General features: G+C 42.0%; 1 long non-coding RNA gene across 3 annotated transcripts; it reads left to right on the forward strand.

Moving 5' to 3' along the window:
* Positions 1–8,976: 8,976 nt before the first annotated feature.
* Positions 8,977–71,794, forward strand: LOC141049105 (uncharacterized). 3 transcript variants are annotated; one of them, XR_012220254.1, is made up of 4 exons: positions 8,977–9,129; positions 53,285–53,412; positions 54,535–54,633; positions 71,435–71,794. It is a non-coding gene; the product is annotated as an uncharacterized lncRNA (long non-coding RNA). The 3 variants fall into 3 exon arrangements; XR_012220252.1 differs by lacking the exon at positions 8,977–9,129 and adding an exon at positions 30,294–30,448; XR_012220255.1 differs by lacking the exon at positions 8,977–9,129 and adding an exon at positions 30,294–30,448 and having other exon boundaries at positions 54,535–54,608.
* The last annotated feature ends 72,385 nt before the right edge of the window (positions 71,795–144,179 follow it).

Consider the following 144,179-nt stretch of genomic DNA (forward strand, 5'->3'; position numbering starts at 1 on the left):
GGAGTAGCAGTGTACCGTAATACACTAACCAGACAAAAAAAAGGTAATTAGAACAGGGGTAACAAAAAATGCCAAACATACAAATATATACAAAAACAACAAAGGAATGCATCGGGGAATGGAGGATGGGGTAATCCAAAGTAGGAGAAGGAAGGGAATTATCACACACTCAAAACCTAGCAACAGTCACAGATAAATCCACCAAACGCCTTCTCCAATTACCACCACCAACAACCTCCAACCATGCAGCATAAGCTAACTCTGGCAATGAGTGCTATTCAGGGCCCACATTATATAGGAGATGGGAGTGGCTAACTGCACAGCTGAGATCCTTAGCTCCAGGAGCTCTCAACAGATCAGATTAACCCCTGCACTGCCCAAAGAAATTTACACTGTTTAATAAGAAGGTGAAGTGCTTCTAATCCGTGCAGAGGTAGGAGATATCAGACGATGTGGTCTTCTGGCTTCTGTATGTTGCTGTAAACCCGTGACACATAGGATGAGATATCATTGTGGAAGACTGGATTATACAGTACAGCACGGGAAGAGTCACAAGAGTCACTGAAGTAATGGAAAAGGTGAGTATAGTGAATTTTAAAATGACATGCTGCTATTTTCTGCAGTGAAATCAGTGGCAAATTCACACAAAACTGAGCACAGTAAGATGAGTATTTGCTGCTGCAAATTCTCCTGAGAGTTCGCTGAGGAAGTTGTCTGCAGTAAACCCGTTACATGTAGTAAGCCCGCTACAAGGTGATTCTCTTGGAAAAATGGACAGCACTCAAGCTAATGTTATTCAGATGTGTATTATTCATGGACTGAATATGCTCCTGAAAAAGTCACAGCATGCACTAGTTTCTTCCGTATGTTGGATGAGACTCACTTAATCAAGTTTATGGGTGCATAAAAAAAATCCAATTCCATACGGAGCCACAGTATGGCTTTGTTTTTTACTGATACATTGCAGTTCTGTAACAAAGGAAACTTTATTTGGTCTTGTAAATTTTATTAACTGCAGATGTTTGAAACTCGTCCAATTTTTTTTATTCGTTCATGGAAACTTATCCTATCTTCATCCAGAAAAAATTTGCAATTTTTATTTCAATTGTCATCCATAAGCAATCAGCATGGCATCCGGTTTGCACAGGCACATCTTTATCCATCTCGTAATACCATCAAGGAGGCATCTGATTTTCTCAAAATGTATTCTCCAGCTGGTCAACGACCCCAAACATACAGCCAATACCATTAAGAACTAGAAGAATAAGGAGTCCTGGAAGTGCTGATCCGGCCCCCGCAGAGCCCTGATCTGATCATCACCCAGTCTGTCTGGGATTGCATGAAGAGACTGAAGGATTTGTGCCAGTAACATCCACAGAAGATCTGTGGTTAGTTGCTAAAGATGTTTGGAAAAACCTCATGGAACAGTTCATTCACAAACGGTCTACAAGCATTTAGAAGAAAAGATGCATTGGTATTGAAGGAAAATGCCAGGCGATCACCACAAATATTGATTTAATTGACATTTCTCTTTTTGTGCATTCACTTTGCCTTTTGTTAATTGATAAAAATAAACTTTTAACACTTTATTTTTTAATAGCATTTTCTTCACACATGCCCAAATCTTTAATATATAAATACTAAAGGAACAAGAAAAGCGCAATAGGGTCTTATCTGGGTTGAAAATGAAAGAAAACCACAGAAATTCACTCACTTTCCAGGAGAGAAATAGGCATGTAAGATCCGTAGTCAGTTTGCTGCACGTCCAAAGGTCAACTCGGTGACCGCCAGAGTATCAAACTTTTTGTGGAACTAGTTTATGGACTGTATTGCGCTGCTTGACAGAATACCAAATGCAAACTATGTTGAAAGATTGATCATTTATTTCCCAACGCGTTTCAAAGTAGATATTACTTCTTCCTCAGGGGATGACATATATGAACTGATAGAGCTGTCTCAAGTTATATACATTCAGGAGCTTCCACTCTTTTGTGAAGGCTTTCTTCAAGGTTTTGGAGTGCATTTGTGAAGTCAGACAATGATGTTGGGGGAGAGAACTGGGCTCACATTCTCTGTTCTGCTTCACCCTAAAGGTGTTTGATCGCATTGAGTTCCTGGCCCTTGAAAGTCGGCCATGTTCTTCCCAACCAAGCTATACCAACTGTGACTTTATGGTCCTTTTGCACTGGGCTCTGTCATTGGGGAACCAAAAGAGCCTTCCCCAAACTGTTCCCACAAATTTGGAAGCTACAATTGTCCAGAATGTTTTATGCTGAATTATTAAGATTTCCCTTCTCTGAAATAATGTTGAAGGCCAACCCCTAAAAAATAATCTCATAGCATTATCCCTCAACCACAAAACTTTACATCGGTCACAATGTAGTCAGGCAGGTAATGTTCTCCTGGCATTCACCAAACACAGACTCTTTCATCAGATGCCAGATAGAGAAGCATGATCAGTCACTCCACAGAACACATTTCCACTGCTCCAGAGTCCAGTGGTGGCAGCTTTCCACCACTTTATGTGACACTTGGCAATGTGCTTGGTGATGTAAGGTTTGCATACAGCTGCTTTTCAATGAAAATTCATCACACCACACAGTTTTTGTGTGGCTAGTAATTCCGTAGGAAATTTGGAACTTCAAATTGGCCTCCTCATCCCAATCCTGGTATGCATGGCCCCCTTATCCCTGCCGTGCTCCTCAGCATTTAGTGATCCCTCTCTGTAACATTACATGGTTTCTACTTTGTGGCTGAATTGCTGCAGCTCCTTCCACTTCTCAATAATATTACTCACAGAAAATGGGGGAAGATTTGGGAGAAAAGAAATGACCTGAACCGACTTGTTACACTGGTGGCTCCTATTATAGGACCACGTGGTATCAGTGAGCTCTGCATCACCACCAGCCGTTCTGCCGCATGTTAGTAAAGGCAGACGGCATGGCGTAGGGCCAGATGTTATACACCGGGGGTAAAGAACTGGATGTTATACACTGGAGGGGCTGAGGGGCCGAAAATTATACACTGGGGGGGCTAAAGTGCCAGATGTTATACACTGGAAGGTGAAGGCAGGCAGGAAGTTATACACTGGGGGGCCATAGGGCCAGATGATATACAGGGGGCTGAGGGGCCAGATGTAATACACTTGGGGGTGATGGGCTGGATATTATACACTGGGGGCCGGGGGGGTTGTACACTGAAAGCAATGGGACTGAATGAAAAACCTGAATTCATTGAGAAAGACATTTATCCCAATACTTTTGTCAATATAGTGTGGCGTTCATTTATTATTAGGGTGTCCATACAGGTAGCAGGTTGAACTTTGAATCCATGTGCTTTACATGTACAAGCAAATCAGCCAAACATTGCATTACGAAGCCAGGACAATTTTCATGTAGTTATTCAGTACAGTTCCTGGCCTCATGGTAGAAAACGATCCATGTAGAGATGGGAAAATGTGCTTGAGTCAAATTGAATTCTATTTGCATGTCACAAAAATCTACATTCACCAAAATGCTAATTTTTTGTAATTTGGTTCTACGTGGATTTAGCAAAGTGATGGCCACTGGCTGCTATTTTGTTGAACTGTAAAATGCAATTAATAGGTTAAAAAAATACTTATACTTACCTCACCGGTCACATCTCTGGCCCCTCCACTCCATACCATCACTTGTCCGGTCCTCGTCACATCTTCATATCACCGCCACTTGTGCTTGCTGGATTCCAGGGCCTGTTCATGCTGGGTTTGACGACTCCCGGCCCTCATGCTGCCCGGGATGTTTCTGTACAAGTCATGGCGCACAATGCGATTTCCTGACATTGTGACGTTATGCGCACTTGGGCAGAACTATTTCGGGCATCATCAGAGCTGGATGTCTCAGCCCAATGTGAAGAGAACCTTGCTGTGAGTGGTGGTAAGAAGATGCGACCACAGGTGACGGTGAGGAGTGGAGTGGCTGGAGAGTTGAGTGGTGAGGAGAGCATAACTATTTTTTTTACTTTTAACATCTTATGTCTATTATGCTCTTTGGTCTGGAGAACTTGTTTAGGGATATTCAATTTGTGGACTGAAACTTCTCTGAAAATTGAATTTTCTGGCAAAATCCGCGGGAACAAGTGAATTCGAATTTTGTCTGATCCGCTCATCTTTAGCTACATGTACGGTATAATCAGCAGCCGCAGATGTTCTAATATTGAATAAATATGAGTTAAATGCTACAATTTAGAATAAACCCCACACCAATAACACTGATATACTGTATAGTGGACATTACAAGTTATGGGAAAACATCATGTTTTATTGTTATATATATTGCACTCACACTTTGCATAACCACAATATTTCCGTAAAGAATGGAGATGCTTTTTTTTTTAAGTCACCATGGAGCCCTAGCCATTGGCATATTTTATTAATACATAGCAAATTAATTAAAACTCTGAATCTTAGCTTATTTATTTAATTTGATTAAAGATGATTCTCTAATGGCTACATAACATCTTCATTATTTTATGAAATCGTGCATTTTGCCATCGTCAGTGGATGCTAAACCCTCACTGCTCTATAGATGGCAGTAACAGCCACCGATTCTGAAAGTATAAGAAAAGATTTATCTGAAAAAAACCATAAATACCAAAGAAAGTCAAACCAGGGAAGCGCATACACATTTAACATAATATTTGCACTGATATGTTTATGCCTATGAGATTTCGCAATTATGATAGTAGTTAAACCTAAATGAAAACCTTCCTTTAAAATTTGTGATTTGTTTTTCAATTGCAAGTAATGCTGCTGACAAAACAACTGTCCACAATTAGGGTAATGATCCCGTAGACACATATATTATGTGCGCATACAAATACATCCAAACAGAGAGTCATGTTTGCAACGTCGTTGTATTTATTGCTCCAGTGCAGTGGAAAATGAAGCAATTTTGTAAATAGTCTTTGTCTCGAATCTCCTTCCGTTTTATGTTTATTGCTCCTACTCAGATCGTACAAGGAAACCATGTCTGACCCATTATACTTCCTTCTATCTGCCCTCTGGATTTTACTAAAAAAAAACATTAATTTAGCAAAAAGTATGTAAATGAGCAAAAAAAATAGTTCAAGCGCAAGATCAGAAAATAAAGTGCTTGTGGTCTGATACAACGGGTATGCAGTGATCTGCGTGGAAGCTGCATACACACAGGGGCCGATTCAAGCTCGCTCTACGCCAGTCTTGACAGAGTACATGGCGCCAGAGTCTTTGAGAGGTGCACTCCACTTAATGAATTTAGCGCCTCTAATAAGGGGCGTATGCCTCCGTGTGCTGCACCAAAAATGCTACTCAAGTTCAGGACCAGAATTGTATTTTTGGTATAGAAAACGCCGGCAGATTGGATGGATTTAGCCATGACCCATCCCGCCCTTGCTCCTCCCATGTCGGCAGAGCTGACCCAAAGTACTTTGAAAACGCAGAAAAGTCTCAATTTTTTTTGCATAAATGTTGTGACTCTTCTTGATGAATTGTTCCTAAAGTATGAAAAGCAGGATTTTTTTTGTTGTAGCCACGACATTTTGTTATTTAATAGTTAATTATTTTTTCATTATAGGTGTGTCGCATAAATAGTAGTAAAATTACATACATCCCTTTAGGCAAAGTCTGCAGCACATATTGGTGGAGCGACATACAAAATGTCATTGTAGCCTATAAACCAGAACTGCCACTTCTTCAGGAAAACAAGAACCCAGATCTTTTCCTTTGTTTTCCTTATCTCGTCATGACATGCAATGGGTACAAGCCATACTACTCTCCTGTCGCCTCTCCTGACTTGTCAATTTCAGCAAATTCTTGCATTCCCAAACAAATATCAATTTTGAAGCATCTTTTTTATAGTTTATAATTTAGTGACATGTTAGTTGTCTGTTCTGCCTCCTTTAAATTTATGAATAAATTGAAAACTGGATGCTGTCACTGCCCATTTCAAAGGGGAATGTCTATAGACATTGAAACTGTCAGCTTTGAATGGACAATGGAGTGACACACCCCCCCAGTTGGTAAAACCCAGTTGACACTTTATTCATAAACTTCTAGTAGGAATAATAGAGGATCAGAGAAATGCAGAACTATAAAATATGTTCCAGAATTGGTATGTTATGGAGAATACAATTCTTTAATAAAACGGACAGAGGAGGTTAGCCAACTAGTGATGAGCGAGTATGCTCGTTACTCGAGTTTTCAGAGCATGCTTGGGTGTTCTCCGAGTATTTTGTAGTGCTCGGAGAATTAGTTTGCGTAGCCGCAGCTGCATGATTTGCGGCTTCTAGACAGCCTGAATACATGTGGGGATTTCCTAACAAACAGGCATTCCTTATATGTGTTCAGGCTGTCTAGCATCCGCAAATCATGCAGCTGCGGCGACGCAAACTAAATCTCCGAACATACCCAAAATACTTGGAGAACACCTGAGCATGCTCGGGAAAACTCGAATAACAAGCATAGTCGCTCATCGCTAGAGCCAACAGATCCTCTTTAACCCTTAGAAACGCGAGTAGCAAGCATACGCGCTCATCACTAGAGCCAACAGATCCTTTTAAACCCCAAATGCTTAGGTTATAAAGTCTATAAAAAAGATGAGCTGTAAAGCAGTTTGTGAGCACTACATAAATGCTGCTCCTTTCATTTGGAAATGGGTTGGGGGTGTCATCTACGACTGACGTCCCAGAATTTTGGTGATTTTTCTCCCTTTAAGTTGCAGTGGCCGAATTAATTTTTTTTAAAAAGTTTAAAACTTTTACAAATGGGTTTATCACAAAAAATATCAGACGGAATCAACAGAAAATAAAAAAAACCCTTAACATCATAAAAATAAATATCCTAGAACAAATCAGGACGAGCACCTGAAATATAGAAACAGTCATTATTGATTGACATTCTGCTCTCTCTGTTTCTCTTGCTAACTCTTGTATTAAATTTGTTATGTTTACAACATCATCCTCGGATACACTTGACCTGACTGACTTGCACTTATAATTAATGCAAGCTTATTCCTGCAGAGTCTGGGTATCTCCCTTTACACCACTTAGATTATAAGCTCTTCTGGGCAAGGTCTCTTCTGGACGTTCAATATCATTCTCATACCTTCTATGAAAGCAGAAGTCTATTTGTTTCAATTCTGCTTATTAAATTCCTTTTTTTTCCCATTATTTCTTTCCAAGCTTCACTTTGCTTAATCCTAATAAAAATTAATAAAGAAAAAAATATACAGACAAAAAAACATAAAGAACAACAGCTAGAACATCCACAATTCAGAATATTAGATAAAACATATAATGAAAAGTATTCACTTATTAATAAATGTTATTGGCATTTTGTAATATGCTGTTTTTATGCTATAATTTGTTTTATATTTATACATAACAATTCTATAATTTCTTGGAATTCAAACTGGCCTACAAATAGTGATAGTGCGTATGTTTTTTTTTTTAAGCTGGTACAATAATGTCATGTTTGTGATGAGTCTCAGTTTAAATGCAAAATGGACTTTGAAACAATACGGGTAGTTTCTGAGTTTGCATGGCCATTGCTTCTTAATTATAAAACTTCCTCAATTTTATGGACTGAACCTACAAAAAAAGTGCTTTTCAAGTTTGTTAATTGAAAATGATTGCACAATTAATAAAAATGGTTAGTCATATGGATGAGCACAACTCCACAAATTTGGTTTGGGCGGACTTGCTCGAATCGGTTGGCAAAAATAAAATTCAGTCTCAATTGCAAGTGACTTGATTGCCAGGAAAAGACATTTATTATGCACTGAGGTGACCCCAAAGCATGACAAGTGTAGGAAAAAGAAGGGGTTAAGAAAACCAAAAACATTATGCTCACCTGTTATAGACCTCTACTTTACTCTTTATCCATACCGTCATTGAAGTTTCCCTGCATATCTGTGCTGTTATTTGGATCTTCCACTGTTGAGGCCTAAGCAATCACATGGGGTGGTGAAACGTGTCATTAACATCACGGACATGCGTCACCCCCCCACATAGACTTGACTGTGAGGGACTTAGGCTGGTTTCACACTAGCGTTTGTGTAAGCAGCGTAGGCCTGCGTACCTCTTTCCTTAAGATCCGCATGCATCTTGCATACATATATTTAACATTGTGTACGCAGGGACATGCGTTGTATGTGGATGCATCCCCGTGCGTCGCTTTGACATGCCTGCCGAACGCAACACTTTCACAACTAGAGGCTGAAAATTTTGCTGAAACATTAATGCCCCTTTTTTTAAACAGAGGAATATCTTAAATCTCCAGCAAAAAACTACTTATCATATACCCCCTTATGATATTAGTATCGACTTATGGGGCAGGATGTGTCCACCTTTAACTTTGCTGGAATTTGGATAAGGACTACAATATTCAGTGCAATATCAAAATATGTTTGTAAAACCCTTGACAGGCTGAAAGTCACATTACTACAGGGATAAAAGTGATGTTTTATTCTACTTGGAGCCACTAACTTCCAGTCATTGGAGCGGTGCAGGGAGCTGCTAGAGTCACCGCTTACTATATGGTGAGCAAGCTGAAATCACTGCCCAGCACTTTGATTGACAGCCTGCTCGGCCACATACTTTCTGCACACTCACGCTGCAGAGCTGACTGTTAATGCATTGTTGGAGAATGGTTATAGTGTGACTATACATTGAGCAATGACTAACTGCTCCATGCACTGACCCGATGACTGCAAGCAAGCAGCTACAGGGAGAATATCACTTAACTTTCTCCCTGTAACCTATACCAATTAACCGGGAAGTGGTAGGCTCCCTTTAAAGCTAGCAGTCTTGCTATCCTCATCTTAGAATATATTCAGGTATTTCAGCAAGTGTTTAATCTGCACCCCCTGCTGCTATCATGCTGGGTACATATTCCTACAAATCTACCCTTTTTTTAGCCATATACAATCTCTTTATGTCTTCTCATACACTACAGCCTAAAACGTCATGTCACCAGCCCCATGATCACTGAAGAGGAGAAAGACTCTAGCTGTATTACACACTATGATTGACAACCACAACTTGCAAAGATTCAATAATTTATACAGCTGGAAGTCCAATGCAGTGTCAGAATAAAGCCCCGTTACAGAACACGTAAGTAGGTGTATTGATGGCTGTTAAGTTGACATTGTTAATTTTGCATCCTGGAAATACAACTTTAATTCTTCGGGAAGTACAAGAGACCCTCATATTGTATTTCATAACACAACATATAGAAGATGACAGCAGAAAATCAATTTGTGTCAGCAGCGGAAGTTCTATAAGTTGTATGGAAACAGATGCAATGTTTAAATTTGGGTTTACCTATATTGGACCATGAAACACATGACAATTTTATCTCATTTGATAGATAAATTAATAAATAGACAATCTGCAAATAACGTTATTTTAAAATCATGTTATTTTACGCGCTGGATGACGTGATTGGTGAGTACACCGTCACTCTTCGCTGGGTGCAACTGGCGAAGGTTGGGCATGCGCTATGGATTAGACTGTGATTGGAATGACGATCCGGATGGGTATCTTTGATTGGTCACACAGCGGTGACGTTTTGGACATGCGCAGTAGGAATATGGGGAGGACGCCATACTATGCCAGCACAGGTGGGCGTATACTTATGTGCTAATGGCGGCAGTTTTAAAAGAGGGAACTGAGCAAGGTATCATGATATTATTGCACCTGTTCTTGAACACATGGCATCTGAGCATCTGGCCTCCTGATGAGCCATAAAGGGCGAAACGCGTAGAGGCGTGAATTAACCCATGACGGGTGGTGGGCTACACAGATGAGTATCGCTGTTGCAACTCTGTGTTGTATATAAATATTCTGGCAATAAGCTGGAAAGTGAAAGTATCTATCTGAGCCATGGATGAAAGCTAATGGGCATTAAGCCGTTTATGACAGAAAATGTATTGCTAACACAGTGGAATATTTTGGCTGCAAATCTATGTTGGCTGTGTTTATGATAGCATGAATCTATATGTGAGCTGTATATAAAGGCAATTGGGCATTGCTGGCATTTGTGAAGTGAAAGTGTTTATCTAAACCAGGGTTGAAGCTATTGGGTACCAAACTGTTTATGAACAGCAATTACACTGACAATAGAGTTGACTATTGCGGATATAACCCTATGTACACTGCTGACATGATAGTATGACAGCCATTGGGCATTAAAAGAGAGTGATTATCTCCATGTGGCACTAGTTTGAGTCTAGTGATTGTGGTATTTTTTGAGAAATTATCCGATGACCACAAGCTCAATAACAGTCCATGTGTGAAAATAGAAATACTTCCTTCACAACTTTACCCTGATACCACCTGTTAATGTGGATTGAATGTGTTCTATTGCTTTTAACTATAAGGGATACAGGGCCCTCCTTAGAGCAGTATTTTATTGTCTAGAATGAGGGGTCCCTCTACGACTGGGTAGAGGGTAACCCTAGTGGCTGCAGGGTGTATCAGGGTGCCTAGGGACAGTCATCGTTGAGCGGGGGCGCCACAACGTCCCCCCTAGGGTGCCAACCTCCGCGGCCAGGCAGTTGTTATCTTAGGGTATCTAATAGGGATTCCTAATCATTCCCTTATTGGGGTTTTGTTTGAACACTTTTGGTTTTGATTTTTGTCACTTTTTGTTTTTGGTGCATAACCAAGTTTTTTAGTTATTTTTAACCTAATAAAGTATCATTCTTAGGGGTATTTTCTTATGATTTGATTCTAGACCCTTGTGTAATATTCAGAGATTGTCAATGATTCGAATCTGGGATGGCCGGTTTTCTCGTGGGCCCTATAAATTCAGATCTGTGGCTGGAAGACGCAAACCAGGCATTTAGGATAGGGGGTACACCAGACAACAACACTGGTCCTCTGGCTCTTAAAAATCTGTTTAACGAAGTGTATGGGGGGTATAAAGACTTTTTAAAATCTTGGTGGGAGATAAGGACCCTAGAGAACTATCTGAAAAATCGGATAGTCCCTAGAGGTTTGAGGATAAATATCAATCCCTCCCCTAGAATTGCCTCACCTGATCTTATGAATGCGTGGGTAAAGGAGTCAATAGAATCATCAATGAGATTTATGCAGATCCTGTTGGCTGAGGAAAAGAAAGTACTCGAGAAATCCACTAATGAATTAAATAAACTGATTGAAAGAGTTGTTAAGCTTAATGGAGATCCTGATTTCAACAGGAGAGAGGGGTTGTTACAAACCCCGGTTGAAAAATATCAGGCCTTGCTAAAAGAGCGAAAACATCTTCAGTTTCACAGTGATCTGAAAGACTTTAGTGAGAATCAGGTATTCAGTTATCAAAAAGAGAGGCAATCAGAAGCTTTCTCTTCAGATATAGACACTTCTGATACGGAAAGGCCAGAGGGACCATTGAGTATTGGACATCAGTACAGGGAGACTCTACCAAAACAAAGATGGCAAGGAGGGAGGGGGAGATTGGGGAAGAGGGGAAAAGGGCCATACAGGGGAGGTATAAGGACACAGTCGGCCTTCGTGGCACCCAATATGGCATCTGGACCAACTCAACCCTCTGTTCCTACTTCTTCCTCCTCCTCTTTTTTGGAGCAAGGTGCGAGGATGGGATATCAATTCAGAACCCGGTACAATCATTAAGGGGACAGATTTTGAACCTCTCCTCGCATACCCTGACTAGTGATGATTATAATGTTCTAGCAAGGGGGCTGAATTTTGTGCCAACAAATAAGTTTAACTGTTTTGAGTGGGTTAAGGATCTGAATCTGTTTTGTAGAAAATTAAAGTGGAGAAAATTCTTTAGACACAATAGTCGAGAGGCATGTCGACAACAAGGCCTCAGTGAGGATGATATAGAGGGGTATGAAGCACTTCTTGGTCTCCTGAGGGAAAATGATAGCGCCCCCGATGCCGGTAAGGGCCCGTTCACCTCTTTGAGGAATAAAAGTGATAAAATGCCACCTCCAGGTGATATGGGAAATATTGATATCTTTGCCCTACTGGTAGAGAGGGACCTGAAGAGACTGATGCAACCAGAGTGGGAAAATGAAGATAATCTGACAGTAAATGAGCGATCAGCTCTGGAGGCCCTCAAAAAGAATGACCAGATAGTGGTGAAACCCTCTGATAAAGGACGTAATTTGGTAATTTTAAACCATATTAAATATCGGACTATGTGTAATGTTATACTACAAGATGATTCCACTTATGAGGTGCTGATGGGTAACCCCGTGAATATATACAAGGAGGAGCTTCGCTCTCTTCTTGATTCGGCCCTAATGGACGGTTTAGTTTCGAAAGGGGAATTTGAATTTCTCTTCCCTAAATTTCCACTGACAGCAACGTTTTATGTGTTACCAAAGATACATAAGGGGCTGCATCCACTAAAGGGGAGACCCATTGTATCAGGTGTGGACTCCTTGACACAAAATTGTGGCCTATATATTGACCAAATTCTACGCCCCTTTGTGCCCTCTCTCCCTTCATATCTGAGGGATACATCAGACCTATTGCTGAAATTGGAGGGGGTACATCTCGAGGAGAATGCATGGTTGGCTTCTATTGATATAGATGCTCTATACAGCAATATACCTCATAAAGCAGGGGTAAGGGGTGTAGAATATTTTTTGAGTCAAAGGTCAGTAACATGCAGAGGTCACAATGACTTTGTGACATCTCTTTTGTGGTTCACACTTACTCATAATGCGTTTTCCTTTGATGGGAAATTCTACCACCAGCTCAGGGGCACTGCGATGGGGTGTCCCTGTGCCCCGTCGTATGCAAATCTGTTCCTGGGCTGGTGGGAGGAGACTATTGTATTTGGGGGAGAGGAGAAATGGTGGCATAGCTTGGTGTCTATGTGGTACAGATTCATAGACGATGTATTCGTGATTTGGACAGGGTTGGAAGATCAATTTACAGAATTTGTGGGAGAATTAAATCAGAATGATGTGGGTCTCAGATTTACCTCTGAGATCCATGGATCCGAGATACCATTTTTGGACATTAAGATCAGAAAAGATAAAATGGGAGGGGTCTCCACAAGTATCTATCGTAAGCCGACCAGCACAAACAGTCTATTGCACTGGCAGAGCCACCATCTGGTTCCACTAAAGAGAGGCATTCCAAAGGGACAGTTCCTTCGTTTGAGGAGGAATTGCTCCAGGAATGACCTCTTTCAGAGACAGGCTGGGGACATGTTTTGTCGCTTTCAGGAGAAGGGATACCCTAGACACATTCTTGATACCGCCTATGATTTTGCAAACAGGTCAAATAGACAGCAATTATTGCAAAAGCGTGTAGCGGAGGATTCGGAGGAACAAATAAGGATCATTGGGACATTTGATACCAGACACCAGGAGGTTAGAAGAGTTCTATCTAGACATTGGGATGTTCTTAGATTGGACCCTGACCTTAGGGATGTGCTGGGAGAGCGCCCCAACATAACCTTTAGGAAGGGCAAATCTATTAAGGATATGTTAGTACACAGCCAGTATAGGAGACCAGTGAATACTGGGACATGACTGGATCGGAAACCCCGTGGTTTTTTAAATGTGGAGATTGCAGTTTTTGTAAATTTATGAGACCTGGGAAGTCCTTCTGCAGTTCAAGTACAGGGAAGATCTTTTACCAGAGGGATTTCTCGAACTGTAAAACCACAGGGGTTATCTATATGGCCACCTGCTCCTGCCCCAGAGACTACATAGGCAAAACTAAGAGGGAGTTCAGGAGGAGAGTGGGGGAACATATTGGTGATGTCAGGAACCAAAGGGAGACCCCGCTCACGAAGCATATGAGGTTGTGCCATAAAGGTGATCTTGGTGACATCAAATTCAATATAATTGAGGTTGTAAATATAAACCCCAGAGGGGGCAATATAGATCAGATGATCCTGAGGAGAGAATGTGAGTGGATATTTAGAATGGACTCCCTGGAACCAAAAGGGTTAAATGAGCAATTCTCCTTTGCCTGCTTCTTATGAGTGACGATTGATGGACGGGACCCCTTTGAGTTTATCGGCCACCCCCGGTTTTTCGTTTAGTTTCCTCATTAATTGAGGATTCGCATGTATTATCATGCAATATTTGTTTATAGGATGTTCTCCTTACTGCCTGCCCCCCTTGATAACTTCTATTTACTGACTATAAAACATTAATGAGAGATTTAATAACCCCCTATTTGTGTAAAAAAGAATCCGCTAAAATCTAGCAATATAATATGGATAAGAGGGCGAAATCGATTGTTGTATAGCACCTGAACGGTTATATTGAAAATGGAGACATTGATCTCATATAGTAAGAAGAGGGGCGTCAGACATCTTTATGGAGTCCTGGGCATGCGCATTGTGCGCTGGAGGGACAGGAGGTGTTGCCTCTAGTGACGCCGGTATGGCGATCACTATCTGCTCTCTGAGTCTGCGCAGTAGAGCGCTGGATGATGTGATTGGTGAGTACACCGCAACTCTTCGCTGGGTGTAACTGGCGAAGGTTGGTCATGTGCTATTGATTAGACTGTGATTGGAATGACGATCCGGATGGGTATCTTTGATTGGTCACACAGCGGTGACGTTTTGGACATGCGCAGTTGGAACATGGGGAGGACGCCATACTATGCCAGCACAGGTGGGCATATACTTATGTGCTAATGGCGGCAGTTTTAAAAGAGGGAACTGAGCAACGTATCATGACATTATTGCACCTGTTCTTGGACACATGGCATCTGAGCATCTGGCCTCCTGATGAGCCATAAAGGGCGAAATGCATAGAGGCGTGAATTAACCCATGGCAGGTGGTGGGCTACACAGATGAGTATCGCTGTTGCAACTCTGTGTTGTATATAAATATGCTGGCAATAAGCTGGAAAGTGAAAGTATCTATCTGAGCCATGGATGGAAGCTAATGGGCATTAAGCCGTTTATGACAGAAAATGTATTGCTAACACAGTGGAATATTTCAGCTGCAAATCTATGTTGGCTGTGTTTATGATAGCATGAATCTATATGTGAGCTGTATATAAAGGCAATTGGGCATTGCTGGCATTTGTGAAGTGAAAGTGTTTATCTAAGGCTACTTTCACACATCAGGTTTTCGGCATCAGGCGCGATCCGGCGTCGTGCTGGAGCGCCAGATCCGGCAAATATTTCATAAAACCGGATGTGACGTATCCGTTTTTCTGCCGGATCCGTCTTGTTCTTGACAGACAAAACCGGATCCGTCTCATCCGGTTCATCCGTTTTTCGATCCGTTTTTCGACGGATTACGCCGGATCCGGTTTTTAAAAACACCCCTTGTGGCCTTCCAAACGGGATTGGCTACTGGAAAACTATATATAGCGTGTTCCTACAGCCCTTCTTTGACAGGTTGGAGAGGAGAAAGTGCAGGTTGGAGAGAAGAGCAAGTTACTGGCGAAGATGGATGTTGTGATTGGAAATATTTTGAAGAATTTGGCGGATTTTACAGCGGAGGCGAATCGTTTGAGGTGATTGTTCTGGAGAAGGAGAGAGCGAGACAGCAGCGCATCAGGCATCGTAGATGACGTTTGTGGATCCACCCCATCACAGCCAAGAGAATGACGCGTGGGGTCTATTCTACACTCTGCATGGACCTTCGACGAAACCCAGAGAAATTTTTTGGATATGTTAGGATGAAAATGGAGAATTTTGATTACTTGGTGGAGCGCATTGCACACCTCATAAGAAAAGCGGACACCTATTGCCGCTTCTCTGTTTCACTCGCAGAGCGTCTGATGGTGACTTTAAGGTAAGCCACATTTATTGGATATGCTCGCATCAGAGCACACTTTCACTGCAATCTTGTTGGTGGTAGTTTGTATCTCCAAGTGTTATAGCTGAGTTTTGGTATGTAATGCTGTGATTTTAAACTAATTGATTGTTTTTTAATTCCCCACAGATTTCTTGCAACTGGAGAATCCCTTTCGTCACTGCATTTCCAGTACAGACTCGGGATTTCCACCATATCTGGAATAGTGAAGTACACATGCCGTGCACTGTGGGACTCCTTAGCTGAAGAGTTTTTACCAGAGCCCACAACAGAGAGGTGGATTGAAATTTCTGAAAAGTTTCAACAAATATGTCAGTTTCCCAACTGCTTGGGCGCTGTGGACGGGAAACATATCCGCATTGTAAAGCCAGCCGGATCGGGATCGGAATATTTCAATTACAAGAAATATTTTTCAATTGTCCTCATGGCCATCGCTGACGCGGAATACAAATTTATTGCTGTGGATATTGGGGCCTATGGCCGCTCCAATGACTCTCAAGTTTTCAAACTGTCTGCCATGGGGCGTAAACTGTATGGAAACACCTTCCAGTTCCCACCCCCTAGACCGCTGCCGCAAACATCTGGTCCACCTATGCCATTTGTCTGTGTAGGGGATGAAGCCTTCCAGCTGTCAGAACACCTTTTGAAACCGTACGGTAGCAGAGGATTGTCAAGAACAAAACGCATTTTTAATTACCGCCTCACAAGAGCAAGAAGAATGGTTGAATGTACCTTTGGTATTCTGACAGCCAAATGGCGGGTCCTATTGACTGCGATCAACCTCAAGACAGAAACTGTGGACGAGGTGATCAAAGCTTGCGTGGTCCTGCACAATTTTGTTATCTGCAAGGAACCCATTTCCATTGAGGACACCTCTGAAGAAACCACCTTGCAAGATTACCATGACATTACCACTAGAAGTTCTGTGACGGTTTCAGTAATGAGGGACAATTTTGCAATATACTTTATGTCACCTCAAGGCAGAGTACACTGGCAGGATGACAGAGTGTGAAAGATTTGTGCCCTACTTGTGTACGTACCTTCTGTACCAACAGTATATACCTTTGCCAACCAAAGTTGGCTATCTTGTCATGGTCTTACTATTTTTAGCTTTAGGCCACAGGTGTGTACCTGGTTGTGTTTTATGCAAAGTATTTCACCTTTTAACAAAAGTTGTGTACATTGTTAGGAAATCACCAACAATAAACACAACTTTTTAGGTGAAATACTTTGCTTCAAACACAACCAGGAACACAACTGTGGCAAAAAGCTAAAATTTACCCACAGTTATATACCTAGTTTTGAATACCATTTTACCTTTTAAATACCCTGTATTTAACCTTTTTCGCCGCAGAAAGAAATGACAGACAACCAGTGTAAATTAATTTAACTTTTATTGAAAAATGTTTTTTTTAGTAAACTTTTTTTAAATTTTAATAAACTTTTTTAATAAAGCTTTGAAACCATAAAACTGGTCATTTTTATTTAAATACACACATTATAAATCTGTGTAGTGTGGGGTGGAAATACTGCTGGAGGGGCTGCGGGACACTTCGACACTGGGAGTGTGGAGAGAGGACTGGGATCGTGGTGGGGAAGGAACAGTTAGAGGTGAAGGTGTGGAAAAAACTACAGAATGGGTGGACATGTGGGAGGCAGAAGAGGTGGTGGGCGGGGGAGTGTAGGGTTGGGCAGGGACTGTAGGAACAGATGATGTTGATGGCAAGTTGTATGGGGAAGGAGTTTGGTACGGGGCAGGTTGCTGGAAGTGGGGAGATGTCTGGTACTGGGGAGGTTGCTGGTACTGGGGAGTTTGCAGGTACTGGGGAGGTTGCTGGTACTGGGGAGGTTGCTGGTACTGGGGAGGTTGCTGGTACTGGGGAGGTTGCTGGTGCTGGGGAGGTTGCTGGTGCTGGGGAGGTTGCTGGTGCTGGGGAGGTTGCTGGTGCTGGGAGGTGGATGGTATGTAACAGGAGGGGGAGGATGGAAAGTGGCTGGAGGGGGTGTAGATGTAATAGGAGGGGGAGGATGGAAAGTGGCTGGAGGGGTTGCAGGTGGAGGAACTACTGTGGTGGGAGGAGGAGGTTGGGAGGTAACTTGCTGGAGAGCAGCGTGGCATGAATGCATTACATGCATCTGCTGGGCAGGAGAGAGCGTTTCCATGCGCTCCACAACAGACCTGAAAAAGGTGTGGTTTGGCGAAGATCTTGCTTCTGAATGCATGGTTTGCAGAAGTGTCTTCACCTCCAGAATGCTGGAGTTGATCTGCTGATAGCCTGCGGAGATTTGCTCTGACAAGACTTTTAGACAGTTCTGGAAAGATGCATTCAGATGCAAGAACTCTGGCGCATAAGTCTTTTCCTGACCCCTCTGCCGCTGCCGCCCAGTACCCGCAGGTGTACTAGAGGTGGCAGGGGCAGAAGGGTGGGGTAAAGGGAAAGCGATCTCCTCACCAGCAGCTTCATGTAATGTAGGCGGCCACGATGCTCCTGTGCTGGTGGATGGGACAGATGGGTCGAATGTGTGGGAAGGCTGGGAAGGTGCAGATGTACCGGGGCGGTCGAAGTGTCCCTCGGTGCCGGTCTCCTCAGGGATCGCCTCAGAAGGGTTCAATCGTGCAGGCTCCCGAGTGCTGCTCACCGTGCTGTGGAATAAAGAGAAAAAAAACCAATTAAAATAGTGACATGGTATGGCCCTGGCTGAAAAAAATTTTTTTACATCTAAACATTTTTTTGTCACATGTGGTGAGTAATATTTACCTTCTGGTGACCATTGTATCCCGGAGGAATGACAGGGCTTGGGCGTACTTGTACTTGCTCCTGCGTCCTCCAGATCCACTCGGGGCCCGCATCTCTTTATTGAACTCCTTCTTGAAACGATCCCTCACAGACCGCCACCGCTTCACAATTCTCTCCCCTGAAACGAGAAAGGACAAAGTGGTTAGTATACAACATCAGTGTTTCCCAAACTCCAGTCCTCATGGTCCCCAGGGGTCATGTTTTCAGGATTTCCATAGTAAATAGAAATCCTGAACACATGATCCGTGGGGACCATGAGGACTGGAGTTCGGGAAACACTGGTTTACATCAAGCAACCTGTACTGTATATACTTACGCTCTTTAATCTGGGCCCGAGCATCGAGGTCCTCCCAGCGGTCCACAAGGAGCGAACAGATTTCCTCCCAGAGTCGTCGGGTAACGATCAGGTCAGCGTGGCGGCGGTCAGCCATATTCCAGAGCGGCTCCCTTTCTCTGACGAGATCGATGAGGTGGTCCACATCGAGTCCTCCATCCTCACCGTCAGAGTCGGGAGCACGCTGTGAAGGCTGTTAAAGAAAAAGACAAAAATAACATAATTAGCCTCCACAAAAGAAATGAAATAAAAAAGCCAAAAAAACAAAGCAAAAATATTTATACTTACATGCTGGTGACCGCAGCGTTGCTGTAGCCGACGACCCTGGGAGGCACTGCGAGGACCTCTTGGCCGAGCACCAGATTGGGAAGACTAGAGAAGAAAACAAAAAATGTTAGGTCTTTGGATGTTGGCATTTGTTTGCTGTGTGTGGTCTGCAGAACATTGATTTCTATGTGTTGTGTGTAGTGTGATGTTGTGTTTCTGTGTTTGATGCCAAAAACTTACCAATTGTGAGCCCACTCCAGGTGTCTGTCCACCCCTTCCTTCTTCTTCTGGGAGCTCCTCTTCATCTTGTGATTCCTGTTTTGAAATAAAAGGCAATGAATAGACATATATTACAGAGATGATGGATTTTGGAAATAAAAACTTACCGTCAAACGCTGACGATGCGAGGGAGGGCTCCCAGAAGAAGATGTGCTGTCCTGTTCATGGCCAGACTCCATGGCTGTGGGTATTGCTGCTGCTGTTGCTGCTGCCAGTGCTGCCATTTCTGCTGCTGCTGCTGCATCTCTTGGGCGGCTGTTGAATAAAGAGAAACAAAGGGCCAATCAATATCTTGATATTCCATGGCCCTAGTTTGGAGGAATGGGGGATTTGATAATTACCGTCTCTCATCTGCTGCTGGCCTCCCCTCCTCAGCATGTTCCATTTGCTGCTCCATTTGGGGTGGTGGTGGTGCTGATGGTGCTGCAGTGGTCTCCTGCCTTCTCCTGCGCTTGGTTGCTTTCTTGGGTGGCATGTTGGGTGTGGCTGTGGGTCCCACTGTCTTGCTTTTATATATGTCTTGTGGGCAGAGCTACTGAGCATGCTCAGACCAAAAAAAACGGATCTGGCCACCGGATCCGGCTTTCGCCGGATCAGGCGTGTCCGGCTTTTTCGCCGGAGACAAAAAACGTTACAGTAGCCGTTTTTTCCAGACGCCGGATCGCGACACATTGCCGGATCCGGCGAAAACCGGATGAAACGCATGGCCATCCGGTGCGATCCGGCGCAAATGCAAGTCAATGGGGGGGGAACCGGATCCGGCATTGCATTTCGCCGGATCCGGTTTTTGTCAAAAGCGCCGGATCGCGCCTGACGGCGAAAACCTGATGTGTGAAAGAGGCCTAAGCCAGGGTTGAAGCTATTGGGTACCAAACTGTTTATGAACAGCAATTACACTGACAATAGAGTTGACTATTGCGGATATAACCCTATGTACACTGCTGACATGATAGTATGACAGCCATTGGGCATTAAAAGAGAGTGATTATCTCCATGTGGCACTAGTTTGAGTCTAGTGATTGTGGTATTTTTTGAGAAATTATCCGATGACCACAAGATCAATAACAGTCCATGTGTGAAAATAGAAATACTTCCTTCACAACTTTACCCTGATACCACCTGTTAATGTGGATTGAATGTGTTCTATTGCTTTTAACTATAAGGGATACAGGGCCCTCCTTAGAGCAGTATTTTATTGTCTAGAATGAGGGGTCCCTCTACGACTGGGTAGAGGGTAACCCTAGTGGCTGCAGGGTGTATCAGGGTCCCTAGGGACAGTCATCGTTGAGCGGGAGCGCCACAATGTCCCCCCTAGGGTGCCAACCTCCGCGGCCAGGCAGATGTAAGCTTAGGGTATCTAATAGGGATTTCTAGTCGTTCCCTTATTCGGGTTTTGTTTGAACACTTTTGGTTTTGATTTTTGTCACTTTTTGTTTTTGGTGCATAACCAAGTTTTTTGGTTATTTTTAACCTAATAAAGTATCATTTTTAGGGGTATTTTCTTATGATTTGATCATATTATTTTACCCCCCAAAAGTCTTTCCAAAATTCCTTCTGTCTATTTAGTTATCTGATGCCTGTTGTCAAGTGTAATCTGTATCTAGCAGCAGAGAAGGAAATGAGGAAGGTTCTTTGTTTCCCTGTTGCTGCTCTCCTGTCTGTCAAACTGAAAAGAGGCACATGAGGGAGACATACTGTTAGGGAAGGAAAGGTTTTGGATAATTACAGGGGCAATGCATGCTGGGAAGGGAAGAAAGGGAAGTTCTGGCTATTATAGTGCTGGGAGAATGAAGAGCAAATGAAAACTGCCCACTGAAGAATTTTGGATGGCAAATTACAGAGCAGAATAGGAACAATTCCATGAGATGTTGGATTGGTGCATTAGAAGTATTTGTGACTTGCGTCCATGAAGATTATACTTTTCTATAGGTTTTACCAAATAGTGCCCCTATAATAGTCTGTGTGACTGCTCTGACTGTGCAAACATATATTTGTCATTTGTGGTCATTCAAAAGAAGGAGTTGGAGTGACTCTGAAATGAGTTGACAGTAAACCAACATTCCATATTCCATCGCGGCTTTTCACTTCTCCACCAGCGGAGGATACATCCATCACCCCTGACAAATTTCATATGCAAACATATACATACACAATGTGTCAGCACACTGCGATTAATGACTACATGAACTCCAACATTGCTGTAAATATTAAAACCGTAAGATGTTTAGAGTCTTTTGAACAAAGAGAGGAAAAGCCATCTAGCTATGTTAAGGTGTACCTTTAATATGGATTGTCCCTATCCACTAAATGTCCTACCATGTGCCAGATCAGGGCTCAAATGAATGGGTAGTGAAAGGGAAATCAGACATAGCTCGCAATTAAAGCCTTGTGTGGGAAGGTGACGCTTGGTTTTTATACCTTGAGAAAGGCACCGGTCTGGATCAGAAACGCATTGGTATTAATAAAAAAGGTTTTGGAATCTCAAGACTCTTCATTCCCACAGCGCAGGCAACCTAAACTTGCCAGCTTCCATTTTTGCATTAAGTCTTTGGAAGAACCTTTTCCTCCAGCCATGGGGCAGCAACAGCGACTTTCCATGCCTTCATAGATGTTGTGCTTGCACACAACACTTTTAGGTGAGTCCTACCATTGATTATACCTATCCCTTATCAGACGGTATTGCCCTATTGAGAGTTTCTCACTACTCTTGGCTATGATATACCGTAAGTTATGTGCATGCCCAAGATATTGCACAGCGGTTCATCCTTTTGAAAATCCTCCTCCAGTGCTGATCGGAGGCAGTCTGGAATATGAAGTACAAAAAATTCCTACATGCCCGAATAGTGAGCCCGTTCTTACAATATCTTGTACATTGGAAAGGTTATAGGCCAGAGGAGAGATCTTACGTTTTCACTAGTAACATCAATGCCAACAACATAATCAGGAAATTTCATCAACCATTCCCAGATAAACCTGACTCTAAGAGTCCAGAACCCCAATTTAAAATGAAAGGTACCGTTACATTCATAACTGAACTTACTTTGACAACCTCTGCAACTGTCTCTAGGTGGTGCTGAACTTTCATTGAGGATGACACATGTTGACATAAGCACAGTTTGGTGGATTGATGGGATTTATAGTATTATCCAGACAGGGAGCTTGTGAGCTAATACCTTACTGTTTCTTGTCTAACTAGATCCTTGCAGTGAGCGTTGGGAGGTGCCATGCACTATGTAAACCTTCTACAGCTTGCTAGTACTGCCAGTTATAAGTTGCTACTGATTCTAGTAAGGTGTTTGGTTTATCAATGCTTCTTGCATCTCCTGATTTCTGGTTCCTACTCTTGGCCAGTGTTTCAGATATGACAACTGTCTTGTGATTCTGACTTTGACCTTGACCTCCTGGTATTGAACTCAGCATTTTCCTGACCTCGTTTCTGACTTATGATTCTGTCCAGGATCCACCCTTTCTGATTTTGACCTGGCACCTATTATTTTTTGCCAGATTGCTCCACCAGTCAGTAGGAACTCTATGAATGTAATCTTGGGGACTCTCCATAACTCCAGATTCCTCTATATGGGTAAATAGTGAAGGCCAGGGTTCTTCTATGACCAAATGAGCAGAATGACTTGTTTAAAGCCTCTCTGTAGAAGGTCTACGTATAGCTGCCAGTCTACCAGGTATAGTAAGTCCTTACAGCAGCGGGAACTTTAGCATTCAGCAGCAGGCTGCACAGCTAAGCATATGATAATGTCTTCTTCTTAAATACCTAAATAGTATTTTTCTTTACTTCTTCATAAAGATGTATTTAGCCAATTTTATATACTTGTTTATTAGGAGTAAAATAAATGTCTGATTTTTTTTCTTATAAGATTGCTTAAAAACAAAAATTAGAATAATTAAAATAATAACATTTTTAATCCTCTTTTTTGGAAATTTTAGTAAATAATATTGACACTATTTGTATAGTCCATACAATAAAATGAATGGATAATTTAAGATGATTGGTAAAAGGTGTAAAAAAAAAATGTTGTGATGTGTGTAATGTATTAGTATGTGCACATTGACTGGATAGGAAGAAGAACGCCTGTAATTGACGGTACAAAGGTTGGTAAGTGTTGCTGCTCGTGTGTCTGGCACAGTGGCAAGCAGCAACGCTCTGGCTCTTCCGATGAGCGAGAGGATGGTGATTTCTAAAAACAGATGAATTAAATGTCTGTGTAACAATATCTATGGCTGTGTAATACACATGTGACTATGTACGATAAGCTAATTAATTTATTAAACTATTAATCATTTTATTGATTTATTTTGTAATAATAACAATAATAATTTATTACACAATTGGGGGTAGGTGAAAGGGAGTGATTTATTAATATATTGCCTTTATGGGGGTGACGGATGTTTACTGCAATTATTTACCTACACCAAGAACACAAAGATTCTGCAAGACTGATATACCGTAATTTCAGTAGTAGAGGCTTAAATAACTAGGAAACATATTATTTCTGCAAAGACTGATTTTTACCCCATACTGTAATAATATCAGCCCATACAGACATTATATGAGCCTACAGAGGTCTGCTTGCACAGAGGTGATATCAGCCCCTTATGCCAACTGCTGCAATGAACTTTATCGGTGTAATTTAGAAGGCTAGCCCTGGCATGGCATAATGTTGCCCAGGGGCTTGGAGTTGCCAAATTCAAATAATACACTCAATGTGGATTCAGCCCACACTAGGTGGGATTCCATCACCGTATACCAACCACAAGACCAATGCAGCCTGTGATTGGATGAAGCAGTCTCGTGACATCAGTAGCGCATCATCTGAGAGATATCCGATGATGATCTGTTCAGTATACTTGTGCTTTGTAAATGTTTTTTTTTTTTTAGATATTTGGAACTGGGGAAAGTGAGGGTAGGATGCCATTTTCCCGCTCACGTTAGGCGGCAGAAAAGCTTGCAAGCTAGCAACAACACTGTCCTAGCAATATATACGCAATTATACCTAAAGATGAAGTAATTGTTCTCAATAAAAAGCAGCGCTACATCTATTCATAGACCGATGATATTATTTTCATAAGACAACTTTCAATTATTTGAACAATAGCTAATAATTCATGTAAAAGATTAATCAGCTCAAACTTAAAAGATTTGTACAGTTTTCGGAATTTCTCATGGCACGGAGAGGAAAAGGGAAGCAAAAGATTATTTGTAAACCGCAACGATTTAGAATACAAAATAGCTTTTATTGAAAAATATCCAAAGAATATATGTTTTAATTATATATATATATATATATATATATATATATATATATATACACACCATGTTCCAAATTATTATGCAAATGATATTTTTCTCTGATTTTCCTAAGTGGTCGGTGCAAATGGCAGTCAGTCTAATAAAAATTATCACCCGTTAGAGTATACATCGAATTTTATTGAAGAAACCTCTCAATGATAACAGTATAATTTCCAAAATGAATAAAAATTCAAAATGCACTGTTCCAAATTATTAGGCACAGTAGAATTTCTAAACACATGATATGTTTTAAAGAACTGAAAATGCTCATTTGTGGAATTTGCAGCATTAAGAGGTCACATTCACTGAACAAAAAAGCTATTTAACTCCAAAATATCCTAACAGGCCAAGTTACATGTTAACATAGGAACCCTTCTTTGATATCACCTTCACAATTCTTGCATCCATTGAACTTGTGAGTTTTTGGAGAATTTCTGCTTGTATTTCTTTGCATGAAGTCAGAATAGCCTCCCAGAGCTGCTGTTTTGATGTAAACTGCCTCCCACCCTCATAGATCCTTTGTTTGATGATACTCCAAAGGTTCTCTATAGGGTTGAGGTCAGGGGAAGATGGTGGCCACATACAAACCAGACAGGCCCAAATGCATTTGCACTAATCCAGGGTGCAGCGGACCCAAGTAAAATGGCAGCTGCACAGGTGCATAAATACCAAATGAAACAGCCAGCTTACAATCAGGGATTGGCCGTGTGGTACACCAGTGCAGAAAAAATAATCCGCATGTAGCAGTGTTCACACAGGGAATGCAGGGCTTCTGGCTAACAACCTCTTAGTAACACCATATAGGGGGGCTGCCCAGTGCCAACTAGAATGCATCCCGTGTGAACAGAGGCCACAAGAAGATGGTGGCCACACCATGATCCTTTTATGCCCATAGCAGCCAATGACTCAGAGGTAATCTTTGCAGCATGAGGTGGTGCATTGTCATGCATGAAGATGATTTTGCTCCTGAAGCCACGTTTCTGCTTTTTGGTCAGCAGGGTCCTCTCTCTCCTATAGAGTTTGAGGAGTTATGATCAGCGGTGTCCTCTCTCTCCTGTAGAGTGTAAGTTCTTATGGTCAGCGGGGTCCTCTCTCCTGTAGTGTGTAAGCTCTTATCATCAGCGGGGTCCTCCCTCCTGTAGAGTGTAAGCACTTTTGATAGGCGGGGTCCTTTCTCCTGTAGTGTGTAAGCTCTTATGGTCAGTGGGGTCCTCTCTCCTGTAGAGTGTAAGCTCTTATGGTCAGCAGGGTCCTCTCTCCTGTAGAGTGTAAGCTCTAATGGTCAGCAGGATACTCTCTCTCTTCTGTAGAGTGTAAGCTCTTATGGTCAGCGGGGTCCTCTTGCTCCTGTAGAGTGTAAGCTCTTATGGTCAGCGGGGTTCTCTTTCCTGTAGAGTGTAAGCTCTTATGGTCACCAGGGTCCTCTCTCCTGTAGAGTGTGAGCTCTTAAGGTCAGTTGGATCCTCTCTCTCTTCTGTAGAGTGTAAGCTCTTATGGTCAGTGGAGTCCTCTCTCCTGTAGAGTATAAGCTCTTATGGTCAGTGGGGTCCTCTCTCTCCTGTAAAGTGTAAGCTCTTATGGTCAGCGGGGTCCTCTCTCCTGTAGAGTGTAAGCTCTTATGGTCAGCAGGGTCCTCTCTCCTGTAGAGTGTAAGCTCTTATGGACAGCAGGGTCCTCTCTTTCTCCTGCAGAGTGTAAGCTCTTATGGTCAGCGGGGTCCTCTCTCCTGTAGTGTGTAAGCTCTTATGGTCAGTGGTGTCCTCCCTCCTGTAGAGTGTAAGCTCTTATGATCAGTGGGGTCCTCTTTCCTGTAGAGTGCAAGCTCTTATGGTCAGTGGGGTCCTCTCTCCTGTAGAGTGTAAGCTCTTATGGTCAGCGGGGTCCTCTCTCCTGTAGTGTGTAAGCTCTTATGGTCAGTGGGGTCCTCCCTCCTGTAGAGTGTAAGCTCTTATGATCAGCGGGGTCCTCTTTCCTGTAGAGTGTAAGCTCTTATGGTCAGTGGGGTCCTCTCTCCTGTAGAGTATAAGCTGTTATGGTCAGCGGGGTCCTCTCTCCTGTAGTGTGCAAGCTCTTATCGTCAGCGGGGTCCTCTCTCCTGTAGAGTGTATGCTCTCATGGTCAGCGGGATCCTCTCTTCTGTAGAGTGTAAGCTCTAATGGTCAACGGAGTCCTCTCTCCTGTAGAGTGTAAGCTCTTATGGTCAGTGGGGTCCTCTCTCTTCTGTAGAGTGTAAGCTCTTATGATCAGCGGAGTCCTCTCTCCTGTAGAGTGTAAGCTCTTATGATCAGCAGGGTACTCTCTCCTGTAGAGTGTAAGCTCTTATAGTCAATGGGGTCCTCTCTCCTGTAGAGTGTAAGCTCTTATGATCAGCGTAGACCTCTCTCCTGTAGAGTGTAAGCTCTTATGATCAGCGGAGTCCTCTCTCCTGTAGAGTGTAAGCTCTTATGGTCAGCGGGGTCCTCTCTCCTGTACAGTGTAAGCTCTTATGGTCAGTGGGGTCCTCTCTCCTGTAGAGTGTAAGCTCTTATGATCAGCGGGGTCCTCTCTCCTGTAGAGTGTAAGCTCTTATAGTCAGTGGGGTCCTCTCTCCTGTAGAGTGTAAGCTCTTATGATCAGCGGAGTCCTCTCTCCTGTTGATTGTAAGCTCTTATGGTCAGCGAGATCCTCTCTCTCTTTTGTAGAGTGTAAGCTCTTATGGTCAGCGGGGTCCTCTCTCTCCTGTAGAGTGTAAGCTCTTATGGTCAGCGGGGTCCTCTCTTTGTCCTGTAGAGTGTAAGCTCTTATGGTCAGCGGGGTCCTCTCTCCTGTAGAGTGGAAGCTCTTATAGTCAGTGGGGTCCTCTCTCCTGTAGAGCGTAAGCTCTTATGGTCAACGGGGTCCTCTCTCCTGTAGAGTGTAAGCTCTTATGGTCAGCGGGGTCCTCTCTTTCTCCTGTAGAGTGTAAGCTCTTATGGTCAGCGGGTCCTCTCTTCTGTAGAGTGTAAGCTCTTATGGTCAGCAGGGTCCTCTCTCCTGTAGAGTGTAAGCTCTTATGGTCAGCGGAATCCTCTCTCTCTTCTGTAGAGTGTAAGCTCTTATGGTCAACGGAGTCCTCTCTCCTGTAGAGTGTAAGCTCTTATGGTCAGTGGGGTCCTCTCTCCTGTAGAGTGTAAGCTCTTATGGTCAGCAGGGTCCTCTATCCTTTAGAGTGTAAGCTCTTATGGTCAGCGGGATCCTCTCTCTCTTCTGTAGAGTGTAAGCTCTTATGATCAGCGGAGTCCTCTCTCCTGTAGAGTGTATGTTCTTATGGTCAGTGGGGTCCTCTCTCCTGTAGAGTGTAAGCTCTTATAGTCAGTGGGGTCCTCTCTCCTGTAGAGTGTAAGCTCTTATGATCAGCGGAGTCCTCTCTCCTGTAGAGTGTAAGCTCTTATGGTCAGCGAGATCCTCTCTCTCTTCTGTAGAGTGTAAGCTCTTATGGTCAGCGGGGTCCTCTCTCTCCTGTAGAGTGTAAGCTCTTATGGTCAGCGGGGTCCTCTCTTTGTCCTGTAGAGTGTAAGCTCTTATGGTCAGCGGGGTCCTCTCTCCTGTAGAGTGGAAGCTCTTATAGTCAGTGGGGTCCTCTCTCCTGTAGAGTGTAAGCTCTTATGGTCAGCAGGGTCCTCTCTCCTGTAGAGTGTAAGCTCTTATGGTCAGTGGGATCCTCTCTCTCTTCTGTAGAGTGTAAGCTCTTATGATCAGCGGAGTCCTCTCTCCTGTAGAGTGTAAGCCCTTATGGTCAGTGGGGTCCTCTCTCCTGTAGAGTGTATGTTCTTATGGTCAGTGGGGTCCTCTCTCCTGTAGAGTGTAAGCTCTTATGGTCAGCAGGGTCCTCTCTCCTGTAGAGTGCAAGCTCTTATGGTCAGCAGGGTCCTCTCTCCTGTAGAGTGTAAGCTCTTATGGTCAGCGGGATCCTCTCTCTCTTCTGTAGAGTGTAAGCTCTTATGGTCAGCGGGGTCCTCTCTCTCCTGTAGAGTGTAAGCTCTTATGGTCAGCGGGGTCCTCTCTCCTGTAGAGTGTAAGCTCTTATGGTCAGCGGGATCTTCTCTCTCTTCTGTAGAGTGTAAGCTCTTATGGTCAGAGGAGTCCTCTCCTGTAGAGTATAAGCTCTTATGGTCAGCGGGGTCCTCTCTTGCTCCTGTAGAGTGTAAGCTCTTACGGACAACAGGGTCCTCTCTTTCTCCTGCAGAATGTAAGCTCTTATGATCAGCGGGGTCCTCTCTCTCTCCTGTATAGTGTAAGCGCTTATGGTTTTTCTCTCCTTCCCCACATGCATTTTCTGAGCAATTACAAACTTTCCAGTAACTGCAACAAACATTAACAAACTGTTCCATTTGCAAAACAGCAGAAGAAATTGATTCACAATCGTGTTGCTTCATAACTCGACAGGTTGATGTCACAGAAGTGTGATTGACTTGGCGTTACATAGTGTTGTGTAAGCGTACCCTTAATTGTTTTGAGCAGTGTACATAAAATCCTCTCTGAGATAACCACTGAAAATAATATTTAATAAGTGGTTCTTCCGATTTATTTTTTTTTTAGTAACCTGATTCGTCAGCATAAAATATACTGGATAAAAAAATCCATGATAGAAAGTCTAATATGGAAAAGAGTGAGGTCGGCTCAAAGTGTTCATGTTTTTCAAAATAAATTTACACGCTGCTTTCCCTCTTTGTGGGACATTACGCAATGTCATAATTTCCACACTAAACTTTATTGATTTTCATTTTACATATTTTTCTATATAAGTGAAAGAGTAATAATTGTTCTCCTTACTAATTAAGAGAATGTAAACTTTTTACATCCATAATACATTTTGAAATGATTATTAACTCAATTTAATGGCAATTATTAAATTTCATTGACTGCGACAAAAATTTCAAATATGTTCTTGTTCTCCGTACAATCCCAACAATGCACTCCCTTTGACTGAGTTGATTTTTTATAATTATGTGTCCATCTAAAAAAATATTTGCCGTTTGGATCATTCACAATTTAGTCACCCAAGACCTTGACCTGCTGCATCATTTTTCAAAATTTTTTTTATTTCCACAATGTTATCTTTTCTATTAAAGATGATAATGTAAACGTACAATTGTGCGACGGCTGTGAAAGCCTCACCGCCGTAATATTTGCCATAGAGTAATGTGAAATTTTGTTTACAATTTTTTTTTTCGCAGCTTCTTACGTGTCACGGCAACGATAATGAAAATTTAAACGTATGCAGAGTGTTTTGCAAATAATGTTAAACACTGGAAATTATACTCTGCATTTTAATAAAGCGGTTGGGACAGATGTCTGATGTTTAATTGGTTTCACAAATGACAAAGAGGGTGAAATTATGCCGCAGCCTCTCCTCCCGTAATGGGGGAACCAAGATTTTAATTATATGTACTATCACTTTTTTTATGCCATGTCTGACTGATCTGCCATTTCAGTCCCTCTATACAATAAGTGTATATTTTGTGATCACTCATCTACAGCCATAATAATCTATTTTAGGCCATTTCTTGAGGAAATCGAAGACATGAAAATTGCTCTTTGCCATGTAAAAAAAGATCAACGAAAGTAGATGCAACTAGAGATCTGAACGTGTTGACATTGCATCTTTAACCTCGTAGAAGACATCTACAATTTACGTAGAGCCAGACAAATAAGGGTATTGTACATCTCCATTTTCTTCCGGACAACTCTAAAAAAATTTTCTGACCTTTTTGAATGTTATTCTTCAGTGTCATATAAATGCCGAACAGACCCTTAAGGCGAATAGCTGCTCTTCAATGTCATTTTCATCCGCGAGGTTTTTAAAATTGTTCACCGCCACTGAAAAATGTAGAATTGAACCATGTCTTATTTAGTAGTCTGACGATACTATGGAAGAGTGTGAACTTAATTATTCGGCCTGTCACACCATATATTACCATTTTAAAATAGTAGTCCTGACCATTCATTTACAGTAAGTCAGCATTAGATTTAATTTTTATTTTCGGCAGGGTGTTAGATCTCGTGTCAAAATTAAAATCTGAATTCATTATTCGAACCATGAAATTCAGAGGCCACTGAACTTGGGAGTTTTGCAAAGTGTTTTTATTCATTACACTTTTATTTTATTATTATATTATGGGGAGAAAGACTTTTTTTGAGCTGATGAATGAAATAGCAAATTAAAATATGAGGAAATTACTTTAGGTGTTAATATATTAGAGAAAACTATTGCATAATTTTACTTTTCTGTAAGAGATACGTTGTTAAGGTCATCGCTGCTAATGGCAGGTGCCTGGTTAGATTTACATATATTTAATGTCTTGCTTTCTCTATTAGTGAAGATGTCAGATTAAGTTTATACTGACTTAGCTGCTTTTCTTCTTAATGAACATGTCATTGCAAGAAAATCCAGTAATTATTTTTTTCTTTGAACAAAAGTGAACCTATAGCTTTACATAAAAAATCCAGAGGAGCACAGATTTTTTTAAACTAAATTAGCTACCACATTCAGATTTAACATAGCTATTTACTAAAGAGGGTTTTTTTTCAAAATGTTTTTTAGTATTTTTTTTTAATTGCATCTTTTTATATGCAATGTAGTGTAATATGTTTTTTTTTATTATGTTTTTTACCTTAAAACCCAAATCATGAAATGTGATGCTGGAAAAGGAAGTTATCAATATCATGGATGGCAACGAGAACAAAAAAATAAATTTTGGAACAAATCAGGGCAGACATGTTTCTCGAAGCAAGGATCATCAAGCTATGATATGCCTACTTTGGATACATCATCCAAAGAGAACAATCACTGAGAGAAGGACATCATGGTGGAAAGAATAGAAAGAGCAAGATGAAGAGGAAGACCAGCAACCCGATGGCTTGATACAGTCAAAATAATGGCGGCGAAGACCCTGGTGGGCCTATTTAGGCTTGCACAAGATTGACCTTCTTACAGATCGTTTATCCATCAAGTCGCCATGGCTTGAGATCAAGTCAAAGGCCATTAAAAAAATTAAAAAATAACCAGGCATACTGTCACAATTTCTCAACTTAGTGAGTGGCTGTTTTGCTGCCCTATGGAATCTGGGTCATGCTGAGTTGTCAGTGTTTTGATTGGCAGCTTAGTCATCCAATCTTGTGATGGGCGTGTTGGGCTGTTGGTACTTTAATTGACAGCTCGGCCATCTAATCTGAGACTTGGAGGTGCTGGGCTTTCTCCAGGTGTCCTCTGTTCCAGAGGTTGCCCAGCTACTTAACTGAGCTGTCTGCCACTGATCCCTGACAGATATAGCTTGTTATACCTGGTGAGTGTTTGTCTGGTTCTATTGTGCTGAGTTCTGATTTTCTGCTGCTTGACCCTTTGGGCCATGTTCTGATTATCCCTTCATGTTGCTCATTTGCTTTGATCCGCTATCTCCTAATATTTTGATCCAGGACCATGACCTGACTTGCGCCTTTGTCTATCCCCTTCGTTTTCTATGTGTTTTCTTGGTATTAATCCCAGAACGTCTGACTTTTCTGCCTCACGATCTACCCGTGATATGAGTAGTAACTAGCGTCAAACATAACTCGTCCCTTCGGGTGTACCTCACTGGGTGCACATCTATGCTAAAGTGAACCTTTCATCACATATCTGATCATGTGAGTTCATAAAGTAGCACATGCTACCTGTGAAAAGTCATATGGGTAGTCCTGATCTTCCAGGAAGCCCTGTAGTCCTGCAGGGGTGACTACTATCTCATGGTCTGGAATACAATTTTACCAACATGCTCCAGTGGCATCCAACATATTAATGACCTCAACCAAATCTGTGCACTGGATGTTGCTGAAGCTGGGTTAAAATTAAGGATCCAAACATCTGAACTGTCCAAAAAGCCAGGACTTAATGATTCCTGGAAAGCTGGTACCATTCATAGGACTCCTCACAGCTATACGGCAACTTTTACATTTTTTTTCTTAGAGCTGCACAGAAAATTTCAGAGAGTGACACCTTCAAAAATATTCTTCTTGCACGCTTTGGTGGTGATTTATGGGCTGTAGATGTAACAATAGCTTCTTTTTAATATACTAAGTGAATGCAATCTAGCTACTCAACAGAGTTTTTTATTTGTAGAAATAATGATGTATGGCTCATTATATTTCTTAGATATCTTATTTTCTGGCAAGAGTTTATTAATAACTATGAGTTCATGAGTTGTGAATGCAGAACGATTTGATAGCATTTGATCTCATAATATGTACAGTGTCAGGTGAAACTAACAGCTCTATTTCAGAACATGTATCAGCAAATTCTCGATACCTAATTGTTCTTTAATGTCTTATTCAAGGTGAGAGCAATAGGCTAATTGTCTGTTTTTCTACGCTGATCATTTGTCTTACTGTCTGCTCATACTGTATACAAGGTGGATGCACCAATGGCTTGATGACTATATATACTGCACCTATAAACAAACATTGTATAGAATAATATTCTGCAATAGTGCCCTTTTACCCATAATACATTAGTTCTCCTTTCATTCCAAACACGTATGATACATACCGTAAGTACAATTTTAAGCAAAATCTGGTTATTAAATGGGTGGCTTTGTTTAGAAAACACTTATTAATATATACTGTTTTGGAAAGTCAGAGTTTACGAAGGCAGAGAAGAAAGTGGCTACACCGGTATATTTTGGATATATCATTAAGGACTTTGTAATCCTTTATTTCCCCTGTGGTGGTGCTGCCAGTAACTAAGTTTTAACACCATTCAGAACTGATCACTGGGCATTCGAAGAGCCATAACCATTGATCAGCTTATCATCGGGGCTATTTGAGATGCATGGACAGATCAGTGCCTCCATGCTGAAAGACACTTTTATTTTATTTATTTTGCTTATATTGCGCCATTAACTCCTGAGCGCTTTACCGAAATCAACATCAATGTCATCATTGGGGCTCATCAGTTTGACTTTGGAGTGTGGGAGTAAACCAGAGAACCTGGAAGAAACCCACAAAAACATGGGGGGACATGCAAAATCCTTGCAAATGTTGTTTTTGGTGGGATTTTAACCCAAGACCCCAGCAATACATGGCTACAGTGCTAACCACTGAGCCACCATACTGATAATAGCCATTGTCCAGTTCAGTTAATTGAAAGAGCTTCCAAATTGGCTCACCCTATAACCCATAATGTCGCAAAATGAGCCTATGTCTTAATGATTAATTTTGTTTCATTTTTGGTGGCATTTTTTAAGATCTTTTCTTTAGATGAAGATGATGTGTCCAATGCCAACACCAAAATAATTTTTTCTAGGCACTGAAAGTTTTTAGATAATAAAAGGAGGCATACACCTATCAGTGTCCTAGTAAATCCAATGTCGACTGCTCCGGGAGCTTGCACCGGCTCCAAAGTGATGCCTGCTTTGTTGGGAACTGTTACAGTATGTGATTGGCTGCAGTGGTCAGAAAAATAGAAAAACACAGGAATCAAATGTTGCTTTGATGGCGCTCTCTGATAGTCACCTTATAGCTGCAGTTTCTGTCCTATAACTTTCAAATGGGGAGATTAATGTTCTCGGAGCTAGAACATACCTAAGGAATAGTCTATGCTGGATCCTTGGGGGGCTCCAAGGTGAGCATGCTTCCACTTAGTTTAAAATAATCAATGTCTAAAAAAAGATTTTGGTGTCAAGCAACCCCTTCATAGTGAGTTATGGAAAACTACTACATGCAAAGAATTTTGGTTACGATGTTCTTGATGTCAGTGGCTTTTTTCAAAATAAAGCATAGTCTAGATATGATGATGCTTTTTCTATCACATTTTCCAAAGGTTTTCACTTTAGGACATCAAACCCATCAGATAAATATATGTTATTAATGTCACAAAAAAGACACTATAAATGCTTGTAAAAATTTCAGCAAGAGAAATTCTTTGGCTTTTGGAGAGTTATTCTCATTTTGAAAAATTAAGGCATATTGACACTAGTGATGAGCAAGTATAGTCATTGCTCGGGTGTCCTCCGAGTATTTTGGCATGCTCGGAGATTTAGTTTTTGTCAATGCAGCTGCATAGTTTGTGGCTGCTAGACAGCCTGAATACATGTGGGGATTGCCTGTTTGTTAGGGAATCCCCACATGTATTCAGGCTGTCTAGCAGCCACAAATCAAGCAGCTGCGTCGACAAAAACTAAATCTCCGAGCTCTCCAAAATACTCAGAGGACACCCGAGCATGCTCGGGAAATCCTGAGCAATGAGTGTACTCGCTCATCACTAGACAGAACTACTGAGACACACAAAAGAGGAACGAAGCCCCATTGCATGCTATCCACGTGTGGAGACACGGCTGAGCATGTGCGGATCTCTTATTTAATTGTATAAGAGTTTTGAATATGGAGCATTGTCTCACGTGCCTTTAAATAAACTTTTTTGGACTTCCATAGAAGAAGAAGAAGAAGTTGCACATGATAGTCCACTTCGCCATACTCAGTGACTCAAGGCAAAACCTTGTTCTCTAGATAGGTGTAAGTCAATAATCATGTATATAACATGAGTCACTTTATCTTGCCATAAATTAATGTTTTTTTTAGGTGTTTTTTATATTTCATAAGCTGTAGCTATTTTTAACTCATGCTTTAAAAAAAAACTAATCTATGTTAAAAAAGTTCCAGAAATTCTGAAATAAAAATATATAAATATTTATTTTTTCATTTCAGAATATATTTCAATAGTATATATATATATATATATATATATATATATATATATATATATATATATATATTATTTAAGACAGTTTTGTAGATATTGGCATCACATGACAAGAATTTTCTTTTCGAGCAATTAAGAAAGCCAGACTTTTGCATTTATTGTTCTACTGTCAGTTTTTGCAGCTTCTAAATATTTACATCAAAGTAATGAGGTAAGACAGACTTTACAATGAAATATTATTTTTTCTAAGCCAATTCTCATGACAAATGCCTTATGGCACGCTATAAAAAATCTTTATCAGGAAGGGAATTCCCCTACGGATTAATTATAACTGAACATTGCGGATACTTATCAACAAATAGTAACAAAGGTTTTCAGTTAGTGCAAAAGTATTCAGAATATTTCATTAATTTATGAGTGGTGCTCTCATATAAAAGTATGTATTTCTTACATAAAATAAAGGAATCATCTTTGTATAATTAATATATCTTTTGAATGAAGATGCACAAGAAATTTCTCTGAGGTTTTTAAGAAGAATCTTGATTATGTATTTCTCCGACTCTATGTGTAGGTGCCAATGTACAGTCAATAGTTCATGCATGTGGACAATGATCTCTCATGAGACAGATGTTCATTGAAATATTTATTAAGGTTTTATGGTTTTGGAACATTATTTTGACCCTTTAATAAGATAAAGACTATGCCTATCATTGATTGTTGATTAAGAGTATTCAATATAGTCTGATCACTTTGGGGAGGAGGAGATTTCTAGCCTTCCAACATCTTTGAATGTCCAAATGGAAATCAGTTCCTCATTTCAATGATCATATAGATTGACTAGTGATGAGGGGATCATTTAAAATTCAAAATTGTCTGTTTGCATGGTTTTTCTCTGGAAATTTATTGCCCTTTATTATGATCTGGGATATATGTATACATGAAAACATAATAAATGCAGGATGTAAAAAAGTAATAAAAATCCTTTTACTTACCTTACTGCTCACCTTTCTGGGCCCTCTGACACTACTGCCACCTATCCAGTCTTTTTTGCATTTTTAGATCTGGTTGGCAGCTATGAAATCCCTGGGCCTTGGTTGCTAGGTCGAAGCTTATAGGTTTGGTAGGCCTGGGAGGGTTCTGTGCATGCGCCCACAATGGTTGTGGCGTATGCCGTGTTATCATACATCTCAACATGGTCTGCAACCTTTGCAGACACATTTGCAGAGCCCTCATAAGCCTAGCAAACTCAGGATCCATGGCCCAATGACCAAAGCCCGGGGATTTCACTGCTGCCGATGTTGATCCGAAGATGCGATGAGGATCGGGTGGGTGGCAGTGAGGAGCAAAGTGGCCAGAGAGGTGAGTATAATTTTTTTCTATACATTGTGGTGGACCTTTATTGTTAAGAAAAATGGTGGCCAGTGGTTTCCTTTTGCTGAATCTGCTAATTACAAAAAGTGCACATTTTTTTGAATGCATATTTTTGTGGATTTCAATTCTACTCGTATTTATTCACTTATCTTCAAGTTTGACCCGTGGTGCTTTCTTTTATAAATTGTATATAAATGATGTTAGGGCTCAACTGGTGAGATGTATTCATGAACCCAGGTAAGGGTGGACACATGGATCCATGCTTTGGCACACAAGGCTTGAAGGAATATGGAGAATTAAGGAGTGGAATAACAGATTAAGTAGGACAGCTGGCAAACAAACAAGGCAGTGCAAATCAAAAGCAACAAAACTAGGAGGTCAGATGAAGAAGAAAAAATGGCAGGTGTGAAGCAAAATTTAGGTTGCAGTATCATCAGCAGAATGTAGCATATTGTGAACAGACTGCAATACTAGTTTGTAGTGCTTACAGCACACGATTGGAAAACCAGCAGGTCACAGAAGCAGCAGATGCAAGTTGAAGAATCCACAGCAAATTGCAACGTAATGTGAACAGACTCTAAAAACAGTTGGTAATCCTTACATCAAACAATGGGTTAATTATCAGGTATTGTGGAGCAGTAGATGCAAATTGTAAAATCTTAGGAGTAGAGTAAATTTGTTGGAGAGAAGTTGAATATTACTCTAATTTTACAAAAAATCTGCTGTTGTGAGTTCATTTTTCCCTTCACCATTGAGGTCTGATGAACTCCCTCCTCTGGTGAAGGAAGGTAGTGAGGCTGATTACCAAACACATGGGCAGCTAGATGATGACTGGGTGGCTGGAATTGAGGACTGGATATAAGGCTACCGACGCCCTTCTTCCTGGCTGGTGATTTTCCTGCTGGATTCTTGGAGACCAGTCTGATTCCTGCATCTCAAAGCTAAGTTTTTCTGCTCTGCTTTGTACACTTCAGTTTGGTTTTTGTTTTGCCTTGTTTTTTGGGAGTTCTGCCATCCCCGGCCGGGGGTGAGCTGAATTCCATTTTTGTCTCTGATCTGTTGATCTTTTGCTCTGTCTTCAGAATATACCTGAGTGCTGATATAGTCTTTTGAAGCCTAGCGACTTCAGGGCCTGTTTTTCCTATCAGTCGGTTGGCTCATTTTGTTAGGGTTTTTGCAGATGGCAGACAGCAGCTTTCCTATCCTGTCCTATGTAGTTAGCTTGGGCCCCATCATTTGCTCAACCTATCTTTCTATCTGTGTTAGTGTTTTCATCTTGCTTCACCGTCATTATATGTTGGGGGCTGCCTATTGCTTTGGGGTCTGCTCTGGGGCAGTTTAGTTTTTCCCCTTTCTTTCTTTAGGCTATGTAGTTCTCCGGCTGTGATCGAGGGGTCTAGGGCACCGTAGGAACCCCCCACGGCTACTGCTAGTTGTTGTGGATAGGTTCAGGGGTCTGCAATCCAATAGCTGCCAACATCTTTGGTTTTTCTGGACTTAACTGTTATTTTGTTTTTTCCTCCTTCGGTGACTCATCATAACAATCTGTATTATGCAGAATGCAAATTTTTTTAAAAAATCTTTCTTCATGCAAATTCAGCTAAGTGGCAACCCGGCCCTGAAAACAAGACTGGTGAGTAGCAAGTGAAAAGTAAATTATGACATAGAACAGCATGATTTCTGAAAACTAGTAATTCTACCTAATATTTTTGCATTGAGTGATACTTTTAGCAGCCACAAATTATATATACACATATGTACATACCACAGTAGATAATGCAACATTATAAGCTACTATTTAAGGACTCTGCTTGAAATCTTCTTAGATGTGATGACAGAAATCATAAATGAACTAGACAGATCCCATTAGGAGTCAATGGGAGCTGTCAGAGACAGTGGTATTTACTAGAGATGAACAAATCTATTGAAATTTGAATTTGAATTGGCCCGGTAGAATACATTTTTCCCCAAAATTTGAAGTAAATCAATTTGTCGCAAATCACAATGCTGTAAGGGCTCCAATTTCCTTAACATCATATGATATAGCACAGTCAGTCAGGAGGGAATATCATAGCCTGTATGAAAGCAGAAGCATGAAATGCAGCATCCATTTAGGGTAAATCTGGCTAGTGAGAAGATATCACAGTGCACAGCTTAGTAATTCAAATAGGATACAAGGCAATAAAGGAATAAAGAAACTGTAAGGCTACATTCACTTGTTGTGGCAAGTGTTGTGTTCCTTTTGCCAAAATCAAAAATTGTAACAAAAACATTACGATTGTACTATGATGAAATGCAACACAGCTGCAACATGTGAATGCTGCCTAAAGATGTTGGGCCCAATTCACAAAGCTTTAACACCAAAATTCTGGCATAAAAGTTTTGAAAAGTCACAAAATTTTGCAACTTTTGGCATTTTCAAGCTAATTTCTTCCAGCTCTGCTGAATTGAGTAGAGCAGAGGTAGAACTAGGCGGGGTGGGGTCGGGATGTTACAGCTTGTCTAAGTCATGATGAGCTATGGCAATCCCTACTCCAGAAAGCTCTCTACAATACCTTAATGCAGTGTGATTTCTGATGTAGCGTGTGGTGGCACACACCACCCTTCAGACACATACATGAAGAGACGCGTCTGACTCCAGTACGTCTCCTCATCAAGACCGGAGTGAACAACACTGGTCTTGATGAATCGGGCCCGGTGTGTTTGACATCTTAACAGTGAAGAAATAGTGTGTGAGACAGACACATTGTTTAAAACATTTTTAAAGCAATTGAAGGCTCTGGATTACTTTGATGTGCTGCAAATCAATTCAGTGTGAATCGAATTTTCTGGGAAAATTCCTTAAATGTGACGAATTTGAATTTCAAAAGATATCCTCATATCTAGAATTGAATGTTCCTTAAAATATATGTAAATTGAAAAAAATAGTCACCCTTGCAACTCAGCTGTACTTCTACCAAAAACCTATGTCTGGTCTTCTGTGTAGCTCCGTCTGACAACACGCTCGCAAAGTTAGCTAGGGCTTCCACTATAAGAACTTCTATTGTCACAACATGCATTGCCTAAGGCCTAATTAATAACGGGTGATGCATATTTGATGTTATGATGTGCATCATGACATTAGAGGCCTACTCGGCAGTGGAGTGCGCACCACCGAGTGAAGATACCGGAAGAAATGAAGAGAACATTGCTCATAGTGCCAGAGGAAGCTGCATAGAGGACTGAATTGGGGTTTAATGCCAACGCTACAGGTAAGCAGTGAGATAACTATTTTGTATTTTTTAAGCCAGCCACCATTTTGCAAAATTCACCCAATGCTGATCAAAAAAGTTCTAATTCTGGAGAATCTGCATTTCATGTTAAATTGATTTGCTCATCTCTGCTTATTATCACTGGTTTCTCCAAGTCTGGAATTATTGGCTATTGCACCGCTGAGTGCACTGAGTTTGGGATGAGGGGGATGATGTTTGTTACTTAAGCATTTGATATAGAAGGGGTAAAGGATTTCCTCTCTGTTTTACATTTTGTTTTGTTTTAACTAGCCTTATAGTCTCATAGTCAAGGTTTTCATACTTTATTTAATAATTTCTTATCTCATATGCAATGTTTTGAGGTTCTGCAAAAACTGTGTTATGGGTACATGATAAATAAAAATTATCATGACCTGAAGGAGTCGGTGGGTGGAGATTCCTAAATGAAAATTACATTGATTGTAAATGGTATAAAAATAAGTATTCACAGAAGAAAAAACAGAATTGTTTTGCTCACAAAATCAATGTCCCAGAGTCTGGAGGAAGAGTGGAGAGGCCACAATCCATGCTGCTTGAGGTCTATAGTGAAGTTTCCACAATCAGTGATGGTTTAGGGAGCCATGTCATCTGCTGGTGTAGGTCCACTGTGTTTTATCAAGACCAAAGTAAATGCAGCTGTCTACCAGGAGATTTTAGAGCACTTCATGCTTCCCTCTGCCGACAAGCTTTTTGTAGATGGAAATGTCATTCTCCAGCGGGACCTGGCATCTGTCCACACTGCCAAAAGTACCAATACCTGGTGTTAAAACAACAGTATCACTGTGCTTGATTGGCAGCAAACTCGCCTGACCTTAACCCCATGGAGAATCTATGAGGTATTGTCAAGAGGGAGATGAGAGACACCAGACTGTTGTGAATTCACTTTCTGGCCTTCCTCTGGTTACTGGTGAAGGTGGTGGAGATGGTTGTATTGACAGAGGGGTCGCGGGTTCTCTTTCCGGGCTCCCTCTGGTGGTTACAGGAGGTAATGGAGCTGATCTAATTAACAGAGGCCTGCCACCTGATAATGAGGAGGACGATTGGACATTGGGAGTTTCTGACTGGATTTAACACAGCCGACTCCCTCTATCCCTGCTGGTGATTTTTTTCCTGCCTCCTGAGGTCTTAGTTTCCAGCTCAGTCTCTGCATGCTCAAGCTAAGTGATCTTTTGCTATTGTTCACATTTGATTTGGATTTGTCTACTTCAGTTTTGTGTGGTCAGCCAGTCTCGATTGGGGCTGTGCTAAATTTCCATCCTTATGTTACTGTTTGTGCCAGTTTGTGTCCCTTATTAGATTGGCCTCTCTTTGCTCTGCTTTCAGAATATACCAGAGTGCTGATATAGTGGGCGAAGTTTAGTGACTTCAGTATTTTTTCTATCAGATGTGTTGGGCATTTTTTGCAGGGTTTTTTGTGTGATTGCAGACAGTGTCTTTCCTTTCCTGTCCTGTCTAGTTAGTTTGGGCCCCATCGTTTGCTCAGCCTATTTTCCTATCTGCCTTTGTGTTTTCATCTTGTCTCACCGACAATATGTTTGGGGGCTATCTATTCCTTTGGGGTCTGCTCTGGGGCAGTTTAGATTTCCCCTTTCTTGCTTTAGGCTTATTTAGTTCTCCGGCTGTCTCGAGGCATCTAGAATCATCGTAGGTATGCTTCACGGCTACTGCTAGTTGTGTGGATAGGATCAGGAGTCTGCAATCTGCTTAGTTACCAACCTTTCTGGTTTTCTATGGCTTAGCTTGGTCTTGCTTTCCTCCTCGGTGACCCAATCATAACAGAATCACCAGCATAAACCGCAGATTCTAGGGTACTCAAAAGCAGGAGAGAATTGTAAAAAAGAAAAAAAGAGAGAGAGAAAAAAAAGTGTCAGAATTTTTTTATATATATTTTTTCTTTTTTCTCTGGAGCCGTAGGATTTTTTTTCTCTAATGGAGATTAAGCAAATGTCTGATCGTGTTGAGCAGCTAGCTGCTGAAGTGTGGGGAATTTCCGCCTATCTCGCTCAATCACCTGCTGTTGAACCAAAAATCCCTACTCCGGATGTGTTTTCTGGGGATCGGTCAAAATTTTTGAATTTTAAGAATAATTGTAAACTATTTCTTGCCTTGAAGCCTTAGTCAACAGGGAGCTCTGTGCAGCAGGTTAAAATTGTCATCTCCCTGCTGCGCGGCGATCCCCAGGATTGGGCTTTTTCTCTGACACCTGGAAATCCTATTCTGACTAATGTGGACGCATTTTTTCAAGCCTTGAGGTTGTTGTATGATGAACCTAATGCTATTGACCAAGCTGAGAAAACCCTATTGGCATTGAACCAGGGTCAGGATTCTGCAGAGTTATACAGTCAAAAATTCTGAAAGTGGGCGGTCCTTACTAAATGGAAGGGTTTGGCAGAAACCGTAAAAGATGTTATGGTGGGATTTCCTGTTCCCTCTGGTCTTGATGATTCTATGTCATTAGCCATTCAAGTTGATTGACGCTTACGTGAACGTAAAACTACACGAGAGGCGTTGCCGCCTTTTGAACAAACGTCTGAACCCATGCAATGTGATAGGGTTTTGTCTAGGGCGCAACATCAGGAGTTTAGAAGGTGTAATAAGCTGTGTTTTTTCTGTGGAGATGCCTCTCATACCATTTCTGTCTGCCCTAAACGAGAGAAACGTTTTGCGCACACATTTGCTGTGGGCAGTGTACAACCTAAGTTCCTTTTGGCAATTACTCTGATCTGCTCCTTATCTACATTTTCCACTAAGGCTTTTGTGGATTCAGGAGCAGCTTTGAATCTGATGGATTTGCACTTTGCTAAATTTTTTGGTTTTCCCATGATACCTTTGCGGACTCCTATCCCTTTGAGGGGTATTGATGCTACTCCTTTGGCAGAGAATAAACCCCAGTTTTGGACCCAGGTGATAATGCGGGTTGCCCCGGACCACCAAGAAAATTGTAAATTTTTGGTGCTGCACAATTTGCATGATACTATTGTTCTGGGTTTTCCCTGGTTGCAAACTCATAATCCTGTTCTGGATTGGAAATCTGTGTCTGTGGGGAGTTGGGGTTGTCAGTGTGTTCTTAATGACACATGTCATCCCCTGAGGAAGAAGTGTTATGGACTTCGAAACGCGTTGGTAAATAAAAGGTCAATTTATCTACATGATCTGGATTTGATATTCTGTCTAGCAGCGCACATAAGTCCAAGAATTTTATTCCATAAAGAGATCTTTGGTGTACAGAGGATTTCATTTTTGGGATTTATTTTGTCTGTCGGCTATTGAAATGGACCCGGCCAAGGTACAGACCATTTATGATTGGGTTCAGCCCACTTCTTTGAAGGCTCTTCAGAAGTTTTTGGGCTTTGCTAATTTCTATCATAAATTTATAGATAATTTTTATTGTCAAGCCACTGACTGATCTGACCAAAAAGGGCGCTGATGTGGTGAATTGGTCTCCAGAGGCAGTCTCGGCATTTCAGGAGCTTAAGTGGAGATTCACTTCTGCTCCGGTTCTACGGCAGCCTGATATCTCACTTCCATTTCTGGTGGAGTTAGATGCTTCTGAGATTGGTGCAGGAGCTGTATTGTCCCAAAAAGATCCGGAGACTTCTAAAATTAATCCCTGTGCCTTCTTTTCTTGAAAATTCTCCCCATCTGAACGTAACTATGATGTGGGGAATCGGGAATTGTTGGCCATGAAATGGGCATTTGAAGAGTGGAGACATTGGTTGGAGGGAGCTAGACATCAAGTTGTGGTCCTCACCGACCACAAGAATTTGATTTATCTTGAATCAGTCAAACGCTTGAATCCTAGACAGGCTAGGTGGGCCTTGTTTTTCATGCGTTTTAATTTTGTGGTCTCTTTTCTTCCGGGCACTAAGAATGTTAAGGCGGACGCCCTTTCTAGGAGTTTCTTTGCGGATTCTCTTATTGTGACCGAGCCTACTGCCATTCTAGGTGAGGGGGTAGTTCTTACCGCCATCTCGCTCAATTTGAGACATGCCCTCGAGGAGTTTCAGGAGGACAAACTTGAGCGTTGCCCTATGGGAAAATTGTATGTTCCTGACCAGTGGAGGAAGAGAGTAATGTCTGAAATTCATTGCTCCACGTTGGCTGGTCATCCAGGTATTTTTGGTACCAGAGATTTGGTGAGTCGGTCTTTTTGGTGGCCTGCCTTATCTCATGATGTCAGGAATTTTGTGCAGTCCTGTGGGACTTGTTCTTGGTCTAAACCCAGTTCTCGTTCTAGTGAGTTGTTGATGCCCCTGCCGGTGCCCCAGAGGCAAGGGACCCATATCTCAAATGGATTTTATTTCTGATCTTCCTGTCTCTCAGAGAATGACTGTTATCTGGGTGATTTGTGATAGATTTTCTAAGATGATCCATCTTGTACCAGTCCCAAAGTTGCCATCTTCTTCAGAGTTGGTGCCCTTGTTTTTACAACAGGTGGTTCGGTTGCATGGGATTCCTGAGAACATTGTGTCGAACAGAGGAGTCCAGTTTGTTTCCAGATTTTGGAGAACTTTTTGTTCCAATCTGGGAATTCAGTTATCTTTCTCCTCTGCGTTTCATCCTCAGACCAATGGGCAGACTGAGAGAACAAACCAGACTTTGGAGTCCAATTTGAGATGCTTTATATCTGCTGATCAGGATGACTGGGTCTCATTTTTGCCCTTGGCCAAATTCGCGCGAAACAATAGAGCTAGTTCTGCCACTTTGATTTTGCCCTTTTTCTGTAACTTTGGGTTTCATCCTCGATTTTCTTCAGGGGAAAGTGGAATCTTCGACCTGCCCAAGTGTGGACACTGTGGTAGAGAGAATGCAGCATGTTATGATGAGTCACCGAAGGAGGAAAAAACAAAATACCAGCTAAGTCCAGAAAAACCAGAGAGGTTGGCAGCTATCGGATTGCAGACCCCTGAGCCTATCCACAACAACTAGCAGTAGCCGTGGGGGGTTCCTACGGTGCCCTAGACCCCTCGATCACAGCCGGAGAACTACATAGCCTAAAGAAAGAAAGGGGAAAAACTAAACTGCCCCAGAGCAGACCCCAAAGCAATAGGCAGCCCCCAACATATAATGACGGTGAAGCAAGATGAAAACACTAACACAGATAGAAAGATAGGTTGAGCAAATGATGGGGCCCAAGCTAACTATATAGGACAGGATAGGAAAGCTGCTGTCTGCCATCCGCAAAAACCCTAACAAAATGAGCCTACCGACTGATAGGAAAAACAGGCCCTGAAGTCGCTAGGCTTCAAAAGACTATATCAGCACTCAGGTATATTCTGAAGACAGAGCAAAAGATCAACAGATCAGAGACAAAAATGGAATTCAGCTCACCCCCGGCCGGGGATGGCAGAACTCCCAAAAAACAAGGCAAAACAAAAACAAAACTGAAGAGTACCAAGCACAGCAGAAAAACTTAGCTTTGAGATACAGGAATCAGACTGGTCTCCAAGAATCCAGCAGGAAAATCACCAGCCAGGAAGAAGGGCGTCGGCAGCCTTATATCCAGTCCTCAATTCCAGCCACCCAGTCATCATCTAGCTGCCCATGTGTTTGGTAATCAGCCTCACTACCTTCCTTCACCAGAGGAGGGAGTTCATCAGACCTCAATGGTGAAGGAAAAATGAACTCACAACAGTACCTCCCCCTTGAGGAGGGGTCACCGAACCCTCATCCATGCCACCAGGGCGATCCGGGTGATCCCGATGAAAGGCATGCACCAATCTTTTGGCATGAATATCAGAGGCAGAGACCCAGGAATTATCCTCCTGACCATAACCCTTCCACTTAACCAAATACTGGAGTCTCCGTCTAGCCAGACGGGAATCCAGTATCTTCTCTACCTCATATTCCATGTTAACTTCAACCAATATAGGGTCAGGAGGTGCCACCACAGGAACTACTGGTTCAACAAACCTCTTCAACAAGGACTTATGAAACACATTATGAATTTTAAATGTGACAGGAAGAGCCAACCGAAAAGAGACCGGATTAATAATCTCCAAAATCTTGTAAGGTCCAATAAATCTAGGCTTAAACTTAGGAGATGCCACCTTCATAGCGATATTTTTTGATGACAACCAAACCATATCACCCACCTTAAACTGGGGACCAACGGTCCTACGCCGGTTGGAAAACCGCTGGGCCTTTTCCTGGGAGAGAGACAACTTATCCACTACTTGGTCCCAGATCTGGTGCATTCTCTCCACCACAGTGTCAACACCTGGGCAGGCAGAAGGCTCCACCTGCCCTGAAGAAAATCGAGGGTGAAAACCAAAGTTACAAAAAAAGGTGACATCAAAATGGCAGAACTAGCTCTATTATTTAAAGCAAATTCGGCCAAGGGCAAAAATGAAACCCAATCATCCTGATCGGCAGAAATAAAACATCTCAAATACGACTCCAAAGTCTGGTTTGTTCTCTCCGTCTGCCCATTGGTCTGAGGGTGAAACGCAGAGGAGAAGGACAACTGAATTCCCAGCTTGGAACAGAAAGTCCTCCAAAATCTAGACACAAACTGAACTCCTCTGTCAGATACAATGTTCTCAGGAATCCCGTGCAAGCGAGCCACCTGTTGCAAAAACAAGGGCACCAACTCAGAGGAAGATGGCAACTTAGGGAGTGGTACAAGATGGACCATCTTAGAGAATCTATCACAAATCACCCAAATAACAGTCATTCTCTGAGAGACAGGCATATCAGAGATAAAATCCATTGAAATATGGGTCCATGGCCTCCTGGGCACCGGCAAAGGCATCAACAAGCCACTAGAGCGAGAACAAGGTTTAGACCGGAAGCAAGTCCCACAGGACTGCACAAAATTCCTGACATCACGAGACAAGGTGGGCACCAAAAAGACTGACTCACCAGATCTCTAGTACCAAAAATACCTGGATGACCAGCCAATGCAGAGCAATGAACTTCAGACATCACTCTCTTCCTCCATTGGTCAGGAACATACAACTTTCCACTGGGACAACGCTCAGGTTTGTCCTCCTGAAACTCTTCCAGAGCACGTCTCAAATCGGGCGAGATGGCAGAAAGAACTACCCCCTCGCCTAAGATGGTAGCAGGCTTAGTCACAACAGGAGAATCAGCAAGGAAACTCCTAGAGAGGGCGTCTGCCTTGACATTCTTAGTGCCCGGAAGAAAAGAGACCACAAAATCAAAACGTGTGAAAAACAAGGCCCACCTAGCCTGTCTAGGATTCAAGCGCTTGGCCGACTCCAGGTAAATCAAATTCTTGTGGTCAGTAAGGACCACGACTTGGTGTTTGGCTCCCTCCAACCAATGTCTCCACTCCTCAAATGCCCATTTCATGGCCAACAGTTCCCAATTCCCCACATCATAGTTACGTTCGGATGGGGAGAACTTTCGGGAAAAGAAAGCACAAGGATTCATTTTAGATGTCACAGGATCTTTTTGGGACAACACCGCTCCTGCACCAATCTCAGAAGCGTCCACCTCCACCTGAAACGGGAGTGAGACATCAGGTTGCCGCAAAACCGGAGCAGAAGTGAATCTTCGCTTCAGCTCCTGAAAGGAAGAAACAGCCTCCGGAGACCAATTCAGCACATCAGCACCCTTCCTAGTCAAATCCGTCAATGGCTTGGCAATACCAGAAAAATTAGCTATAAATTTCCAATAAAAATTAGCAAAACCCAAAAACTTCTGGAGGGCCTTCAAAGAAGTGGGCTGAACCCAATCATAAATGGCCTGTACCTTGGCCGGGTCCATTTCAATAGTTGACGGAGACAAAATAAGTCCCAAAAATGAAATCCTCTGTACCCCAAAAAGGCATTTCGATCCCTTGACATACAGGGAATTCTCCCTCAAAATCCGGAACACAGTCCGAACATGTTCCACATGAGAGTCCCAATTCTTGGAGAAGATCAAAATATCATCCAGATAGATAATCAAAAATTTATCCACAAAGTCTCGGAATATATCGTTCATGAAGCACTGGAAGACAGAAGGGGCATTAGTGAGCCCAAAAGGCATCACCAGGTACTCAAAATGTCCCTCCGGAGTATTAAACGCCGTCTTCTATTCATCCCCATGCTTAATGTGAATAAGATTATACGCCCCCCTGAGGTCAAGCTTGGTAAACCAGCAAGCACCTTTAACTCTGGAGAATAGATCAGAAATCACGGGTAACGGATACTGATATTTAACAGTAATTTTGTTGAGGGCACGATAGTCAATACAAGGCCTTAATGAACCATCCTTTTTAGCCACGAAAAAAAACCCAGCACCTAGGGGTGAAGAGGATGGTCTAATATGACCCTTCTCCAATGCCTTCTTAATATAGGATCGCATAGCCTCGTGCTCAGGTACTGATAAATTGAAAAGCCGACCCTTGGGGAATTTACACCCCGGGTTCAGCTCAATTGCACAGTCATAACTCCTATGAGGAGGCAAAGACGCAGACTCATTCTCACTAAATACATCATAAAAGTCAGCCAAATAGTCAGGAACATCATGCGACTGGGGAGAGGAGGAGAAAACAGGAGCATCACTAAGGGCACACCGACAACCCCAACTCACCACAGACAAAGATTTCCAATCCAGAACTGGATTATGAATTTGCAACCAGGGAAACCCCAGAACAATGGTATCATGCAAATTATGCAACACCAAAAATCTGCAATTTTCTTGATGGTCTGGGGCGACCCGCATTACCACCTGGGTCCAAAACTGAGGTTTATTCTTCGCCAAAGGAGTAGCATCAATACCCCTCAAAGGGATAGGTGTCCGCAGAGGTGTCATAGGAAATCCACAACGTTTAGCAAAATCCAAGTCCATCAGGTTAAGAGCTGCTCCTGAATCCACAAAAGCCTTGTCGGAAAATGTGGACAGGGAGCAGATCAGAGTAATCGCTAGAAGAAACTTGGGTTGAACACCACCCACAGAAAACGTGTGAGCACAACGTTTCTCTCCTTTAGGGCAGACAGAAATAATATGCGAGGCATCTCCATAAAAAAACACAGCTTATTACGCCTTCTGAACTCCTGACTTTGCGCCCTAGACAAAACTCTATCACATTGCATAGGTTCAGACATTTGTTCAACAGGTGGCAACATCTCTCGTGTAGTTTTGCGTTCACGTAAACGCCGATCCACCTGAATGGCTAATGACATAGAATCGTCAAGACCAGAGGGAACAGGAAATCCCACCATAGTATCTTTTACAGTTTCTGACAAACCCTTCCGAAAGAGGGCTGCCAAGGCACCATCATTCCAGGTAGTAAGGACCGCCCACTTTCGGAATTTTTGACAGTACAACTCTGCCAAATCCCGACCCTGGCTTAATGCCAACAGGGTCTTTTCAGCCTGATCAATAGCATTAGGTTCATCATACAACAACCCCAAGGCTTGAAAAAATGCATTCACATCATTCAGAATAGGATCATCAGGTTTCAAAGAAAACGCCCAATCCTGGGGATCGCCGCGCAGCAAAGAGATGACAATTTTAGCCTGCTGCGTGTAGTTCCCCGACGAGTTAGGCTTCAAGGCAAAAAATAATTTACAATTATTCTTGAAATTCAAGAATTTAGACCGATCCCCCAAAAATACATCAGGAGTAGGAATCTTTGGTTCAGCAGCATGTGAATGAGCAAGATAGGCGGAAATTCCCCGCACTTCAGCAGCGAGCTGCTCCACACGATCAAACAATTGCTTCATCTCCATTGAGAGAAAAATTCCTCCTACGGCCTCAGAGATATAGAGGAAAAAATATGCACACAAAAAAAAAAAATTCTGACACTTTTTTTTTTTTCCTTTTTTTAAAAAAAAATTATCTCCTGCTATTGAGTACCCTAGGATCTGCGGTAGGGCTGGTGATTCTGTTATGATGAGTCACCGAAGGAGGAAAAAACAAAATACCAGCTAAGTCCAGAAAAACCAGAGAGGTTGGCAGCTATCGGATTGCAGACCCCTGAACCTATCCACAACAACTAGCAGTAGCCGTGGGGGGTTCCTACGGTGCCCTAGACCCCTCGATCACAGCCGGAGAACTACATAGCCTAAAGAAAGAAAGAGGAAAAACTAAACTGCCCCAGAGCAGACCCCAAAGCAATAGGCAGCCCCCAACATATAATGACGGTGAAGCAAGATGAAAACACTAACACAGATAGAAAGATAGGTTGAGCAAATGATGGGGCCCAAGCTAACTATATAGGACAGGATACGAAAGCTGCTGTCTGCCATCCGCAAAAACCCTAACAAAATGAGCCAACCGACTGATAGGAAAAACAGGCCCTGAAGTCGCTAGGCTTCAAAAGACTATATCAGCACTCAGGTATATTCTGAAGACAGAGCAAAAGATCAACAGATCAGAGACAAAAATGGAATTCAGCTCACCCCCGGCCGGGGATGGCAGAACTCCCAAAAAACAAGGCAAAACAAAAACAAAACTGAAGAATACCAAGCAGAGCAGAAAAACTTAGCTTTGAGATGCAGGAATCAGACTGGTCTCCAAGAATCCAGCAGGAAAATCACCAGCCAGGAAGAAGGGCGTCAGCAGCCTTATATCCAGTCCTCAATTCCAGCCACCCAGTCATCATCTAGCTGCCCATGTGTTTGGTAATCAGCCTCACTACCTTCCTTCACCAGAGGAGGGAGTTCATCAGACCTCAATGGTGAAGGGAAAAATGAACTCACAACAGCAGCAGATTTGGGACCAAGTGGTGGATAAGTTGTCCCTCTGTCAGGAAAAAGCCCAACGGTTTTCCAACCGGCATAGGACCATTGGTCCCCAGTTAAAAGTGGGTGATATGGTTTGGTTGTCATCAAAGAATATTCCCATGAAGGTTGCATCTCCAAAGTTCAAGCCAAGATTCATTGGACCTTATAAGATTTTGGAGATTCTTAATTCTGTTTCTTTTCGATTGGCTCTTCCAGTTACGTTTAATATCCATAACGTGTTTCATAAATCTCTGTTGAAGATGTTTGTGGAGCCAGTAGTTCCTATGGCGGCACCTCCTGACCCTGTATTGGGTAAAGGCAGTGTGGAATATGAGATAGAGAAAGTATTGGATTCTTGTTTGGCTAGACGGAGACTCCAGTATTTTGGTCAAATGGAAGGGCTATGGCCTGGAGGATAATTCTTGTGTCTCTGCTTCTGACATTCATGCCGATAGATTGGTTCGTGCTTTTCACCGGGCGTATCCTGATCGGCCTGGTGGCGTGGATGAGGGTTCGGTGATCCCTCCTCAAGGGGGGAACTGTTGTGAATTCACTTTCTGGCCTACCTCTGGTTACTGGTGAAGGTGGTGGAGATGGTTGTATTGACAGAGGGGTCGCGGGTTCTCTTTCCGGGCTCCCTCTGGTGGTTACAGGAGGTAATGGAGCTGATCTAATTAACAGAGGCCTGCCTCCTGATAATGAGAAGGACGATTGGACATTGGGAGTTTCTGACTGGAATAAGACAGCCGACTCCCTCCATCCCTGCTGGTGATTTTTTTCCTTGCTCCTGAGGTCTTAGCTTCCAGCTCAGTCTCTGCATGCTCAAGCTAAGTGTTCTTTTGCTATTGTTCACATTTGATTTGGTTTTGTCTATTTCAGTTTTGTGTGGTCAGCCAGCCCCTGCTGGGGCTGTGCTGAATTTCCATTCTTATGTTACTGTTTGTGCCAGTTTGTTTTTGTCCCTTATTAGATTGGCCTCTCTTTGCTCTGCTTTCAGAATATACCAGAGTGCTGATATAGTGGGCGAAGTTTAGTGACTTCAGTGTTTTTTCTATCAGACGTGTTGGGCATTTTTTGCAAGGTTTTTTGCATGATTGCAGACAGTGTCTTTCCTTTCCTGTCCTGTCTAGTTAGTTTGGGCCCCATCGTTTGCTCAGCCTATTTTCATATCTGCGTTTGTGTTTTCATTTTGTCTCACCGACAATATATGTTTGGGGGCTATCTATTCCTTTGGGGTCTGCTCTGGGGCAGTTTAGATTTCCCCTTTCTTGCTTTAGGCTTATTTAGTTCTCCGACTGTGTCGAGGCGTCTAGAATCATCGTAGGTACGCTCCATGGCTACTGCTAGTTGTGTGGATAGGATCAGGGGTCTGCAATCCACTTAGTTACCAACCTCTCTGGTTTTCTGTGGCTTAGCTTGGTCTTGCTTTCCTCCTCAGTGACCTAATCATAACACCAGACCCAACAATACAGATGAGCTGAAAGCTGCTATCAAAGCAACCTAGGCTTCCATAACCCCTCAGCAGTGCCTCAGGCTGATCGCCTCCATGCCACGCCGCATTGATGCAGTAATTGATGCAAAAGGAGCCCTGACCAAGTATTGAGTGCATTTACTGAATATACATATCAGTAGGCCAACAGTTCAGATTTTAAAATCATTTTTTCAAGCTGGTGTTATAAAGCATTCTAATTTACTGAGATAATGACTTTTGGGTTTTCATTGGCTGTGAGCCATAATCATCAACATTATCAGAAATAATCATGTGAAATAGATCACTCTGTCTAATGACTATATAATATATGAGTTTCACTTTTTTGTTTTGAAGAACTGAAATAAATTAACTTTTTGATGATATTCTAATTTTGTGAGATGTACCTGTATTTTGTTGCCTCTAGTTAATAAAAAGAGGATATAATAATAATAAAAGCTATTGTTATTATTTTCTCTGTTAATCAGTGGCAACAAAATATATGATAATAATTATCACTGTTATTATTAGCATTTTATTCTAATAATAATTATTAGTAGTAGTAGCATTTTATCCGCTCTTTATTAACCAAAAGCAGCAAAATATATAATAATAATTATTATTATTACTACTACTAATTGTTGTTATTATTGTTATTACTACTATTATATGTTTTGTTGCCTCTGCCTATTAAATAGAGAATAAAATAATGGTACAATATATATTATGTGTCTAAAAGTATCGTAGTATGGTTCCGCCAAGACTCTAATTGTTCTAAATTTTCAAAAAGTTGCATATTTTCCATATTTTAAACAGCCAGCCTATTAACTGAGTATATCACTGTTTTGCAAATTACACAGTCAGCACTTCCCATCGCACATTAAAAAATGCTTTAGGTTTTTTGTTGAGAACTAAATTTACTGAACCATGATCCAAGTCACATCAGGCTTCGAGCGTTACCTACCAATCATCCTATTCATAATATGAATTCGACTTTTTTTTTTCACAGGTAAAAACTCAAAGGATCTGCGGTGTCATCAGGATGTATACCGGGGACAGCTTGTAGTTGAAGTTGAAAGGTGTCCTGCCGTACCTATTTCATTTGGAAGACTGGGATTTTTCTGCAAACAGAGTTAGGTAAATGGGTTTTCTAAGCAACCTGCTGGCATCCTCCTAACGATGCACAAGCTGAGATAATATATATCTTTTTGAACTAAATGCTTTAAATTGCTGCTACTCTATAAAGAGTTTCAAATGTCCTAATTTGGGACAGGAAAACCATGAATTAAATCATCAGTTTCGTGTTAACCTTTGAGTATTAAAAGTCTCCTACTTCACGACTGGTGATCTGATTATCTTCCCCGGTAATAAATTGCAAGAATATAATAAAGGTGGTCAATTATATAGATATAATGGTTTAAGAAAATAATACATTTAAAAAAAAAGCGTAAAAGGGTGAAAAATCAAATTGAAAAATTAATAAATAAATAAAATAAATAAAGGCTATCACATGGGTAAAATAAAATAAAAAAATAAAATAAAAATAATAATGAATAAATAAATAGATAAAGGTGATCATACGGGGGAAAAATGAAATAAAAAGAAATAAAGGTTTTCATATGGGGGAAATGAAATAAAAAATAATAATGAAAATAATGAATAAATAAAGACGATCTTACAGGGGGAAAAATGAAATAAAAAAATGAAATAAAAATAAATAAAGTCTATCATATTTAAAATATAGATGCTACAAATCAATATGTATCTGAATTATTTAACAAAAAGATCCAATGTGGCTTCTCTGTGGCGCACATCCCACTCTGTAATAAAAAGGAGACAGGTGGAATGTCTACAGATATCATTGGTTCGGACATACTATATAGGATGCTCATTAGTAGCTTAGTTCTGGGCGCCCTGTTAGTAGAAAGGCAGGGATCACAGCAGGGAAGTTACATGTCTAGCTTCTCACATTCCTGCTCTATCTTAGCCGGCTCGGCAAGGCTTTCTTTGGCAGCTCATTAGTAGGTGCACTGATGCATAAGAGCCAGTCATTAGGAGTATTTCTCAACATAGGCTTTTCATCAGGTGACTGCATTTACATTGCTTACATTGTTTTCTGTTACAGATTGCGTCGCCAGATTGCAAATTAAATACATTTTATAGAAAACGTTGAATATTTTGGTTACAAGTAACAAAACAAAAAGAAAGATCTTAACTGTTTGTTCGATAATGCTGTTTTCACATAATGGAATTTTGCAGTGTTCCCCAGACATCAGAAGATGCGATCAGCCACACTTCGGACTACACTTGATAGACAAGCAATGTGGATACCGGTATTATGGTATTTTATAATAAAATGTATGGAGCCTGATGGATGATTGTTATATTTTCAAATGCATTGTTGTTTCGAAGATAAAAGCAGAAATTAACATTTGTTCTTGAGAAAGTATATTAAATTTAAGAAGTATCATTTCTCCTTGCGGAGAATGACATGCTAAGCATGTCGAGATGAGGAGACTTAAAGCCGCAATGCTCCTCTCGGAAATAGCATGTCATTCTCCGCAAGGAGAAATGATACTTCTTGGATATCGGTCAGACGCCGCTCTCCCAGCCAAATCAGATCTCACATTTTGCACTGACGAGGGGCAGTACCCCCGAAACACAGTGTCTGCAAATTGAGATTCTGGCTTGGCTTTTATCCTAAGTCATGTAACAAGGTTCGTTAAAGGGTCGACATTGACTTTTATGATTGGTACTTCCAATAGGTGGCACTAGAGTTCTAGTCCTCTTCCTCTCTGAAGAGACAATTTGCATAATTAGTATATTAAATCTGATGCGTTTCGGACCGTAACTGAGTCCTTACTCATAACATTTAACTTTTATTCTTCAAAAGGAAATATGACTAAATGGCTTCTATGAAATTCTCAAATTGGCAAAGTTGCAATGTGTTTGTTTAAACAATCAATTTATAATTTATAGAAGTGAAAAAAGTTATATCCGTTCATAACTGCACCGGGACAAATGCTGACACAACCTCCTGATTGATGGTGCTTGAATTCCTCCATAACAGTGTCCTTGAGTAAATATAAATCGTAGAGGAAAGGATTGTAATCCAGCATCATGGAAAATTAAAAATCCAAGTTTTATTCAAAGGTTTCCAAAACAATAAAAGTAATATTAAAAAGGGGGAAATGAGAAAGCATATTAAGGCTTACGCTTTTCGGACTGTAACTGAGTCCTTACTCATAGGTATATTGCATAGCTATTTCTGACAAATAAGTGCTCCTTTGCTTCTCCAGAAATGGATCCCTTTCAGTAGACTGAGTAGAAAGGGCAGGTCTGCTCCCTTGCAGGATAGAGGTACAAATTGCACAGAAACTTGTATTACTGCAAGATCCAGAAGAAAGAGAGATTCCAGCAAAATTATACTTTAAATACCCTTTTATTGTGACATATTAAAATTCATTATTACCAACAAAAATAAGTGAGATGGGGTAATATATATGACACGCCCCCTGACGAAGCTTGGGTGAAACGCGCGTTGGGGTTGGGTACTCAACACTATATAGTCATCTTGATACAGGAAAGATGTATATCTTTGTACTGTGTTAGCCAGTAGATAGAAAAATATTCAGAATTGAGAGTCCTCAGTGGTTGATACCTTTTAATGGCTAAGGCCTCTTTCACACTTCCATTTTTGACAATCAGTCAAGATCCGCCAATTTTGAAAAAAAACGGATCCACCATTTTTCTTTGCGGATCCATTTTTTTCCCCATTGACTTTCATTATTGGCGGATCCTGACTGATTGCCGTCCGTTGCATCCGTTTTTTTGAGAATCCGCCACAATGTTAGTGTCCGTCAACATCCTCAAAGATTTCTAAACGGAGCTTGCAACGTTTTTTTGGCCGGCGGATCCTCCAGACACTGAATTAACCCCAAAATCTGTCTGGGTGCCGGACAAAAAAAAATTCTCTCTCTCTCTCTCTCTCTCCTTCCCGGCCAGCGGTTCCTTTAAATTTCCTCATTTTCAGGATCCGTCTAAAAACGGATTCTGTGCCATCCGTTCACATCAGTTGAGAACGGATCCGCTTCTCTGCCTTTTTGGCAGATTGTAACTGATGCAAATAACTGAAGTGTGAAAGAGGCCTAACTGAAAAGATGGTAACACATTGCAAGCTTTTGAGACTACTCAGGTCTCTTCATCAGGCATAGACTAATACAAAATCTGAAGAGTCACATATTTATGCACAATACAGCACAGAAAAAATGCAATAGATGAGACAAGTGACGTGAAGCAGAATTATGAATATGGGAGAGGGAGAAACATAAATATTGGACCAGTTCATAGATAAGGAGTCCGGATGTTTTATTGTCCTCTGATTGGGGTCTCCTAATGTGTTGTGATGCCCCCACAAGGTCTTAGGAGCAAATTCCTTAATTGATGTAAAAAGACATATGTGACTCTTCAGATTTTGTATTAGTCTATGCCTGATGAAGAGACCTGAGTAGTCTCAAAAGCTTGCAATGTGTTATCATCTTTTCAGTTAGCCATTAAAAGGTATCAACCACTGAGGACTCTCAATTCTGAATATTTTTCTATATAGTCATCTGACAGCAATACACTACTTGATGTAAGTACTATGCCTATTCTTTTAAACACCCTTTGGTATTCATACTAAGCATTTCACTGAGCCTTGCTGTGTGACATAGGCAAACACACTGGGGTTTATATACTATTTGCACATACTTTCATCTACCTATATGTACTTTTTTTTATAGTATTCCCTCATGTTTTCTGGCACTTTGCTTTACTATATTCATTTCTCATATATATGTATCTTAATATGTTCAATACACTTTGCATTTTATGAGACCTTGTTAGCATTGTAATCTATGTTGGTAACTGATATTAAAATCCATGAGGAAAAAAATCCTTCCACCACCACAGAAAAAAGCATATGCGTTTCAGACACAGTTCTTAGTCATTGCCTTTCAGGAGGGTTCACTGTTGTGAATTCTCTTTCTGGGCTCCCTCTGGTGGTTACAGAAAGTTGTGGAGCTGGTCAGATTGACAGAGGTGTTGCGAGTTCTCTTTCTGGGCTCCCTCTGGTGGTTACTGGAGGTAGTGGAACTGGTCAGATTGACAGAGGCTTGCCACCTGATAATGATGATGACAATTGGAGATCTGGGGTTTCTGACTGGTGTATTTAAGACAGCTGACTTCCTTTAATCCCTGCTGGTGATTTTCTTCCTGTGCCTTCTGAGGTCTGATGTCTGATGTCTCCTGCTCTGTTCCTGCATGGTTCAGCTAAGTGGTTCATTTGCTAATCTTTTTACATCTGATCTGGTATTGTCTATCTCTGCTTTGTGCGGGTCAGCTTGCTCCTGCTGGGGCTGTGCTGGATCACCACCCATATCTTACAGCTTGTGTCAGTTTGTTCTGTCCCCTGTTATATTGGTCTCTTTTTGCTTTGCTTTCAGTATATACCAGAGTGCTGATATAGTGGGGGTGAAGTCGTGTGACTTCAGTGTTTTTGTGCATCAGACGTGTTGGATTTTTCAGGGTTTTTGCGTGATTGCAGACAGTGTCTTTCCTTTCCTGTCCTGTCTAGTCAGTTTGGGCCCCATCATTTGCTCAGCCTATTTTTTCTGCCTGCGTTTGTGTTTTCATCTTGTCTCACCGACAATATGTTTGGGGGCTGTCTATTCCTTTGGTGTCTGCTCCGGGGCAGTTTCGATTTCACCTTTCTTGCTTTAGGCTGAGTTAGTTCTCTGGCTGTGCCGAGGCATCTAGGGCATCGTAGGTATGCTCCACGGCTACTGCTAGTTGTGTGGATAGGATCAGGGGTCTGCAATCCGCTTAGTTACCAACCCCTCTGGTTTTCTGGTGGCTTAGCCTGGTCCTGCTATCCTCCTCGGTCACCCATTCATAACAGAATCACCAGCCTTACTGTAGACTCTAGGGTACTCTAAAGAAGGAAAGGATTTAAAAAGAAAAAAAAAGGGTCAGAATTTTTTTTGTATATTATTTCCTCTTTTTTTTCTGGAGCCGTAGGAGGATATTTTTTGTCTAAATGGAGACTAAACAATTGTCTGATCGTGTTGAGCAGCTTGCTGCTGAAGTGCGGGGAATTTCTGCCTATCTCGCTCAATCATCTGCTGTTGAGCCAAGGATCCCTACTCCTGATGTGTTTTCTGGGGATCGGTCTAAATTTTTGAATTTTAAGAATAATTGTAAACTATTTTTGCTTTGAAACCTAACTCATCGGGGAGCTTTGTGCAGCAGGTTAAAATTGTCATCTCCCTGCTGCGCGGCAATCCCAAGGATTGGGCCTTTTCTTTGACACCCAGAGATTCTATTCTGGCTAATGTGGATGCATTTTTTCAAGCCCTGGGATTGTTGTATGATGAACCTAATGCTATTGATCAAGCTGAGAAAACCTTATTGGCTTTGAACCAGGATGAGGATTCTGCAGTTATATTGTCAAAAATTCTGAAAGTGGGCGGTCCTTACTAAATGGAAGGGTTTGGCAGAAACCGTAAAAGTTGTTATGGTGGGATTTCCTGTCCCCTCTGGTCTTGACGACTCTATGTCATTGGCCATTCAAATTGAGCGGCGTTTACGTGAACGTAAAACTACACGAGAGGCGTTGCCACCTTTCGAACAAACTTCTGAACCCATGCAATGCGATAGGGTTTTGTCTAGGGCGCAACATCAGGAGTTTAGAAGGTGTAATAAGTTGTGTTTTTTCTGTGGGGATGCCTCTCATACTATTTCTGTGTGCCCTAAACGAGAAAAGCGTTTTGCTCACGCATTTGCGGTGGGCAGTGTACAGCCTAATTTCCTTTTGGAGATTACCTTGATCTGATCCTTGTCTATATTTTCTGCTAAGGCTTTTGTTGATTCAGGAGCAGCTTTGAATCTGATGGGTTTTGACTTTGCGATACGTTGTGGCTTTACCATGACACCCCTGCGGACTCCTATCCCTTTGAGGGGTATTGATGCTACTCCTTTGGCGTAGAATAAACCCCAGTTTTGGACCCAGGTGATAATGCGGGTCACCCCGGACCACCAAGAGAATTGTAAATTTTTGGTGTTGCACAATTTGCATGATACTATTGTTCTGGGTTTTCCTTGGTTGCAAACTAATAATCCTGCTTTAGATTGGAAATCTGTGTCTGTGGTGAGTTGAGGTTGTCAATGTGTTCTTAGTGACACTCCTGTTTTCTCCACCTCTCCCCAGTCTCATGATATTCCTGACTATTTGGCTGATTTTTCTGATGTATTTAGTGAGAGTAAGTCTGTGTCTTTGCCTCCTCACAGGAGTTATGACTGTGCAATTGAGATAATGCCCGGGTGTAAATTTCCCAAGGGTTGGCTTTTCAACTTATCGGTACCCGAACATGATGCTATGCGATCTTATATCAAGGAGTCGTTGGAGAAGGGTCATATTAGACCATCCTCTTCACCTTTAGGTGCTGTTTTTTTTTTTGGCCAAGAAAGATGGCTCATTAAGGCCATGTATTGACTATCGTTCCCTTAACAAAATCACTGTTAAATATCAGTACCCGCTACCCCTGATTTCTGATTTATTTTCCAGAGTTAAGAGTGCCTGTTGGTTTACCAAACTTGACCTCAGGGGGCATAAAATCTTATTCGCATCAAGCATGGGGATGAATGGAAGACGGCTTTTAATACCCCGGAGGGACATTTTGAGTACCTGGTGATGCCTTTTGGGCTCACTAATACCTCTTCTGTCTTCCAATCTTTTATGAACGATATTTTCTGGAACTTTGTGGATAAGTTTTTGATCATTTATCTGGATGATATTTTGATCTTTTCCAGTGATTGGGATTCTCATGTGGAACATGTCCGGACTGTGTTCCGGATTTTGAGGGAAAATTCTCTGTATGTTAAGGGATCGAAGTGTCTCTTTGGTGTACAGACGATTTCATTTTTGGGATTCATTTTGTCCCCGTCTACTATTGAAATGGACCCGGCCAAGGTACAGGCCATTTATGATTGGGTTCAGCCCACTTCTTTGAAGGCTCTCCCGAAGTGTTTGGATTTTGCTAATTTCTACCGTAAATTTATAAGTAATTTTTCTTGTATTGTAAAACCACTGACTGATTTGACCAAAAAGGGCGCTGATGTGGTGAATTGGTCTCCAGAGGCAGTTTCGGCATTTCAGGAGCTTAAGCGGAGATTCACTTCTGCTCCGGTTCTACGGCAACCTGATGCCTCACTCCCATTTCAGGTGGAGGTAGATGCTTCTGAGATTGGTGAACGTAACTATGACGTGGGGAATCGGAAATTGTTGGCCATAAAATGGGCATTTGAAGAATGGAGACATTGGTTGGAGGGAGCTAGACATCAAGTTGTGGTCCTCACCGACCACAAGAATTTGATTTATCTTGAATCAGCCAAACGCTTGAATCCTAGACAGGCTAGGCGGGCCTTGTTTTTCATGCGTTTTAATTTTGTGGTCTCTTTTCTTCCGGGCGCTAAGAATGTTAAGGCGGACGCCCTTTCTAGGAGTTTCTTTGCGGATTCTCTTGATGTGACCGAGCCTACTACCATTCTAAATGAGGGTGTAGTTCTTTTTGCCATCTCACCCGATTTGAGACGTGCACTGGAGGAATTTCAGGAGGACAAACCTGAACGTTGCCCTATGGAAAAATTGTATGTCCCTGACCAGTGGAGGAAAAGAGTAATGTCTGAAATTCATTGCTCCGCGTTGGCTGATCATCCAGGCATTTTTGGTACCAGAGATTTGGTGAGTCGGTCTTTTTGGTGGCCTGCCTTATCTCGTGATGTCAGGAATTTTGTGCAGTCCTGTGGGACTTGTTCTCGGTCCAAGCCCTGTTCTCGTTCTAGTGGGTTGTTGATGCCCTTGCTGGTGACCAAGAGGCCATGGACCCATATCTCAATGGATTTTATTTCTGATCTTCCTGTCTCTCCGAGAATAACTGTTATCTGGGTGATCTGTGATAGATTTTCTAAAATGGTCCATCTTGTACCACTCCCAAAGATGCCATCTTCTTCTGAGTTGGTGCCCTTGTTTTTACAACAGGTGGTTCGTTTGCACGGGATTCCTGAGAACATTGTGTCGGACAGAGGAGTCCAGTTTGTTTGCAGATTTTGGAGAGCTTTTTGTTCCAAACTGGAAATTCAGTTATCTTTCTCCTCTGCATTTCATCCTCAGACCAATGGGCAGACTGAGAGAACAAAACAGACTTTGGAATCCTATTTGAGATGTTTCATATCTTCTGATCAGGATGACTGGGTCTCATTTTTGCCCTTGGCTGAATTCGCACTAAACAATAGGGCTAGTTCTGCCACTTTGATGTCGCCTTTTTTCTGTAACTTTTGGTTTCATCCTCAATTTTCTTAAGGGCAGGTGGAATCTTCGTCCTGCCCAAGTGTAGTTTCTGTGGTAGAGAGAATGCAGCAGATTTGGGACCAAGTAGTGGATAAGTTGTCCCACTTCAGGAAAAGGCCCAACGGTTTTCCAACCGGCATAGGACCATTGGTCCCCGGTTTAAAGTGGGTGACATGGTTTGTTTGTCTTCAAAAAATATTCCTATGAAGGTTGTGTCTCCAAAATTCAAGCCAAGATTCATTGGACCTTATAAGATTTTGGAAATCCTTAACCCCGTTTCTTTCCATTTGGCTCTTCCAGTTACGTTCAAGATTCATAACGTTTTTCATAAATCTTTGTTGAAGAGGTTTGTGGAGCCAGTAGTTCCCATGGCGGTGCCTCCTGACCCTGTATTGGTTAAAGGTAATTTAGAGTATGAGGTAGAGAAGATATTGGATTCTCGTTTGGCTAGACGGAGACTCCAGTACTTGGTCAAGTGGAAGGGTTATGGCCAGGAGGATAATTCTTGAGTCTCTGCTTCTGACATTCATGCCAAAAGATTGGTTCGTGCTTTTCATCGGGCCCATCCTAACTGGCCTGGTGGCGTAGATGAGGGTTCGGTGACCCCTCCTCAAGGGGGGGTACTTTTGTGAATTCTCTTTCTGGGCTCCCTCTGGTGGTTACTGAAGGTTGTGGAGCTGGTCAGATTGACAGAGGTGTTGTGAGTTCTCTTTCTGGGCTCCCTCTGGTGGTTACTGGAGGTAGTGGAACTGGTCAGATTGACAGAGGCTTGCCACCTGATAATGATGATGACAATTGGAGATCTGGGGTTTCTGACTAGTGTATTTAAGACAGCTGACTTCCTTCAATCCCTGCTGGTGATTTTCTTCCTGTGCCTTCTGAGGTCTGATGTCTGATGTCTCCTGCTCTGTTCCTGCATGGTTCAGCTAAGTGGTTCATTTGCTAATCTTTTTGTATTTGATCTGGTATTGTCTATCTCTGCCTTGTGCGGGTCAGCTTGCTCCTGCTGGGGCTGTGCTGGATCACCACCCATATGTTACTGCTTGTGTCAGTTTATTCAGTCCCCTGTTATATTGGTCTCTTTTTGCTTTGCTTTCAGTATATACCAGAGTGCTGATATAATGGGGGCGAAGTCGTGTGACTTCAGTGTTTTTGTGCATCAGACGTGTTGGATTTTTCACGGCTTTTGCGTGATTGCAGAAAGTGTCTTTCCTTTCCTGTCCTGTCTAGTCAGTTTGGGCCCCATCATTTGCTCAGTCTATTTTTTCTGCCTGCGTTTGTGTTTTCATCTTTTTTCACTGACAATATATGTTTGGGGCTGTCTATTCCTTTGGGGTCTGCTTTGGGGCAGTTTAGATTTCACCTTTCTTGCTTTAGGCTGAGTTAGTTCTCTGGCTGTGCAGAGGTATCTAGGGCATCATAGGTGCGCTCCACAGCTACTCCTAGTTGTGTGGATAGGATAAGGGGTCTGCAATCCGCTTAGATACCAACCTCTTTGGTTTTCTGGTGGCTTAGCCTGGTCCTGCTATCCTCCTCGGTCACCCATTCATAACAGTTCACATTTTGAACATTTTGATTCGGTTAATGAGAGGCAAACCCTCCTGAAAGAGATCCATTTCTTGGAAAGTAAATGCGCATTTATTTGTCAGGAATAACTATGCAATAGACCAATAAGTAACAATTCAGTTACAGTCCGAAACGCGTAAGGTTTAATATGATTTTCTCCCTTTTTAATATTAAATTTATAATTTAATTCTTATTAAAAATCCTTAAGAATGGAAAGATTTTTAATCTTTGCCTAGATTAACGGACATTTTTGTAGTCAGGTGGCCGGTCCCCCAGACAAAAATTACTCCCTCGCATGCGTGAAGCTAATTGTAACACAGGATCTGGGCATTTTCAGTCCCCCTGAGCTCCTGCACGCCTGCAAAGGCAAATCTTTCTTTGTTCACAACACGGGCCAGTGCACAGTTCAGACCAACCCTGCTGCGGATCTGAGCTGTTAATCTTCAGGAGGGCGCCATTCTTTGACTAGCGTGAAGTTGGGAGGCAGAGGAGCAGTGTGCTTGTGAAGAAAAAAAAGATATGAACCCCCCACCTTAAAGCATTGCTATAACATTGAGATTTCTGTGTCCCAATATTTGTCTCCATATAGTATAGGACAACCATTTAGGAACAGGTCTGGAGTAATCACATAGATTTTTTGAATCGATTCTCTCTGTAAACATGTATGAGAGTCATATTTCAATTATATAAAAGTTACCCCTCAGCTATGTACTACCGTTATCTAATTTTGTGTTGCTACAATCTCTAGTTGTGATAAACGAAGAACACTGTACATAAATGTCAACTCTTTATGCCAATGTCTTCTAATTACCAGATACTAGTTAAACTCTTAGATGACGAGATACTTGGCTAAATACAATGTGTAAACACATATAGGCATCTGCCCCGGCCTAAAAACATTACAATGTTTGTTAACCTTCAGGGTCAGTCTTGATTCTCTTCTGCAGACAGAAAACAAGATTTATATAACACAGATCAATACAACCCTAAGACTTATCCCATTGAAGATGCTAGATTGAAGCGCTTCTCTTTATCAGTTTACCATGACACTAATGTATTTTGCCTGTTTTGCCTGGGCAGTGATAAATCTTTCGGCAGGATAGAACAAATACGTTCCCTTGTTGAGAGACATGTTGTCTATGATTTGTCTCAGCAGACATGCCAACTTGCTGGTCTATTCATTTCCTATTTAATTTAAGTGGCATATATGTCTTCTTTCCTTATGAATGTCTTTCGTCTTACATGCTGGTATAGGTGCCCTGTGGAAAATCTTTCACTGGTAACCTAGTCATACATCTTACCACAACATATCACTATTTTTTCTATTGCATCTACGAGAAACATTAATTCTCTAGTTACTATGAATCATGTATAGTCAAGAAATCCCAGATGAAAATGGGTTTTTCATTATGCAATGAGGTTATTCATACGCATTTGCCGAAAGTCAAAATACTGCGGGGGAAATATATCTATCCTTGTGTTACTTGTTGCAAACTATCTTGCTTAAAGTGAAGACAACTCTATATACAAATGCAATAAACTGGTAAGGTCAACGGTCACAGCAATGAACAACTGGCACACAAGCTGGTAATGAAAACGTACTCCAATTGAAAGTCTTTAATGGCCAGAACTTTACTTTTCATAAGCTTAGTGGTTATAGTCTTAAGTATGATACTTGGCGGTTGTAGTACCATCTCATTTTCTGGACTAGGTAAATTGCCTGATCAGAGAGGAAAATGATTTGAACTCTAGTGAAACTTATTAGAAGTAGCAATCCTAAAAGTCATTTTCAACCTTTTCACGAGCCTTGCCATATGAGAGTAAAAGCCAAACCAGAATATCAATTTGCAAAGTTGGTGTTTCGGGGTGTTGCCCACCAAAAAAAGAGCATGAACAGCACCTTCAAAACCATACATTGATCTAAAGCCGCTAGGCAAAAATTTATATAACTGAACATGGGGTTCTTAGTTTAACATTGTGATCAGACTGTATGAAAAAAAAAAGTTAAAAGAAAACAATACAAAAGGTACAAAATAAAAAAGGGTTCACACACCTTTAGTGCTAAACTAATGTACAGGTGCACACATATGCTATGTGGCAAATATCCAAACATATACATAAAAACATACATGGTGCATCAGCATGCTGCGACTAGTGAATACATGAACTTCACTATTCCTATAAAAGTTAAAAATGTAAGATACTTAGTTCATATTTTTTTTATCGAAAAGTGCAAAAGCCATCCAACCACGTCAAGGTGTACCTTTTATAGGCATGCTGCCTAGCACTTGTGTCTCAATTCTCTATTTAGTAAGTCAGTCCTCATCTGAACTGAGAAAGTGAAAGGAGAAACAAAAATGGTAGGGACTAGGGATGAGTGAATGTGCTCGGTGATACTTGGTTACCACTTGAGTATCACAGCATTCGAATGTGCTCGTTACTGGGCAAGTAATGGGCAGTGATGTAAAACTTGAAACCCGCTCTGCATCTTGGGCACCTGTTACGCAGCCGATAAGCATTCAGTGTTATGTGGTCTGTGAACATTTCTGTGATCTCTAAAATTAAACAAAAACTTTTAAACATTTTGTAAGCTTCAATTTCTCAGATATACAGTGTTACGTGGTCTGTGAACATTTCTGTGATCTTGAAAACTGCTAAAAAGCTTTTAAAACCTTTGCAGGCTTCCATTTCTCAGACATACAGTATTACGTGGTCTGTAAACATTTCTGTGATCTGTAAAACTGCTAAAAAGCTTTTAAAAATTTTATTGGCTTCCATTTCACAGATATACAGTGTTACGTGGTCTGTGAACATTTCTGTGATCTATAAAGCTGCTGAAAAGCTTTTAAAAAAATTTAGGCTTCCATTTCTCAACCATACAATGTTACGTGGTCTGTGAATATTTCTGCGATCTCTAAAACTGAGAAAAAGCTTTGAAACATTTTTCTGGATTGAATTTGATTGTCATACACTTTTGAATTCTTTCTCTTACATTACAGTGGAGTAAGTTCACAAAAAAAACATTTTGATTGATGCAGGTGACCTATTTTTCCAGAGACCTAGCATGCGTTAAGGGAAGTGGAAGTGCCTATGATGGTGCACGCCGATGCCGACGATGTGGGGCAGGTGAAACTACGCCTGTTGCTGGATCACTAGAAACATGCCCATCCACGACATAGGTTCCTGTCCCACTTTGCAGGGAGGCATGGTACATCACTTTTGAAGCCAGAGCAGTGCAAACAGGTGGTGGGTTGGATAGCAGATAATGCTTCCAGCAGGCTTGGCAGCACCACACAGTCTTCCACACAGTCAAGTCTCACCAGCTTAAAGTCTGTATCACTTATTCCTCACCCTGATCCTTCTTTCTCCTACCATGTTAATTCCCAAGAAACTAGTGATCCATCACTATGACACTTCGAGGGGTTCATTACAATATTATTGCTTGATTGTGGCCTCTCAACCTACATGCTCCAAGAAAGACATTAGAACATACTGTTTAGTGATGCACAAACCTTATAGCAACCACAGCCACAAGAATATGACAGTAGGGAACGGCAAATTTGGGAAAATGAGAAAAGGAGGAAGATGATGATGAGACACTGTTTGCTGTTAAGTCTTTTTGCTGCTACGGCACAAAGTCAGGAAGACTAGAGTGCGGTGGAAGAAGATAAGGTGAAGGATGACAAAGTCACAGACCCAACCTGGGAAGCTGGCATGCAAAGCGAATCACCAGAACAGACAGGAAGAGGAAGTGGGGTGACCAGAGGGAGACGGTGAGCAACTGTTCCGCAGAGCACTGAGACTCCAGAATTTCTCAGTTCAAAGATTTAGGTGTTCCCCAGTCTGAGTTTTTTTAAAGTAAGTTCTGAGGCAAACAAAATGGCCATTTGCAGCATGTGCCTTGCAAATATGATCAGGGGCCCGACTACTAAGAATTTAAAAACACCAGCATGATCAGCATGAAAAAGTCTCACAGTGCAGAGGCGAGTTCACCACAGTTCACCAGGAGAATTTCACTGTGGTAAATTTGAACTGCGGTGAACTCGTCTCTGCACCAACACTTTTTATCATGGTGCAGAGGACACCTCAGTTCATTTGTTGGCTGGGAACGCAGCTTCAGGGGCAAGCAGTAACCTTGATGATGTCACCACTGCTCACTGATGTTGCGTTCGCAGCAGCTCATTCACCAGTGGTTCCCAGCCTGAATGGTTGCATCTTGGCACCTTCCAGATTAAAAACTATTTATCCCCCAGACATGGATTACGGCTTTGGACAAAATGAAAGAACGAAGGACAGGTGAGGTATATTGTTTCTTATTTTTGTTTTATTACAGGAGACGAGGGATTCAATGGAATTAGGCATTAGGTGAGTATAACCATGTTTGTTATTTTTAAATAAAAATAGAAAAGTGTGTTTTGTTTTATTTCATATAAAAGGCTTTAAACTGGATGTATGTTTATTTACAATATAACTATTGGATTATTAATGGATAGGCGTCTTGTAGAATCGCCTTTTCTTGACGGCTGCAGGCTGCTATGTTTAGGCTGAGGTGGCCAATATTCATGGCCCCTTACCAGCCTGAGAATACCATGCCCTGTCTGCTTTAGCTTAGCTGGCTGTCAAAAATGGAGTGGGACACCTCTCCATTTTTTTATTATTTATTTAAATAATTAGAAAATATGTTGTGGGGACCCATCTATTTTCGATAACCAATTTTGCTGAAGCTGATGGCTGAAGATTGCAGCCACCAGCTGTGAGTTGTGCCTGGCTGATAATCAAAAATATAAGGAAACCAAAGCCGTTTATTTTTTAATTATTTATTTACAGCGCAGGAGCTGGTTGATAAATACTCTCATCAGCTGCTCCTGCTCTCACTGTTATTAGCGGCAGCAGACATCAGCTGATGGGAGCAGTAGTCCCATCAGCTGACACCAGTGACCGGAGGTAAACTTTATACCTCTGACAGCATGGGAACCGCAGCTGTCTGTCCGGCCGTGATGATTTCACCGCCGATCAGAAGCGATGTTTGCCGAGTTGTCATGCACATGACAGCATGGCAAATACTGGATGTTCGGGCCCTCCATTCAAGTGAATGGGGCCCGGGTTCGGGTCCTGGCACTGTTCTGGTACCTGAACCCAAACTTTTTGTAACTTTTCGGCCGAACTCGCCGGACCCGAACAATCCAGGTGTCCGCCTATCTCTAGTCATAACAGACAGGCGCTTTCACCTGTAAACAGAGAAAGCAGACAGGTTCACTCTCATAAAAATTAACAAAACCTGTATTAGCCCACACTTTTCCACACCACCAGATGACAGCAGCACATAGTGTTTTTAATATTTAATATTTGAATGAGGCCCACCAGTTGTTGCCTTTCAGGGGTCTATGGATGACCCTCCTCATAATTTCTGTCTGGCTGCAAAGCCTTTATGACTGTAAAAGTGCATCAGCTATGCTTTTAAAATATTTTTGTTAAAACATTTTTATGGATTCAGTGACTCATCCATACAGTTTATCTCAGCGTTTGTTTCATTACTGTCATATGTAAAACTTACAAATAAAAAATATTGGAGGATTAGATTACTGAACCAAAGAGTATTATGTGCTTTTTGTACATTTTGGTGTTATCTAACAGTACAAAAAATCATTTGAAAATGTTTGTTTGTTCACATTCCTTACTCATACACTATGTAACACAAAAAAACTTTTTAAAATTTTGTTGGGTTACAATTCTCAGTCATACAGTATTACATGTTCTTGGGTACATTTTGTTGGTACATAACCCTTGAAAAACTTGTTGAAAATTATTTCAATATTATATTGACTACCCATAGACTATTCCATGGTCTAGAGTACATTTCCTTGTTATGTAACCCTCAAAAAACTTCTACAAAATATATTGGTGCTATATTGCTCATCCATAGGGTATTACATCTTCTTGGGTACATATCATTGCTATAATTGCTATAAAGCCTCAAAAACATGTTAAAAAATGTATCACTATTATAATGCTCACCTATAGACAATTCCATGGTCTGTAGTACATTTTGTTGGTATAACACCCTCAAAAACGTGTTCAAAATTTATCGATGTTATATTGCTCACCCATAGGGCATTACATCTTCCTGGCTATAGTTCTTTGCTATAAAAATCTCAAAAAACTTGTTCAAAAATGTATCGGTATTATATTCCTAATCCACACCGTATTACATAATCTTGAGTAAATTTCCTTTGTATATAATCCTCAAAAGAATTATTACAAAATTTAGGCTGTAAGAACATGTTGCAGATTTGGTGCGTTTTTGTCCTGTTTTTTCTGCGCAGATTTGTGACAAAATCTGAAGCCAGCAAAGTGAATGAGAAACCAGAAGTGTCATGCACGCAATGAGTATTTTTGACTGGTGCAGAATATAATCAGCAGCGTATCAATTTTCTGTGCATTTTTGCCCCACGTTTTTCACCATTGACTTCACTCAAATCAATCAGCAACGCAGGCAAAAATGCATGTTTTTTGGAGCTGCGTTTTTGCTGACAAGAGATGCAGAAATGGTGCAGAAATTTTACTCAACGTATGCACATACCCTTATCGGTATTATATTACTCACCCATAGACTATTCCATGGTCTGGAGAACATTTCCTTGGTATGTAACCCTAAAAAGTGCATAGCCTTTATGAGTCTAGTAGTACTAATAAATGACAGTTTGAACAGAATGTGTATAAGGCCCTCCTTTATGTCTAATCCAGGGTGTATCTGAGTCCTTAGTTTTTGGCAGTTTTTGCTTCCTTCACAAATGAAACTGAAATTTCCTATTTTTTAATCAAATCAATTTTGATTTACTTAAATTATATTTTTTACATCCTTTTTAAATTTTGACCTACATACAAGTCATTATACAGGGAAAAAAAGTTTCTTAACATTTTTTTTCCTGCAATTTCTCTTTGGTTTGGAATATTTTATAGTCAGTCCTTAAAGTGGAGTAAAAGTCTGACACCATTGTCCTCAGCAGCGATCTGGGAGTCAGAGATGCTTCCAGGGGTCTTCCTCATGCTGTTCTTCCATTCAGCATGTTTCCCCATCCATTTGAACATTTTCATTGCTCCCTAGACCTCTTTGTAGGGTCTGCCAGAAAAAAAAATTGGCTTTCCCATTGACTCCCATTTTCCTTGTTTTTTTTAAATGAGCAGGCGAGTATTAGGAATTGCTCGGTTCCAGCAACGAGCACCCAAGGATTTTAGTGCTTGCGCATCTCTAGTAGGGACCATCCATATTTAGGTGCACCTTGACATCGCTGGATGACTTTTGTGCTTCTGATCAAAAAAAGTTGACTAACTACTAGTGATGAGCGAGTATACTCATTGCTCGGGTTTTCCCGAGCATGCTCAGGTGATCTCCGAGTATTTTGGCATGCTCAGAGATTTAGTGTTTGTCGATACAGCTGCGTGATTTGTGGCTGCTAGACAGGCTGAATACATGTGTGGAATTCCTGACAAACAGGCAATCCCCACATGTATTCAACCTGTCTAGCAGCTGCAAACCATGCAGCCGCGTCGACAAACACTGAATCTCCGAGCACGCCAAAATACTCGGAGATCACCCGAACATGCTCGGGGAAAACCCGAGCAACGAGTATACTCGCTCATCACTACTAACTACCTGACATTTTTCATCTTTATAGCAATATGTTAGCACTATATAAAAAAAATAAAGATTATTATTAATATGGGATGGAGTTCATGTATTTATTAATTGCAGTGTGCTGACAACACATACTACGTCTTGGTAAGAGTATATATTGAGTAAAAGTAAGAATGGACAGATGCAAGCTGCCTTAAGTATTATGCATTGATGTGATCATTGCCTCTATAGAATCGTATTATTTAAAATGCACTGGTAAAATTACTTATTTTGCTTAAGAAAGAGAACTACTACTTGTCCTTTGGACTATCCTAGTATTGCAGCTGATCACCATCAATTATTCTAAGCAATATGGTCCCATGATGGTCCCACAAAAGAAGCCTACACATAGTTTGTGTTTTTCCATCAGAATTTATCAGTCATCATGTTTGCACTAAAAATCGATACTTTAACCTGAACATTATTTCCTAATATTGTATTTGTTGGATATATGTCTATTGTATGCAGTTTTCATTGCTGCAGGACATTTCCAGTCTTTGATGACCACTGAGCTTCCCATATGCTTCCAACAGGGCCGAGTGGCAACCAGAAAAGCCTTCATAGCCTCCAAATATTCAAGCAGCAAGAAAATGACTTTTCTGTACTTAAGTGACCTGTGAAGACCCCTGACTATGGCTCAAAATGTATACGGTACTTGGGATGAAGAGAGCCATCCAAGCAGAAAAAAGAATGGAAAGAAGTGACTTTGGCATCGGCAAAATGGCAATGTATTCCAGTGAAATATTTCCGACTTCACTCAAGGCAAAAGGAAACATATTAGAAAAATATTAATATATGAATGATCATTGTGATAACTATATTGTTCCATGAAAAAGTATCAGCACCCTTTATAGTGCTCCTGTCATTTTTATTAAATATTTTCATTAATGTTTCATCATCTCACTGCCAATTCAGTCCAGCTTTATTAATGAATGAGTCTGTCTCGGCTTAATGTTAGTGAAGCAAAACCAGAGGTATCAGGCTAAGATATTCCATGATTTTTCTTTTTTTTTCCATAATCTATCAACATTTACCCTACCTGTAAATTATGTCATAGTAGGAGGAATTTTATCTTTCCAGTGATAGTTGTGGACAGACAGAGGTGACCTCACAACTTACAGATCACCACTTCACAGGTAGAGCCGATTGAACACTTAAACTCTTGGTGGTTACAATACAAGAAAGGCACAGATGCTTCATAGTTGCACGCTTAAGGTACCACTATAGCAAATGCTTATAGTTTGCTATTTAACCCTGGAGATACAAAACACTTGAAAGCTGTGTTGCCTTCATACTGTTCTTTAAAACTTGCATTTGTTAAACGCCAACTAACCATTTATCCCTGTTCACAACATTTGTGCCTGAATGCCTTTCATCTATGACATCTCCTATTATGAGTATATTCCCTCTACTGCATACCAAAGCTATACTGACCAGTTCACACTCCAGGGCTTCAGGAAGCAAACCTACTTCAACACTGGTCATAATTTTCTATCAGGCTTTAGCTCTAAGAAATTGAAATTAGCACTACCCAACCACCATTGGCCTCCCTGTTGGCCTATATCTTCCAAAGCCTCTTCAGACACACCAGAACATACCTGTCTCAAGGCTGACCGTATGTTCAGCCCATGTTGCCTCAGTGACAGCCCAGATAGGCCTCTACAATATGTTCCTTCCCAAGACAATAAGTATCCAAGCCCACAAATCTAAAGTGGCAATAATTAACCTGGTAACCTTACAGTGATGCCCTCCATCTCTTTCATAGTAATTTACACCTCTTAACAATTGGTTATTAAAAGAAGGACAGATGACCAGCTAAGCAACATCTCCACAGTTCACTTGTCACTTAATCCAGCCTTCAACCTAGCACTCCTTTCTTGTGATGGTAAGGCTGGTTTCACATTTGCGTTTTTTAGCGCTGGAAAAAAACGCATACGTGCGCATGCGTTTTTTCCCCTATATTTAACATGGGTGCGCATACCTGCGCGCTGGTAAGCGCATGTATGCAATTTTCATGCGCTGCGTTTTTTTGGGGTGTGCGTTTGTATTTTCCAGACGCAGCATGTTGCATTTTTTGGCCCTGCAAAAAAGCGCATGCGCACGTATGCGCACGTTTTGCGCTAAAAATGGCCATTATAGCCTATGGATGCGCATACATGCGCACTGGCATGCTCATGTATGCGTTTTTTTGCACATGCGTTTTTTTTGTTAACCATGGAATTTAGGGGTTTGGGTTAGAGTTAGGGTTAGTTAAGGGGGTTTAGGGTTAGGGTTAGGGTCAGGGTCAGGGTTAGGGTTAGGGTTAGGGTTAAGTATGGTTTGGTTAAGGGTTAGGGTCAGGGTTAGGGTTAGGGTCAGGGTTAGGGTTAAGTATGGTTTGGTTAAGGGTTAGGGTCAGGGTTAGGGTTAGGGTTAGGGTCAGGGTTAGGGTTAGGGTTAGGGTTAGGGTTAGTTAGGGTTTAGGGTTTGGGTTAGGGTTAAGTATGGTTTGGTTAAGGGTTAGGGTCAGGGTTAGGGTTAGGGTTAGGGTCAGGGTTAGGGTTAGGGTTAGGGTTAGGGTCAGGGTTAGGGTTAGTAAAGTCATGGTTTGGGTTAGTGTGAGGGGCCACCTAATGTTGGAAAAAAACGCAAACGCCGTAAAAACGCACTAAAAACGCATACAAACGCATAAAAACACTGCGTTTTTTTCATGCATGCTCATAAAAATGCTTGAAAAAAACGCAGCAGTTGTATGCTTTTGTATGCGTTTTTTCAATGCGTTTTTTTGCGGGAAAAACGCGCTGCAAAAAAAAGCAAGTGTGAAACTAGCCTTACATTGCTTTTACCTCCCGACCTCCAATTCTCTTCTGATGAACTTGTCACTGCAGCCTCCAACTCACTGGCATGCCATTGTTGGACAAACCCAGGCCCAAGTTCTTTCACAGCTCATTCACAGGCTTCCTTGACACCATATGTAGATGATCTAAACTCAGCCCCGTGAGCCCAAACTGTTGATTCTTAACAGTTCAGTTGTGTTATTTATATTGGCATCATGGCAAAGAGCTCCATCATCATAAGCCACACTTCCATGTTAATGTTGGGCTCTTTTTGAGCAAATGCTGACTTTGGCACCATCTACTGTAAGCAAACAAATGAGAACATATTTATTCTCACTGTGTCTTTTTGGCGACGTGAGTCTTACCGCTTGCCCATTCCAGAAACGTAGGTCCTCATAGTACACAACCAGTATTTATCACATCATCACATAAATACGGTATACTAAACATAAACATTATATTTACAAAGAAATAACAATAAAACAGTAAATTAACAAATGAGCAATTTCCTAAAGTAAGACATGCAAGCTTTTTAGCTCAAGGGTTGGAAATAACTCTGTGTCCGTAGTACGGTACTTATTCAATGCTAGCTGCTTTGTACGCTTTCAGCACACATGTAATTGTAATCACAATTCAGTCTCCACTTCCAAACATTTTACTTACACATGAAAATACTGAAAACAAGACAGGCTTGATTATTGTTAACCCAAGGCCACGGACATCTTTAAGTGAAGGATATTTGATGGAAAGGTTATGAATATCCCTACAATCACTGTATTCATGAAGACTGCAAATGTTCTTTGCTTTTATAATAAATTATCTTCATTTATGGCATCTTGAGAAGAGTACCCTTACTTGTTCTATAGCATTTCAGTTCTTAAGAAATTCTAAGCCGCAAACATTGTATTGTACAGGAGCTGTTGCTGCAGTTCCATTCTCTATATACATATGTGTATGATCTATTCAAGGAAATCTGAATGTTTCTTTTTTAATGGATACTCTTTTGCTATAATGATAATTTTCTTTGTCGACATTTTTCTAAGAATTCATAAAAAAACAAAACAAAACAAGATTTTTTTATGCAAAAGACATGTCATCTTCAACAAACCCCCCCACCCTCTTAAAATACAATAATAGGCAAGTGGCCTTAAAGACGCTAATTCTGAATCCGTCATTTTTTATGTTTCTACTCACTTGTAAAAAATAAACATAACATTTTTCCTATAACTTTCTTCTACCAATATCTTCACTGATCAACTTTCTATACATCTAATATTTTCTGGCCATATGTTGTTTTGTTTTCTTTATCAGATTCCAACCCAGGGAAAATTACCTATTCGTTGTTCTGTCCCTCACCGTAATCCATGTCTGGGGGATAATTCGTTTTCAACCTGGACGATGCCAAGAGGTGACTGAACTGCTGCGAGCGCAGCCTCAATGACAGGCGGTGATGTCATCAACGTTACCTCTGGTCACTGAGGCTGCCTTCCCTGCTGGGCTGAACTGCAGTGACCTCGGTAAGATCCCCACTAGCACCGTGATTAATCATTGGGACATCATAAAGGATGACAAAACTACTGGTGATGAATTACCAAGTCATCCTCGCTTTATATTTAGAAAGGCTCGTAATCTTGTGAATTTGATTGCCTCTTCAGTCCAAGACCCTGTGTCAAGTGCTGCACACTAAAAGATGGGTGGGCTTCAATAAGAGGAATATTGAATACAACATGTCTGACCACACAACTTGCACTATCAAAGGTGTTATTTATTGCATGAAATGCCCTATACATAGGACACCCCCAGCGCTCTACAAATAAACGAATCAGCGAACACCTCTGGAATACAAGAAAAAAAGTTTTGTGGCCACTACCTATCTAAACACTATCTAGAGAAACATGGGGGATCTGTAGATGGCACAGAATTATGGGGTATTCAGAAAGTTTCCAGGCACTAGCGAGGTGGGGACTATATTAAGCAAGTGTACCTTGCAAAAAGCCGGTGGATATTGGAACTAGACACATTGAAACCAAAAGGTTTGAATAGTGAAGTGGAACAATTTTCCTTCCAATGATTGATTCACTCTTGATTGATATACACCTGATTGATACCACTACGGTTGTGTATATAAAGCATTCATAGACCATCCTTGAAGAAGGAAACAATCATTTTCCTAAACGTATAGGATGAAGTTTGGCCCATTAAGTGACTCATTTCATACCAGCACCGTCAACGTGACGTCAAGAACGCTCTCCTCTGCTTTCAACGTCTATGAGCTGTTCCCTAGGGAGATTCGCACAGAGCGTGTGTCATCTGACTTTTGGGGTTTTCATTGGCTGTAAGCCATAATCATCAATATTAACAGAAATAAACAGTTGAAATCGATCACTCTGTGTGTAATGTCTCTATCTAATATATGAGTTTCACTTTTTGCCTTGAAGAAATGAAATAAATTAACTTTTTGTTGATATTCTAATTTTGCGAGAAGCACCTGTATATTAATCCTGCTAATGCCAATCCTTAGTAGATATATTCGATCAGATTTTTTTTGTGACATAATCTGGGGTTTTATGGGTTCTGTGCATCCTGAACCTAGTTTAATATTAAATTGCACATTGTCTATATTATTGCCACATTCCCTAACTGTCCACTTTTTCGTCTCTATTGAAGCGCGAATCATACAGATTCTTAAGATTCTAAACTGGTTCTAATAGCAAAGAGATTTTTATTAGCGGTATTTGATATTCTGTATGGGAAAAAAATACTCCAACCACTAAAATGATAATGTAAGAAACTAATCAATACAAATAAATAAATAGGAAATTGAAAAAGAGATGGACAGTTACTTTTATGAGAAGAATCAAATGTGGGCACCGTGGCCAGCAGACATTCAGTCTAGTTTTTGGTCTTTTAATGCAGAATAAATGCCCCATCTGTCAACCAAAAAGACGGATATTTGAAACTCATCCAAAAAGGCTATTCCATGAATTTGTTATAAAAAGGTGAACATATCATTACAACTATTGACTACAGATAAGGTTTTTCTTTTATTGTTATTGGTTTCAGATCTTCGCTAGATTTGCTTTACGGTAATTTTGCCGATGTTGATCTAAGGACTGAGTTCTGCACAAATACAATTTATTTTATTATCTGATATTATTTCCCATATTAAAAAGGCAAAGTACCTTAAAGAGATTTTTTTTTTCTCCATCTTTTGTCCACATCGGCGCCTATGCCAGTAATGCCATCAAGATTATTTTTGTAGATGAGCGTAAGCTTTTAGTTCAGCTTAAGATGTATAAATTGAATTTATGGCAATATGTTTTAATTAAGTGTTAAGGGGCATCTGAGTCAGCTATTTACCCACTTAGGTATTTCTATAGAGAACAATGTTACTATTCTCATCATTGCTGCGCTATAAAACATTATGCTTTAAAAGACCGAATCTCCGCAGCAGTAAGTATGCTAATTGGAAGTGATTGTACTCTAAAGAGGTATTAAATATATCTATTCTCTTGTGATATACTGCACAGTCTGCAGCAGGAAACAGCTACCTTGTACGCATAAGTATGGATTTTTATCATGTTGTAGGTCAATTTAGGAATTTTTTAAAAAAGTTACATATTCAGATGAAGCTGAGAAGATGTAAGGGAAATATATTTGGAAAGGGTGGAAGTGCGTGGAGTTTAAATTACAAATTTTACAATTAAATATTTTTGTCTTGTTGGTGGCTGTATCAAGCGATTTAAGAAAAAATATAAAAAACAACATGAAACTTTTCACTTATTTATTTTCATTTTTGTACAGATTATTTTGCTACTTTTTGTATGAAATTTGTCCAGTGTCACCTGTTTCTAATATATTGGATAAAGAAAAAAAGACAAATATATTATTTTCATACTACCATGTATGGACACTTGGTATTTTAGCTTGAGACAATCGCCGATCCGGCACCGAAATGCATTGGTAATAAAACACCTTGTCTCCGGATCTCATCCTTTCCATGATCGCAGTCCGCACATCGTGATGATATCCGCTTTGCGATACCACCATGTAGTAACACAGGAAGTTTTATGTTGAAGTTGTCTGGAAATACTAGAAAGGTTGTATGCTTTAGAAAATTTGTTAGAAGGGTTCCCTTTCTGTGTTCTCAGGGAGTGTTCTTGCTAAGGGTCTCCAGTAATCACAGTACTTGTAATCTAAAAATTTAATTGGCTTTTGAGGGAATATATCAGCAGGAGTGTGCCTTGGAATCTGAGAGCAACATGACGTAGGGGCAGAAACCCTGATTCCAGTGATGTATCACTTACTGAGCTTCCTGGTGCAGTTTCCATAGAATCCCCATTTTCTCTGCTGTAGATGTAGCAGTGCTCAAAATGCTGAGCTGTTTATAACTCTGCCCACACCACTGATTGACATCTTGTTTTGAACACTGTATGTACTCAGAAAGCTGCCAATCAGTGTTGGGGGCGGGGTTACACAGATTAGCTGGACTGCCTGGCACACTCCAGACTCCAAAACAAAATACCAATAAGATGTAAAAAAAGAATCCTTATATTCACCTTACCGCTTACCTCTCTGACCCCTCTGCATCTCAACATCACCTGTCCAGTACTCGCCACATCTTGAGATCGCAGCTGCTCAGCTGAAATCTTCGTGTTGGATCGGGATTTCTGGCTCTGATGAGGCTCGGCACAGTTCTTCTGATACGCACGCAAGGTGAAGGGGCAAACAACAAACTCATGTTGCTGTAACCATTCACATGCCTGGACAAAACCCTCTACGGAAATTCAGCCAATTTCCGCAAAAAACACAAGCCTTCATACTATTGAATCAACAGAAAAATATTGCTATCGTTGCAACGAGAGGATGAATAAATAGAAGCGCAAAAAAGAAAAATTGGATCAAACATAAAAGCGTTAAAGATATCTTAAAGGGAATCTGTCAGCAGGTTTTTGCTATGTAATCTGAGAAAAGCATGAGGTAGGGGCTGAGACAAAAAATTTAGGGATGTGTTAGGGATTAGGTTGCGTGCTGTTGTTTTCATACAATGAAAGTTTTATTACCAGGCAATTATCACTGCCAGGACTACAGTGCATGTGAGCACTGGTCTGACCACGCCCCTCCTGTGATAGGCAGCTTTATGTCAATAGACAAGGTACAAAGAAAGCTGTGGTGTGGGCGGGGTTAGCTTTCTGAGCTCTGCTACATCTAAAAACTCTGATTGTATCACAACTTCACAACTTCTGCACCCAGTACACCAAGTGATACATCATTGGATTCAGGGTCTCTTTTCCTACATTATGCTTCTCTCAGATGAGTTACAAAAACCTTCAGACAGATTCCCTTTAGTTTAAGCCAATTGATAAGAAATAGTCGGAATTTAGCTACAGTTATTTACCATTACATGATTACCATTTATTATAAAGCATAAAAAAATTAAAAAAGTGCTAAAATGGACAACTAATGCTGCACTACTTTATATCCCAGAAGCTAGACCTTAAGTAAGTCAATTGACAGTACAGTCAAAGTGAGAGTTATTTATTTGAATTATTACCTTATCACTACAATCTTAGAAAACTTTGAAAGAAGACCCTTCACCAAGTCAAAAGTGGACTTTTTTTTCTCTTACTTTCTCCTGTTTTTGTCTTGCTGTTCAAACTATTAATCCATTTTTGTTTTCTTTCCCTTTTTTATCATTGTAAAGATAGGGGCTTTCTAGCTAGTGCTAATTTTATGTAGCTAGCCAAGGGGGCGTTGCTCACATGGTTCTTTGGGGGCGTGTCTCTAGGCTGCTTGGCAAAATTGCCTTATGAGCAAAGCCTCCTTGGTAGAGATCATAGCCCATAAAACCAGAAAATAAAAACAAAAGCTGGCCGCTTTAACCTGGTACAAAATCCTATTTAGTTCCATGCATAGAGAATGTATCATGAGAACTTTATTTTAGCAGTACAGAATATATCTGTGATTGGGAATTCGATCTGTTTCTTATATTTCTACATTTATTTTATTTTTAATCTGAAGAAATGGTTTTATAAAATATTAAATGAAGAACCTGGGACTTGTGAGGAAACTGGAGTACCAGCCGTCCTTTGTAAAAATATTTTTTGCACGTTGGATGAGGAATAACATTTCCCATAGCAGCCATAAATAATAACAGATATACGTTTCCATGGAGAGGAATAAAAAATTAAAAGTGGACACTGGAGACTGTGACTTTCATATGTCACTGTCTATGATTGTGAGAATGTAATGCAAAATGACAATATATCCCTAAGAAAAGGCGCTTTATGGACTCCTGCTCATTGCCTATTGACAGTGCTCCTTAACTAGGCTCGTAATTGAACGGCAACAACGCAAACCTTTAAGAATTTTTGTCAAATCAATCTATTAAAAGAAAAAAAAAATTTTCCCCAATATTCACAGATGTTCTAATTATCAATATATCTTACATAGTGCTGTGAATTTAGCATGGTATGAAAGAGTCTATTAGATGAGTTGCTTACAATTGCAAAATAATTACGGTATTTTTCTTTGTTCCAATTATCCATTGTGAGAAAATAAAAAAAATGTATTATATGATAATAAGGTATTGGTGAAAAGGAGAAGATATCCTATGATTCATTTCCAGGAAAAAGAAAATAGTTATCGAAAATGGTAAATTAACTCCAAATCAGACAACAGATTGTCATATGGTGACATCAAGTTATTTTATTGTTTTTAAAGGAACACTCCACATATTTTGTAGACAGTTTTGATAAATGAATTAAATGGGTTAACCTAGAATGTTTTTTTAACCACTATTCAATCTAGTGTTAAATATTTTTGTAATATACCTTATTAATCATATCCTCATGGATAAACTATTCTTGCCATTACAGCAGTGTCAGGCTGGCTCTCTCTCAGGGATAGCGTGACATTGTTATGTCACACAATCCCTGATGCCAATCAGTGCTGGATGCATGTTCCATACGTTTGGGCATATCAAATACTTCTGGAAGAAGTGAGAGAACAGCAGCGGCTCTCACTTTCTCCGGATGTATGTGACTTGTCAAAAAGTAGGGAGTGAAGCCAGGACTGATTGATCACAGGGATCGCGTGACATAATAATGTCATGTGATCCCCGGGAGAGCCAGTGCAGACACTTCTGTAACGGCACCAGCACCAGATGTGAGTATAAGGCCGGAGTCACACTAGAGAGGAATACGGACGAGTGAGAGGCGTTAAAAGTACGCATTACACACGGACCAATGATTCTCTATGGGTTTGCTCCCAACAGCCATATATTTCTCGTCCGTATTCTATGGTCCATGCCAATCGCAGCATGCTGCGATTGTCAGCGTACTACGCCCGTAATACGCCAAAGCAAGTCTATGGGTGCACAAAAAATACGCATTACACACGGACCACACATGTGACTTGCGAGAAATACACAGGTCTTTTGGCTGGTGACAGGAAATGGGCCAATCCATCATCAGGAAGCCTAGACATGCAAATGAGCTCAAAAAGCGCTCCAGACATCCAGGAAGTACGCCTCCACGGAGTACAGCAGCGTCATGGCGCCATATTTCCTAAATGTGGAGATGCTCATTGTACTGGTGCAGGATCGGCCAGAACACTGGGACCAACGTGATGCCCATTATGCAAACCGGGCAAGAAAGGAGGCGTCATGGAGGCGCATATGTCGCCAGATGTTCTATGATTTTGGCGATCGGCCACGTGAGGAGCAGCAGAAACTGAGTAAGTACAAGCCAAAAAATGATTAAAATTACCTCACATCAAAAAATGCATACAGAATCAGCCCCCCCTTCCTGTGCTTGTACTTTTTTCCTCATGAGGTGGGTAGATTTTGATGTGACACATGGTTTGACACTGCCATAATTTGGCCCAGGCCACAAGCTCCTCATCCTCTTAGCCAACCAAGTTATTAAGTGTAGTTACTTGATACATGAACTATTCTGACCCTGTGTATCGGGCATGGATGCCCCAATTAGATATGCCACCCTGGGTAGAAAGCATACCCCAGAAGGCCACATGCCTAGACTACTGGTAGCAAATTCGACCGATCAAATATGTTAAATTGAGAATATTTCCTGTCACATTGCAGTGGAAGATGTGATGAAACGCTGGCGCAGCATCCGCGATCAGTACAGGTGGGAACGTCAGCAGCGGTCCAGGAGTGGTGATGCAGGCTACGTCAAACGAAAATACATCTATTATGACCGCCTCTCCTTCCTCGCCCCTATTCTGGATCTGAGACCGTAAGTAGATACCTCACTCTACATTACACAGATACTTTACAGGGCCAAAAATATTAATGTATTTTTGGCTCTGTTCTATTTCATAACAGAACTCAGTCCAACCTTACGGATAGAGGAACGGGCTCAGATACAGAGCCCATCATTGATCCTGTAGGGGATGAGGTGGCTGGCCCATCTTCTCCCCCTACAAGAAGCATGGGTGAAGAATGCTCTCAGGAGAACCCATTGCCTGTGCCACAAACCCCACCACCAGGACCGTCTGCTGCTGCACCATCAGCCATACTGGAGGAGCAGGGCAACATGAGCAGCAGCCCAACTGCCCAGATCCGGGGCTCCCCACAGCCTGCTGTAACATCCCACCCCTGACAGGCGCAGGAGCGCTTCCTTCTCTCAGCACACATCAGCCATTTATCTTGGTATTTCTTCTTGAGAGATTCTCCTCTCCTTCTGCACCCTATACAAACCTCCAATATTGGAATAAGCGATAATATGATAAAGACTCGGGCTGAGCCGAAATGTCTTTTATTTATATTGCTTCCATTGTGTGCTATATTCCTGTTTGGCTCCCACATGTAATAAAATGAATACCTATTTGCATAAAGTCTGTTTGAGTGTGCGGTGAATTTAATTAACTACCAATGCAATTAAACAGTCATAGAATCAGAAGGGGGAGAAATATATATATATTTAGACACACATAAAACCAAAAATTATAACATAGATACAGCATGCTCTTGTCAAGAAGTTTCCCCCTCAGGTGACATAAAGTAATTAGTGAAAATATCACGCACTTTGAGCCCAGAGAGCGGTCTACGTTGAGGGTTGATATGTGGTCTCACCCTACACACATTGTCCGGCCTACGCACAACACCAGCAGAGGAGGAACAATCATGTATCCTGGTGAAGTTATGAAGAACCACACAGGCTTTAACTACTTCATTAACATTTTGCTCACTCATCTGAATGGCAGACTGGAGTACCCGCCATTTGGCACAAAGAATGCCAAAGGAACACTCCACCAGTCGCCGAGCACGTGATAGGCGCAAGTTAAAAATTCTGCGCCTGTGGTCAAGGTTGCGCCGGGGATATGGCCTCATGACATTGCGTGTTAACTGAAACGCCTCATCTGCCACAAGGACATAAGGGACTGATTCTTGAGTGGAGCCTGGTAGCTGGCGTGGTGGTGGTAGATCCAACTGGTTGGTGCGTAGCTGCCGAGCCATAATGGAAGTATTGAAGACTCGAGAGTCTCCCGTCCTTCCATAGGCCCCAATGTCAACAATTATAAACTAGTATTGAGTATCGGCCAGAGCCAACAATACAACAGAAAAGTATTGTTTATAATTGAAGAATTGGGAGCCAGAGTTTGGCGGCTTACGCACCCGGATATGTTTGCCATCAAGGGCCCCAATACAATTTGGAAACTGGCATTCCTCCTCAAAGTCCCTTGATATCCTCAACCAGTCTTCCATCCTGGGCTCTGGCATGACGACTTGATGGAGTCTTGTCCAGATTTCAATACATGTTGACCTGACTATGCCAGAAATGGTAGATCTTCCAATGAGAAACTCATGGTGGAGGGCGGCATAAGACAGGCCAGTGGGCAGGAAGCTGAAGAACAACAGAAAAGGAAGATTTTAGAATGCACAAATTCCAAAAAAAGCAGGTACATACATTCCAAACTTGTTAGGAATTCAGAGCGACTAACACACACATATTTGGTTGCACAATTACTAAGTGAGATTCAGTACATATTACACATAACATTCTGGTCTGTAAGTTGAAACATATGTGGACTAAGATGATGGTATTAAACTTAGTCCAATAAGCCAAAAATACATACTTTGGGCAACATTATGAACATAGAGAATGTGGTTGTGTAGTACATACCGTATTGTGAGTAGAAGTCGCTCCTCTGCAGATATAGCTTTACGCATCCTTGTGTCCTGAAAGGTTATCCCAGGGCGCACTGTCTCCAAGAGTCGATCAAATGTTGCAAGGCTCATACGAAAGTATTGGTAGAATTTTACAGGATGCTCCCGCATAGAATAGAGGCGGTGAAAATGACCTCTTGTGAGTCGTTGCCTCAAAAGTGGATGGACCCACATGCGTCTCCTCCTCCGCGGATCCACTATCACTGGGTATGGTTGGCCAAAGCGGAGTCACAAAAGCCAGTTGAAGAGAACCTGCTCAGTTGTATTGAAACTCAGACCCTCTGCCATGTTGCACATACAACAGCAACACACCTAGTGAAGGCAAGGTCACAAATGGACAGAATGGAGGCAGCCACCTGTTCCTGAGGCAACAAATAGGGTGCAGGCTAATGATTTAAATTGTTAGCAGGCCTCAAAACCGTTAAATATTCATTTTGCAAGGCTGCGAGAAAATCTCGCAATACGGATTGCATACGGATGCCATACGGATTAAATACGGATGCAGACATGCGTAAAATACGCAACAACACCTTGCTTACGGATGACATACGGAGCACTATTTAGGGGTCATTCATCCGTATTACGCATGTAAACTACAGACCGTATTTTGTGCCGGTTACTGTAACCCCAGCCTAAGTGTTATTATTTTACATTGGGGAAACAGATTGAGAAGGTGTTGTCCGAGTAGTGGACAACCCTTTTAATACTTAATGAAAATTAACTATGTCATATGAAAACTATGTACCGTATTTTTTGGACTTTAAGAAGCACCCCAAATTTTCAGAAGGAAAATAGGGTTAAAAATTAATGCGTCAAATGGGGGTCCGTCTTACAGTCCGAATTCAGTTTACTGGGGGGGGCGATTGGCAGCGCTGGTGGAGTGGGGTCACAGGAGGTGTTCAGTGGTCTGATGATGATCTGATGCCTACCCCAGGCTGTTGAGGCAGGTTTGGTGATGCTCAAAGGTGCGACATTTTGTGAAAGCATTGCTGCAATGCAGTGGCCTCTGGTAAAATGGCAACTGGAGGTGGCGCATGAGCAGATTTGCATCTCTGCACCAGCCTGTGATGGGAGTCAGATCATCGCTCTGCAGCGTCAGACCACCGAACACCCCCTCTTCCCTAAAAAACTAAAATGATTATTATATCTTTTTCTGAATTAATTATATTAAAGGGAATCTGTCACCTATTGCTTCATATATAAGCTGTGGCCATCGTCATTAAGGGCTTATCTACAGCATTCTATAATGCTGTAGATAAGCCCCTGATGTAACCAGAAAGATAAGAAAAACAAGTTAGATTATATTCACCCAGGGGGTGGTCCCGTTCGATGGTTGTCGCTGTCCGGTCCGGTGCCTCCCATCTTCATGCGATGACGTCCTCTTCCTTGCTGCCTGTCGCGGCTCCTGCGCAGACGTACTGATCTGTCCTGTTGAGGGCAAGGGCAAAGTACTGCAGTGTGCAGGCGCTGGACCTCTCCGACCTTTCCCGGTGCCTGGGCATTGCAGTACTTTGCTCTGCCCTCAACAGAGCAGATAAAGTACGCCTGCGCAGGAGGCGCTGGGAGGCACTGGACCGGACCGCAACATCCATCGGACCGGACCCCGAGTGAGTATAATCTTACTCTTTTTTCTTATCTTTCAGGTTACATCGGGGGCTTATCTACAGCATTACAGAATGCTGTAGAAAAGCCCCTGATGGCGGTGCCGGCAGCTTATATACGAAAAAATAGGTGACAGATTCCCTTTAAGTCATTTTTTTTTGCCAGACTATGGGATTTACTTAAATATTGGAGATTCCAATTGTTTTCTCAATCAGCAGAATTTTCTATGATTTCCACAAATGACCCAAAGTTCCTTTATACTTATCACTTACAAATGATTCTATAGGTGAATGTAATTTTTCTTTGAGTGTATAATCAATAAATGAGATTTTCAGATTACCATCTGTCTATAGAATGCTTGGCAATATGGATGAGCTATAGTTTTTTATTATAGAAATACTCAGTAAAATTTTCATCCTATTAAACCAAATATTATGTATCTTCTATTAGTTTTCTATATTTTTGAAAACTCCCATTTATTATTTTTATCTTTTCCCTTGCAGATATTGACTAAAAAACTGGACAAGGTAATGCTTCACAGTATTAGCCACATGCAAATATGGACTTCCCTTGGGTCATTGATATGGAAATTCATATGGCACTTTGTGCTATATTTTTGGTTGCCATTTCTCAGAAGTCTAGATGTCGTTCGTCATTCTGCAAGGTACATGCAAATTTGTACATCTCATGAGCCACTACTTTAAAAGTACATATGTCAGTGCGTCCAGCTATTCTCCGAACATCTGAGCAACTAAAGAAGTTTTGCTAATTAATCTGTGTGCATGCTAAAAATTAATTTTTGGGTCTAATTTCGTTTTTTTAATTTTTAATGAAGAAAATATCACCAATAAGTCTTGTACACATTTGATGCTATGCGATACGTTCACTCTTTTATTTCAGCTGTCATGGAAACAAATATAATATAAAAGAGTGTATGAAGGATTTTTAGAATGGGGGCATCACAAGTTTAAATAATAAATTAGTAGAATAAAGGCTTTCACAGAAAGAACCTTACCATATGACCTTAGAAAAGACTTACAGATGGTTGAAAGTAACTTTATACAATTTTGTAACATTGAAAAAAACAAATAACGATTGTCTACATTATAATTATATCTGTTGGGGTTAAATTGTAACTTTTATGGCAAATTTTAAGGTCACAGACAAAATACGTAAACAGCTAAACATGATATCATGCGGACATGGTTGGAAAGTAAGAGTTTATCATATAGTGATATGCATTGAATATTCTTCCTATAAAAAATGACAGGATCGATTAAATGGATTGTCCAGGAGTTTGATATTGATGACTTATCTTTAACATAGATCAGATCAATGGACGCCTAATATCCGGCACACCCCACAATCAGCTGTTACCAGGTCCTTCGCTGGTAAAAAGTGGAAAAATGACTTGAGCAGAGACACCACAACTCCATACATGAGTACTGTATGCTCTTGGGTACCGCAGCTCATCTCCCACCAGCGTGAATGACAACTATAAACATTCACATTGTCTCTTCAGAGAGGAAGAAGACTTGAAGTCTAGTGCCATCGATTGCACATTTACATTGCAGACATTTCTGTGCTAGGCTCTAAAACAATACTATTTAGATGATTGGAATCAAGTTTCAGTTCCAAAAATTTCTGCAGCCAATTGGCTTAGGTATAGCACCATGAACAGTATGTCTGCTTAATTGGAGTAGAAATGTCCAGTCACTAGAGATGAGCAAATCTTTTGAAATTCGAATTTGCTGACTTTGCAGAGTTTTCTTCAAATTTGTTTTGCTGCAAATAAATTTGCGTGAATCTCAATATTGTAAATACTTGGAAAATACACATGGGAAAAGAGGAAGAAAGAAAGAATACTGCTGACCATAAAAGATTGCACTCTACAGGAGAGAGAGAGGACCTTGCTGACCATAAGAGCTTACACGCTACAGGAGAGAGAGAGGACCTTGCTGACCATAAGAGCTCACACGCTACAGGAGAGAGAGAGGACCTTGCTGACCATAAGAGCTTACACGCTACAGGAGAGAGAGAGGACCTTGCTGACCATAAGAGCTTACACTCTACAGGACAGACAGACTTACCCGGTGACTCTAGAGATGAAAAATGACTCTGCCATATAAACTGTGCTCCACTGGGAACCGCTGCTCTGTGGTGACCCTGGTACTGACCACAACTGTACAAGGTAAGATGTCATAGATGCAGGGCATTACAAGGAGACCCTTGCAGCCACTCAACATGACATTAGCCTGAAATCTGATGCTTCTGCAGTGTGTTAAAAATGGCAAATTGTTTGAATTTGTGTAGAACCATGAATTTCATGAAATTCATCTCAAACTTGATCCTCCGTGGATATATTAGCTCATCTCTACTTGTCACTTTAATTTTTTTTCGCAGAAGCTTAAATAGTTTAAAATAGGAAACTGAGTAATAGTCACCTCAACAAACCTCTTTGCCATTTTCCAGATCCTCCACCAGTATTTGTATCCTGATCTTCAGCATTTTGACAAAGATACTGTATGTGACTACAGCAGGTAATCACAAGCTGGATCTGACAGCACTGTGGTCAACACTGCAGTCTGTGCTTGGCAGGAGTAGTCACATGTCCAAAATGTTGGAGGTTGGGATACAAAGAAGGTGTGCAGTCAGCCTCTCGACTGAGCACCCACCATGCTAATCTTAAGTTGCCGTGATCAATATCAGGGAGGTCTGAAACATTGGCCATTTAGTAAAGTGTTGTACACTTCCACATGCCATGCTCACAGATCAATAACATTTTCTTCATTGCAAGCGAGAAGCGCTATGATCTTTCATCCATTGTTTGAATATTCATCCAACCACTGAGCACCACCATCCAACCTCAGCGCCGACCATAACTTTTATACAGGATAAATAGACTGGTGGGTATCCTAGTAAATGGTAGGATTTGTGTGGTAGGAAATTGATAAGGGGACTATTACTCAGTATATTATTTTAAACCATTTTTTAAAAATTGTAGATACTGAACCATCTACTTCAATTCCCTAAGGAAGAATATGTTTCAAAGGTATACACTACCTTTCAAAAGTTTAGGGTCACTTAGAATTTTCCTTATTTTTGAAAGAAAAGCACAGTTTTTTTCCAATGAAGCTAACATTAAATGATTCAGAAATACACTCTATACATTGTTAATGTGGTAAATGACTATTCTAGCTGCAAACGTCGGGTTTTTAATGCAATAACTTCATAGTTGTAAAGAGACCCATTTCCAACAACCATCACTCCAGTGTTCTTATGGTACTTTGTGTTTGCTAATTGTGTAAGAAGGATAATGGATGGTTAGAATACACTTGAAAACCCTTGTACAAGTATGTTAGCACAGATGAAAACAGTTTGGCTGATTAGACAAGCTATAAACCTGATCTTCCTTTGAGCTAGTTGAGAATCTGAAGCATTCCATTTGTTGGTTCCATTAAACTCTCAAAATGGCCAGAAAAAAAGAACTTTCATGTGAAACTCAACAGTCTATTCTTGTTCTTAGAAATTAAGGCTATTACATGCGAGATATTGCCAAGAAACTGAAGATTTCCTACAACGGTGTGTATTACTCCCTTCAGAGGAGAGCACAAACAGGCTCTAACCAGAGTAGAAAGAGAAGTGGGAGGTCCCGCTGCAAAACTGAGCAACAAGACAAGTACATTAGAGTCTGCAGTTGGAGAAATTGATGCTTCACAGGTCCTCAACTGGCAGCTTCATTAAATAGTACACGCAAAATGCCAGTGTCAATGTCTACAGTGAAGAGGCGACTCCGGGATGCTGGCCTTCAGTGCATAGTGGCAAAGAAAAAGCCATATTTGAGACTGGCTAATAAAAGGAAAAGATTAATATGGGCAAAACAACACAGACATTGGACAGAGGAAGATTGGAAAAAAGTGTTATGAACAAATGAATCCAAGTTTGAGGTGTTTGGATCACACAGAAGAACATTTGTGAGACACAGAACAACTGAAAAGATGCTGGAAGAGTGCCTGACACCATCTGTCAAGCATGGTGGAGGTAATGTGATGGTCTGGGGTTGCTTTGGTGCTGGTAAAGTGGAAGATTTGTGCAAGGTAAAAGGGATTTTGAATAAGGAAGGCTATCACTACATTTTGCAACACCATCCCATACCCTGTGGATAGCGCTTGATTGGAGCCAATTTCATCCTACAACAGGACAATGACCCAAAGCACACCTCCAAATTATGCAAGAACTATTTAGGGAAGAAGCAGGCAGCTGGTATTCTATCTGTAATGGAGTGGCCAGCGCAGTCACCAGATCTCAACCCCATTGAGCTGTTGTGGGAGCAGCTTGACTGTATGGTACGTAAAAAGTGCCCATTAACCCCTTCACGACCTATGACGCCTACGTAGGCGTCATGCTATAAATAGCCCCCCTGCGGGTCGGGTGACCGGGGTCACTGAAAGGTCACCCGACCCGCACACAAAGGACCCTTCAGAGTTAACACCTGGGGGTGTGGCTTAGCCCCCACGTGCCTACGATCGCTCTGATTGGCTGTTAAAAGTGAAACTGCCAATCAGAGCGATTGTAATATTTCACCAATGAAAATTGGTGAAATATTACAATCCAGCCATGGCCGATGCTGAAATAGCATCGGACATGGCTGGACACCGAGACCCGACCCCCCCACACCGACTGACGGCACCGATCGGCTGCCGCCACCTTCTGACGGCACCGATCGGCAGCCGCCGTCATGATCTGCCCCCCCGCCTTCTCTCCGCCCCCCCAGCCCTCCGATCATCCCCTCTCACCCTCCGATCACCCCCTCACCCTCCTTTGTGCCTCTGATCTCCCGCTATCCGTCCCGGTGTCCTGCCGTCCAGCGTCATGGGCGCCGCCATCTTGCAAGATGGCGGGCGCATGCGCAGTGCGCCGAATCGAATCTGCAACGCTGCAGATTCATTTATTTTGATCACTATGATAAACTTTCATAGTGATCAAAATAAATAAAAAGTAAATCACCGCCCCCTTTATCACCCCCATAGGTAGGGACAAATAATAAAATATATATATTTTTTTTTTTTCCATTAGGGTTAGGTCCAGGGCTAGGGTTAGGGCTAGGGTTAGGGTTAGGGTTAGGGTTGGACTAAGGGTTAGGGTTGGACTAGGGGTTAGGGTTGGACTAGGGGTTAGGGTTGGACTAGGGGTTAGGGTTGGACTAGGGGTTAGGGTTGGACTAAGGGTTAGGGTTGAATTTAGGGTTAGGGTTGAATTTAGGGTTAGGGTTGGAATTGGGATTAGGGTTGGGGTTGGGATTACGGTTAGGCTTGTGGTTAGGGTTAGAGTTGGGATTTCGTTAGGGGTGTGTTGGGATTAGGGTTGTGGTTAGGGTTATGATTAGGGTTGGGATTAGGGTTAGGGGTGTGTTGGCGTTAGGGTTGGAGATAGAATTGAGGGGTTTCCACTGTTTAGGCACATCAGGGGCTCTCCAAACGCGACATGGAGCCACCATTTATTCCAGCCAATTTTGCGTTCAAAAAGTCAAACGGTGCTCCCTCCATTTCGAGCCCCGACGTGTGCCCAAACAGTGGTGTACCCCCACTTATGGGGTATCAGGGTACTCAGGAAAAATTGCACAACAACTTTAGGGGTCTAATTTCTCCTGTTACCCTTGGGAAAATAAAAAAATGGGGGCTAAAATAATTATTTTTGTGGAAAAAAAAGATTTTTTATTTTCACGGTTCTGCGTTATAAACTTCTGTGAAGCACTTGGGGGTTCAACGTGCTCACCACACATCTAGATAAGTTCCTTGGGGGGGTCTAGTTTCCAAAATGGGGTCACTTGTGGGGGGTTTCCACTGTTTAGGTACATCAGGGGCTCTGCAAACGTAACATGACGCCCACAGACCATTCCATCAAGTCGGCATTTCAAAACGTCACTACTTCCATTCCGAGCCCCAACGTGTCCCCGAACAGTGGTCCCCCCCATATATGGGGTACCAGCGTACTCAGGACAAACTGGACAACAACTTTTGGGGTCCAATTTATCCTGTTACCCTTGGGAAAATAAAAAATAGTGGGCTAAAAATCACTTTTTGAGGAAAAAAAAATATTTTTTTATTTTCACAGCTCTGCGTTATAAACTTCTGTGAAGCACTTGGGGGTTCAACGTGCTCACCACACATCTAGATAAGTTCCTTGGGGGGTCTAGTTTCCAAAATGGGGTCACTTGTGGGGGGTTTCCACTGTTTAGGTACATCAGGGGCTCTGCAAACGTAACATGACGCCCACAGACCATTCCATCAAGTCGGCATTTCAAAGCGTCACTACTTCCCTTCCGAGCCCCAACGTGTGCCCAAACAGTGGTCCCCCCATATATGGGGTACCAGCGTACTCAGGACAACCTGGACAACAACTTTTGGGGTCCAATTTATCCTGTTACCCTTGTGAAAATAAAAAATAGTGGGCTAAAAATCACTTTTTGAGGAAAAAAAAATATTTTTTTATTTTCACAGCTCTGCGTTATAAACTTCTGTGAAGCACTTGGGGGTTCAAAGTGCTGACCTCACATCTAGATTAGTTCCTTAGGTGATATAGTTTCCAAAATGGGGTCACTTGTGTGGGGTTTCCACTGTTTAGGTACATCAGGGGCTCTGCAAATGTAGCATGACGCCCACAGACCATTCCATCAAGTCTTCATTTCAAAGCGTCACTACTTCCCTTCCGAGCCCCAACGTGTGCCCAAACAGTGGTCCCCCCCACTTATGGGGTACCAGCGTACTCAGGACACACTGGACAACAACTTTTGGGGTCCAATTTATCCTGTTACCCTTGTGAAAATAAAAAATAGTGGACTAAAAATAATTTTTTGAGGAAAAAAAAATATTTTTTTATTTTCACGGCTCTGCGTTATAAACTTCTGTGAAGCACTTGGGGGTTCAACGTGCTCACCACACATCTATATTAGTTTCTTGGGTGATCTAGTTTCCAAAATGGGGTCATTTGTGGGGGGTTTCCACTGTTTAGGTACATCAGGGGCTCTGCAAACATAACATGACGCCCACAGACCATTCCATCAAGTCGGCATTTCAAAACGTCACTACTTCCCTTCTGAGCCCCAACGTGTGCCCAAACAGTGGTCCCCCCCACATATGTGGTACTAGCGTACTCAGGACAAGCTGGACAACAACTTTTGGGGTCCAATTTATCCTGTTACCTTTGTGAAAATAAAAAATAGCAGGCTAAAAATATATTTTTTGAGGGAAAAAAATATTTTTATTTTAACGGCTCTGCGTTATAAACTTCTGTGTAGCACCTGGGGGTTCAAAGTGCTCACTATGCATCTAGATAAGTTCCTTAGGGGGTCTAGTTTCCAAAATGGGGTCATTTGTGGGGGAGCTCCAAAGTTTACGCACACAGGGGCTCTGCAAACACAACATGGTGTCCGCTAACGATTGGAGCTAATTTTCCATTCAAAAAGTCAAATGACGCTCCTTCCCTTCTGAGTCATGCCGTGCGCTCAAACAGTGGTTTTCCCCCACATATGGGGTACCAGTGTACTCAGGACAAACTGGACAACAACTTTTGGGGTCCAATTTATCCTGTTACCCTTGGGAAAATAAAAAATAGCGGGCTAAAAAATCATTTTTGAGGAAAAAAAATTATTTTTTTATTTTCACTGCTCTGCGTTATAAACTTCTGTGAAGCACTTGGGGGTTCAAAGTGCTCACCACACATCTAGATAAGTTCCTTCGGGGGTCTAGTTTCCAAAATGGGGTCACTTGTGGGGGAGCTCCAATGTTTAGGCACACAGGGGCTCTCCAAATGCTACATGGTGTCCGCTAACGATTGGAACTAATTTTCCAATCAAAAAGTCACATGGCGCTCCTTCCCTTCCAGGCCTTGCGGTGCGCCCAAACAGTGGTTTATGACCACATATGAGATATTGATGTACTCAGGAGAAATTGCCCAACAAATTTTAGGATCCATTTTATCCTGTTGCCCATGTGAAAATGAAAAAACTGAGGCCAAATAAAATTTTTGTGAAAAAAAAAGTACTTTTTTTTTTTACAGATCAATTTGTGAAGCACCTGGGGGTTCAAAGTGCATACTATGCATCTAGATAAGTTCTTTGGAGGGTCTAGTTTCCAAAATGGGCTCACTTGTGGGGGAGCTCCAATGTTTAGGCACACAGGTACTCTTAAAACAAGACATGGCAACCGCTAAACATTCAAGCATATTTTACATTCAAAAAGTAAAATGGCGCTCCTTGCCTTCTGAGCCCTGCCGTGCGCCCAAACAGTGGTTTATGACCACATATGAGGTATCAGTGTACTCAGGAGAAATTGCCCAACAAATTTTAGGATACATTTTATCCTGTTACCCATGTGAAAATGAAAAAACTGATGCTAAAATAAAATTTTGGTTGGAAAAATTAAAATGTCCATTTTTTCATTCCATGTTGCTTTAGTTCCTGTGAAGCACCTGAAGGGTTAATAATCTTCTTGAATATAGTTTTGAGTAGCTTGAGGGGTGCAGTTTTTAGAATGGTGACACTTTTGGGTATTTTCTGCCATATAGACCCCTCAAAGTGACTTCAAATGTGAGGTGGTCCCTAAAAAAAATGGTTTTGTAAATTTTGTTGTAAAAATGAGAAATTGCTGGTCAACTTTTAACCCTTATAACTTCCTAACGAAAAAAAATGTTGTTTCCAAAATTGTGCTGATGTAAAGTAGACATGTGGGAAATGTTATTTATTAACTATTTTGTGTCACATAACTCTCTGGTTTAACAGAATAAAAATTCAAAATTTGAAAATTGCAAAATTTTCAAAATTTTTGCCAAATTTCCATTTTTTTCACAAATAAACGCAAAAATTATTGACCTAAATATACCACTATCATGAAGCCCAATATGTCACGAAAAAACAATCTCGGAATCGCTAGGATGCGTTGAAGCGTTCCTGAGTTATTACCTCATAAAGGGACATTGGTCAGAATTGCAAAAAATGGCCAGGTCATTAAGGTCAAAATAGGCTGGGTCATGAAGGGGTTAAGTCAAAACCAACTTGTGGGAGGGGCTTCTGGAAGCATGGGGTGAAATTTCTCCAGATTACCTCAGCAAATTAACTGCTAGAATACCAAAGGTCTGCAATGCTGTAATTTCTGCAAAGGGAGCATTCTTTGACGACAGCAAAGTTTGAAGGAGAAAATTATTATTTCAAATAAAAATCATTTTTTCGAACCTTGTCAATGTCTGGACTAGATTTTAAATTCATTTGGCAACTCATTTGAACAATAAAAGTAAGAGTTTTCATGGAAAGCACAAAATTGTCTGGGTGACCCCAAACTTTTGATTGGTAGTGTACCTCCTGTAAAGGCAGATTATTCATTTGCTATGGGAATGTGGGGCCCAGCTCTGGTTCATTCCCTTACTGAGAATCTTGTCAGGATAACCGTCTGAGAACTGTATTGTTAGGAAATAAAAAGGTCTTGGAGATTATTACAATAGTCTTGGAAAAATGGAAATGGAGTGCCCGCCGGGGCCGGGGGTTAGTTGGTACCGGGCCTGGTCAGTTCTTCAAGGGATGTGTCACGAAATCAGTGACCCGGTCCGTGGCCCTGAGCATCCAATAAAAATGATGAAAAGGGGTATAAAGTTTATAAAAGATTTGTGACACCACCTGTGGTACTCGGCAAGTAACGTGTTAGCCGACGCTGCAGATTCAGTCCACTGGAGAAGTTGTTGATGCAGCAGAGTTGGTTCAGCTCTCCACAGGCAGAGCTATTTCCCAGGGCAGTGTTAGAGTTAAAGATGAGATGATGGTGATAGTGGTGCAGGGCAAATGATGCAGCAATAAATGGAGAACACAGCAGTGTGCAGTCTTCACAGGTTTTACTCACAGTTCTGATGTTACAATCCCTAGCCAGGGTGCTGTGTTCTCAAGGTCAGTGATCCAGACAGCTCTCAGGTAGCTTGGGGTGCACGTTGCCAGGGCTCCCTTTGATGTTCCTTTCCTAGCCGTCTCACTACACTAGCTACCACCTCTCCTGCCCTGCGTCTTCACACACAGTGTCCCGAGCCAGCAGACTCGGCTCTTGTTGGGAGACGTTGGTCAGGCCCTGGGATCCTATATGTCTGCCTTTTCGGCGAATGTGTTGGATGTGGCTGCAGCACATGCAGATACTGCCGCCTCTGGTTTCCTAGCTGAGTCCTTTGTTTCTCAACTAGTTTTGGGGCCGGTCCCCTAACTGCAACCTGGTCCCTCCACTCTCTATTTTCACTCTGTCTCTCTCACTCTCTTTAGTCTGGAGACAAGCTGCACTCATCTTCAATCTCCACAAGCGACTCCTTCTCTCTCTCCTGACTGACTTCTATCCTCTCACACCACTCTCTGACTGACTGACTGACTCCAGAACAATCTCTTTACCTCAGCACTAACTCCTCCCACCAACTGTCACTCCCTTAAGCTCTGCCCCTTATCTACTTTCTCCACCCACACCCTCTAATTAACTCCCCCCTGGCCAGATGGGGGCTAGTGTTGGGTGCTGGTGTGTGAGTTCTGGCAGTGCTCCTTTCTTACCTGAGAGCAGAGAATGGATGAAGTGCAGTACCCTGTGGTGACTGAGACGGCAGGGGCACCACAGAAATAAACACAAGTCCCTTTCATCCTGGAAAGTAAACCAAATATCATATTGAGTTCAATGCATTGTTTCCATGCACCATTGCAGTAAATAGCTGATTTCTCCATCAATGACAGGTGAGGTAAGTATAAAACTTCACATTTATTTACAAATTCTTCAAATCCAATGTTATTGGCACACCAAAATAAGTCAGCAGAACCAACGTGTTTTGGCTTCAAGTCTTGATAAAATTGTGCCTTTTGGCCTCCCACTAGGTCCAAAAGCTGTAGAAAGTCAGAAAAATTTGAGGCACCATAGAGGGATCCTTATAAAACGTCAATCTTTATTCCATTACTAGCTGAAGAGCCCGGCGCTGCCCGGGCATAGTAACTTACTGTGGTTAGTTATAATAAATTATAATTATCCTCCATCCCATAGTCCCGTGCTCATATACCCATCATACATATCCACCATCCCATAGGCCCGTGCCCATACACTCATCATACATATCCTCCATCCCATAGTCGAGTTCCCATATACCCATCACACATCCTCCATCCCATAGTCCCATGCCCATGTACCATCATACATATTCTCCATCCCATAGTCCCATGCCCATATACCCATCATACATATTCGCCATCCCATAGTCGAGTGCCCATATACCCATCACACATCCTTCATCTCATAGTCCCATGCCCATATACCCATCATACATATCCTCCATCCCATAGTCCCGTGCCCATATACCCATCATACATATCTGCCATCCCATAGTCCCGTGCCCATATACCCGTCATACATATCCTCCATCCCATAGTCCAGTGCCCATATACCCATCACACATCCTCCATCCCATAGTCCCATGCCCATATACCCGTCATACATATCCTCCATCCCATAGTCCAGTGCCCATAAACCCATCACACATCCTCCATCCCATAGTCAACCATTATGACATAATGAGCGGCGGGGCTTGCAACCTACGATGACATCAGCGTCGCCATGGCAACCATTGTGACATCATAATGATGGGCGGGACTTGATACACACACTTTTTCCCCATTATGTAGATAAGGGCAAAATAGTTTGGTGAATTGGAACACGCGGGGTTAAAATTTCACCTCACAACATAGCCTAGGACGCTCTCGGGGTCCAGACGTGTGACTGTGCCAAATTTTGTGGCTGTAGCTGCGACGGTGCGGATGCCAATCACGGACATACATACATACATACATACATGTACATACATACATACGTACACACTCTTGAGCTTTATATAATAGATTAAAACCTCATCACAATAGTGAGAGTACAAAATGAGGCAATGTTTCAGCCATATTTGGCCTGTATTTTTTAGGCTTGAGAAAAGCAAAATATGTCAGAAACATCTCATTTTGTCTCCTCACTATTGTGATGTTTTTTTTTTTTAAATATTGGAATAACAATCAAAGTTTTATAAGGATCACTCTGTGATGCCTTGGATTTTTCTGGAATTCAAGCACCATATTGAATGTCCCTTTTTGGAGCTTTTTACTATGGAGCCTTTTGCTTCTATGTACACAATTGCCTCTTTCTATGTGTGCCTATGGTCCTAAAATGTGTACGGTGACAATCTAGATTGTTTTCAATCGTACGTTTTCCTAATTGCTACCTAGTCTGCCGCATTAGAATTTCTGATAAATAAAACGTAACCTGGATTTTGCCGTGTGTATGGGTGAATATAATAGTTTTATTACTGAATTTTCTGACATGGAAGCAGCTGTGCCTTCGGTAAGTACAACTCAGCAATGATGTTGCACCTGAGCTTCAGTAAATTAGCTTAGGTATAAACATATGTCTGAATTACATGCCGTTTGACTCTTGTGTCACTGTAAAGCATTTGACATTTATATTTGTATTCTGCTTTTTGTTGTCATTTGTCAAGAGCAGGGGAACTAATGTGACACGTTGTATCCTATGAATGATTAGTTCCTGTTTTCTGGTCTAAGCCTTATTTCTTTATCTGTCTCGCTCATGCAATTTTACATCTTCTTAGAAAAAAACGAGACAGATTGTTAAACTTTTGATAAGTGACATGGCAACGTGGAAATGCTATATGATATTAGGTGCTAGCTCTGTATTCGCCAAACGGAAATACAACTTTTCGCCAGTATCTGTATCTGTGACCACAGACTATTCCAGGCAGTGAAAGTTGTTCTGTATTTGACATTAATTTGTTTTTCGGTGTTAAATTATTGCAACACATTTCTCTATTTCTTTTCTGTATGAAGAAATTGTATACATGAAATCAGCAGGGTTTATCCTCACAAACTACTGATATGCAGATGTAGCGCTTTCAAACTCAAGTCCAGCAATACCTTTACATGGTCAGTCCATTCTTCCGTTACTGTGATATCAGTATTTGAATTGATATGCAAATGAGATTGAAGAGCTATTTTGTAGATTTCAAGCCTATGTCACTCCAGCTCTATTCTCTGCCCACAGCTGACTCCTCATGCATGGCTGACAGCTCCTTTGTCTGAAGTTACACATCATAGAGGTTGTCAGTCATTAAGTAAAAGGTGGAGCTGGGTGGAGAATAGAGCTGGAGTGACAGAGGTTTCAGATCTACCATAGCTCTTTTGCTTCATTTACATATTAATTTATTAACACAAATGCTGAGTTCCAACTAATGGAGGAATGGACTGGCCATGTACAGTAAAGTAATTGCTTCTGTTTGTAAAATCTGCATGAACATATAACTAATTTGGGATGTGAAATCCTGTTGATAGCTTCTCTTTAAACACAATGGAGACAAAGAACCAAAAGGATCTTTTGTGGCTTGGGGACAGATTGTTTGTGTCCTTCATCGGTTAACGACCTCCATGAACACTTGCTCACTTTAAATTGTGTACTTAGTTTTCAACTTAGATATCTTGCATTTATATCAAGCTGATGCTTGTTTGGATTTGGTTCCAAATATGATCGGAATCGAATATTGTTTTTACAATATTCGTCGAACACAGCCAAACTTTTTCAGAATCAAAGGGAGTAGAAATTTCCGAATATGTTTGGAACTGAACATAAGACATACATTTGGCCCGAACAGTGTTCGAATATGGCCCGAATATGTCAAAATCAGATTTGGGGCCAAAATCTGAACAAATTCTCTCATCTCTAGTTGTAATGCAGCATGGAGAAATGTCGCTGTGCAGAAAGGCGATTGAGTTGGAACCACGGTGGCAGATGCGTCAGAGCTGGAACAAAGACAGCTAGAGTAACTCAGAACAATGGTAGCAGAGTTGAAATGACAATGTAACAGAGTTGACACAACTTAGAGGAACCAATATAGCAAATATTACTTTGTAACAAGCTGTCATAATCTCCTGGTGTAACTTCCTGCATGATTAGAACGTGCAGACAGTTCAGCAAAAATGGCTAATACTTTTCAGGTAAGATCATTATATGAGAAAAGCAGGTTGGCATTATACAGCTCTGGCAAAAAATAAGAGACCACAGTTTTATAAAAATCAGCTTCTCTACATGTCTGACAGCCATTACATTCGATTGTCAGTTGATTTCCTTCCAGAGTACACCTCATTCTACTTAATGTGCTTCTGATTAGGTGATCACCTGAACCAAATCTTATTTATCGAAGGAAAGTATAAAAAACCCTGCTGTGGTGTTCACAATCCTCTTGCAGTAGGACAAGCTGGATGGCAAAACAAGAGCTAGTAATATCCCAAAAGTAGTTGGAATAAAAAAATCACTTTTAACCATGCCAAAGGAGTTGAAAAATCTTGAGTGAGGAAAATTCTGGCTTTACTAGCAGACGGATACAGTGAGCGTCATGTTGCCTCCATCCTTAAAATTTCTAAGACGGCAGTCCATTACAACAAGGTCAAGTAGCAGACATTGTGGACAACAAAACTACAGACCGGCAGAGGGCGAAAATGACTTTCCACTGACTGGGATGACCGTTGTCTTATTCAAATGTCACTCAGCAACCACAGGATGACATCAAGTGACCTACAAAAGGAATGGTAAATGGCAGCTGGGGTGAAGTGCAAGGCAAGAAGAGTTCTTGGCAGGCTCCTAGAGGCAGGGCTCAAGTCATATAAAGCTAGAAAAAAAGCCTTTCATCAATGAGAAGCAAAGGAGAGCCAGGCTGAAGTTTGTCAAAGACCATAAGGATTGGCCCATAGAGGACCGTAGTATGGTAATCTCTGATGAGTTTAATTTTCATCTTTGCCCAACACCTGGTCATCTAATGGTTAGAGAGAGACTTGGAGAGGTGTACTAGTCACAGTGTCTTGCACCCACTGTGAAATTTGGTGGAGGATCGGGGATGATCTGGTGATGCTTCAGCAAGGCTGGATTTGGACAGATTAATCATTGCAAAGGACGTATGAATCAAGCCGCATACAAGGTTATCCTGGAAAAACAATTGATTCCTTCTGCTCAGGCAATGTTCCCCAACTCTGAGGACTGGTTTATCCAGCAGGACAATGCGCCGTGCCACACAGCTTGGTCAGTCAATGTGTGGATGAAGGACCACCACATCAAATCCCTGTCATGGCCAGCCCAATCTCCAGACCTGAACCCCATTGAAAACCTCTGGAATGTAATCAAGAGGAAGATGGATAGTCGCAAGCCATCAAACAAAGAACTGCTTAAATTTTTGTACCAGGTGTGGCATAAGGTCACCCAAAAGCAGTGTGAAAGACTGGTGGCAAGCAGCCAAGACACATGAAAGCTGTGATTAAAAATCATGGTTATTCCACAAAATATTGATTTCTGAACTCTTCCTGAGTAAAAAAAACATTAGTATAGTTGTTTCTAAGTGATTATGAGCTTGCTTTCTTAGCATTATTTGAGGTTTGCAAGAAATGCATTTTTTTTGTTATTTTGACCATTTCTCACTTTCTGAAACTAAATACAAAATTTAGTGCTTGGAAATTCAAAGACATGTTGTCAGTAGTTAATAGAATGAAGGAGCAATTTACATTTTACTCAAAAATATACCTATAAAGAGAAAAATCAGACAAGCTGAAAATTTTGCAGTGATCTCTTAATTTTTGCCAGAGCTGTATGTCTCACATGGGAGTAGCCTGTTCTACTCTCACTGCAGAGTGATTACAAGTTGTTGTTGTGATTCAAAACAGACATAAGTTCAAAGGTGTTAGTATTACATTTATCTCCAGACCGACAGTGTGGGGAGAGGGACAGTACAGCAGAGAAGACAGTGCTGTGAAAGGAGAGCTGATTGAAAGTTTTGTAATGTGACACAGCTAAACTCAGCTGTGTTGTCCCTTCCCCCCACAGTGACTGCCTGGTCCTTATCTGAAATGTTTTAGTCATCTATACTCTACTCGCATAACTTTGTAATCATCCTCGAGGATAGATCAGAAGATTAGAGTTGCATCATTACTTCTCACACACTGAGAAACCAGCTCTCAGCTATGGTGGAGGCGAAGTCTTCTTTCTCCTGTTGCTGCTTAATTATGATTACTTAGTATCATACTAGAAGAAGATGTACTTGCCCACCAGTGAAAACTATCTGATAATACTCACTTGCAATTGACAAAAGTTAACTAATTAGGTGCCAAATAATTTGATTGCTAATATCTCAGCAGTAGAAAAGCAAAATACAACAAAAATGTTTTCTTCTGCTCTGCAGCCACTATTACATCCTGCGTCCAATCCAATATGAACATTTTCATAAAATGTCCATCTTTAAATGGTTATTCCAAAATCAAAAATTATCCCCTGTCCTCTGGATAGGGCATAACTTGCTGAGGTTCTGATTGGGACTTGCTGAAGGATCAATTGGGATTCTAGAAATGCAAGAATTGGGCCTTGCAGTCCTATCTTGAATGCACCAGATGTATCACAATTCCAATAATTGTCAATGTGACTATAAGAAATAACCCAGTACAGTCCTAGATTTTCTCTGGCAGTCCCATAGACATTGAATGGAGTGGAGCTTGAGCTGCAAAATCCCTTACTGGGGTGCCAGAGCCCCAATCTTGTGATCACTGGAGATCCCAGAAGTTGGTCCTCCACTGATAAGTAAGTTAAACTCTATACTAGGGGTCCCTAACCTGTAGCTCGAGACCCATATGTGGACCCGTGAGGTGTGGCTCATGGCTGTATGCCAGCATGGTGCATTAGCTCCAGATGCTACCAGCTACCAGCTATTAAGAGTAGATTTTTATATGGTGACTTTTGTGTGTAGCCCTGCACAGAAGAGCAGATCTGAATAGGAGTAAGATAGGAAACCCTGAAGCTTGGAATACTGCCTTGGTGTGACTTCATTGGAATAGCTTTGACTGTCATTATACTAGTAACGGGGGTCTCTGGGTGTTGCTATTGTGAGTGGGGCAGGAACTGGATGTGGCTCGCGACCATCTCTAAGAGCTGAATGTGGTTCACGACCCTCACTCAGAGCTGAATGTGGCTTGCGACCCTCTCTCAGAGCTGAATGTGGCTCGTGACCTTCTCTCAGAGCTGAATGTGGCTCGAGACCCTCTCTCAGAGCTGAATGTGGCTCGTGACCCTCTCTCAGAGCTGAATGTGGCTCGTGACCCTCTCTCAGAGCTGAATGTGGCTTTCGACCTTCTCTCAGAGCTGAATGTTGCTTGCGACCTTCTCTCAGAGCTGAATGTGGCTTGTGACCCTCACTCAGAGCTGAATGTGGCTCGTGACCCTCTCTCAGAGCTGAATATGGCTCGTGACCCTCTCTCAGAGTTGAATGTGGCTTGCGACCTTCTCTCAGAGATGAATGTGGCTAGCAACCCTCTCTCAGAGCTGAATGTGGCTTGTGACCCTCTCTCAGAACTGAATGTGGCTTGTGACCCTCTCTCAGAGCTGAATGTGGCTCGCAACCATCTCTCAGAGCTGAATGTGGCTCATGACCATCTCTCAGAGCTGAATGTGGCTCACGACCCTCTCTCAGAGGTGAATGTGGCTCATGACCCTCTCTTAGAACTGAATGTGGCTCGTGACCCTCTCTCAGAGCTGAATGTTGCCTGTGACCTTCCTTCATAGCTGAATGTGGCTCTCAAGGTTAGAAAGGTTTGAGACCTCTGCCCTATTCTATAGAAAGCGGATTTCTTGTGATTTTTGGAGTAACCCTTTAAAATGATGCATCCTTTGACATCTTTCCTTCCTATGGGGATGCACCCTGAGGTCATAAAATAGTTATTATGACAGATATAGATTGCGAATTATCATTTTGTCTGAAACTGTTGGTCATTTTTACTACCACCTGGATTAATGTCCATCCAAATCGGAGTTTAATTTTATCATAAGCATATATGTAAATAGAAAGACTTGCATATACCTATAGTAAATCATTGCTTTATTTTTTGACTAATTAATACACTTATTCGCACAACACAAATCTTATGATGAATGCCAAGGTGCCAACCTAGATGAAGGATGTCATTACTCACCGTGCTGTAATGTTATCTATAATTTCGGTGTTAAACTTGACATTATAAATCCTTTAATCTGAGTACTTAAAAGCTGCTCTCTGGCTCATTTTTCAAACACGGTTCCTGTTAACACCGGTCCTGCTAATGAACCTCTAGCATGCTATTTTTTCCTTAGACAAACGCTGTTGACCAACATTACTATTTGCTCCTTGCATAATTATTTTTTTCTTCTCTTTTTAATTTAATCGCTTCCACAAAAGGCACATATAATGCATTTTTAATTACACTTCCCAAGTGACCTATGTAAAAATAAGTTTCATAATGAAGCCACAATAATTAGCCTGTCACAGTCCAGTTTGTAGCTATTGTCTGCTCGTCCTTTATGCGTTTTACCTTCAGATGAGAAACCTGATTAAGTCCTTTAGCCTTATCGGAACAAAATTGCGATTTTAAACATTGCGAGTGGTGTATTTAGGCTTCCTCGTTTATTCCCTATGTGACGTTGAAAAGTCAGTTGTGAAAATAAAAATAATAGCCCACTCCAGAAAGTCTAATGGCCCTAGAGAATAAATAGTTTGTAGACATAGTTGTTTCCCATAGGACAGATAATTGGTTTTCACAGCTCGACATCTCAAACAAGCCATTAAAAAAAGCAGATAAATAAAGAATTGTTGTTATCAATGCTCATTAAATGTAAAGCAATTTATCTGTATACGATATAGTGTATTTACAGAGTCCTTTAGAAAACATTGCAATAAACACAGATATGGAAAGGAATAATAGCAATAATGATAAAAAGTAATGTTTTTTTATTGAAAACTAATAAATAATTAATAATAATATTTTATCATTGTAGTATCGTTAGCATTTGTACCACTACTACTACTACTACTACTACTACTACTAATAATAATAATAATAATCTGATATGAGTAAAATATGTTTAATAAATAAAAAAAAATAATAATAATAAATAATAATAATAATATTTTGGGATTAGTAAAACATAAATAATAATAATAATAATAATAATAATAATTGGAGATAAGTGAATTTATTTGTACAAAATCTGTTTCATTATGAAAACAATCCAAATTCCAGAATGACCAAAATCTGAATATTTGGGGATTCGATTTGCACAAATCCAGCTGGCTGTCAGTTTGCTGATTTTTTTTTTTGAGGTGTGGGAAGCCTTTAAAGTTAGAACAAAAAACAAAAACTCATCTTTTCTCATGTGTTCTTACGGTGCAGCTCCCCTATCCTCTTACACGTTTTCTGTTTTTCTGGCACTGAGCCCAATCTCAGACCTGTAATTGGCCTTACGTGGTCATGTGTGGGAAGCAACACACGTTGTGACATAACATAAAGTAGATATAAGGCTGTTTGTTAGGGTAATAAAAACCTGTGATCAGTCTGGACGTTCAGCTTCATTTTCTAAAACGTAATTACTAAACTTTAGCTTCTGCTCTAGAGGTAGAAATATACTTTCAGCCAACAGAAAGTTCCTTCCGGCCTCCCCTTGCACATACACATTTGGTCCTCGATACCCATGTCTTCAATAGGTAAAGATGGAAAAGCCACAGATGGACACATCTGGCACAGTAAAGATGTTTGATCCTCTTTCCCCAGGAGAATAAATACAATAGTTGCAGGGGTTGCAATTGCAATTGGGCCCTGAAGCCTAAGAGGTCCAAAAAGTCCTTTCGGCCTATATGAAAAGATAAATACTATTAAACACTTTCAATAATTGGAGCTTTTGCATTGGAGCCCATGAGCTTCAAGTTAAGCAACTGTCTTCCCCCAACATCTGCTGATTATCTAATACACATTAGGAGGTCGGTTAGTCCTACTGCAATCTGTGTGGTTACTTTTACGTGTTTGGAAACTTTAACCTCTAACTGAAGCAAATATGTTAAAGCAACTATTGCGTCTTTTCTTTTTTCGGAAACAGTACCAGTCTTTTCCATGGCATGTGTATGGTGTTGTAGCTCAGACTTTCACTTGAATGAATATAAATTGTAATACTATACAGCTCATGGACATTAGTGGTGCTGATTCTAAAAACAAAACATAAAAATTAGACCAATTTTTTAAACCTCAACTATCCCTTGAAATATAGTACTTAGTATTGCTTCTTTGTTCAACCGTGACATGACCCAGGCATTTATAATATTGGTGAATTGGTCCATTGGTTTGATGAATAATGCAATACGCAAAGAAAAAGCACTTCAGAGCTCAATTACTCCACATCACCATAAGATAAAGAGGTAGCTATGGTTATGCTCACCATCGGTGGTTGTGCTAACCCTGGCACAACTCTGAGTAGGGCAGGTAGAATAAAAAAGAGTGCTGCCCCAACCCGTAGGCCTCCAGACATAAACATATATGGAATAGGTCTCCAATGTACCAAGAAAAAAGATGGGTTTTCAACTGGGGCTGTCTCTCCAAATAAAACCATGTAAATGGTCGTTCTCCAATATCATTAACATAACTATTCCAATAAATATGTACAACCTGTTAGTCCTTCCAAACCAAACGCTTTTTCAAATACGTATATTTTAATTTGATCATATTCAATCTTAAATACAAAGTCTTTTTTCACCACTATTTTTTTTACAGTCATAAAGGAATTGTTTAGGATTAACATATCTGATGATAACATATCTGAAGGACCAACATTATATCCAGGATGACTCAAGATCAAAATTTAGGTTTACTCCTTGTTCATTCTACCATCTTAGCTTAATTCAAATGGAGTCATAGCAGATATCAGAGATCCAAATTTCAACAAGAACCTGTCAGTATGATTTTGAAATGTAAAGCAAATCCTTGGCTCTAATGATACATTTGGTGAAGAAATTCGCTTTGTGGTTCCTGTTTAATTACCATTTGAAGTTTTCTGTTAATTAGATTTTGGTGCACAGGGGCTGGATTGTGCACTGGGTCTTCTCCTCCCTGTCGGTGATTTCCCGCCACCCCCCGCCTGCTTCTGGTCTTTGAATGACAGGTCACCTTTCAGATTTAGATGAGAGGCAGAAGTTAATTCACAGATCGACGGCAGGCAGAGGGGCCGGGGAATCAAAGACATGGAGGAGGAGACCAAGAGCACAGTCCAACCCTTGTGCATCGAAATCTAATTAGCAGAAAACTTCAAATGATGATTAAAAAAGAACTACAAAGCAGAGTTTCTGTCTAACAAAACCATTACAGCCATGTCTTTCTTTTACATTACAAAACAGGTTCTCTTTACGTCATAATAAGGTCTATTTTAAGGAGTTTAGTATTTTTTTCGGCAAAAAAGCTACAACCACGGTGAGAAAATAAAAATAATACAAATGGCAATATAAACTACCTTATGTATGTTTTCTAAATTGTAAAAGAGCCACCAAACCCTAGACCTTAAAAACATCGATCAATAAATGTAATCATTTTAAGACCTTAAAAAAAAAATCGATCAATAAATGTAATATTTTTTACATCCTCTATTATCAGTTAATTTAAGAAACAATATATTAGCTAACTTCACTCTTTCCCTTTTCTTTTTTTTTTGGTGGGAACTAATCCTGAAACAACAAAGAAAATAAAAATCCCCAAAGGACAATTTTAGTCAAAAGACTATCTATTGCATTTTTTAAAAATACATTGCGGAGTCTTTTGATTATCCTAAAAGCACTTAAGGCTCGTACCTCTGTGTGATAGGAAATACAATTATCTCCTGGAATATTGCAATAATATGATCAGATTCTGTATTTTCCATGCGTAATCTACAATGCGGCATGCACAATTGTGTTTAACAATACGGATGTTTTATGAATTAAGATGATTTGATATTCAGCAGAATGGCTCATAAGTGAACTGGATTTCTGCACAGAGAAATGCCATTGTACTGATCATTAGTGTATGAGATGTTCTGTAATTTAACAGCACAATAGATTGTGGGTACGAAGCATTTCCATACCGTATGTAGCGGTCTCTATGTCTTAGCCGTAACAGCAGCCTCTTTCTTCCTCGGCTTTACATTGTAACCGAATATTGAGCGCCTCTGTGTTATGCCAATGCTGTGAAATGTAAAATATGCCAGAAATTTCAAGCTGTATCGGAGCATTGTGAGAAAGGGTCTCTGTGAAGTGTCAGGAAGGCAAAAAAAAAAAAATTCCGCCTTGTGAGGTGCCGGCAATCACCCTTTGACATTCTCCTAAACTGTTGCTTGAATGGAAATATCAAGCTATTACTAATGGCTATTAATGTGTACATGCTTCATGTAATTTTATAGTATATGTATATCTTTTTTTTTACTATCTGTAGCTTTAATGAATTGCAATTTACCAAAGAAACCATTTTAATTTAGTTAATATAATATAATTATAGACCAAATTAACCCCACACTCGTCCTAATTACCTTTAGTTCCATTTGACTGGTCACACAGCTACCATGCCATTTTATTTTCGAGGAAAAAAAAAAAGAAGTTGTTAAAGTTTCCTCAAGCAAAGACAGTTTATCGTTCATTCCGGAGAACGACTCGGACATTCTGAATATGTTTATGTTTAATGTGTCTTTATTCTACACCATAAAGATGAGCACAATGGAAAATAAATGTACCAAAACGCGTTTCTTAAATATGTCAATATTAAGCTTTCTTGTTCTCGAATATTGCGTATTTTGAACAGGTTTAACAAAAAGTACCATAATTTTTTTTTTTTTTTTAATTTTATAGCAATGTAGTTTAGTAAATGCTTTAAAAACAATAACAATACATTTTGAATCCAACACAGCTATATGTTGGATCCTAAAAGGGACGAATCCCCCTATGATATTACTTATTGATTGATAGTAGATAGTAAAACATACACATTTTTTTCTGATTTGTTTTCCATTTTTTATTTTGTTCTTTTGCCAGTTTGCTACGTTCAGGATAGGAAACAATATTCTGGAGTTGTTCAATAAATTCTATTGGAGAATTCTCTACACATGCTCTGTGTACTGAGCAGAGGTCCTTGTGCAGAGAGGGAGAGAAGGTCAGCTGTGACCATCAAAAATTGTGAATTTTTTAAATTTGAACAATAGATAATTTAAATATAATTAGTTTTGGATTGGTCATATTTGTTTTTTTATTTGACATTAGAAATTGAAACATTTTTTTCTATTTTTTTTACCTTTTCAATGTAGACTTTTGGGTTTAATCTAATATATAAAGCTCAAAGTGTGTATGTATGTATGTGTGTGTATGTCCGGTATAGGCATCCGCACCGTCGCAGCTACAGCCACAAAATTTGGCACAGTCACATGTCTGGACCCCGAGAGCATCCTAAGCTGTGTTGTGAGGCGAAATTTTAACTTCGCGCGTTCCAATTCACCAAACAATTTTGCCCCTGTCTACATACTGCGGAAAAAGTGTGTGTGTGTCAAGCCCCGCCCCTCATTATGATGTCATAATGCCTCTATTTGCATAATGGGGAAACAGTGTGTGCATATCAAGCCCCGCCCCTCATTATGATGTCACAATGGTTGCCATGGCGACGCTGATGTCATCATAGGTTGCAAGCCCCGCCGCTCATTATGTCATAATGGTTGACTATGGGAATGGAGGATGTATGATGGGTATATGGGCACTGGACTATGGGATGGAGGATATGTATGACGGGTATATGGGCACGGGACTATGGGATGCGGATATGTATATGGGCACATGACTATGGGATGGAGGATGTGTGATGGGTATATGGGCACTTGACTATGGGATGGAGGATATGTTTGACTGGTCTATGGGCACGGGACTATGGGATGGCGGATATGTATATGGGCACGGGACTATGGGATGGAGTATGTGTGATGGGTATATGGACACTGGACTATGGGATGGAGGATATGTATGACGGGTATATGGGCACGGGACTATGGGATGGACGATATGTGTGATGGGTATATGGGCACTGGACTATGGGACGGAGGATATGTATGACGGGTATAAGGGCACTGGACTATGGGATGGTGGATATGTATGATGGGTATATGGGCACGGGACTATGGGATGGAGGATGTGTGATGGGTATATGGGCACTGGACTATGGGATGGAGGATATGTATGACGGGTATATGGGCACTGGACTATGGGACGGAGGATATGTATGACGGGTATATGTGCACAGGACTATGGGATGGCGGATATGTATGATGGGTATATGGGCACGGGACTATGGGATGGAGGATATGTATGATGAGTATATGGGCATGGGACTATGGGATGGAGGATATGTATTGTGGGTATATGGGCACGGGCCTATGGGATGGAGGATGTGTGATGGCTATATGGGCACAGGACTATGGGATGGAGGATAATTATAATTTGCTATAACTAACCACAGTTAGTTACTATGCCCGGGCAGCACTGGGCTCTTCAGCTAGTTTTAGGTATAAATTTATGGGCGACCATTTCTTCTGAACTAGCCACATGGACTACAGGGAACAAACAATGGATTGGAAGTGCCCTCTGACTTCTATAGTAAAGTTTTCTAGACATGCTAGGTGGTCTGTGAACAGGTAATTTTACAGAGAGAGGGAGAAGGTGAGCTGTGATTATGGAGTCGGCCATTTCTTCTGAACTGGCCACATGGACTACAGGGAACAAACAATGGAATGAACATGCTCTCTGACTTCTATAGAAAGGTTTTTAAGACATGCTATGCGATGTATGCAGAGGTCATTTTGCAGAGAGAGGGAGAAGGTGAGCTTTGACCATCACCTATTATGATTTGGGGATTGTGTGTTATCTTTATATACCTGGTATCTGACATTATAATCCTTCCTGTGATAATACTGAGATGTCTATGCAGGAGTGATATCTACAGAACAAGATATATTATATTAATATAAAAAGAATGGGCTTTGTAGCCAGGGTGAAGCCTTTGTTTAAACAGTAGATCCATTTTTAATTATACAAATCTTTTACTGAAAGGAAATCTAACTCAGGGCAAAAATCTACGAAGAAAAGAACAGAAAAAGACCTAGGCCTCTTCATAACTACTTATTCAGGAAATGCATTTTCAGGCTGTGATTTTAGAAGAATCATGTGGCCACCTGATTGAAAGGTCCAAGCAATCACGTGGCCCCATAACTACTAATATAATAAGTCCAACCTTAGCATGATGAGTCCAATGCACTGAACCATTAAATTATTAATAATCCAGTTATTGCATGTAGCAAGAGTAAACACAATCTTGAACCATCCTCTTTTTTGGTTTAGCTGTTTCATGTTGACTTCTAAAGTTGCAACTGGTTGTATACTGATGCAGTTGATAAAGTGAAATTTTAATATTATATGACACCCAATCAAATAAATTCCTGTAATGAATTAAATGGCCAAGCCATGTCAGCCACTGTGAAAGATGCTCTTTGCTTTTGGCTGTCTACTCTATTAGTGTAGGGTCCCAGTCAAATGATGCGCCTCTATAAAATCCACTTCCATTATTCAGAAGAATATGATCTGTTCTGCAGGATCTGGCAGCGGCTGCTACATATTGACTGGAACTGCATATTGCAGCTCCATTCCATGTGTTTGTATCAAGTCACCACTGATTCTTGCAACTTGATTCTAATTGGAGGAGGTGTTGGGTGTCGGACCCCCACCATTGTGATATTGATGACCCATCCTACTGATAAGTTACATGTCTACAATGGAAACTACTGTAGAAGATACTGACACTTAAAATATTGAGATATAAATGACTAAATATGTCACTTGGTGCCTTAATCTTAACCCTTTTCATAGAAGTTGGCATATCCCACAACTCAAATGGTGTGGACTAACTTGTATTATGCTGCCCATTATATTTAAGATTGAATGATCATGATGAGCTTATGGATACAGCTTTTAATCTCTTTCCCTGGAGTTGAACTCTATGTATCAAGACTAAAAATATATGGTTATAATAGAGAATCAAATGTCAAAGACTTAAGTAGCAGGATAGGAAGTGCTTCTGCGCTTTCTGGAATATGACACAAATATTCATATAAATTGTAGGTTTACTGTCAACGTGTTTCAGAGTCCACTGACTCCTTCTTCAGGACATTCATACGTAATGTTTATTATTCCAGAGAGCGAAGAAACACTTCCCATCCTGCTACCTTAACTCTACTGGTTCATGGAAGCTGCTGCATCTGCTTCTTAGGTTCCATAATTGTCGTGTCTCACAAAACCACATAAGGTGAGAGGTTCTACTTGTAATTTTCAACCTTTTTAACATGGATAAGATCCTGCGGCGTTCTTGCATTTCTTTACAAATATCAAAGACTGCAGTCTTGGGATGTGTGGATCTCCTGGCATGTACAGTACATAATAAAGCAATGTTTACGACAAAATGTAATTCAACCTCTAACTGAATAATGATGTCTTATCCCTTTTCATAAATACATGTGTAACATAGCAGGGATATTAACAATTCCCCCTATTTATACTTAGCCTACATACTCCTAACTAAGGCCGGTTTCACATTAGCGCATTTTCAGCGCACGCACGGCCGGGGGTAGCTCCGCCCCCGAGCCGGCTCTCTGCCCGGCGTGCCCGCCCCTTGCTTGTAGCGCCGCCTACTAGCGGACAGCGGCGCCTGCGATCGGCGCACCCTATCTTTAGCATAGGGTACGCAGATCGTGCGCAGGCCGTGTGCTAGTTGCGCTTTGACCTGTGCTCCGCACTTTTGACGGTGCGCCGTGCGCGCCAAAATCAAACTTTTCGGATTTTGGCGCGCACGGCGCACCGTCAAAAGTGCGCAGCGCAGGTCAAAGCGCAACTAGCGCACGGCCTGCGCACGATCTGCGCACCCTATGCTAAAGATAGGGTGCGCCGATCGCAGGCGCTGCTGTCCGCTAGTAGGCGGCGCTACAAGCAAGGGGCGGGCACGCCGGGCAGAGAGCCGGCTCGGGGGCGGAGCTACCCCCGGCCGTGCGTGCGCTGAAAATGCGCTAATGTGAAACCGGCCTAATACAGGTGCTTCTCACAAAATTAGAATATCATCAAAAAGTTAATTTATTTCAGTTCTTCAATTCAGATAGTGAATATTATATGGATTATATTATATTCTATAGAGTCATTACAAACAGAGTGATTTATTTCAAGTGTTTATTTCTGTTAATGTTGATAATTATGGCTTACAGCCAATGAAAACCCAAAAGTGATTAACACAGTAAACTAGAATACTTTATAACACCAGCCTGAAAAATTATTTTAAAATCCAAAATGTTGGCCTACTGAAATGTATGTTCAGTAAATGCACTCAATACATGGTTGGGGCTCCTTTTGCTTCAGTTACTGCATCAATGTGTTGTGGCATGGAGGTGATCAGCTGAGGTCACTGCTGAGGTGTTATGGAAGCCCAGATTCTCTATGGAGTTAAGGTCGGGCGAGTTTGCTGGCCAATCAAGCACAGTGATACTGTTGTTTTTAAACCAGGTATTGGTAGTTTTGGCAGTGTGGACAGGTGCCAAGTCCTGCTGGAGAATGAAATTTCCATCTCCATAAAGCTTGTCGGCAGAGGGAAGCATGAAGTGCTCTAAAATTTCCTGGTAGACGGCTGCACTGACTTTGGTCTTGATAGAACACAGTGGACCTACACCAGCAGATGACATGGCTCTCCAAACCATCAATGATTGTGGAAACTTCACACTAGACCTCAAGTAGCTTGGATTGTGGCCTCTCCACTCTTCCTCCATACTCTGGGATCTTGATTTCCAAATGAAATACAAAATTAACTTTCATCTGAATACAACACCTTGGACCACTGAGCAGCAGTCCAGTTCTTTTTCTCCTTGGCCCAGGTAAGACGCTTCTGCCATTGTCTATTGGTCATGAGTGGCTTGACACAAGGAATACGACACTTGTAGCCCATGTCCTGGATACATCTGTGTGTGGTGGCTCTTGAAGCAATGACTCCAGCAGAAGTCCATTCCTTGTGAATCTCCCCCAAATTTTTGAATGGCCTTTTCTTAACAATCCTCTCAAGGCTGCGGTTATCCCGGTTGCTTGTGCACCTTTTTCTACCACACTTTTTCCTTCCACTCAACTTTCCATTAATTTGCTTGGATACAGCACTCTGTGAACATGCAGCTTCTTTAGCAATGACCTTTTGTGGCTTACCCTTCTTGTGGAGTGTGTCAGTGACGGCCTTCTGGACATCTGTCAAATCAGCAGTCTTCCCCATGATTGTAGAGCTACTGTAACAGAATAGGGGACCTTTTTAAACAATTAGGAAGCCTGTGCAGGTGTCTTTGTTAATTATTCTAACTTACTTAGAAAATGACTTTTGGGTTTTCATTGGCTGTAAGCCATAATCATCAACATTAACAGAAATAAACACGTGAAATAGATCACTCCGTCTGTAATGACTCTATATAATATATGAGTTTCCCTTTTTGTATTGAAAAACTGAAATAAATTAACTTTTTGATGATATTCTAATTTTGAGAAAAGCACATGTATAACAAAAGCAACATTTAATCGGTTGAATACATAAATGTCCATCTTCAACGTTCTGTAATTTTCGTTAAAGAATTTAATTTTTTATAGGAGGTTTTCCTACAATTGAATATATCCATATGATAGAATATACCTTACTAATGCTTCATTCATTGTCTGTGATTGCTGGAAATAGCCAAGTGCTATACTGAACATGAGCACTTCAGCTCCATTCAAGCTCGGGCTATTTAGAGATGTGCTGGTGACCAGCTAGACCACTTCTCCAGTCGCATCTGTCAGACAGTCTAAGGCCGGTTTCACATTAGCGCATTTTCAGCGCGCGCACGGCCGGGGGTAGCTCCGCCCCCGAGCCGGCTCTCTGCCCGGCGTGCCCGCCCCTTCCTTGTAGCGCCGCCTCCTAGCGCACAGCGGCGCCTGCGATCGGCGCACCCTATCTTTAGCATAGGGTGCGCCGATCGTGCGCAGGCCGTACGCTAGTTGCGCTTTGACCTGCGCTGCGCACTTTTGACGGTGCGCCGTGCGCGCCAAAATCGAACTTTTCGGATTTTGGCGCGCACGGCGCACCGTCATAAGTGCGCAGCGCAGGTCAAAGCGCAACTAGCGCACGACCTGCGCACGATCGGCGCACCCTATGCTAAAGATAGGGTGCGCCGATCGCAGGCGCCGCCGTCCGCTAGGAGGCGGCGCTACAGGCAAGGGGCGGGCACGCCGGGCAGAGAGCCGGATCGGGGGCGGAGCTACCCCCGGCCGTGCGTGCGCATAAAATGCGCTAATGTGAAACCGGCCTAAGATATTGATTACATCAGTCCCATAAAAGTCCTTGAACCAACAGATGAGTTTGTGCACCATCACTCCTTTCACACAGGGGAACTCTTGTACCTCTGTCCTTTGTATCAGTGTGGTCAGACTCTCAGTGATAATACATGTATCACCTATTCTGTAGATAAATAGTAAATAGTAATTTAGTGGGCTTCATTTTCAGCTAAGTCTTGAGAAATATTTCAAGACCAATGAGCCTGAAATCACCCTATTCTCTGAACCCTGATGAAGAAGAAAGTAGCAAGAAGACCTGTTTGACCAGTTTTCATGTTTCTCATAAAAACATTGAGATATTATGGAGCACTAGAGATTATCAAATCTGCCAAGATGTGAATTTGCAAGATCACACAGATTTTGAAGGGAAATTTGATTTGCAGCTAATTTTTCTCTGTGAATTAAATGTTCCTTGTTACGTTCTTGGAAGCATAAAAAATGTAGGATGCTAAGCAAAATACGTAAATACTTACCTTACTGCTTACCTGTCCCACTGCCCCTGCAGCCCGTTGTCCAGTCTTCTGTCCCTCTTCTTTTTCCCTTCCTCAGTCATATGCATTATCTTTGGCCTCCTTACTCCAGGTCATCACTTCTGGCAAGACAAGGCCTCAGACATCACTGCAAATCATGCCGTCACTTAGCCAACTGTAGGGGAAAAGAAAGAAAGTAAAAAAGAAACAAAAAAGCCGTGTGCTGTATGTCTGGCAATTAATATTTCTCTACTGACTTCAGCAAACATCTGCTGTGGTATTTCTATGATGAAAAAGCAGGAACAGCAGAAAATCATTGTGGAGACAGGGGGGTTGGTGGGCACCCAGGTCCGCTAGCAAACAACACATGGACCAGGAATCACCCCTTCAAATGCCCGCTCTCCGTTTAACATGGGCATAATGCTACTCAGACACATGGTGAGGGTAAAACAGTATGGCAATACTTTATTGCACTACAATACAGGCGGATAACACGTAGAACAGTCTCCGCAAAATAGCCCAAGATAGTGCACATAACAGAGTCTCACCCTTCCACTGACTCACAGGAATAATGGCAGCTGTTACTTCAGATCTCCAAGGGTCGACTACCCCACCTGTGGCATGCACACAGGTACAGTAGGAGGTAACGACAAGCTTAGAAAGAAGACAGTCCATTCAGGTGCAAGGCGGGTCCCAATCCTGGCTTTCTCCAAATGTATCCATGGTTCAGCGATGGTCAATGGAGCAGATCTGTATTCTTCCAACCAGGGCCGAGGTCTCCTAGGTTGTTTCCTGTAGAATCATAGATCCGTGTCCTTCGTGATGGAACCATGATGTATTGGCTGCTGTGCTGTCTCTGGTCCTTTTGATGTCTTGGCTGAATCTCTGTCTCTTAGTCTCTCTGTCTCACTCTACAGAGGCATGTAACTTCTTTTCATACTTAACAAGTGTCCTTCATTCAGTATTGACATGGAGGGTAAGAATGAAGATGAAGTCAAGTATCATTACTTGATTATTTAATCTATTTGCATAGTTTTTCCTGTGTTTTCAAAGACACCAAACTATCTGGCCTACACAATGCATAATTAGCATATCAATAAACATCACTAGTTATCAAGGATAAGAGGACAATATGTTATAAGAATTGTCAATATTACAGGCTTACACAAGCAAAAGTCTGTTTTCTTGATCAACACATAAATTCAAAAGTCAACATATAGATATCAGTCTATTCTTCTTGGTTTGTTAAAAATAGTCATCTGTTTAAGATACAATGCTGTGTCTCCACAATCGTTCTAAAAAATACAACTTTTTTATAATACAATATTAGCAAAAAATGTACATTGTTTTAATTTTTCATTCACATATGCAATGGACATCATTTAGTGACTGATTTTTTTTGCTTTCACTGAAGAGATCCGACTCAGTATAGAGACTAATCTCCATGGCAGTGCTCGATGAGAAGTGAAATAAATAAAATAGCTTACACCAGCTATAACATAAAACCCCTCACATCAGTACTGATCAGGGTACTGGAGGGCTTTATAAGATGCCTTATATGCAACATAAGGGGGATGCCAGCTCAGAGTATAAAGGCTTGACGGAGGCTTATTTTCAAGGCAATGCTCCCTGGGAAAAAAATTATGCAAAATAGTTTTTAACAGCCATACAGTAATGTCTACAAATTGCTCTCTGGATTGGCTGATATGTTATCTTTTGCATATTTTTTTCTCACTTAGCATTTCCTTGAAAATAAATCTCCTGAGTTGGGTCTTTTCTAGAGATGACCAAATACATTAGAGTATTTGCTTGATTTTATAAATATCTGCAAAATGTAAATTTTTGGGAACTTGTTTTTGCACGGATTCCGTGATTCAGCAAAATGGGACATGGAACGTGTTAGGCATCGGATTTCTGAGTTTACTCTGCAGGGATCCAGACCTTCACATTCTGCAGTCTCCTGCTGTTTATCTACTGCAGAGGAGATTGCAGAGGAGATTGCCATGCAGCAAATCTCTCCTGAGGCTAAGTCCTTCTGTCCTACTGAGCATGCTCATGGGACGATCTCCCATTGGAGATCGGGAGTCATGTGCTCAGGTCCCGCTCCAGATCTCATTGGTCCATCTCAGAGATCTGAAAGCGTGCGGAAGGTCCCGGCTGCTATAAAAGGCACGCATGGCTGTTCCGCCATGTGCTAGTATAGACTTACTTGCTGCTGTGTGTATGAGGACGGATGTATAATTCTGGTGAATGACTCATTATAAAACCCCTTCCCTCTGATATTACGTATGTGGTTAGAGACTGAGTTTAGAATCAGTGCCAGCGCTCCTCTGCTGCTACATCCACAGCTACTAGCGTCCGATATTGCGCTTGCGCCTTAGCCTTGTCTTTTAGCGGCAGTGTCCATGCCGCGCTGCAGTAGCAGCCCCCTTTGCATCAGCAGTTGCGACGCAGCGCACACGGTAGGTCTAGACGGACGTAGTGCTGCCGTCTCGGGCTACTACTGTGACCTGATACCGTGTGTGCGTTTTTACTGAGTACTGTGACTTCAACAGGCTCAGTCCTTAGTATTTGTACTTGTTTAGCATCTCTGTGAATTAACTGAGATTGCTCTGCGCACCTGGATGAAGTTTAACCCTGTGCGCATTTCCGCCATATTGCTCCTGCCACCCCTTAGCAGCGGTTATATCACCTACTGCACAGTGGACCCCGAGCGGTGAACGCACTTCATTATTATTTTTATTTAGTGCATTCCACCGTTCCTAACAGAAAGGTTAAAAAAAGTTATACTCACCTTACTGTTTTCCTCTAAGAAGGCCCCTCTACTCCTCACATCACCAGTCCGTTTCTGGCCCTCGACACACTTTCTAATTGCTGCTGCAAGCGCTGAAATCCTTGGGCCTCTCACACTAGATCAGGACTTCCGTTCTGTGCATGCACATGAAGGTTACAGGGCATGTCAGATGTCAGGACCTTACAAGCACTTGCAAAGAACTCTCGTGGGCGTTTATTATGCACTGGGGTCTGTAGATATCCTAAAGCATGATAAGTGACATTATATTTGTGGAGCATAACTTTTAATGCAAGTCGAATTTCTTAGGAAAATCCACGCCGACAAGAGAATAAAAATTTTGCTTGATCCACCCATCTCTAATCTCTTCCATGAGAATCGGTAGATCCCACTGTGCTGCATTACTACCACTCTGCTTATACTGATGGAGGGCAAAACCCCTAAAAAGGACTGTTACAATTGTAATGAATGGAAGCGGAGGCACAGGTGTTGCAGTACACATTTTTTATTTCAATTTTCTTTGTGGAACCACGGAACCACGACCCGAGGTAAATGTAGGGGGCGTAACTATGTGAACCCCAGATAACCATAGTAAGACCCCTAGTACAGGGTCAGAATGGAAAGCCCAGAGGACACAGGTGCTACCTACAGTCAGAGCCCGGACATGTGGAAGCTGGCCCAGTGGTGCAGGAATTCAGACAGGGATAGCAGGTAGTGATATAGTCATAAAACAGGAGACGGGAGCAAGGGACGGAGCTGGCACAGGCAATACTGTCGTAGTCCTGGGTACTGATTAGTCAGATGGCTGGACAAGGTAGCAGTAATACGGACAGCGCAGGTATCGTCCCAGGTGCCGAGTATGGAGTCACCAGTAGTCTGAGGAAACAAACAGTATTAGCCATATTCAAGCAGGGCACAGGCAAAGCACAGCAGAGCTCAGAGCAAACGGAACACTGAACCAGAAATTAGCAACAGGAAGCAGTTGTTGCTCTGGCGCTCTCCCTATGGCAGAGGGACCAGAAATAGCACGCAGCGTAACATCATTGGTTAATAGCATATTTTTAAAAAATGCGTATTGTCTCTTTAAGAGACTGGGAGCGCGCACGTGACCTCAGCACCATACCCGGGGAAGTGCTGGCCACCCACCAGGGAACAGGAGAGAGGCCAGAGACTGCGGCAGAGTGGCAAGAAGCAGAGAGAGCGGGAACCCCGGCAGGGACCCTGCAGAGGTACGGGCACGGGTGTTCAAGTATCCCCCTCCTCACGCCCCCTCTTTTTCAAGTCTGCGTAAAATCTCTTCAGAATCTGAGGAGCCTGGATCTTTTCTTTAGGTTCCCATGACCTCTCCTCAGGACCAAAGCCATTCCAATCCACCAAGAAGTAGGTCTTACCCCTTACTCTCTTTGTGGCCAAAATATTTTCTACCTCAAAGACATCCTGATCACTCTGATGGGATCTGGAATGGTACCTGGGTCCTTAAAGAAGGAACTCAAGACTACTGGTTTGAGGAGGGGAACATGGAAAGAGTTAGGCACATGTAAAGAAGAGGGTAATTTCAGTTTATACGAAACTGCATTAATTTGTTTTAAAACTTCAAAGGAATGGATGAAGTGGGGACCCAACTTGTAGGATGGCGTCTTCAAATGGATGTACTTGGAGGAGAGCCATACCTTTTCTCCGGGCAGGAAAACAGGAGCATCCAGGCGTCTTTTGTCCGCATGTCTCTTCATACGTTGTGAGGCCTTTTCCAGGGCGGACTTGGTATCACTCCATACTTTTGAGAACTCTTCTGCACAAGTATCAGCAGCCAGAACGCCTGAGGGCTCAGAGATGGGAAGAGGAATTCCGGGTTGCAGACCAAACACAATCTGGAAGGGAGACTTCCCAGAGGATTCACATGGTTATTATATGAAAACTCAGCCCAGGATAGTAACTTGACCCAGTCATCATGATGCATATTGACGAAGTGACTCTGGAAACCAGACAAGATCTGGTTGATTCTTTTCCCTTGTCCATTGGATTGAGGATGGTAAGCAGAAGAAAAGTTTAATTCTACCATCATTAATTTACAAAGTGCCATCCTGAACTTTGACGCAAACTGGACACCCCTGTTGGACACAATGTGCAGAGGAAATCCATGAAAATGGAAAATGTGCTGCATGAAGTATTCAGCAAGCTCAGGAGCAGACGGAAGACCAGGCAGAGGAACAAAGTGAGCCATCTTTGAAAAGCGATCAACCACAACCCTGATAATGGAACAGCTAGAAGAGATAGGAAGATGCGTAATAAAGTCCATGGCGATGTGTTGCCAGGGAGCAGATGGAATAGAAAGTGGCAGAAGCTGTCCAGACGGCAATTGTTTCGCAGTTTTATTACGGGCACATGAAGGACAGGCAGCAACGTACTCCTGGATATCTTTGCCCATGGTAGGCCACCAGTAATAATGGGAGATTCATTGTAAAGTCTTTTTATGACCAGCATGACCACCCAATTTGGAAGAATGACCCCACCGAAGGACACGATTCCTGTTCTAGGTGGTCACGAGTTTTACCTGGAGGAGGCCGGGTGAGATTGACAGTGGCTACAGGCATTAACCTGGATGGTTCAATGATATGTTGAAGTTCCTCCTCGCAGTCGGGTTGTAGGAAGGCTCTGGAAAGGGCATCGGCCTTAACATTCTTGTCAGCTGGATGAAAATGAAGAACAAAATTAAATTGAGCAAAAAAAGAAGGCCCACCTGGCCTGGTGGGGATTCAACCTCTGTGCAGACTGGAGATAGGCAAGGTTTTTATGATCGGTGAAAATGACAACCTGATGAACTTCTCCCTCGTGAAGGTGTCGCCACTCTTGCAAGGCCAACTGTGATGGACTCAGCTTCTGGATAACATTCAGTGCGAACGTGAAAACAAGCAACACGGCAGGGTGCATGCGTGGGAACGCCAAGGTCGATAGCATGGTACGGGCCAGGAGGCACGCCTGGGTACAGGTAAAGGCACAATGGCATCGGACTCTGGACAGCTGGCAACGATCGACACGATCAGGGCATCAGGCTGCGGACATCAGCCCCAGACATCAGGCCGCAGCCATCAGCAGGAAAACCAGGGTTTAGGCAAGGAGGAATGACAGATCTCCAGGCATGGTGCGTGTTAGGGAACTCGCCGAGGTCCAAGGCAGGATTCCAGGCAGGATGCGTGCTAGGGGCACACCAGGGTCCAGGGTAAGGTGCAAGGCTAGGTGCGTGTGTAGGGGACAAGCCAGGGTTCAAGGCTTAACAAACGAGACAGGGTGCATGTGTAGAGACATGCCAAGGCACAAGGTACAAGACAGAAGGGTTCAAAGTGCAACTAACAAGACAGGGTGCGTGTGTAGAGACACACCAAAGCACAAGAAACAAAGCAGAGTCCTGCACATGCAAAGAGACATGCCAGGGTCAGGGTTCAAGGCAGAGTCCTGCGTGTGCAGAGGGCACGCCAGGGTTAGGGGTCAAGGCAGGGTGCGTGCTAGGGGCCACGCCAGGGTTCAAGGCAGGGTGCATGCTAGGAGCCACGCCAAGGTTCAAGGCAGGGTGTGTGCTAAGAGCCACACCAGGGTTCAAGGCAGGGTGCATGCTAGGAGCCACGCAGGAGGCACGCCTCACTTGCCAGTGCACACGGCTGTGCACAAACACGAGGCACGACCAAGGCACAGGAGGTGGCGAGGGAACCCACGCCGGGGTTCAGGGAAGGCAAGACAGGGAGCGAGGCAAGGCAAGTCAGGGAGCAGAGCATGGAGAGGAACAGAGACAGAAACACAGAGTCAGATCAGAGCGAGAACAGAGCTAGCAGTGGAGCGTAGGCCGAAGCCCAGAGCCGGGCCAAGGCAGAGCCTTGGGACTAGCCAGGAAACGAGACATAGAACTAGCAGCGGAGTGTAGGCTGAAGCCCAGAGCCAGGCCAAGGCAGAGCCTTGGGACTAGTCAGGGAGTGTGCTAGAGAGCACCAGAGGACAGTGTCTAGCAGCGGAGCATAGGCCGAAGCCCAGAGCCGGGCCAAGGCAGAGCCTTGGGACTAGACAAAGAAATGTGCAAGAGAGCACAATAGACCAGAGTACGGAAAACCAGGCTGAAACAAGAAACATGAGAAGTACTACAAGGCTCAGAATAGCAAAAACCAGACAAGGCGAAACAGGCATGGCAGAGCAAGGACACAACATGGCGAAAACAGGCTAAGGCAGAGAACAGCGGAAGTACTACAAGGCAAAGCAAGGAAAGGACAACATGGCACGAGAGTCAACACAAGACATGGCACGAGACAAGAGGCAGAGTACAAGCACAGAGCGTGTGCAGAGACGCACAACAGGGCAGAGTGCAGGGGCACAGAATACAGGGAGCGACCGAGCAGACCAAACAGCCATGCAGGGAAGCAACACAATAATCAGGCCCTGACCATAGGGAGGGGCGGTCTGATATAGCACCATTGCACCAGTACTTCAGGGTCAAGACCAGGGGAGAACTTCCAGTTCAGATCCTCCAGGATCACAGAGAGCAGTCACATGACCAGGGATCCCAGACATGCAGAGATGATTGCAGAACCAGACAGTACTGGAACCTAGGAAAGGTTACATGATCAGGGGTTCAAGACACGCAGAGATGATTGCAGAACCAGACAGCACTGGAGCCTAGGAAAGGTCACATGATCAGGGGTTCCAGACATGCAGAGATAATTGCAGAACCAGACAGCACTGGAGCCTAGGAAGGACACATGATCAGGGGTTCTTGGAACACAGAGATGATCACAGAAGGCAGAGAAGAAACACAGGCATCTTGCAGCCCAAAAATCATGAGGTGAGTGTGCACACTGCTCTAGAATGCAGGATAGCAGACATAAGATGTGCGTGCACACCGCTCCAGGGGTCATGAGGCAAAACAGACATGGCGGACGTGACACCAACTTGATTGCTAACAATCTCCAACAGAATAATTTCTTTCAGAAATGGAAAAAACCTTTGGAAAAAAAAACACATGAAACCGGGAGAAGATTTTCGAGTGAGGACCGCCCAGCGCCTATGGAAGAAGCATCTACCGCGAGAAAAAATTGTTTATCAGAGTCTGGTCGATGGAGGACGGGAGCAGAAGAGAAGGCTTATTTCAAGGAAGTAAAGGCATCCTCCACCTCCGGGGTCCCACTTTTGGGATTCACGCCCTTCCGGGTAAAGGCTGAGATAGGTTCCACCAGGGTGGAAAAATGTGGAATAAATTGACGGTAGTAATTGGCAAATTCCAGGAACCGTTGTATGGCTTTAAGACCTGACGGATGAGGCCATTTGAGGATAGCAGATAGTTTCTCGGGATCCATCTACAGACCTGTGGACGAGACTATGTAACTGTGAAAAGGCAGGGAGGATTGCTCAAAGACACCTTTTTCAAACTTAGCAAACGGTGTGTTCTCTCTGAGCCTTTGAAGGACTAGGCGGACATGTTTCCGATGCGTAGTTAGGTCTTCGGAGTAAATCAATATGTCGTCCAGGTAGACAACAACACATGAGTAGAGAAAATCTCTAAAAATGTCATTTACAAACTCCTGAAAGACCGCGGGTGCATTACTGAGACCAAATGGCATTACCAGGTATTCATAATGTCCATCACGGGTGTTGAAGGCTGTTTTCCACTCGTCTCCTTCACGTATACGACTCAGGTTGTAGGCCCCTCTGATATCAAGTTTAGTGAAGATCTTGGCCCCTCGGAGATGATCAAACAACTCTGAAATAAGCAGCAACCGGTATCTATTTTTTACCGTGATCTGGTTTAACCCCCTGTAATCGATGCAGGGCCGTAAAGAGCCGTCCTTTTTCTTAACGAAGAAGAATCCTGCCCCTGCTGGAGAAGATGATTTTTGGAGAAATCCTATAGTCAGATTCTCCTGGATATATTCCGACACGGCCTGGGTCGCTGCATGGGAAAGAGGATAGATTCACCCTTGAGGGGGAGATGTTCCGGGAAGCAGATCTATGGGACAGTCATACGACCTGTGAGGAGGTAGTCTCTCAGCTTCCTTTTTCCTGAAGACGTCAGAGAAGGCCCTGAAAGAGGATGGCAACCCCAGTAGGGCAGCTGGCTGAACAGAAGGAGCAACTGGACGAATAGGAGAGATGCATCATTCAGAACAGTCATCTCCCCAGTGCAGGACTTCTCCAGTTCTCCAATTTAGAATGGGCTCATGGGTTCGGAACACAAGGCAAACCTAGAAGCAAGGGGTGAGACAAACCGGGCATAACATAAAAACAGATCCCTGCAAAATGCATTAGACCTACCCGGATTTCCACTAGCACAGTCTGGAACTGGATGGGCTCAATCAAGATTCTGCCATCCACGGAGGTCACTTGCAGCGGATTAGGAATGAGCTGAACAGGAATCTGATAACAGTCCACTGCTCTTTGCTGGATAAGATTCCTGGCGGCTCCGGAATCCAAGAGACAAACCTCTGAAAATTTAACTGTGCCGAAGGACACAGAAACAGTCAGTTGCAGAGATGGAGAGAGATGGTCCTTACCTAGGGTAGTCTCTCTTACCGACCCTAGGTTCTGGCGTTTCCCGACCTCAGTGGAAAAGAGCGGATCTGATGCTCAGAACTGCTGCAGTAGAAACATTTCCCTTCCACGCGGATGTGCCTACTGGCACTGCCTAGCCAAGCTCATTTGATCCACTTGCATAGATTCAGGAAGGGAAACTGGGGATAAGGACACAGACAGTCTCCAGAAATTAGGATCCATACAAACAGGTTTCTTCACCCACTTGGACTCCCTAGAACGCTCTTGAAAGCGAAGGTCAATTCAGATTGCCAAGAATATCAGGTCGTTCAGAGTAGCAGGAGTATCCCGACCCGCCAGCTCGTCCTTTATTCTCCCGGATAACCCCTCCCGGAAGGTAGCCACCAAGGCCTCATCATTCCAGGATAACTCTGAGGAGAGGGTTCGGAAACGTACTGCATACTGAGCCACAGTGAGGCTCTCCTTGCGCAGCCGGAGTAGCGAGGAAGCTGTCGAAGAGGTATGGCCGGGTTCATCGAATGTCCTGCAGAAAGCTTCTAGAAAGGACTGAAGGTTATTAACCAGAGGATCCCCTCTCTCCCACAAAGGATTTAGCCAGGCAAGAGCTTCTCAGGTGAGATGAGACATAGTGAAGCCCACCTTGGCTTGTTCAGAAGCAAACATATGCCCCAGTGTGCATTGATTTATGAACCCCTGACACTGAGCGGGATCGCCAATAAACCGAGTGGGAGCTGCCAAGTGAAGACCTTTACCTGCTGTACAACAGGGAACCTGGAAGCCAGTGGCCGAGGTGGGAGTAGCCGAGGATATCACCGAATCCACACGGTAGACAAGATGCAAAGGTAGGTCGTGATCTTGTCCTGCTGATCCTTTAGGCGAGTAACCTCTTGACACAACTTTGCAGCAGAAGGTGCGTGGGACCCAGCGAATTCCATGGCCGCAGCAATCGGTAACGAATGGAAGCGGAGGCACAGGTGTTGCAGTGCACATTCGTTTATTTCAATTTTCTTTGTGAAACCACAGAACCACGACCGGAGGTAACTGCAGGGGGCGTAACTATGTGAACCCAGATAATCGTACAGTAGTAAGACCTCTCGGACAGGGTCAGAATGGAAAGCCCAGGGGACACAGGTGTTACCTACAGTCAGAGCCCGGACATGTGGTTCTGGCCCAGCGGTGCAGGAATTCAGGAAGGGATAACAGGTAGTGATATAGTCGTAAAACAGGAGACGGGAGCAAGGGACGGAGCTGGCACAAGCAATACTGTCGTAGTCCTGGGTACGGGTTAGTCAGATGGCTGGACCAGGTAGCAGTAATACGGACAGCGCAGGTATTGACCCAGGTGCCGAGTATGGAGTCACCAGTAGTCTGAGGAAACAAACAGTATTAGCCATATTCAAGCAGGGTACAGGCAAAGCACAGAAGAGCTCAGAGGAAACGGAACACTGAACCAGAAATTAGCAACAGGAAGCACTTGTTGCTCCAGCACCCTCCCTATGGCAGAGGGGACAGAAATAGCACACAGTGTAACATCATTGGTTAATAGCATATTTTTAAAAATGCACGCTGTCTCTTTCAGAGACCGGGAGCGTGAGTGACCTCAGCACCATACCCGGGGAAGTGCTGGTTGCGTGCCAGGGAACAGGAGAAAAGTCTCCGTGGCAGAGCAGCGAGGAGCAGAGAGAGGGCGGGAACCCCACGGAGGTATGGGCACGGGTGTTAAAACAATCATGAACATATTATTGCAGATTGACCATAAATTCAATGGCTGCAATATAAAGGTAAAAAATCCATCAAAAGGGTCCTTAAAATCCAAATTTTTTGTATGTAAATTAAAATCCATCACCGCTAGTAACTTCAGACGCATTTCAGGCTACGTCCTTACTCATTTTTTCCACGCAATGATTAAGGACATATTTTGAAGACCGCCTGCGCTTTTTAGAGGTGATGGATTTAATTCAATAAAGATGGATTTTAAGGGCCCATTTGCCGGATTTTTTACCTTTTCAAATTAGGTAACTTGCCATACTACAAGACTGCATCCGTGCATTTGAGATTTTCTTTCCTTGAGTGAGCCGATTAATCTCTTCTTTTTATGGGCAATATATTTTTCTTAGAAATCTAAACTGAAAATTCACATATTTGAAAACTTCATAGGAAGAAAGAAGTCCGGTATGTTTTTTTTTTCAGTGATCCTGTGGTTTGGCTTCGTCTCTACCGAAAGAAACTTGAACATAAAACGTGTTTACTTTTTGATAATAATTTATACATTAAAAAGCTAAAACTAAACTAGACTGTAATATATGATGACATCTATGTTCCTGCCCCAAAGTGCCGGATAATTTATAAACCTGCAGAAAATGGGAAATAACAGAATGTGAGATCCTAATACATGATTTGCATGGTGAGCTGCCAGTATATATGTTGAAAATTAAGCCAATCATTTCTCCATTATAGACGAGCCATCTGAATGTTGAAAGTATGAATAATGTATTGCGGATTACTGTCAGAAAATGAAACATGCATTTCAAACTTTGAATTAGTTGTTCAACAATCAGCGATCAAATTATTACACATTTTATTTTTTTAAATTAACGATGAAATCGAATAATTGCCTGATACTAATGTATAGAGGAATGACGGAGAATTGGAAGAACAGAGCTTTCCACCCGTTGCAACTCTACAACTTATAATATGCAGACCACGGCTGAGTCCCATGGGCATAATTTGGATCTGTATCCCCCACATTATACCCAAACTATATTATATCCACACTTCATGTCAGAATTCATTCATGCACACTATTTCCTTAATAAATCGTACATGCTATTTATTAATTTATTCACTTTTCTCTATCAAAGTCCGTGTGATAATTATTCCTAATTCACATCCCCGAACTACTGATGACCTATCACTCGGATAGTTGATCAATATGTGATCGGTGTGGATCTGACACCCGGAATCTCCCATTGTGTTAATCCATATTTCAGCCCTGGACACCATGTACCATTTATAATTTCATGTATTAATTCATTTTTGTGAATACCTTCAAGACTTCTGAGCCTGTAGCCCCATGGCATAAATTTTCAGTCTTTATCAAGTGCCCTCTCCTTCTTGTATGAACATCAGACTGAGCCAGCACAATGTCACCCTATGAGCCCCACGGGACAACAGATTCCTGTAGATGGCCTGCAAAAAAATGACAAATTTGAGAGCCTCCCTATGCAGTAAAACAGAGCACCCCAGCTGCCCCATAACAGCCAACAGCAACTCTCTGCAAAGACAACTGATACCCTTGAAGGGTTTTTCCACTTTTAGCTGACTGTCGTTTTAATTTTACTTTTTCAGAAATTAATAGTGATATAAAAATAAGAAATTTTGTATTGTATCTTATTAAAAAAATTCTGCTTCTTTCTTCTCCTGGACTGATCTTTTATTCTCAAAATTCTAAATTTTGGGGTAAAATCTGTCTTCATTTGAAGACAGATTTTCCCATTACTGAGATAAGAGATGACAGTTGGTGCTCATAAAGTTCTATGGAGCCACAGATAACTTACAGCTAGTGTTGAGCTTTCCGATACCGCAAGTATCGGGTATCGGACGATATTTGCCGTATCGGAATTCCGATACCGAGTACCGATACTTTTTTCGTATCGGATACCGGAATCGGAAGTGCAAAATGCAATGAGCCACAAAAGTGGCTCTGATTGGCTGCCGAAATGACGTCATCATGATGCGCTGTCTGTGCGCATCATGATGCGCTGTCAGTTCGGGCCTTCGGGGGGGCTGTGCCGACTGTCCGGGGGTCTGTACCGGCCTGCCGGTGGTCTGTGCAGGCTCCGGTGGTCTGTGCCGGCCTGCCGGGGGGCTGTGCCGGCCTGCTGGGGGGCTGTGCAGGCTCCGGGGGTCTGTGCAGGCATCGTCCGATGGGACTACAAGTCCCATCGGGCGATGCCTGCTACCATGACAGTGATTGACACATTAGCCAATGATGGGACAGTAGTAGTCCCATCATCCGGCTAATGTGTTGAATGTAAAAAAAAAAAAAAATTACATGCTACATACATGCTACATACATACAACATGCATACTACATATATACTACATGCAACATGCATACTACATACATGCTACATACTACATGCATGCTACATACATGCTACATACTACATACATGCTACATACATATTACATATATACTACATGCATGCAACATACATACTACATATATACTACATGCATGCAACATACATACTACATATATACTACATGCATGCAACATACATACAACATACAGTATATACTACATGCATGCAACATGCATACTACATATATACTACATGTAACATACATACTACATATATACTACATGCAACATGCATACTACATACATGCTACATACTACATGCATGCTACATACATGCTACATACTACATGCATGCTACATACATACTACATATATACTACATGCATGCAACATACATACTACATATATACTACATGCATGCAACATACATACTACATATATACTACATGCATGCAACATGCATACTACATATATACTACATATATACTACATGCAACATGCATACTACATATATACTGCATATATACTACATGCATGCAACATACATATATACAACATACAATACATACATATAGACATACAGTACATATAACATAGAGTACATACTTACTGTCACTTGTCACTTTGATCCCCGAAGCCATTGTCACCTGAGGGATAAATATCAATATAAAAAAACACCAATATACTTACCCCGATCCGCAGAAGTCCACGAGGGTCCCACGTCCATCTTGCATGGAGAACAGCAGCATCAGCTGATGCTACCGTTCTCTACCAGCTCCAGGAATACAATGACGGAAGGTAGGTATCCTTCCGCACTGTATTCCTCCACCACTTTAAAAAAAAAAAAAAAAGGCCCTAGTCTCACTATTTCCCACGCAGCAATGGCATAAAGTGAGACTAGGGACTTTTTTTTTTTTAAAGTGGTGGAGGAATACAGTGCGGAAGGATACCTACCTTCCGTCATTGTATTCCTGGAGCTGGTAGAGAACGGTAGCATCAGCTGATGCTGCTGTTCTCCACACAAGATGGACGTGGGACCCTCGTGGACTTCTGCGGATCGGGGTAAGTATATTGGTGTTTTTTTATTTTGATATTTATCCCTCAGGTGACAATGGCTTCGGGGATCAAAGTGACAAGTGACGGTGAGTATGTACTCTTTGTTATATGTACTGTATGTCTATATGTATGTATTGTATGTAGTATATATGTATGTTGCATGCATGTAGTATATATGCAGTATATATGTAGTATGCATGTTGCATGCATGTGGTATGTAGTATGTATGTAGTATGTATGTTGCATGTATGTAGCATGTATGTAGTATGTATGTTGCATGTATGTAGCATGTAGTGTGTATGTATGTAGCATGTATGTAGTATGTATGTTGCATGTATGTAGCATGTAGTGTGTATGTTGCATGTATGTAGCATGTAGTATATATGTAGTATGTATGTTACATGTAGTATATATAGTATATATGTAGTATGCATGTTGCATGCATGTAGTATATATGTTGTATGTATGTTGCATGCATGTAGTATATATGTATTATGTATGTAGCATGTATGTAGTATGTAGCATGCATGTAGTATGTAGCATGTATGTAGTATGTATGTTACATGTAGTATATATGTAGTATGTATGTTACATGTAGTATATATGTAGTATGCATGTTGCATGCATGTAGTATATATGTTGTATGTATGTTGCATGCATGTAGTATATATGTAGTATGTATGTTGCATGCATGTAGTATATATGTAGTATGTATGTTGCATGCATGTAGTATATATGTAGTATGTATGTAGCATGTATGTAGTATGTAGCATGTATGTAGCATGCATGTAGTATGTAGCATGTATGTAGTATGCATGTAGTATATATGTAGTATGTATGTTACATGTAGTATATATGTAGTATGCATGTTGCATGCATGTAGTATATATGTAGTATGCATGTTGCATGCATGTAGTATATATGTAGTATGTATGTTGCATGCATGTAGTATATATGTAGTATGTATGTTGCATGCATGTAGTATATATGTAGTATGTATGTAGCATGCATGTAGTATGTAGCATGTATGTAGCATGCATGTAGTATGTAGCATGTATGTAGTATGCATGTTGCATGTAGTATATATGTAGTATGTATGTTACATGTAGTATATATGTAGTATGCATGTAGTATGTATGTAGCATGTAATTTTTTTTTTTTTTTTTTTTGACATTCAACACATTAGCCGGATGATGGGACTACTACTGTCCCATCATTGGCTAATGTGTCAATCACTGTCATGGTAGCAGGCATCGCCTGATGGGACTTATAGTCCCATCGGACGATGCCTGCACAGACCCCCGAAGCCTGCACAGACCACCGGCAGGCCTGCACGGCCCCCCGGCAGGCCGGCACAGACCACCGGAGCCTGCACAGACCACCGGCAGGCCGTCACAGCCCCCCGGCAGGCCGGCACAGACCACCGGAGCCTGCACAGACCCCCTGGCAGGCCGGCACAGCCCCCTGAAAGGCCCGTACAGACCCCAGAGAGGCTGTACAAGGCAAAAATAGGGTTTTTCTTATTCTGATACCGGAAGTCCCATAGACTTGAATGAGACTTCCGGTATCGGAATCGGCGATACCGATACTTTTTTTTAAGATCGGCCGATCCATTCCGATCCGATATTTTCAAGTATCGGCTGGTATCGCTCAACTCTACTTACAGCTAAATTTCCGTGATTTTACTAATGAATTGAGAGGGAAAGATTAGTCCAGGAATAAAAAAGGAACAGATTTCACTGATAAAAATGAGCAACTTTGTAATATATCTTGATTTATGCAATAAAGAGGAAAACAATAGTCTTTAAGTCTATATGCATGCACTAAAAAAAATAACCAAATAAGCCTCATTTTTCCCCTGACTCTCCAGTGCTGTCTCTCTGCAACAGCCAATCACTGGGCTCAGCAATTTTGTACTGTCTACTTTGTAATCGCCCCTAAGCACAGTGATTGGTTGAAGTCGTCACATGCTACAGACTTTACATCTCCACTGTATGCATGTTATCAGAGACCAGGGAAAATAGTGGAGAGGTGGTGTTAGAAACACATGGGTTAATAAAGGCTAAGTTTGGCATTTTTACACAAAGGATTTAAAATAATTGAACTTGGAAAGCTGAGACACTTCTTGAGGTTCAACACTCTTAAAAATTGAAAAGAAATGCTACTGAATATGGCTGTTGGATAGGTCACATGATGTGACTCATATCATTGAAGAAAATAAGTTGTAAGACAAAATATATTTCTTGAATCTGTACTTTGTTTGACTCTTATGGTCATAGGTAACTCGTTTATCCCCTTTTAGGTCAAGTTTTTGCTATGCAATCTGACAGCAGCATGATGTAGGGACAGAGACCCTGATTCCAGCAATGTGTCACTTAGTTTACTGGGTGCAGCAGTTGTGATGAAATTCCAGTTTTCTCTGCTGCAGAACTAGCAGTGCTCTGAATGTTGAGCTCTGTATAACCTTGCCCACACCGCTGATTGGCTGCTTTCTGTGTACATTGTATATTAAGAGAAAGCTGCTAATCGGTGGTGAGGCATGGTTGGACCAGGAGGCACAAGACACCTTTTCCTGTACTGATAATCTCCTGCTGACAAAACACTGATTTTATTGAAACAATAACTCACAGTCAAGTAAATAACATATCACTAGAATAAGGTACGCACTGAATGTCCACAGCTTTTCCCATCTCCTGAATGTCTATGTGAATTGCATTTACTTTCTATGGTATGCTGTGCTTACCCATCATTTTGTATCCAAAATGTATTTCATTCTTCTTGTCTTTTCCATGCATATCTCTGAGTGGTCAGTCGAACCCTGTCTTGCTAAATTTTCTCCCAAATTAGGTTATTTACCTTAACTTACGTAGCGCTCACTGGCATCCCAACCAGGCAAAGATTATTGACAATCTTTTATTTCAGCAAGCAATCATTTTGTTTTACATAGCACATGAATAGTCTCAAGATTTTAAAAAAATGACAGTTATGACATGAAAGATTTCAGCATCAATAATAATTACCGAGTTATTGTAGCATCACCCTTCGCATCGGGGGACCTCGATCAGCGGGAAGGGGTTTTCCTCGGTCAGCATCACAGACTAAGTGCGTCCACTTGAATCGTCTGGAAAGTCCCCACCCGCTGAGGAGGTCAGTACTTTTTATAATATTAATTGAATGATCACGCACTGACATGCGCAGTAACTTGTTTCTTTTTCACATTCCTCCTTTATCTCAGTTGGTTTGGTTCTCACATTTCTCCCTTCCAACTCCCACAACAATGCCTGAGCAGGTGGTTGCCTTTCACATTCCTGAGTGTGTGCTCTCCTCATGGTAGGAAAAGTTCAGATTCCGGTCACAAACCATAGTATCCAAATGGATGTTTCAATGTACTGCTATCACTACCTTATTGACTGGATGCCTATCTATACCAGTCTCTCACTCATGCATATCCCATTTGTATCACAATCGGTCCTTGATTGCAGTCTTTTAAACACCATCTTTATAGGACACCATGAGCACTTGTGGTTTCTTGCAACACATTTTATAAGCTATATAGCAATTCCATATGCATAATAGAATCACTACAATAGCCATCACCAACACGGGATGAATCAGCCAATTCAATAATTTGGTAGCTGAGGGCGAATACCCTAGAAAAATATCATACCAATGATGAGAGGTAGCATTACCAAAAAATATAATCATAGTTTTGTTTAAAGTAAAAGTGAACTCAGTTTTATTCTCCCCTTTTGAACTATAATTATCCCATATCGACTGATCAAAGGTTAATTGTTCAGTCGTCCAACAAATACTATGATCTTCAGCTTGAATATTCAAAGTGTCCTTACTATCAGCTAAGTATATAGTAGACTTAGTCCCATTATAATACCACGGTCGGGGATATTTTGCAGTTATGGTGAGATTAACGTCAAAAATCACTTGAGTGGTGAGTTTTCCCCAACCTCCACATCCGGCATTTTCATTCGGGGTGGTTCGGTTGTATTCCTTCCAATCTCCTGGCCTCGGAACGTACTCCTTCCTGAATTTTGTAGTCAGACAGATTCCAGGAGTCCAGGCACCGATGCTGTCCAAACACGCGAGCCCAAGGATTCCACTTAACCATATTTGAAGATTTGGAATCTATAAAATCAATAATCAACATTATTCTCTCAAATAACATTTTTCTTGTGGGATATATTCCCATTTTTCCACTCCTGGCCTCATAATTAACAGGGTATGGTCTTTGCCTATTGCTATCACTTCAGCCTCTGAAGACGGTCCTTGGGTATTTTGAACCCAGATTTTGGCTCCCACATTAGTGATGTTAGAAGAGCCAAAACCTTTTGAGCCTCTGATCGTTAATTCTGAAGGGGCTGTTCCCTCTTGCACATCTGACAAATTTATTGGAATCAAAAGCATTTGCGCAATATGCTGTCCTTTCTCCAAAATTAGAGGCTCATTCCCCAAATTTATCATTAATACTTTGATTTCTCCTTGATAATCTGCATCTATGACTCCTCCCACCACCATGGCCCCCTTTAATGCCAAACTAGACCTAGTGGCTATCTGTCCATAGTGGTCCTTTGGAATCTGACACCCCAATCCTGTAGCTATTGGTTTTACTTTCCCCTGTGGGATCACAACAGTTTCCAATGCACTCAAATCCAAACCTGCTGAATGTGGAGTTGCTCGTTCCGGTATTCGTGCTTCTTGATCAGTTTTCCACCATATGACGGACCTTATCAGGTGTGCCTCATGTATGGTGAGATTGGGTGTAAGCATCCTCATGAGAGGAGTCATAGAGTCTGTGATAGGCCTGTTGTTAATTATCTGTAAAGCCTCACTCAAATTGTCTCTCCATTGTCCATACTGTGCATCAGATTGATTAAGTTTTCTCAATGTGGATTTTAATAATCCATTCATTCTTTCCACCAAACCTGCTGCTTGTGGATAGTAAGGTATATGATATACCCATTGTATATTATTGTCCTGAGCATATTTTTTAATGGCATCTCCAGTGAAATGAGATCCATTATCAGTTTGAATTTGTAAGGGGACCCCATAATACTGTGTTATTATCTCTAAGGTCCGCTCTGTGCTCCATTGGGTGGCTGCTTTACACGGAAAGCCCACCATCAGTCCTGAATATGTATCTACCGCAGTACAGACATACTTACACCCCCTACTCTCTGACAAAGGGCCGATGAAATCCATTTGCCATATCTGAGCAGGTAACTGGCCTCTGCCTATGTGTCCCATTACAGTGTGTGGTACCTCTCGTTTTTGTGAATGTTGACATATTGGGCAATGTTGTATAGTTTGTTTTATTATGTCAAGTGTCAGAGGCACACCTCTCTCCTGGGCCCACCTGTAAGTGGCTTTTTCTCCAAGATGTCCGCTTTTCTGATGAGCCCAAACGGCTGTACCTTGCAGCCATGCTTCTTTTTCTCCAGCATCAATCTCAGTAGTATTTTGTCGAATAGCAGCTGCTTTATCTGCTTCAGAGTTAAACAAACGTTCAAGTGAGTCAATTGGCATATGAGCATCAACATGAAAGACAGTGGTAGGTGTCTCTTGCACCATTTCCTCCAAATATGGCCACACTTCCCTACCCCAAATTTCTTTATCATGAATCATCCAATTATGCTTTTTCCATCCCATCATCCATGTTGCTAAACCATTAGCCACAGACCACGAGTCTGTGAAAAGGTGACACTCCTTCCCTTGTTCAAAACTCAATGCCAGAAAGATAGCATATAATTCTGCATATTGGCTACTTTTACTGCAGTTTTTTTTTTCAGCTACATTCTGATAATGTTCTCACTTGTCTTTTTACAACCAGGTGTTACATTCTAACACCACTTTCTGCCCTCCTACTTCTGTTATCTTTTGTTCCAATTGAGAGCACTTCCTCTGCATTTGTTGATTCCGCTCATGCATCGCGCGATATGCACTGAGCAGAATCCAAGTTCGTCGCCCAAGCGACACAACATCACCCGCCTTGGCGGGGACACCCCTGAGTACATTAACAACATCCTGGGTTGACTGCATCACCTGCCTTTGCAGGGAAAACCTCGAGTAACTAAACAACATCGAGGGGTTATCTGCATCACCTGCCTTTGCAGGGATCCCCATGAGTAAACCAACAACATCATGGGTTAACTGCATCACCTGCCTTTGCAGGGAAAACCTCGAGTAACTAAACAACATCGAGGGGTTATCTGCATCACCTGCCTTTGCAGGGATCCCCATGAGTAAACCAACATCATGGGTTAACTGCATCACCTGCCTTTGCAGGGAAAACCTCGAGTAACTAAACAACATCGAGGGGTTATCTGCATCACCTGCCTTTGCAGGGACACCCTCGAGTAACTTAACAACATCGAGGGGTTAACTGCATCACCTGCCTTTGCAGGGACACCCTCGAGTAACTTAACAACATCGAGGGGTTAACTGCATCATCTGCCTTTGCAGGGATCCCCATGAGTACACTAACAACATCATGGGGCTCTGAGCCCTTGAGCTTATTATCCTATGCCTCTGCAAGTCCACTACTCCCCAATTCATGCGCTATTATATCATACAGAACTTCGGTCCAGCCAGGAACCTCCGGTTTTTCCTCAACTTTTCTTTATTACTTCGCCTGAACATTGTAACAAAAATTTGGCAAAATGCCTAATGCTGAATTTCAAAATTATATTCAGGCAAAAAGTTATTTAGGATTTTCCAAAATTGGCTTTCTGCCAAATAGACGCAACCTATCACAACTTTACAATTATCACTTCTCCAGACTATAGAACATACCAAAAACCTTCCTAGTTACAACTGCAAAAATCTTTTTACTCAAAAGCCTGAAATTTGAAAAATCCTGCCGACTACGCCAATTTATGTCTTGCTAAATTTTCTCCCAAATTAGGTTATTTACCTTAACTTACGTAGCGCTCACTGGCATCCCAACCAGGCAAAGATTATTGACAATCTTTTATTTCAGCAAGCAATCATTTTGTTTTACATAGCACATGAATAGTCTCAAGATTTTAAAAAAATGACAGTTATGACATGAAAGATTTCAGCATCAATAATAATTACCGAGTTATTGTAGCATCACCCTTCGCATCGGGGGACCTCGATCAGCGGGAAGGGGTTTTCCTCGGTCAGCATCACAGACTAAGTGCGTCCACTTGAATCGTCTGGAAAGTCCCCACCCGCTGAGGAGGTCAGTACTTTTTATAATATTAATTGGAATGATCACGCACTGACATGCGCAGTAACTTGTTTCTTTTTCACATTCCTCCTTTATCTCAGTTGGTTTGGTTCTCACATTCCTCCCTTCCAACTCCCACAACAATGCCTGAGCAGGTGGTTGCTTTTCACATTCCTGAGTGTGTGCTCTCCTCATGGTAGGAAAAGTTTAGATTCCGGCCACAATCCATAGTATCCAAATGGATGTTTCAATGTACTGCAATCACTACCTTATTGACTGAATGCCTATCTATACCAGTCTCTCACTCATGCATATCCCATTTGTATCACAAACCCCTCCCCCCTTTTTATGACCTTGCTTAACTCTGAACATGTGCTCTGGCCACACACGCCCACATCCCCTCTCACAGCTGAGTGCTGTTACTTGCAGATATATTCAGAGTCATGCGTCTGATCCAGACGTAGTCTGATCGAGGCATCTTTCAAATTCCATCTTTCAAATTACAGATTTCTAATTACACTACTTTGAATTAGACTTGAATTTACTGTAAGAAAACCACTACAATGTTTTGGTTTCTCTTCACTTTCACCCCCATACTACTCTATTTTTTCCTATCTCCTGTAACCCCCTCACCTAGTAAGGCCTGTTTCATACCTCCGTCATCGGCGGTCAGTTGAAATCCGCCAAATGTTGAAAGCAGTTGATCCGTGACGGACGGATGTCAGCGGAGAACGTAGTATGAAGGATCCGTGGGACAAGCGAAGTGGCGTAATTTAAAGTGACCGTGACGGCCGCAATTTGGATCTAGATCGCGGCCGGGAGTTGGATCTAGATCGCGGCTGGGACGTGGGAGTTAGAGCGCGATCACGGGAGTTGGAGCGTGTTCGCGGGAGTTGAAGCGCGATTGCAGGAGTTGGAGCGTAATTGCGGGAGCTGGAGCGCGTTCGCGGGAGTTGGAGCGCGATCGCGGGAGGGACGGGTGAGTTGGAGAGAGAGAGAGGGACGGGTGAGAGAGAGAGAGATTTTAGCGGCTCCCGGGACGGCATTTATGGGTTAAAATGCTTCCCGGAGTAAAGATTCCTGGCATGCGCGGTTGAACAGAGCGGACCGTCAAAGCTAAAAAACGTTGCAGGGCCCGTCTCATCCGCCCGGGAGCCGCTAAAATCTTGGCGGATCCGTACAAAAACGGGTGGGTTGGATGACCGTCAGTCAAGATCCGCCAATAATGTAAGTCTATGGGGGAAAAAAACGGATCCGCCCCTTTTTTGGCAGATCCGTTTTTTAAAAAAAATTGGCGGATTTTGACTGATGGGAACAAACGGAAGTGTGAAACAGGCCTAAGGAACTAGTCATTCCCCCTCCATCCTTCCCAGCCATCTCACCTCCTTCTCAGAACTGCTCCTCCACATACAATCCTTTTTCTCCAGACACACAGGGCCACATCATGTCCTATCCTGCTCCGTTATGATGCTCTGTCTGCTGCTCCTCATTGCTGGCGATGTATCCCCAAATCCTGGCCCTCCTCAACACATCCCCACACTAATTTCTAACACCCTGCCACAATCCCCTACATGTTTTGGCAATGATTATAACCTTCATACCCATTCATCCAGCCCCCACTCCCCTGGTCTCACTACCTGGAGCACTATGGAACGCATGCTCTGCCTGCAATAAACTGTCATTTATCCATGACCTCTTTATCACCAACAAATTCCTGGCTCACTCCCTCTCCAGCTGCACTTTCTTATGGTGGACTCAATCTCTCTCACACCTCTCGGCCCCAGCAACAAACGTGGTGAAGGAGTAGGCTTGGTCCTCTCTGATACCTGCTCCTTTACCCCAATTCCGCTAGCACCATCCACTACTCTTCCCTTATTTGAGGTGCACTCCATCCTCATCTATTTCCCCTCCAACCTCCAACTGACTGTTATCTACCGCCCCCCAGAATTAGCCTTCTCCACCTTTCTCGACCACTTCACCACCAGGATACTTCATTTCCTCTCTGCTGACATCCCCACTATCATCATGGGTGACTTAAACATCCACATTGATGCTTCCACACCAGCTGCATCTAAACTTTTATCACTGACTGTCTCATTTGGCCTCACTCAATGGTCCTCCACGGCCACTCACAAAGAAGGTCACACGCTGGACCTTATCTTCACCCGCCTCTGTTCCCTTTCTAATGTCACTAACTCACCCCTCCCCCTGTCTGACCACAACCTACTGACATTCTCTTCCTTCTCCTCTTCTAGTGCGCAACTCCCACCCCACAAACTCACTCACCCTTGCAAAAATCTTAAACACCTCAATTTACAATCACTCTCTGAGTTCCATCTTCCTCTTACAGACATGCAGATCTACCTATCTGAACCTGACTCACCTCCATACTGACCAAAATCCCACAATGTCTGTCTGTTATTTCAGCTTTCTTTTCTACTCGCTTTCTAAAACTGAACATGGACAAAACAGAATTCATCATCTTTCCCCATCTCACTCTGCCCCTCCACCAGACTTATCCATCAATGTCAATGGCTGCTCACTTTCCCCAGTCCTGCATGCTCGGTGCCTCGGGATGATCCTCGACTCTGCCCTCTCTTTCAAGCCACATAACCAAGCCCTTGCCTTCTCCTGCCATCTCAAACTCAAAAATATTTCCAGGATCAGTGCATTCCTTGACCATGAAATCACAAAAACACTAGTGCACACCCTTATCATCTCCAGCCTCGACTACTGCAACCTCCTACACTCTGGCCCCCCTGGAACTCTTGCACCACTCCAATCCATCCTAGACTCTGCTGCCTGACTAATCCACCTGTCTCCCCGTTATTTCCCAGCCTCTCTCCTATGCCAAGCCCTTCACTGGCTTCCTATCATCCAGAGGCTTCAGTTCAAAGCACTAACTATGACATACAAAGCCATCCACAACTTGTCTCCTCCATACATCTGTGACATGGTCTCCCGATACTTACCTACACACAACCTTTGATCCTCTCAAGATCTCCTTCTCTACTCCCCTCTTATCTCCTCTTCTGACAACCACATACAAGACTTCTCCCGTGCTTCCCCCATACTCTGGAACTCTCTACCTCAACGCAGCAGACTCTCGCCTACCACGGAAACCTTAAAAAAGAACCTGAAGACACACCTCTTTCAACAAGCTTACAACCTGCAGTGATCCTCAGTCTACTGAACCGCCGCACAACCAGCTCTACCCTCTCTGTTATGAATGAGTCACCGAGGAGGATAAACAAAAACAAGCTCAGCCCCAGAAAACCAGAGAGGTTGGTAACTAAGAGAATTGCAGACCCCTGATCCTATCCACACAACTAGCAGTAGCCGTGGAGCGTACCTACGATGATCCTAGATGCCTCATCACAGCCGGAGAACTAAATAAGCCTAAAGCAAGAAAAGGGGAAATCTAAACTGCCCCAGAGCAGACCCCAAAGCAATAGACAGCCCCCAAACATATATTGTCGGTGAGACAAGATGAAAACACAAACACAGATAGGAAAATAGGCTGAGCAAACAATGGGGCCCACACTAACTAGAAAGGACAGGAAAGGAAAGATGCTGTCTGCAATCACGCACAAAACCCCTGCCAAAAAATGTCCAACACTTTCTGATAACAAAAACCCTGAAGTCGCTAGACTTCAATTCCCTATATAAGCACTCTGGTATATTCTGAAGACAGAGCAAAAAAGAGACCAATCTGATCAGGGACAAAAAGCAAACTGGCATAAACAGAGACATAAGAATGGAAATTCAGCACAGCCCCAGCAGGGGCTGGCTGACCACAAAAACTGAGTAAACCAGACCAAATCTCATGTGAAAAAATATCAGAGCACACTTAGCTTGAGAAAGCAGGAACAGAACTGGAAACCAGAACCTCAGGGCAGGGAAAAATCACCAGCACAAATTTAGGAAGTCGGCTGTCTTAAATCCAGTCAGAGACTCCTGATGTCCACTCACAGTCCTCCTCCTCAGGCGGCAGATCTCTGCCATTTAGATCAGCTTCATTACCTGCTGTCACCACCAGAGGGAGCCCAGATGGAGAACTCACGACTCCTCTGTCAACACAGCCAGCTCCACCACCCTCACCAGAAGCCAGAGGTAAGCCAGAAAATGAGTTCACAACAGTACCCACCCCTTGAGGAGGGGTCACTGAACCCTCATCCACGCCACCAGGTTGATCAGGATGGGCCCGGTGAAAAGCACGAACCAATCTATCGGCATGAATGTCAGAGGCAGAGACCCAAGAATTGTCCTCCTGGCCATTACCCTTCCACTTGACCAAATACTGGAGTCTTCGTCTAGCCAGACGAGAATCCAGTATTTTCTCTGCCTCATATTCCACATTACCTTCAACCAACACAGGGTCAGGAGGTGCCGCCATTGGAACCACTGGCTCAACAAACCTCTTCAACAGAGACTTATGAAACACGTTTTGGATCTTAAACGTAACAGGAAGAGCCAATCGAAAAGAAACCGGTTAAGAATCTCCAAAATCCTATAAGGTCCAATAAATCTTGGCTTGAACTTTGGAGACGCAACCTTCATAGAGATATTTTTTGACGACAACCAAACCATATCACCCACTTTAAACCGGGGACCAATGGTCCTATGCCGGTTGGAAAACCGCTGGGCCTTTTCTTGAGAGAGGGACAACTTATCCACCACTTGGTCCCAAATCTGCTGCATTCTCTCTACCACAGTGTCAACACCTGGGCAGGCTGAAGATTCCACTTGCCTTGAAGAAAATCGAGGATGAAACCTAAAGTTACAGAAAAAGGGCGACATCAATGTGGCAGAAATAGCTCTATTATTTAGGGCGAATTCGGCCAAGGGCAAAAATGAGACCCAATCATCCTGATCAGCAGATATAAAACATCTCAAATAGGACTCCAAAGTCTGGTTTGCTCTCTCAGTCTGCCCATTGGTCTGTGGGTGAAATGCAGAGGAGAAGGATAACTGAATTCCCAGCTTGGAACAAAAGGCTTTCCAAAATCTGGAGACAAACTGGACTCTTCTGTCCGACACAATGTTCTCAGGAATCCCATGCAACCGAACCACCTGTTGTAAAAACAAGGGCACCAACTCTGAGGAAGATGGCAGCTTTGGGAGTGGTACAAGATGGACCATCTTAGAAAATCTATCACAAATCACCCAGATAACAGTAATTCTCTGAGAGACAGGAAGATCAGAAATAAAATCCATTGAGATATGGGTCCATGGCCTCTTGGTCACCAGCAAGGGCATCAACAACCCACTAGAACGAGAACCGGGTTTAGACCGGGAACAAGTCCCACAAGAATGCACAAAATTCCTGACATCACAAGATAAGGCGGGCCACCAAAAAGACCGACTCACCAAATCTCTGGTACCAAAAATACCTGGATGAGCAGCCAACGCGGAGCAATGAACTTCAGACATCACTCTCTTCCTCCACTGGTCAGGAACATACAATTTTCCCATAGGACAACGCTCAGGTTTGTCCTCATGAAATTCTTCCAGGGCACGTCTCAAATCGGGCGAGATGGCAGAAAGAACTACCCCCTCACCTAGGATGGTAGTAGGTTTGGTCCCAATAGGAGAATCAGCAACGAAACTCCTAGAAAGGGCGTCTGCCTTAACATTCTTAGTGCCCGGAAGAAAGGAGACCACAAAATCAAAACGCGTGAAAAACAAGGCCCACCTAGCCTGTCTAGGATTCAAGCGTTTGGTCGACTCCAGGTAAATCAAATTCTTGTGGTCAGTGAAGACCACAACTTGATGTCTAGCTCCCTCCAACCAATGTCTCCACTCGTCGAATGCCCACTTCATGGCCAACAATTCCCAATTCCCCACATCATAGTTGCGTTCAGATGGGGAGAACTTTCGGGAAAAGAAGGCACAGGGATTCATTTTAGAAGTCACCGGATCTTTTTGGGACAAAACAGCTCCTGCACCAATCTCCGAAGCATCTACCTCTACCTGAAATGGAAGTGAGACATCAGGTTCCCGTAAAACCGGAGCAGAAGTGAACCTCCGCTTCAGCTCCTGAAATGCCAAAACAGCCTCTGGAGACCAATTCAGCACATCAGCGCCCTTCTTGGTCAGATCAGTCAGTGGTTTGGCAATACCAGAAAAATTAGCTATAAATTTACGATAAAAATTAGCAAAACCCAAAAACTTCTGGAGAGCCTTCAAAGAAGTGGGCTGAACCCAATCATAAATGGCCTGTACCTTGGCCGGGTCCATTTCAATAGTTGACGGAGACAAAATAAATCCCAAAAATGAAATCCTCTGCACACCAAAAAGGCATTTCGATCCCTTAACATATAGGGAATTCTCCCTCAAAATCCGGAACACAGTCCGAACATGTTCCACATGAGAATCCCAATCACTGGAAAAGATCAGAATATCATCCAAATAGATGATCAAAAACTTATCCACAAAGTCTCGGAAAAAATCATTCATGAAGGATTGGAAGACAGAAGGGGCATTAGTGAGCCCAAAAGGCATCACCAGGTACTCAAAATGTCCCTCCGGAGTATTAAACGCTGTCTTCCATTCATCTCCATGCTTGGTGCGAATAAGATTATATGCCCCCTGAGGTCAAGCTTAGTAAGCCAGCAGGCACCTTTAACTCTGGAGAATAAATCAGAAATCAGGGGTAACGGATACTGATATTTAACCGTAATCTTGTTAAAGGAACGATAGTCAATACAAGGCCTTAATGAACCATCTTTCTTAGCCACGAAAAAAACCCAGCACCTAAGGGTGAAGAAGATGGTCTAATATGACCCTTCTTCAACGACTCCTTAATATAAGATCACATAGCCTCGTGTTCTGGTACAGATAAGTTGAAAAGCCGACCCTTGGGAAATTTACACCCAGGCCTCAACTCAATTGCACAGTCATAACTCCTATGAGGAGGCAGGGACGCAGACTTACTCTCACTAAATATATCATAAAAATCAGCTAAATAGTCAGGAACATCATGAGACTGGGGAGAGGTGGAGAAAACAGGAGTGTCACCAAGAGCACATCGACAGTCCCAACTCACCACAGACACAGATTTCCAATCCAAAACTGGATTATGGATTTGCAACTAGGGAAAACCCAGAACAATAGTATCATGCAAATTATGCAGTACCAAAAATCTACAATTTTCTTGGTGGTCTGGGGCGACTCGCATTATCACCTGGGTCCAAAACTGAGGTTTATTCTCCGCCAAAGGAGTAGC

The sequence above is a fragment of the Dendrobates tinctorius genome, unplaced genomic scaffold (genome assembly GCF_039654945.1).
Source record: "Dendrobates tinctorius isolate UK_male_01 unplaced genomic scaffold, ASM3965494v1 ptg000143l, whole genome shotgun sequence".
Lineage (NCBI taxonomy): Eukaryota > Metazoa > Chordata > Amphibia > Anura > Dendrobatidae > Dendrobates > Dendrobates tinctorius.